The sequence below is a fragment of the Grampus griseus genome (genome assembly GCF_964374135.1).
Source record: "Grampus griseus genome assembly, chromosome: 7".
NCBI classification, from domain to species: domain Eukaryota; kingdom Metazoa; phylum Chordata; class Mammalia; order Artiodactyla; family Delphinidae; genus Grampus; species Grampus griseus.
Window position 1 is genome coordinate 111,073,927 of NC_139001.1, and position 144,179 is coordinate 111,218,105.

The 144,179-nt window shown below is 40.4% G+C and overlaps 1 protein-coding gene across 1 annotated transcript; it reads left to right on the forward strand.

Moving 5' to 3' along the window:
• Positions 1 to 20,330: 20,330 nt before the first annotated feature.
• Positions 20,331 to 79,160, forward strand: LOC309825397 (NADH dehydrogenase [ubiquinone] 1 beta subcomplex subunit 2, mitochondrial-like; the record flags this gene model as incomplete). Its single annotated transcript, XM_082658927.1, has 3 exons — positions 20,331 to 20,678; positions 78,938 to 79,003; positions 79,131 to 79,160. 3 exons carry the CDS (start codon positions 20,331 to 20,333, stop codon positions 79,158 to 79,160), a joined length of 444 nt encoding a protein of 147 aa, XP_082515053.1.
• Between the last annotated feature and the right edge of the window lie 65,019 nt (positions 79,161 to 144,179).

Sequence of the window (144,179 nt, forward strand, 5' to 3'; positions counted from 1 at the left end):
CTCAGAGACTGCACCCCAAACCCTGAACCTGGCCTGCTGCTCCAGAGACAAGGAGACCTGAGGACCAGGACTGCTTCATTCCGTGTTTTTTCTAAACATGAAGAACCCAGCTGGGACCAAGCAGTGTGATGATGGTCTAATCTGACCTGTATTGGTCTCTGTGGCTAAAGAATTGATATGGGCGTCAACCATGCATAAAGCAGCTTCTAACCCACACCATTTCCTCTGTGCTACAAGGGAGCCTTCAGAGGGAGGTTTCCAAGTGTGGATTTCAGTTACTGTCACCCATGTCATCAAGGAAATGGTCTTGAGCAGACTGAAGTGACCTCCTGTTGACCTTGGATCCCACCTTTACTTGCTATGGTTTGATGCCAAACAGAACACAACCAGGCTTTATCTGTGCAGGCTTAACAAATATGGGTCTGTGGTTGTTAGTCTTTCACTTTAGGTGTTGAGCAAAATCCATCATTCTTTTCCCTCCTGAGCATCTTCTCTATTGCAGGCACTCAGTTAGGTACAGAGGTCACAGAGATGTACTCCGTCCCAGAATATGTGGCAGGTAACAGAGATGCACACAAAAAGTAGACCAGAGAAGGAAAATGACAATGCCAGCAGCTAGTCCCTGTTTCCACGAGAAAGCAAGCTCCACCTGCAGTGGCTTCCGCCCCCTGCATGCTTCCATCACCAACACTGCCAGCCCCTCAGTCTCTGGTAGCAGCTCTTCCCCTTCCCCTCCCCCATTCCTCCCCTCCCTTCCCCTCCCCCATTCCTCCCCTCCCTTCTTCTGCCCTCCCTGCCATTTAATCTGCTCTCTTCCCTTACTTTTCCTTCCCTCCTGCCTTCTCTTACCCTTTTATATTGTTCTCCCTTTTCTGCCCTTCTTTTCTTTCTGCCTTTCACATTTTTGGTAGATACAACTCACACTCAAATTTTCCACTGTCATGGAGCATTTTAAAAGAACTTCTATTAAAGAAATGCCTTCTTGGGGGGACCTTGAAGATGGCGGAAGAGTAAGACGCGGAGATCACCTTCCTCCCCACAGATACACCAGAAATACATCTACACGTGGAACAACTCCTACAGAACACCTACTGAACGCTGGCAGAAGACCTCAGACCTCCCAAAAGGCAAGAAACTCCCCACGTACCTGGGTAGGGCAAAAGAAAAAAAAGAAAAAACAGAGACAAAAGAATAGGGACGGCACCTGCACCAGTGGGAGGGAGCTGTGAAGGAGGAAAAGTTTCCACACACTAGGAAGCCCCTTCGCGGGCGGAGACTGCGGGAGGCGGAGGGGGGAGCTTCGGAGCCGCGGAGGAGAGCACAGCAACGGGTGCGGAGGGCAAAGCGGGGAGATTCCCGCACAGAGGATCGGTGCCGACCGGCACTCACCAGCCCGAGAGGCTTGTCTGCTCACCCGCCGGGGCGGGCGGGGCTGCGAGCTGAGGCTCTGAGGCCTGGGTTTCGGTTTCCGACGGAACGCAGGGAGAGGACTGGGGTTGGCGGCTTGAACATAGCCTGAAGGGGTTAGTGCACCACGGCTAGCTGGGAGGGAGTCCGGGGAAAAGTCTGCACCTGCCGAAGAGGCGAGAGACTTTTTCTTCCCTCTTTGTTTCCTGGTGCGTGAGGAGAGGGGTTTAAGAACGCTGCTTAAAGGAGCTCCAGAGACGGGCGCGAGCCGCGGCTAAAAGCGCGAACCCCAGAGACGGACGCGAGCCACGGCTGAAAACGCGGACCCCAGAGACGGGCGGGAGACGATAAGGCTGCTGCTGCCGCCACCGAGGGGCCTGTGTGCGAGCACAGGTCACTCTCCACACCCCTCTTCCGCGGAGCCTGTGCAGCCCGCCACTGCCAGGTTCCCGGGATCCAGGGACAACTTCCCCGAGAGAACGCACAGCGGGCCTCAGGCTGGTGCAAAGTCACGCCGGCCTTTGCCGCCGCAGGCCCGCCCCGCACTCCGTGCCCCTCCCTCCCCGCCGGCCTGAGTGCGCCAGAGCCCCCCAGTCAGCGGCTCTTTTAACCCCGCCCTGTCTGAGCAAAAAACAGACGCCCTCCAGCGACCTACACGCAGTGGCAGGGCCAAATCCAAAGCTGAGCCCCTGGGAGCTGTGAGAACAAAGAAGAGAAAGGGAAATCTCTCCCAGCAGCCTCAGAAGCAGCGGATTAAAGCTCCACAATCAACTTGATATACCTGCATCTGTGGAATACATGAATAGACAACGAGTCATCCCAAATTAAGGAAGTGGACTTTAGGAGCAAGATCTATGATTTTTTTCCCTTTTCCTCTTTTTGTGAATGTGTATGTGTATGCTTCTGTGTGAGATCTTGTCTGTATAGTCTTGCTTCCACCATTTGTCCTAGGGTTCTATCCGTCCATGGTTTTTTAAAAAATTTTTTTTTTCTTAATAATCAATTTTAATTTTAATAACGTTATTATACTTTACCTTCTTTCTTTCTTTCTTTCTTTCTTTCTTTCTTTCTTTCTTTCTTTCTTTCTTTCTTTCTTTCTTTCTTTCTTTCTTTCTTTCTTTCTTTCTTTCTTTCTTTCTTTCCTTCCTTCCTTCCCTCCTTTAGACAACGAATCATCCCAAATTGAGAAGGTGGTCTCTGACAGCAAGATTTATGATTTTTCCCCCTTTACCTCTTTTAGTGAGGGTGTATGTGTATGCTTCTGTGTAAGATTTTGTCTGTATAGCTTTGCTTCCAACATTTGTCCTAAGGTTCTATCCGTCCTTTTTTTTTTTTTTTTCTAAATAAGAATTTTTTAATTCAATAATTTTATTATACTTTATTTTATTTTTACTGTATCTTCTTTCTTTCTGTCTTTTTTCCTTCTTTCCCTCCTTCCTTCCTTCCTCCCTCCCTCCCTCCCTCCTTTCTTTCCTTCTTTCCTTCTTTGCTTCTTTCTTTCTTCCTTCCTTCCTTCCCTCCTTTCCTTCTTTCTTTCCTCATACTTCTACTAATTCCCTCTACTTTTTCTCCCTTTTATTCTGAGCCGTGTGGATGAAAAGCTCTTGGTGCTCCAGCCAGGAGTCAGGGCTCTGCCTCTGAGGTAGGAGAGCCAACTTCAGGACACTGGTCAACAAGAGACGTCCCAGCTCCACATAATATCAAACGGCGAAAATCTCCCAGAGACCTCCATCTTAACACCAGCACCCAGCTTCACTCAACGACCAGCAAGCCACAGTGCTGGACAACCTATGCCAAACAACTAGCAAGACAGGAACACAACCCCACCCATTAGCAGAGAGGCTGCCTAAAATAATAATAAGGCCACAGACACCCCAAACACACCACCAGACGTGAAACTGCCCACTAGAGAGACAAGATCCAGCCTCATCCACCACAACACAGGCACTAGTCCCCTCCACCAGGAAACCTACACAACCCACTGAACCAACTTTAGCCACTGGGGACAGACATCAAAAACAGCAGGAACTACGAACCTGCAGCCTGCAAAAAGGAGACCCCAAACACAGTAAGATAAGCAAAATGAGAAGACAGAAAAACACACAGCAGATAAAGGAGCAAGATAAAAATGGACCAGACCTAACAAATGAAGAGGAAATAGGCAGCTTACCTGAAAAAGAATTCAGAATAATGATAGTAAGGATGATCCGAAATCTTGGAGATAGAATGGACAATAGAATGGACAAAATGCAAGAATCAGTTAACAAGGACCTAGAAGAACTAAAGATGAAACAAGCAATGATGAACAACACAATAAATGAAATTAAAAGTACTCTAGATGGGATCAATAGCAGAATAACTGAGGAAGAAGAACGGATAAGTGACCTGGAAGATAAAATAGTGGAAATAACTACTGCAGAGCAGAATAAAGAAAAAAGAATGAAAAGAACTGAGGACAGTCTCAGAGACCTCTGGGACAACATTAAACGCACCAACATTCGAATTATAGGGGTTCCAGAAGAAGAAGAGAAAAAGAAAGGGACTGAGAAGATATTTGAAGAGATTATAGTTGAAAACTTCCCTAATATGGGAAAGGAAATAGTTAATCAAGTCCAGGAAGCACAGAGAGTCCCATACAGGATAAATACAAGGAGAAATACGCCAAGACACATATTAATCAAACTGTCAAAAATTAAATACAAAGAAAGCATATTAAAAGCAGCAAGGGAAAAACAACAAATAACACACAAGGGAATCCCCATAAGGTTAACAGCTGATCTCTCAGCAGAAACCCTACAAGCCAGAAGGGAGTGGCAGGACATACTGAAAGTGATGAAGGAGAAAAACCTGCAGCCAAGACTACTCTACCCAGCAAGGATCTCATTCAGATTTGATGGAGAAATTAAAACCTTTACAGACAAGCAAAAGCTGAGAGAGTTCAGCACCACCAAACCAGCTTTACAACAAATGCTAAAGGATCTTCTCTAGGCAAGAAACACAAGAGAAGGAAAAGACCTATAATAACGAACCCAAAACAATTTAGAAAATGGGAATAGGAACATACATATCGATAATTACCTTAAATGTAAATGGACTAAATGCTCCCACCAAAAGACACAGATTAGCTGAATGGATACAAAAACAAGACCCATATATATTCTGTCTACAAGAGACCCACTTCAGACCTAGAGACACATACAGACTGAAAGTAAGGGGATGGAAAAAGATATTCCATGCAAATGGAAACCAAAAGAAAGCTGGAGTAGCAATTCTCATATCAGACAAAATAGACTTTAAAATAAGGACTATTAAAAAGGACAAAGAAGGACACTACATAATGATCAAGGGATCGATCCAAGAAGAAGATATAACAATTGTAAATATTTATGCACCCAACATAGGAGCACCTCAATACATAAGGCAAATACTAACAGCCATAAAAGGGGAAATCGACAGTAACACATTCATAATAGGGGACTTAAACACTCCACTTTCACCCATGGACGGATCATCCAAAATGAAAATAAATAAGGAAACACAAGCTTTAAATGATACATTAAACAAGATGGACTTAATTGATATTTATAGGACACTCCATCCAAAAACAACAGAATACACATTTTTCTCAAGTGCTCATGGAACATTCTCCAGGATAGATCATATCTTGGGTCACAAATCAAGCCTTGGTAAATTTAAGAAAATTGAAATTGTATCAAGTATCTTTTCTGACCACAATGCCATGAGACTAGATATCAATTACAGGAAAAGATCTGTAAAAAATACAAACACATGGAGGCTAAACAATACACTACTTAATAATGAAGTGATCACTGAAGAAATCAAAGAGGAAATCAAAAAATACCTAGAAACAAATGACAATGGAGACACAACGACCCAAAACTTGTGGGATGCAGCAAAAGCAGTTCTAAGGGGGAAGTTTATAGCAATACAAGCCCACCTTAAGAAGCAGGAAACATCTAGAATAAACAACCTAACCTTGCACCTCAAGCAATTAGAGAAAAAAGAACAAAAAAACCCCAAAGCTAGCAGAAGGAAAGAAATCATAAAAATCAGATCAGAAATAAATGGAAAAGAAATGAAGGAAACAATAGCAAAGATCAATAAAACTAAAAGCTGGTTCTTTGAGAAGATAAACAAAATAGATAAACCACTAGCCAGACTCATCAAGAAAAAAAGGGAGAAGACTCAAATCAATAGAATTAGAAATGAAAAAGGAGAGGTAACAACTGACACTGCAGAAATAAAAGAGATCATGAGAGATTACTACAAGCAACTCTATGCCAATAAAATGGACAATCTGGAAGAAATGGACAAATTCTTAGAAATGCACAACCTGCCAAGACTGAATCAGGAAGAAATAGAAAATATGAACAGACCAATCACAAGCACTGAAATTGAAACTGTGATTAAAAATCTTCCAACAAAGAAAAGCCCAGGACCAGATGGCTTCACAGGTGAATTCTATCAAACATTTAGAGAAGAGCTAACACCTATCCTTCTCAAACTCTTCCAAAATATAGCAGAGGGAGGAACACTCCCAAACTCCTTCTACGAGGCCACCATCACCTTGATACCAAAACCAGACAAGGATGTCACAAAGAAAGAAAACTACAGGCCAATATCACTGATGAACATAGATGCAAAAATCCTCAACAAAATACTAGCAAACAGAATCCAACAGCACATTAAAAGGATCATACACCATGATCAAGTGAGGTTTATTCCAGGAATGCAAGGATTCTTCAATATACGCAAATCTATCAATGTGATAAACCATATTAACAAATTGAAGAAGAAAAACCATATGATCATCTCAATAGATGCAGAGAAAGCTTTTGACAAAATTCAACACCCATTTATGATAAAAACCCTGCAGAAAGTAGGCATAGAGGGAACTTTCTTCAACATAATAAAGGCCATATATGACAAGCCCACAGCAAACATCATCCTCAATGGTGAAAAACTGAAAGCATTTCCACTAAGATCAGGAAGAAGACAAGGTTGCCCACTCTCACCACTCTTATTCAACATAGTTTTGGAAGTTTTAGCCACAGCAATCAGAGAAGAAAAGGAAATAAAAGGAATCCAAATCGGAAAAGAAGAAGTAAAGCTGTCACTGTTTGCAGATGACATGATCCTATACATGGAGAATCCTAAAGATGCTACCAGAAAACTACTAGAGCTAATCAATGAATTTGGTAAAGTGGCAGGATACAAAATTAATGCACAGAAATCTCTGGCATTCCTATATACTAATGATGAAAAATCTGAAAGTGAAATCAAGAAAACACTCCCATTTACCATTGCAACAAAAAGAATAAAATATCTAGGAATAAACCTACCTAAGGAGACAAAAGACCTGTATGCAGAAAATTATAAGACACTGATGAAAGAAATTAAAGATGATACAAATAGATGGAGAGATATACCATGTTCTTGGATTGGAAGAATCAACATTGTGAAAATGACTCTACTACCCAAAGCAATCGATAGATTCAATGCAATCCCTATTAAACTACCACTGGCATTTTTCACAGAACTAGAACAAAAAATGTCACAATTTGTATGGAAACACAAAAGACCCCGAATAGCCAAAGCAATCTTGAGAACGAAAAAAGGAACTGGAGGAATCAGGCTCCCTGACTTCAGACTATACTACAAAGCTACAGTTATCAAGATGGTATGGTACTGGCACAAAAACAGAAAGATAGATCAATGGAACAGGATAGAAAGCCCAGAGATAAACCCATGCACATATGGACACCTTATCTTTGATAAAGGTGGCAGGAATGTACAGTGGAGAAAGGACAGCCTCTTCAATAAGTGGTGCTGGTTAAACTGGACAGGTACATGTAAAAGTATGAGATTAGATCACTCCCTAACACCATACACAAAAATAAGCTCAAAATGGATTAAAGACCTAAATATAAGGCCAGGAACTATCAAACTCTTAGAGGAAAACATAGGCAGAACACTCTATGACATAAATCACAGCAAGATCCTTTCTGACCCACCTCCTAGAGTAATGGAAATAAAAACAAAAATAAACAAATGGGACCTAATGAAACTTCAAAGCTTTTGCACAGCAAAGGAAACCATAAACAAGACCAAAAGACAACCCTCAGAATGGGAGAAAATATTTGCAAATGAAGTAACCGACAAAGGATTAATCTCCACAATTTACAAGCAGCTCATGCAGCTCAATAACAAAAAAACAAACAACCCAATCCAAAAATGGGCAGAAGACCTAAATAGACATTTCTCCAAAGAAGATATACAGACTGCCAACAAACACATGAAAGAATGCTCAACATCATTAATCATTAGAGAAATGCAAATCAAAACTACAATGAGATATCATCTCACACCAGTCAGAATGGCCATCATCAAAAAATCTAGAAACAATAAATGCTGGAGAGGGTGTGGAGAAAAGGGAACCCTCTTGCACTGCTGGTGGGAATGTGAATTGGTTCAGCCACTATGGAGAACAGTATGGAGGTTCCTTAAAAAGCTACAAATAGAACTACCATATGACCCAGCAATCCCACTACTGGGCATATACCCTGAGAAAACCAAAATTCAAAAAGAGTCATGTACCAAAATGTTCATTGCAGCTCTATTCACAATAGCCCGGAGATGGAAACAACCTAAGTGCCCATCATCGGATGAATGGATAAAGAAGATGTGGCACATATATACAATGGAATATTACTCAGCCATAAAAAGAAACGAAATTGAGCTATTTGTAATGAGGTGGATAGACCTAGAGTCTGTCATACAGAGTGAAGTAAGTCAGAAAGAAAAAGACAAATACCGTATGCTAACACATATATATGGAATTTAAGAAAAAAATGTCATGAAGAACCAAGGGGTAAGGCAGGAATAAAGACGCAGACCTCCTAGAGAACGGACTTGAGGTTATGGAGAGGGGGAAGGGTGAGCTGTGACAGGGCGAGAGAGAGTCATGGACATATACACACTAACAAACGTAGTAAGGTAGATAGCTAGTTGGAAGCAGCCGCATGGCACTTGGTGCTTTGTGACAGCCTGGAGGGGTGGGATAGGGAGGGTGGGAGGGAGGGAGACGCAAGAGGGAAGAGATATGGGAACATATGTATATGTATAACTGATTCACTTTGTTATAAAGCAGAAACTAACACACCATTGTAAAGCAATTATACCCCAATAAAGATGTTAAAAAAAAAAAAAAGAAATGCCTTCTTGAACTTAGAAAACAAATGGGGAGGTCAAGTCCTCTTTTCCCTATTCCTTCCTTTCTTCTCATTCTCTCTCTCTTCTCCCCCTTCCCCTCTGCCCCTCTCCCTCCCTCGTTTTTTCTGTCTCTCTCCTTGGAACAAGGCTGGCCATCTTGCCTTCAGTTCACTTCTCTCTGTGGCACTGTGGAACCATCGGTCACCTCTTTGCGATTAGGGTCCACTAGAGGGCAGGCTTGAGCAGTGAGAGCAAGAAACCCCATAAGAGTCTTAGGTCACGTGATCCAGCCAGTCCTGGATGAGACCCCACACAGGGCATTAGGAACCAGGTCGTGATTAGCCCACCACTGCTCTTCCTTGGGTCTTTGTGCTTTGAGGACACCTGTCTATTGAGAGTTTCAGGAAAAGTGTCAATAAAACCTGGATCCTGCTGGAACAACATCCTATTGCTTCAAATATTCACCCCAATTCCCTAACAGAATTGAGGGTGACAAGGGGCATCACAGACACATAGGAAGGGAGAGCACATGGTACTCAAAGAGCTGCTTCTCTTCACATCTACCGTGAACAAAGCAAGTAAGAAGGGGTGTGGCTTACAGGGAGGCTTTGGACTTAGTTTCTAGTGCATCTAGTTTATGATGAGACATGGGTGCATGCTGCTGGGGAGAGGTAGTCAGAGGCAACTGACCCAGGAGAGAGAATATCTTAGTGATTGCAAGAGAGTGGGAGAAACCCATTGTTTCTCTGATTATTGATTCCCTCATCTACAAAACTGGAGACAAGCAGACAGTGTATAACTTTTTTTCGTACATTTTGTGTACTCAATATCAAAGTCTTTCTTCCACTGAAAAATAGAAATAGATGGACCACAGTATGAGAACATTAGAAAGAATACTCAGAGAGCTGCAGGAGGTCAGTGAACAGAAAATGTGACATTTGGAATGACTTATTTAACAAGTTGCTGGCAGAATTAACTGGGATGGGAGCAACTGCCCTCGGGAAGTGAGAAGTAAGCAATGGAAAGAGTACATCCACATCCAAGGTGGGCTCACTGTCTGCAAGTCTGTAAAATCTATGGGTAAAGAAAATTTGGAGAAAATATTGTATAAACAGAAAACTCCCAAATATTGATTAATTATCTTTTATAAATGTAGGAAACATATAGGCTTGGCCTGGTAAACTCCAAGAGTGGAGAAGACTGAGACAGTCTAGACATCGAAATAGAATCCCATCATAGAGTGGGGTTGGTGGTAGGGTCAGAGCCTGCTGCAGATGCCAGGAGGGTGTCTGACCCTCTACAGGGGACCTGTGAGGACACCAGAGCAGGGGCAGCACAGAGGGGTCCGTAGCAGGGCCACTGAGATCTTCCTCACTCTCTCCTTCAACAGAACCCACATCAATGTCCTCATAATTCTCCTCAAGGGCAGTCGTGTCCTCACGGGGCTCAGAAAACTCTCCTTCCTCATATTCTCACTCATGGACCAGTGAATAAAGGCACTTATGGGAGCAGTGGAAAGACTCAGAGTTCCAAGAAAGCAGCTCCCCAGGAAGGTTTCCATCAACCCAGTGGATGCTCTGACCTGTGGGTGGGGAGCACTGTACTCCAAATCAGGACATTGGTGAGAGGGGGAAGTCTTTCAACACAGTCAGTGAAGCAAGGTTAGGGTATCAGGATGGGGACCCAAGGCCAGTCCAGATACAGAGGAAAGCGGAAGGAACAAGCATGTGTTGATGGGTATTACATATTGCACTCCAAATAGCACACAGGCTGCCCTGCCAACCTTTTCTTATGAAATCCTCACACAAACCAGAGTACTGATGTACAACTTAGTTTTCACTTGAAGTAACTGGGCTCAGAGTTAACAAGCACCTGAGATCATCATGAGGGCTTGAAGTCAGGTGCAAACTCTGTTTGGGCTCCCAAGTGTGTGCCCCTGATCCAGCACGCCTGGAGTCCCCTGTGCCTACTGACCAGATTGCTTCTGGAGCCTGATGAGAGAAGAGCCTCCTAGGAAGGCTTGAACAGTGGGAGCCAGGAGGCTTGTTACCTGCCATCATGGGAGAGAGAATACCAACACACCGGAAAACAGCTGCAGACAACAGAGGCCCGTCTAGAATTAAACCTCCAAACCACACTCTGTGTTGCAGCTCCAGCATGCTGTTGCAGGTCTGCTGGCTCACTCATTGGCACGGGGATGCAGCCAGCTCCCCAGCCCCTGCCAGCTCTCCTCCTGGGGCTGCTCCCATTCCTGTGGCCACAACTGGGCCGGCAGCAGCACTAGCTCCTATGAAGTCTCCTCACGCAGCTTCTTGGACACCTGGGCCAGATCCACATGCAGCTCCATAAATAAGGGCACCAGCTATTCTGTAGGACACCCCCATCATTGCAGGTGGCTTCCAGGTCATCCTCATGGGTTCCAGCTGGTCCTTGCAGGTTCCTGTTCATCCTTGCTCTCTTCCACTTCATGCCCATCTTCCCTTCCCTACTGCCTGCTGAAACCCTGCTGACCACAGATACACCATCAGATGCAGAATAAATAGCCACACCTAAGCTGCTAAACTGCTTCCACAATGGCGTAGGATCAAGTTCCTGTAATCAATCCCTGGTTCCCCATCACTTCTAGTGGTTCTACTACTCGTATTGAACTCTGACTGATATCGTTTGTCACTGTGCCCCCCTGCAGAGAACCAGAGGGACATCAAGAGAGTCATGCATAGTTACTATAAAGATTTTTAAATCTATCATGCAAATGAAGACTTAACCTAATGTCTAGCACATAGTAGGTCCTCAATAATGGTAGCTATCCCCGTGTCATTAGGAAACTGGATTCGTTTTAGGAGCGGTTTTCCACATGGATAGAAATACTTCATAGATTTTAGAATCTGAATGTAAGATCAAAGACTCTGCACTGCAGTTCCCATGATGAGGAGTTTAATTATGAACAATGGGAAGGACAATGCATCTGGATTGTTTACAGATAGCTAGTGACCTGACATGCTAAATATAGCTACAGCTTCCTAACTGAAAGTCAATCTGCTCTGTGGAAACAGACCGAAAGCACCACTGCTGGGCGACGTTGGTAAGAACAGTTGGAGCAAACATTTTCCTCCTAGCCACTGAGTGACAAATCACAGCTGTCAATGAATAAAACATTCAGTCTCGGCAATCAAGCAATAGATTTTTAAGGAGCCTTCCCATTTATCAGGTTAGCTATTGATTACCTGTGAAAAGTCATTGCATCAGGGGACTGATGAATGGGAGACCTGAGCGCCAACGTGCAAGGTGAACAGGTTTGTAAGTTTGTCTCCAAGAACTTGATAATATTTAGAGCTGCCCCCAAGTATTAAGGAACTTATCACAAATGTAAGCACATGCCGTTGGATTTCTGATTACCAATAACAGGTGTATAAAGCAAGGAACAAATACTGACTAAAGGAACCTAAGCCAGTCGCTCACAAAGCATTTCCCAGAGCCCTAGGACACAGATGGAAACGTGATATTGCTTTTGTGTTAATAATAGGGGGCGAGTCCGCAGTTATGAGTGCACATCTGAGGTGTTCCCCAAATCCTAGACAAGCTAGATATTGTTTTATTCAATTTCCCTTCCTCTTCTTTGTGTGTTTTTTTTTTTTTTTTTTTTTTTTTGGAAACAAGATTTTACTTATTTGAGGTGTTCAGTGAATGGTGTGCTGGTCAATTTTTAACGACTGGCTCTCAGAGGAAAAACAGCCTTTGTTTTGTAGTGCTTGCAACGTGTGTGATATAAGTACTTACCCTATACATGATTTCAAGCTGTCAGTGTGACATCACTGACCACAGAATTGGGAAGAAATGCTAGTGGAGGGCTCTGGTGAGTCAGCCTGAGCTGACCCTAGCACACCACAGTGCACCCAGGACCAGCACCCTCCCAACACCGTCTTGGCTGTATTGTCTCTGCTTTTGTCCTGGGAGTCGCTCTTATCTCCAAATTAGAAGGTGGGTGACTAGGACTCCTACCTTTTATGAATTTCACATTCATACCACACCTTCTGCCCAGAAACCTTATTCTGTGTCATTTGTAACAGAGATTCAGAAAATATCAAAATTAAATAAATTGTCTCAGCCAGGAAGTGTTGAACTATAAAAATGGGGATGTACAAAACTTAACTGGGCATTCTGAGATCAAAACATAGTTATAGTCTTTCTTAGGTCAAAATAATGTAGATTATTGGGTGACTGTTCTTCTGTATTAAGCATGGAGGATGCAACGTGTGTGTGTGCTTAATGGAGATCATCATCCTCTTTGTGCTCACATCATGAGGACTTCTCCTATATTAACCTAAGTCCAGCTTTCTCACAGCTAGTCTTCTCTGGAAAAACATATCAACCCAGGGTTTATATGTTTTCATTGTTAATGATGAATGTTAAATGATGAATGCTCTAAATGCTCTAAACTATCCCTATCCTGGAGTTATCATTTTGGAGATAGAAATGAGGCACTGAGATGCAGTACCTAAAGAAATAATATAGCATAGTAGTCAGAAGTGCAGGCTATGCAGTCAGAATTGAATGTGAATACTGGACCCACTGCTTACCAGTCCTTGGACAATTACTTCATTGCATCAGTTCTCTCATCTGTGAAATGGAGATGAATTTAGTACTTGCAAGCAGCAGATAATGTCTGTGGGCTGACCTGACAGACATTCCAAATTCCTGTTCTCTCTTATTGCAGTTCACCCCACTGTGATGAGAAAGCATCAGAGAAAACAAAATACATAATTTGCCAACATTCCTTGCTGAAAAGGATAACCTTATTACACAGTTTTGGCCGTAACATGGAAGTAGAAGTTTCCTGGGACCTTCTTTTTTTTTCTTTAATTAATTAATTAATTAATTTTTGGCTGCTTTGGGTCTTCATTGCTGTGTGCGGGCTTTCTCTAGTTGTAGCGAGAAGGGGCTACCCTTTGCTGTGGTGCGCGGGCTTCTCATTGCACTGGCTTCTCGTTTCAGACTAAGGGCTCTAGGCGCATGGGCTTCAGTAGTTGTGGCACATGGGTTCAGTAGTTGTGGTCTGTGGGCTTTGTTGCTCTGCAGCATGTGGGATCTTCCTGGACCAGGGCTCAAACCGGTGTCCCCTGAATTGGCAGGTGGATTCTATTTTTTTTTTTTTTTTTGCGGTACGCGGGCCTCTCGCTGTTGTGGCCTCTCCCGTTGCGGAGCACAGGCTCCGGACGCGCAGGCTCAGCGGCCATGGCTCACGGGCCCAGCCGCTCCACGGCATGCGGGATCTTCCCAGACCGGGGCACGAACCTGTGTCCCCTGCATCGACAGGCGGACTCTCAACCACTGCGTCACCAGGGAAGACCGGCAGGCGGATTCTTAACCACTACCACCAGGGAAGTCCTCCTGGCATCTTCTGAAAACGGTTTTAGTTTGTCTGATAAAAGACAGATGCAGTGAGCAACAGCTTTTCCTTCCTGTCTTGAATTAAATGGGATGCCTGGGGGAGGAGCATCAGCCACTGTGTGGCCATAGGGTAACAGGCAGATGGAAAAGTCCAAGAGAGTCACAGAGAGCCATGAAGCCAAGGCCAGGAATACTATATCTCTAGATTTCCCGGATACAGGATGAAGACATCCCTAATTTGTTTAAGCCACTCTGTATCCAGGTTTTCTCTTATCTTAGCATTCCTAATAATAGACTCCTTGACAAAAATTTGTGGAGATTATATGAAACGATACTTGTTGAGTGCTTAACACATTGCCTGACAAATAGAAAGCACTACAAAATGTACACTATTATTATTTATTACTGTACAATCTATCATTATTCATTACTATACAGGATCAATGCCTTCTATTACATCCTTGACAACATCTAGCATAGCCAAGTGCATCAAGATAAAGATTTCCGGGCTTCCCTGGTGGCGCAGTGGTTGACAGTCCGCCTGCCGATGCAGGGGACGCAGGTTCGTGCCCCAGTCTGGGAAGATCCCACATGCCGCAGAGCGGCTGGGCCTGTGAGCCATGGCCACTGAGCCTGTGCGTCCGGAGCCTGTGCTCCACAACGGGAGAGGCCACAACAGTGAGAGGCCCGCGTACCGCAAAAAAAAAAAAAAAAAAAAAAAAAAAAAGCTAAAGATTGCCATTTGATGCCACAATCCATGCCTTGGAAGAATTTTGAGGTTTAATAAGGACATAATTATATGCATGTATAACAATCTAAAGGCATTTAAAGGCAATGATTAACTATATAAACATTTTGCTCAGGGAAGCACTGTAGGATTTCTGAAAAGGGAAGATCCCTGGGTGAAGTGGTCCAGGGAGACTCCTTGAGGGAGGTTGGTCTTAGGATGGGCCTTGAAGGGCAATGATAGTGGAGTGCAGGCATTGAAAATGCATGCCCATGGGGATTGCCTGGGGAAATGTCCATGGGATTTTAATAAGGTCTGCCTGAAAATATGCTGTTGGCCCCTGCTGATCCCCTTAACCTCACTCACTCACCCATCCCCAACTCCTGGTGCCCTCTTCTCCAGAGAAAAGGCTGGTAGAACCCTTGGCTGATAGAAGCTGCCTGGTTGGGCGGCTAAGGCCCCTTCCCTATGGGCAGCTCACGGCTAATGGCTGACTGATAAAAGTCTGCTTCTTGCCTAATTGCACTCTGCGGTACAGTCTCCGCTCCAGAGCTCCCTGTGGGATCAGGCTGAAGTCGCCTCCAGCTGAGACCACATCTTTGTTGAGCTCCTTGTCCTATTCTATCCTTCTTCCTTCATCCTCTTTCTCCTGGGATGACTCTCGCAGTAAATCAAATGCATGTGATTCTCTGTCTCAGGAGTCTACTTCCAGAGACACTGGCCTTGTTCATGGTAGATATTCATTTGAGAAATGTTGAGTAAGTGATGGAAGCAATAGTTGCTTCATATACTCATTTGCTTATTCCTTTGTTTATTCTTTCAATAAACCCATGTTGAGCAGCTGCTGCAGGTTCACTGCCCAGGCATTGATGAAGCAGAGCAAAGATGTAATCTTTGCCTTTTACAGACTCCAATGGATACAGGTAACCAAGCTAGGGTGAAACAGAATGGGGGTAAAGGCACAGGCCCAGAAGCACACAGACTTGAGATGAAAGCTGGTTTATTGCTAGCAGTGCTTAACTGTGCTTAGTCACTTAACTTCTCTGAGCCTCTTTATTTCCTCTGAAATATAGGACTAAACCTATTTACTCGATGATTGATGGAATTAAACGAGATAATGGGTGTAATTTCTCCAACTCATAGCAGAATTCAATGTACGTTAGATGTCAGTATTATGTTATAAGTGCTACGGCTATAAGTCTTTACCTTGGGCACGAGAGGAAGAATGCTCTACACATGGGACAATAGTTGGAAAAGGGGTGCTTCTCTCTATTTCTGCTTCTTCTTTCTAAAATTATTTTGAAGCTCACCCTCTAACAATGCCCTGGGTGTTATGGAAATTCAACTTGAATGTCTCTCTTCCTATTCAGTTGTTACCTAACTGGTAGTTTACCAACACGTGATAGCTTTATATTAAGAAGAAGGAAAGGGGGTAAGGAGGAAGAGGAGGCTGAGTAGGAGAAGAAAAGAAAAAGAAAGAGGAGGAAAAGAAAAAAAATGTTGCAATCTAATCCAGGGTTTATGTTAGCTAATTTGTCAAAAATTTCCTGGCAGAAATGACCTTTCTGAACAGCCCCTGGAATTATTCCTCTCCTGTGGGAGATGAGGGTTAAGTGAGCCCAGTAGCAGCTGCCGTGCATAATAAGATGAGAAATTATCCTAACCTGCTTCTTTTCTGGAAAAGTACCGATTTGGAGTCACCCCACATTATGTGAAATATTTTCCATCTACGTCTTGGGTTCCAAATATCCTGGAAGGATCCTACGAAGCAGACAACATGGCTTGTATACCTAGCACAGACACTGGTGTCTAATAATTCTTGAACCTGAAATTTATCGAAAGAAGAATTGGTAATTTAGCCTTACAAAATGCTATTCGTCTTTTTCTCATAACTGCCAAAAACAATAGTTTATAATGCAAATGAAAAGGCCAGTTTCCTGGAATCACCTGAGAGTGTGATTTATTTTTTGCAAGGTATTGTATCAACTTGCAGTAATTACCAAGCACGTCTGTGATCATCAGAGAATCTGACAAAACATGGGCATTCAGCATGAGAGTCCCAGAATGCTAATTTGTAAATCTGTCAGATTCCTCACCATGGTGAGAAACGGTGTTAAAATTGCTTTCAACATCTTAATTAGTGGTAGCCTTCCAGAGAAATGCAATATCTCCAGCTCATTTTTTTTCATTTCTTGATTTGTTTTTCAACAAGAAGATTATTAAAATTTGAATCACGATGATCATGAGAAAACAGCAGGCAATTTAGGAATGCTGATGCAAAAGTGATTGGGTGGAGGGGAGTTTTGATTGCTCCAGGATGCTAAACAAGGAGATCAGATTCTGTGTCCTGTGTCCTTTTCTTACACTGACCTTCGAGCTTTAAACTGAGAGTCCCCCTTGGAGGAACCATGGGGTCTCTGGTGTGGAAGAGCAGCGAGCTCCTTCCATCCAGTGTGAAAAACTTCATTCTGTGATGTCCATGGGTAGTAATGCTATCATGGTTCCTCTTTACTGGGTAACACACCAGGCTCTCTGCTGTAATAGACTGACTCTCTTCTTGTCTAACTTCCCCACAACCCCAGAGCATAGGTACCATCAGCATCCAGATGTTCCAGATCAGGGAAGAGGGGCTAAGAGGGGTGATGGGACTCGCCATGCTCACACAGCCAGCAAGTCATTCCATTGCTGGAATCTGTACTTGGACCTGCTGCTTTATCTTGCCCTTGGAGGAAAAGTTCTGCACATCTGCACCAGGAAAGTAGATGCTGACAGCAGGGTTCCCCATCTCCCACAGACCTTGCTCTTTTGCATGGCCTCTGAGCCACAGATGGCTGGCACCCACTCACCTCTGCTGCTAGACCTTTTGCCAGATCTGATTTATAGCTACATGTTTATGACCTCCATAATTCACCTCCAAGTTCTATCCTGAACATATAAATATATATTTTACATGCTGCTTTGCTTGTCTCTCTAACCCCACCGAATTTTCTGCAGAGTTTATTGATAAATAAGTTTAATTCCAGTATTCTTTGCAGGGCTTCTCCCTGAGTTTGGAACACTGCACTGTACTTACTGTGTGTTTGATGAAGGAGGGAAGCCTGATACTCAGCTTCTTCTAAGTGTCTGTCTAGCAGCTACTTTTTTCCCTGCAGAGTGTTCTCCCTCTATGGGAGGAAAACACTCAGGGAAAGCAAAACATTAAAGTCGCTAGAAAGAAGTTTCCTGTAGCACCTCTGTGGGACCACAATTAGTTCTGTCCTATGTTGAAATATTTCACTCCAAGAAATGATACCAGATCAGGGATATCAGCTCGGTGCTTTGTGACCCCCTGGAGGGGTGGGATAGGGAGGGAGGGAGGGAGGAAGATGCAAGAGGGAAGAGATATGGGAACATATGTATATATATAACTGATTCACTTTGTTATAAAGCAGAAACTAACACACTATTGTAAAGCAATTATACCCCAATAAAGATGTTAAAAAAAAAAAAAAAAGAAATGATACCAGAGGCACGGAAGTTTCTGTTTACCATGAGACACCCCCCCAGGTGGTTCCCACCCCTGTTTGCACAATGGATATAAGCAGCTTTTTACATGAAAGAGCTCTCTGCAGGAGGTCCCTTTCGTCTTATCTCTTTAGCAGAGCTATATTGTAACCAACCTTAAATCAGGCATCCCCATGCTCTACTCATCTCCTGCTCTAGCACATTTTCAAAACTTTTGATCACACAACACCTTGCCTAAACTGTTGGTTCTTTCCTTGATCAAAGAAGTAGACATGAAGAATAAGTCATTAACAGATGCTCAGATCTCTTCCCTAGCTTCTTCTTCAGTAATCCCCTAAACAAACTGTGTGAACAGCATAGCATCTAGAGCAAGATCACAAGGATTAGAGAAGCCTGCACTTGTAGTGGGGGATGGCTACGAGTTTGATCCCTCTCTCAGTGATTAACTTAGATTACGTCCCCTTTTCGCTTTAAAAACTTTCATGGCTGAGCAGAGTCTTCGGATTTGGTTTTTAGGGGACATGAGTCTACCTTCTCCCCAGATTACTGGCTTTCTGATTAAAAGCAATGTTTCTTTCTACCAACACTTGCCCCTTAGGGATTGATTTTCAAGCAGCCAGCAGCCGGACCTGAGTTCGGTAACACGGACACCTCCGATCCTGCACCCAGAGAGCCCATCTAAGTGGTATGAGGCAGGTTCCACCTAGGGGTTTTTTAAAAGCCCCGCCCTCTGCCTCTAATATGCAGCATTACCTGTACACGTGCACATTTGTTGGGTTTTTTTCTTTTTACTAATTAATTCTATAAGAGATGGTCAGTTCGTTGTATGTTATCTGAGTTCTGAAAAGGTGTCATGTAAATCCAGGAATTAAAAATTTTGAACACATGATGCCAAACAGTTGGCTGCTGTGGTGTATTGAGCAACAAAAAGGAACCAATGCAGGGAGAAAAAATTAATTCACCACAGTCAGCTAGGTTTAGTGTCAGAATAAATAAATTTATAATATAAAAACAAAAGAAATGATAGACACAGCCATGGCCTAAATAGAGGCAGGGTGGATAGAACAGGGTGTGTGCTTGAGTCCCAGACTAGAGTACATATTTTAGCTCTAGCCACATCCTGCTAAGACATCCCAGGCAAGTAATTGAGCCTCTCTGTTCGCCGCTTCCCTCATCCATGACCAGTATCATCAACATAGTAAGAGTTGGCATAAGGGTTATTTTTTAAATCAAGTATAGTGTCAGGTGTCCATTAAGCCCTAAATATAACTATTCTTTTTGATGTTGTGATTATGTTGTTGAAACGGGTTTATCTCAAATCACAGCTGTAATCTGGAACTTGGTAAGACAGGAAACCCACAGATAAAAATAAGTAGAAACCAAAGAGGTAAATGCATTAAGGTTCAAATGGCAAAGACAGTCAGAGGAGGGAGAGAGCATTCCACATTGGCCAAGGCAGAGTTCAAGGAGTTGGTGGGGCTTCTCCAGAACCTTCAGGGTCAGGGGGGAACAGGTAGAGGTGACCAGAGGCAGAGCCAGCCCTACACATAGAAATGGTGAGGAGACCACTGGGTGTGGGTGGGAGGAGGCCACCCAGGAGGTTACCAGGCCACACGTAGAGCCCTACACCATCCTACAATCGTCCAGGCTCTGCTGGGAAGAGGGTCTTCCCAGCCCAGGGAATGGGCTGCACCAACAGCACCTGGTCTACGGACCACCATAGGATTCCTTCAGGCCAAGGCTCCTAATGGCCCTGAACACCGAAAGAAAGTGTTGTGTGTGAGTGGAAGAGGGGGAACCCAGTCTTCTCTGGGAAGATGCAACTTCCTCAAGAGATTTGTAGGGAAACTTGAATTCTGAGAAGTTAAGAACCAGAGGGAGAGCTGAACGACGAGGCACACCCCAAAACATCTGGGTTAGAAAGTGGAGCAACTAGCCAGGAAATTTATTAGACAGAGAAAACTTTTATAGAAAAACTATTTAGAAATCAACTAAGACTGGGCGGGGCGCCAAGGGAAGTGACGCGAGGAGGCGGTGCGGCCTGGGGATTGCTGTCCGGTTGCGGGTTGGCATGTCGGCTCGGACGCGGCAAACGCCTTTCCCGGGCGTTGGAGGCCACTTCTTTAGGGGCTGCCGCGCGCGGGTAGCAGAAGGCGCTGGAGTCCGTCATGCTGAGGGAGGTGTGCATATCGAGCCCCGGTACAGACTGTTTCCCCAGCTGACCAGATCCCAGGTGATCAAGGTGGAGTTCTTCAGTGCAATCATGTGGTTCTGGATTCTCTGGCGATTCTGGCATGACTCAGATGCCGTGCTGGGTCACTTTCCATATCCAGATCCTTCCCAATGGACAGATGAAGAATTAGGTATCCTTCCTGATGATGAGACTGAAAATGTAGACTCAACTCTTTCCAAGAGCCAGGTGAGAATTTCAAGAAATTACAGACGTCATATTGTATATTAAAGTTGTAAATTAAAGTGTTTTGGTCAAGAAAAAAAAAAAAAAAAAAAAACTAAGAGCAAACTTTGAGCAACCATCAGCAAATAGAAATAAAACCCCAGATGTTAGTATATGAAAAAGCAGGTGGAGCATGATAGGTGTGTGATCATGTAATTTTTGGTTCAAAATAAGAAAACTTTGAGAGTGAGAGAAAACATTAAAAAGAAGTAAAGTTTGATAACTGTTTATTGAGTACAAATTAGTTGTATTATATTGTTGGAGCCACCATACTGTCCTATTCAAAAACAACTTTAAAAAAATGTATAATCTATATAAATTAACATGGAAGCAAAACTTACCCCCCAAAATTTATATTGATTATGTGAACATCGTAAAATATATCTTAAATTCTTATCCTTGGTTTCTATTCATGTTGTTTAACCAATTTTTTAGTTATATCTGTCTCTAATACCAAGACACTAGTATTTTTCTGAAGAATATATTCTCTTTCATTATGCTTTTTTTGTTTTTGTAAATTTATTGAAGTATATGTATACACAAAAGTGCACAGATCATAAGTGTACAGTTTGATGAATTCTCACAAAGTAAATAGCTCCATGTAACCAGCATTCACATCAAGAAATAGAGTGTTACCAACACCCCGAAAGCCTCCTTGTGTTGCTTCCCCTCACTCCTCCATCAAATTTAACTACTGTCCTCACTACCAACACCATGGACTATTTTTGCTCACTTTTGAACTTTATATAAATGCAGTTATGCATCTTTCTCTTAGAATTATGTTTGTGATGCTTATGCATATAGTTGTGTGTAGTTGTGTTTTTTTTTGTTCTTGTGGCTGTACAATGTAAGAATATATCACAATTTACTTTTTTATCCATTCTACTTTAGAAGAATATTTGGGTAATCCCCAATATTCTTTTATGAATAGTGCTGTAATAAACATTTTTCCACGTGTTTTGGATACATTTATCTTGAGCCTGTAACTAAGGAGTGGAATTGCTTAGAGTATGGTGTATGTTTAGAGTTAGTATGTGTATGTTTAACTTTGGTAGATACTGCCAAGTGGTGTTCCAAAATGACTGTACCAGTTTGCATTTCCACCACTAGGGTGTAAGGGTTACAGATGCGCTGCTTTGGGGCTAGCATTTGGTATTGTCTCTGATTTTCATTTTAGCAACTCTGGTGGGTGTGTAGTGCTGTATCATTGTTTCGGTTAGTGATTGCTGTGTAACAAAATACACCAAAACTTACAGGCTTAAAATAACCACTATTTTACTACATGGGCCAATTACATGGGTCAGAAGTTTTGGCCTGTGGTCATCTGGGCAGTGTTTTTGCTAGTCTTTCCAGGGGACACTCATGTTGCTGTAGTCATCCAGAGGCTAAGCTGGTACTAGACAGTCCACCACGGCCACACTCACATGTCTGACATTTGGTAGTTGTTGTCGCCTCTGCCTCCCTCTCCAGATATTCTGTCATCTTCAAGGGGGCTGGCCTGGGCTTCTTTGCATGGTGGCAGCAGCATTCCTAGGAGGTCCACAGCATCATTTCTTCCACATTCTCCTGGCCAAAGCAAGTTACAAGGCCATCTCAGATTCAAGGTCTTCTGGAGTCTTGTATGAAAACATGTTGTACTTGTGGAAAGTAACATTATCTTTTCATGGGAGGAAAAGCAAATTCTCATTTCAAAAAAAGCCATGCCTGCAGAGACTAAGAAATTAATGAGGCTGTGTTTGCAAACAATCTAACTATAATTATTGTGTGTTAATTTACATCCCCCAGATGATTAACGGGTTTTTCACTTTTTTCACAAGTTTATGGCCCTTTCAAAGCTTGCTCATGTCTTTTGCCCTGTGAAGCTGTGTATTATATATTTTGGACAAATGACCATTGTTAGATGTATATATTATATATAATCTTTGTTCTATGCACTGGCCTTTTAACACTTAACAGTATCCTCTGATAAACACAAATTCTCAATTTTAATGTAGTCAGCCCTTTTTTTTTTTTTTTTTTTTTTTTTTTGCAGTATGCAGGGCTCTCACTGTTGTGGCCTCTCCCGTTGCGGAGCACAGGCTCCGGACACGCAGGCTCAGCGGCCATGGCTCACGGGCCCAGCTGCTCTGCGGCATGTGGGATCTTCCCGGACCGGGGCACGAACCTGTGTTCCCTGCATCGGCAGGTGGACTCTCAACCACTACGCCACCAGGGAAGCCCTCAGCCCTTTTTAAAATAACACTTTTGTTCCTAATTTAAGAATACTTGCTTACCAGCAAGTCATGAAGATATATCGGTGGCCAAAAAGTGCCTTTGATTTTTCAGTACAAATAAAGGACACATTTTTCATTTTCACCAAGAACTTTATTGAACAACGTATTCACCCTTTTGTTCCACTACCTTCTGTCATTTTGCAGGTGACTTCATAATTCCATCTGCCCAAAACTTTCTTTTTGAGCAAAGAACTGTTCCAGGTGCCTTTTACAGTCTTCCAGGGAATTGAAATTTTTTCCATTAAGAGAATTTTGTAAAGACTGAAATAAATGGAAATCCGAAGGTGTTATGTCTGGTGAATATAGCGGATAAATCAGAACTTCCCAGCCAAGCTATAACAGTTTTTTTGCCTGGTCGTCAAAGAAACATTCGGCCTTGCATTATCCTGATAGAAGAATATGCATTTTCTGTTGACTACTTCTGCACGCTTTTTATCGAGTGTTGCTTTCAGTTGGCTAATTGGGAGCAGTACTTGTTGGAATTAATTGTTTGGTTTTCCGGAAGGAGTTCATAACGGAGGACTCCCTTCCAATCCCACCATATACACAACATCACCTTCTTTGGTTGAAGCCTGGCCTTTGGTGTGGTTGGTGGTAGTTCACCTCACTTGCCCCATGATCTCTTCCGTTCCACATTATTTTTTTGTACAGTATCCACTTTTCATCCCCCATCACAATTTGTTTTAAAAATAGAATGTTTTCTTTATGTTTAAGTAGAGAATCGCATGGAGAAATATGGTCAAGAAGGTGTTTTTTGCTTAGCTTATGTGGAACCCAAACATCAAAGTTATGACCATAACCAAGCTGGTGCAAATGATTTTCAGTGCTTGATTTGGATATTTTGAGTATGTTGGCTCTCTCCTGTGTGGTATAACATTGATTGTTCTCAATTAATGTCCCGATTTGCTTGCTGTCAACTTCAACTGGTCTACCCAACTCTGGAGCATCCTCCAGCGAGAAATCTGCAACACAGAACTTTGCAAACCATTATCGACACCTTTGCTCAGTCACGGCACTTTCTCCATACACTGCACAAATCTTTTTTTGCATTTCAGTTGTGCTTTTACCCTTCTTGAAATAATAAAGCATAATACAACGAAAATGTTGCTTTTTTCTTCCATCTTCAATATTAAAAGGGCTCTACAAAAATTCACCAATTTTGATGTCTTTTTTTAAATGCACGCTGATATGACAGCTGTCACATACAGTCTAACAAAATTGTTTCCCATGACGTTAAAGACAGCTAAGTGCTATTAGAGCCCTCTTACGGAAAAAACAGAACAAACATTTTGGCCATCCCAATATTTATGTTATGTTCTTAAAGTTTTATAGTTTTACTTTTTATATTTACATGAACAATCCAACTGAAATTGATTTTTGTGTAAGCTGGGAAGTAGGGGGTCAAGATACACTATTTCTTCCACATGGTAGCCAATTAATACAATATGTTAAAAATAACTTTTATACACTACACTGGAGTGTCACTTTTGTCATAAAGTACATGATGGTATATGTGTGTATCCATTTCTGGACCCTATGTTTTTTCCAATATATCTGTCTGTTCTTTCACCACTAGGACAAAGTCTTAATTATTGCAATTTTAAAATGCCTTAATAGCTGATGTTCCAAGTCCTCCAGAATATTCCTTCTGCTCTTCAAGATTGCCTAAGTTGTTCTTGGCATTTTGCATTTTCCTGGACATTTTAGAATTAGTGTGTCAATTTTCTGAAAACAAATTGGGATTTTGATTAAGATTGCTTTGGATAGAGTAACTTGGGGGGAAATGACATCTTTGCAATATCAAGTCCTCCTTTCCATAAACATGATATGCCCCCTCCATTTATATTGTTCTTCTTTCATTTATAGTAATAGTATTATATAGCCCCTAGTGTAGAGAAGTAGAACATCTTTCATGACATTTACTACTATTTCCTCTTTTTAACTGAAAAATTTTATTGCAATCGTTGAAGATTCCTATGCAGTTACGAGAAATAATACAGAGAGATCCTGTGTACAATTTACAAAGTCCCCCTCAAAGGTAACATTTTGCAAAATTACAGTATACTATCACAGCCAAGATGCAATCTACCAAACTTATTGACATTTCCCAGTTTTACTTGTACTCTTTTGAGTGGTGTGTGTATTGAGGTCTATATAATTTTGTCACATGATAAGTTTGGGTATTCACCACCACAGCTGTTTATTTGTTGTTTTGCTAAGAAATAAACAGCTCCATCACCAGAAGGATCCCTGGTGGTGCCTGTTTATAACCAAACTCACATTCTTCACACCCACCCTCCTCCTGTCCCTAAACCCTGTCAAGAGCAAATCTGTTCTTCATTTCTAAAATGATGTCTTTTTTTAAAGTTACATAAATAGAATCTTACAGTATGTAACATTTTTGAATTAGCTTTTTTATTCACCCAGCAAAATTCCATGACGATTCACCCAGCGTTGCACCTATCACAAGTTCATTCTTTTTAATCGCTGAACAGTATTTAATGGTAAGCCTTTAACATAGTTTAACCATTCACTTGTTTAAGGAAAGCTTGGCTGTTTGCAGCTATTGGTTATTATGAATAAAGCTGCCATGAACATTCATGCATGATTTTTTTGTGTGAACCTAAGTTTTCATTTTATTTTATTTCATTCCCAAGATGGCAGCTGCTGGTCGTATGGTAATTGTATGTTCAATTTCACAAGAAACTGAGTGACTGTTTTCTAGAATGATGGATCATAGTATATTTCCAACAGTAATATAGGAGTCCCCAGTCTCACCAGTATTTGGTGTTGCCACAGTTTTTTAAATTTTATTTTAGCCATCTGATATATCTATACTGATAACTCATTGTGGTTTTAATTTGCATTTCCTTGGTGGCTAATTATGCTGAACATCATATTATGGGCTTATTTGCCATTTGTATACTTCTTTGGTGAAATCTCTGTTCATGTATTTGTCATTTTCTAATTTATTTTTTAACCTGTTAAATGTTTAGAGTTCTTTATATATTATATGTATTAGTACTCTGCTGGATATGTGGTTTTCAAATATTTTCACCCAGTTTGTAGTTTGTCTTTCATCCTCTCTACATGGGTTTTTGCAGAACAAAAAAAAATTTTAATATCAATAATCTCCAAGTTATCAAATTTCCCTTCTTTAGTCATTTCTGAAAAGCATGCTATTTTATATAGACTCTTTAAACAATTTTATATAAATATTGACACATTTGGTCTATTATCTATCATCTTACTATTTGTTTTCTATATACCTCTTTAATGTTCCCTTTTGTCTGTTTACCTTCTAAATAAATTAGATATTTTTATTATTTTTTCTATTAACTTATGACTTATACATGCTTTCATTTTTCATTCAGAATTTATCCTAGATATTCTAATAGGCATTCTTTATCTTTACTTTTTTTTTTTTTTTTTTTTTTTGCGGTACGCGGGCCTCCCATTGCTGTGGCCTCTCCCGTTGCGGAGCACAGGCTCCGGACGCGCAGGCTCAGCGGCCACGGCTCACGGGCCCAGCCGCTCCGCGGCATGTGGGATCTTCCCAGACCAGGGCACGAACCCGTGTCCCCTGCATCGGCAGGCGGACTCTCAACCACTGCGCCACCAGGGAAGCCCCTAATAGGCATTCTTGACTTATTTTAACAAAAATTAGTAATTTTACCTTTTTTCCAATAGTTCTAAAACCTCAAAACATGTTTCTTTTTTATATCCTTTTCTATTGTTCTTTATCTTCTCCTGCAGTTCTGTGTTTCCCTGTGGGATCATTATCCTTGTGCTTAAAATTTTTTTCACTTAGATTTCTCCTTTTGGTATAGACTTATTTGTTAGAAATTCTCTCTGTTTTTCATATTATTCAACTGATAGAAAAGTTTTTCTCATAACAGAGCCAATTCATTTTCATCAATCACTTTTCCTTTAGCATGTATGCAAGAAATATTAGAATTAAAAATATATTATTTTGGAAAATGAGTCAACTGATCTAAATGAAAAGTTGTGCTTTATTGAGTAATAAGTGTTCCTTCTGAAGATACATTTGTTAAAACATCATCTTTGAAGGCAGTCTTCTTAAAATAAGAACTTACTTTTGAAATAGATATTGATGCATTATCTGCTGATTTCTGTCCCCTACTTTTTATGTGGTTGTTAATATAGCCCTCATAATTGTTATGTCTGCATTTTGTGCATGTTTGTTAACATTATTGAGAGACTAATTTTAGTACTTAATTTGTCATCAAACATTTATTTTAATATTTGAGCTCATTGCTGCTGAAAGGATTCATTAAACTCTTTTAACAGTATTACCAAATGATGTAATTAACAACTAAATTTACAAGGTGCAAAACATAGTAAGAGCATTCAGACTACTGTCTACATTCTCAATGACAAGGTTCTTCAGTGTCTATTTTTTAAAATTGTATTTCAGAAGCCTTCAACCTGTTGTTACATTTGTTTCCCACAGATCCTACTGACTAGTAACCTGGAGGTTTGCATACCTCCCGGGATGCACACAGTGAGAAAACTACCTCAGACATCTAGAGACTGGCTGGAGCAGCAGCTTTGAAAACTTCTCCAACCACCCAACTGTTACCAAAAGCAAGTTCATGTGCTCCACGCAAAGTGAGGCCAAACAAACAGAAACATCAGAGTTTGGAGCAGAGAAAGGTTTATTGCAGGACCATGCAAGGAGATCAGTGGCTTAAGCCCCAAACTCCTCGAAGGGTTTTGGCAAAGCAAAGTGAGGGAAGGGTGTGGTTAGTTGTTACGACCTTCTTGGTGTAGGAATCTTTTGTTTTTCCAGCTGTCCACATAGGTCAGGTCAAGATGTTCCTGTAAACCTCGAACAAGACAAATGTTATTCTCTGTTCTGAAACGTTTTATCTGTTTATGAATGGACTCTTTAAGGTCCGAGCCTTGAGAATAGGCTATCCTGTATACTTCAGGCTATAGGCAACATTCTTTTAGGAAAGGTGCAGAGCCAGCATGACAGCACAGACAACAGAGCACAGAGGTTAAAGTAAAAGGAACAGATCTAATACGGAGTCAGATTTGTTCTTCCCTATTACACAGCCACCACAGAGACTGCAAGAAATTAACTGTCCCTAGCCATTAGGTCCAAGCACAACTCATTTTTTAAGCAAGCTTTCTGCATGCTGTCACCCCAAATGGAGTTGTTAATTATAACCTGGAAAAGATGAGCAAAAAGGGTACATAAGTTGTTCCTGGTGGTTTTAGTTTTAATCGTGGGTTAAATTGGAAAACTCTGTTTACTACGTACATGCTTCATATACATATACTACTTGATGAAACCTTGGCAGAAACAGGAACTACAAAATTCAAACTCAATGTGAATTGCTTTAATGTAACTATTAATAACAAGAATTGTTAAAATGTAAAATCTGTTAACATGTAAATTCTAACTAGAAAGAATGCCAAGACAATAGTCATGAAGATTCGTAATCACAAAGGACTCATAGAAGAGACTTATCAGAATGAGGTAAATACATGGAGAAAAGGGTCCAGGTAGGAATAAAGTGATTATTGTCACCCTGATACAGTGATCAAGAATTACCACTAAATACCAAGTAGAAGGAATTCAGTTTCCATTAATTACCCACACGTCTGGTATTTAGCTTGCTGTGTAATAACTGTTTGAGTTAACAGTACAATTGTGACCTTTTTTAAGGTTCAGTCATTCCCTGCAAACATTTTTGATCCAAGAACCCATTTATCCAGCTACTGTTATAAGTAAGCACCTAGCTACCTCTGACACCCGCCAAGGTTAAAGTCAGGTGACGAACACTACCTATGGAGTGTGAAAATTTCAGGGTCTGCCACACATTACATTAGCAAAGACAATGAAACAGGAACATTAAATGTGTGGTCACGGGTCAGAGTCTTCACTCCTGCAAAACCAGAATATTTTAATAAAACATGATGGGGTATAAAGGCAGAAAGTTGAGTTGACCAAATGAAGAGTCCTCACATGGCAAGTGAACAGGTTGGAACATCTATCCTTAGGCACAGGGAACCATTGAAAGATTGTGAACAAGAAGAGGGACTATGAGAAGAAAACTAGAGGAATATTAATCTGGTAGAGATGTGAGCGCAGCATAGAGGAAAAGCCTGAGAGTAAGGCCATGGTCTGGAAGACATTACAATCGTTCAAGAATGAAGCAACAAGACTGAGGGATTGCTTTTTCTCTGACATTGGATTTACTTTGTATGTTTAAATTTCCCCATTGACTAGAAGTTTTGTAGCAGAATAAAAATATATGTAGGCTGAAGCTCACCTGGTATTAACAGATTGGGTTCCAGAATTTCCCTGTTAAGTGTCTAAATCTATTAGTGGATCATCATTCCTTTCAGTGGTGAAGGCTTTCACCCATCAACTGGGAATGATAATAAGACCCCAAAGCAGAAAGGAGGAGGATGAATTACTATTTTGAACACTAATTTTATGCTGGCTGCTTTAACATCTCATGTAATTCCTCCACATTAGAACACAGGTATTATAATATACATCAACAGATAAAGAAATTCAGATACAGTTTAAATTATACAAGATGATAAAGCTAGTAGTTGGCAGAGCAAAGATTCTAAGCCAGGTGTGAATAACTATGGAGTTTATATTCTTTCTGTCACTGAGCTGTCTCTTGTGGACAAAAAAGTGAGAGAGAGATAGAAAATAATTAAAAGAGAAGCTTGGTTTTCATGTGGTCATCATTGTAATTATAAATCAGAAAATATAAATCTTTTCATTTAGGTATACCTTAGATTAACTAATGTATTAATTGCTACCTGAGTATCTACAGGATGCTAATTTAGAGCGAGAATAAAGAAATACAGCATTTAGGTGTAAGGCAGTGCTAGTGTCACTACATATGTCAACTACAATCAACCACTGCCTACACTATTCTGATACTAGTGATTACATTCTGAGGAAACAATGTTTTCCTCTTTCAAGGAAAATCATAGAACTCAGTAACAGACTCACCAAGCATCAGAGAAGAAATAAGACACTCTCATCATGATGACGTGGGCACAAAGATGAGATACAGTGAGTGGGACCATGAGTGGGAGCCCCTGAGCTTCACAAGCATAAGACTCTGCTGAGGACAGTGGCACAAAAGGGTCTTCTCCCTTCTCCAGCCTGCCCACCTTCCACCCAGCACATCAAATATTTTCTGGCTCCCTTTGTGCTCATAGCTCTGGAATGCCTGGCTTTGATACTCTCCAGGACCCTGCCCTTTGAGACTGATAGTCACACTGAGTTCCTCAGTTATGACACTTGGTGTGCCCCCGAAACACTGGCTTCATTAAGCTGATCCCTGGCACTCTTCACTCTTGGCTGCTTCCAGTGGTCCAGTTGGCCTCAACTAGTGTGCTCACTTGGAACGCACGTGCCAGCACTGCACAGAGAGAGGGCTAGTTCCTATGCCTTATTTCATCATATGTCAACTACACAAGTAGGTGCGGACAAAAGGACAGAGCTGAAGAACTCACAATGTCTGAGAAGTCTGGGGCCCGGTGTCCTCAAGCCCATGTAAGGAGGAGGACTGGTTGCAATGGCTCTGAAGGATGAATGGCAGGTTCAGACAAAGCTAAGCCCCATTGGTGATCTACTTTCACATAAATGGGACCATGGGACTCAATGATTAGAGCAATTCTCCTGCCACAAAACAGGGTATGTATAATTTTAATTGAAGCCATGCCTTTCCTTGTACTTCATTCATTGTGCTCTTTAATAGTTTATTTAATAAACATTCTTTAAATACTTCATACCTGTTGGACAATTTTACAACCTTTTAGTTATCAGGAAAGTTTAACAAATCACAATAAGATATCACTGCATACCCATCAGAATGGCTGAAATTATTTTTTAATTGGCATATTTGCAAAGAAAGTAGAAAATTCATTCACTCCTGATGGGAATGTAAACTGATATAGTCACTTTGGAAAACTGTTTGACACTTCACTAAAACGAAGCACCTGCATAGCATATGACAGAAATTTCACCCCTGGTAGGTACTCAACAGAAGCAGAATTGTGTTCACCAAAAGACTTGTTCAAACATGTTCTTAAAAGCATTATTTGAAACAGCCCCAAAGTGGAAAGATAGATAAATGAATGGTGGTATTTTTATACAATGGAATACTATTTACCAATGAAAATGAACGAAATAAAACTACTCTGAAGTATAGGTAAATTTCACAAACATTCCCCAAAAGCAGCCTGACACAAAAGAGTAAATCCTGACTTATTACATTTATATAAAGTTCAAAATTAGGAAAACTAATCTATGGTGTTTGTTCAGGACAGTGTTTACCTTTGGGAGGATGGAGAGGTTAGTGATGGGGGCAAGAAGTTAGTGATAGGTTCTGGAACAATGGTAGTATTCTTTCCTATATTGGCTGTATGGACATATTCACTTTATGATAACACTTTGAACACTTATGATGTGTGCAATTTTCTTATGTATTGCATTCTAATTTAAACATCATTATAGGAAGAAAGGAAATAAAATAGAAAATGCAAAGGATAAGGTGTTTTGTTATTCAAGGGAGATAGACAGTGTTGGATGTGTGGTCTCAGGCATCTCAGAAATGTCTTCTAGGTTGGACTCAGAGATCCTAACACAGGGGATTCAAAGTCACAGACAAATTTTCTCCCTTGAGTTCTGGAAGCTCTCTTTCAAAAAAGCCTTTATCAGGTGTGGAGAAAAGGGAACCCTCTTGCACTGTTGGTGGGAATGTAAATTGATACAGCCACTATGGAGAACAGTATGGACGTTCCTTAAAAAACTAAAAATAGAATTACCATACGACCCAGCAATCCCACTACTGGGCATATACCCTGAGAAAAACATAATTCAAAAAGAATCATGTACCAAAATGTTCATTGCAGCTCTATTTACAATAGCCAGGACATGGAAGAAACCTAAGTGTCCATCAACAGATGAATGGATGAAGAAGATGTGGCACATATATACAATGGAATATTACTCAGCCATAAAAAGAAATGAAACTGATTTATTTGTAGTGAGGTGGATGGACCTAGAGTCTGTCATACAGAGTGAAGTAAGTCAGAAAGAGAAAAACAAATATCATATGCTAACACGTATATATGGAATCTAAGAAAAAAAAAAAGGTCATGAAGCACCTAGGGGCAAGATGGGAATAAAGACACAGACCTACTAGGGAATGGACTTGAGGATATGGGGAGGGGGAAGGGTAAGCTGGGACAAAGTGAGAGAGTGGCATGGACATATATACACTACCAAATGTAAAATAGATAGCTAGTGGGAAGCAGCTGCATAGCATAGGGAGATCAGCTCGGTGCTTTGTGTCCACCACCTAGAGGGGTGGCATAGGGAGGGTGGGAGGGAGATGCAAGAGGGAGGAGATATGGGGATATATGTATATGTATAGCTGATTCACTTTGTTATACAGCAGAAACTAACACACCATTGTAAAGCAATTATACTTCAATAAAGATGTTTAAAAAAATTAAAATCAATAAAAAAGCCTTTATCTAGATTCCTTATTCTCCAAAATGTCTTCTAGAGGGTTTTGAACTATCAGAACTTAAAGTCCTATGTATGTGTTGTCATGAGTATTGGTGAGAATTGGGAACGTGGCTTCTGACAGCATCTACCCATTGAATCATTGGCTGCATTCAAATTTTCACTTCATCTTTGATTTTCAGAGGTTTGAAATATGTTGTGCCTGTGGCCAGGTGCTGTTTTCTGTATCATTCTTGATTTCTGAACTTCAAGGATCTCTGGTTTAGTGTATGTTACTAATTTTGGAACATTCTGTGTTATTTCTTCAAATATGTATGTCTTCAGACCCATTCTCTTTCTTCTCTCTCTGGGATTCTAATTTGTGTAAGGCCATTTAATATTATCCTACAGCTCTTGGATGCTCTGTCCCATTTTTTTCTACTTTGTTACTCTTTGTATTTCAGTTGGGGTAATTTCTATTGACCTGTCTTCAAGTTCCCTGATTGTTTTTTTCAACTGTGTCAGGTCTACTGATAAGCCCATTGCAGGCATTCTTCAGGGAAATGGTGTGTGCTTCTGATTTCTCACATTTCCAAGTGATTTTCATAGTTGCCATCTCTTGATGAAATTACCCATCTTGATGAAATTACCCATCTGATTTTGCGTGTTTTCTACCTTTTCTATTTAAATATTAATCATAGTTATCTTAAATGACCTGTCTTATAGCTCTAACACCTGTGCCATATCCAAGTCTGGTTCTGATCTTTGTTACTTGTCCTTGCTCCTTTGTATGCCTCTTCATTTTTTCCTGAAATCTAGACCTGTTACAGAGAAGAGTACATACTGAAGTAAATATTTTTTTTATACTTAGAGTGAGTGTAACTTCTCTTCTGCTAAGCTTTTGATAAAGGGGTATGTGTTAATCAAGTTCAAACACAGTTGGGCTGGGTTTAAAGTTCGTGGTTGCTGTGGTTACTCTAAGTACACTAAAGGTTCAAATCCCTCTGCTTCCTTGTAGTTCTCTCTCCTGGTTTGGGGTCCTTCTGTTATACTGTCCCTTACAGTCAGTCTGATTCTCTTAGCTTTCCTAGTTGTTATTTTAACCCAATGTCTGTTAACATAGTGTGGTTATGTTTTCTGATGTTTCTCTTAAGCCTCAGTCTCAGGCAGGCACTGTGAACGTTCATCTTGGGGTTTGGTCTTTACAAGTGATCCTTCCCCTACTAGATGAATTCTGGACCTAGTATGTATACCTGCCCCTCTCCCATTGGTAGAGATTTGTTCCCTCCCTTACCCTCCTCCCCCTCCCCTAGCTGTAGTGGGTTGCCACAGTACCCTTAGGCTACAGTTTTTAGTACCTTTCCCCTGAAGTTTAGGCTTTTCATTCATAGTATTGATGGGTTTGGGCAGATTTCACTATGGTTGCTGTTTCCCTCCCCCGGCCAGACCACAGGTGGGTGGTTTTCTCTGGGGTTTCCTCAATCTTCCCTGTGGGAGCCTGATGGGGTTCCTGGAGAAACAGCCTGCAAGAAAGTGTTAAGATCCCTAAGTTTTCAGTCCTTAGAGTCTGTCACACTCTCATGTTAGCCCACAATTGGCCTTCAGAAATTCATTTAAAATGTCTACTTTGATTTTCTTACTGGCATATTTAGCATTCCATGATTTCTTGTCCAGGTAAATCATCTGGCTTTGTCTCCTTGCAATGTACTGTCTCTCACTGTAGATTTCAGGTTAACTATTCACCTTATGACCTGTGTTCTCTGATTAGCTCAAGAAAAGTCATTAATTTGCAATTTGTCCAGGTTTTCTTGTGGTGAGGGTAAGAGTGATATGGTTTTCAGCACTCTACATCTGAGAACTGAAACCTATTAAGCCTTAATACATTTAATATTTCCTTAATAGTAGAGTTTGACCAACTCCAAATAATCCAGGTACTTTAAACCAAAGAGAGTCACTACTTTGTATAATGGTATGTGGGAACACATTCTGTTCTCTAGTGACTCATCCTTCCAGAGGTGACCAAATAAATTTAAAGAGTGCAAATTGATTCTCTAACAAGCATTCTTCTATAGAAACAAATAATTTTACTTACCCATAAAGTATACAAATAATTTTCAATAATATATTATTAATAAAATTGATCATATAATTAAAAGGTATATAAACCACAATAAATAAATATTAAACTATAAGTTAGCAACCTAATTATTTTAGTGATTATTTTTTAAAGACTCTTAAATGAAGAATAAATAAAAACATGCTATAGACTACTTAGATTACAGAAAAAATAAAAAGTCAAAACTATACTTAGAAGACAAGTCCAAAGATACTCTTACTATTAAAAAAGTAGAATGAATATAACTAAATTAACTTTTCATCCAAAAAATTTAAATATATAAGAACATCAAATAATAATGCTGTCTTTCAGCACATGAAAAATATTATGCCACTTCCTTCTGTCTTCCATACTATCAGATGAGAAATCTGCTGTTATTTGAATTGGTGTTCCTCCATAGGAAATATGTTGTTTCTCTCTGGTAGCTTTTAGGGTAATTTCCTTAGTTTTCAGAAGTTTAAATATGATTTGTCCTAATCCACAGCTAACATCATTCTCAACAGTGAAAAGCTAAAATTGTTCCCTCTAAGATCAGGAACAAGGCAAGGATGTCCATTGTCACCACTTGTATTCAGCATAGTTTTGGCAGTCCTAGCCACAGCAATCAGAGAAGAAAGAAATAAAGAAATTCAAATTGGAAAAGAAAAGCTAAATCTGTCACTGTTTACACATGACATGACACTATACATAGAAAATCCTAAAGATGCTACCAGAAAACCACTAGAGCTCATTATTGAATTTGGTAAAATGTCAGGATACAAAATTAATAAAGAGAAATCTCTTGCATTCCTATACACTAACAATGAAAAAGCAGAAAGACAAATCAAAGAAACAATCCCATTTACCATCACATCAGAAAGAATAAAATACCTAGGAATAAACCTACCTAAGGCAATGAAAGACCTCTACTCTGAAAGTATAAGACACTGATGAAAGAAATCAGAGATGATACAAACAGGTGGAAGGATATACCATGTTCTTGGATTGGAAGAACTAATATTGTCAAAATGACTATACTACCCAAGGCAATCTACAGATTCAGTTCAATCCCTATCAAATTACCAATAGCATTTTTCACAGAACTAGAACAAATAATTCTAAAATTTATATGGAAAAAGGAAAAACCCTGAATACCCAAAGAAATCCTGAGAAAGAAAAATGGAGCTGGAGGAATCAGCTACATGTTAAAAAATAAAATTAGAACACTCTCTGACACCATACATAAAAATAAACTAGAAATGGATCGAAGCCCTAATGTAAGGCTGAACACTATAAAACTCTTAGAGGAAAACATAGGCAGAACACTCTTTGACATTAACTGCAGCAGTATCTTGTTGATCCTCCTCCTAGAGTAATGAAAATAAAAATAAACAATGGGACTGAATTAAACTTAAAAGCTTCTGCACAACAAAAGAAACCATAAACAAAATGAAAAGACAACCCTCAGAATGGGAGAAAATATTTGCAAATAAAGCAATCAACAAGTGATTAATCTCCAAAATATACAAATAGCTCATGCAGCTCTATGTCAAAAAACAAAGAACCCAATAAAAAAATGGGCAGATCTAAGTAAACATTTCTCCAAAGAAGACATACAAATGGCCAAAAAGCACATGAAAAGATGCTCAACATCACTAATTATCAAATTTGAAATTAATTTATTAATTAATTATTTGAAATGCAAATCGAAACTACAATGAGGCATCACCTCACACCAGTCAGAATGGCCATCGCCAAAATGTCTGCAAAAAATAAATGCTGGAGAGGATGTGGAAAAAAGGGAACCCTCCTACACTGTTGGTGGGAATGTAAATTGGTATAATCATTGTGGAGAACAGTTTGGAAATTCCTTTAAAAACTAAAACTATAACTACCATATGATCCAGCAACCTCACTTTTGGGCATATACCCTGAGAAACAATATTCTGAAAGGATACATGCAGCCCAATGTTTATTGCAGCACAATAGCCAAGACATGGAGGCAATCTAGTATGTTATTTGTTGCTTTTCCCTTGCTGCTTTAATATTTTTTCTTTCTATTTAATTTTTTTAAGTTTGATTAATATGTGTCTTGGCCTGTTTCTCCTTGGGTTTATCCTGTATGGGCCTCTCTGCACTTCCTGGACTTGGGTGACTATTTCCTTTCCCATGTTATGGAAGTTTTCGACTATAATCTGTTCAAACATTTTTTCAGACCCTTTCTCTTTCTCTTCCTCTTCCGGGACCCATGTAATTTGAATGTTGGTGTGTTTCATGTTGTCTGAGATGTCTCTGAGACTGTCCTCATTTCTTTTCATTTTTTCCCCTTTATTCTGCACTGTGACAGTTATTTCCACCATTCTATCTTCCAGCTCACTTATCCATTCTTCTGCCTCCGTTATCCTGCTACTGACTCCGTCTAGTGTATGTTTCATTTTGGTTATTGTGTTGTTCATCACTGATTGTTTGGTGTTTTGTTCTTCTAGGTCCTTGTTAAACATTTCTTGTATCTTCTCAATCCGTGCCTCCATTCTATTTTTGAGATCTTGGATCATCTTTACTATCATTACTCTGAATTCTTTTTCAGGGAGATTGCCTATTTCCTCTTCATTTGTTTGGTCTTGTGGGTTTTTACCTTGCTCCTTCATTTGCAACATATTTCTCTATCATCTCATTTTGTCTAACTTTCTGTGTTTGTGGTCTCCTTTCCATGGGCTGCAGGGTCATTGTCTGCCCCCCAGTGGGTGAGGTTGGTCCAGGGGCTTGTGTAGGCTTCCTGGTAGGAGGGACTAGTTCCTGAACTCTGGTGGGTGGAGCTGAGTCTTTTCCCTCTGATGGGCAGGGTCACATCAGGTGGTGTGTTTTGGGGTGTCTGTGAGTTTCATATGACTTTAGGCATCCTGGCTGCTGTTGGGTGGGGCTGTGTTCCTGTTTTGCTCGTTGTTTGGCATGAGGTGTACAGCACTGGAGTCTGCAGGCAGCTGGGTGGCGCCAGGTCTTGGTGTCAAAATGGATACCTCCAGGAGAGCACACACCAATTAATATTCCCTGGGTCTGAGAATTTTCTGGCAGCCCAGTGTCCTGGACTCAGAACTCTCACCAATGGAAGCAACTTAAATGTCCATCAACAGAGGAATGGATAAAGAAGATGTGGTACATATACACAATGGAATATTATTCAGCCATAAAAAGAACAAAATAATGCCATTTGCAGCAACATGGATGGACCTAGAGATTGTCATACTGAGTGAAGTAAGTCAGAAAGCGAAAGACAAATAGCTTATGATATCGCTTATATGTGGAAGCTAAAAAAATGGTACAAATGAACTTATTTACAAAACAAAAATAGAGTCACAGATGTAGAAAACAAACTTATGGTTACCAGGGGGAAAGGGGTGGGGGGATAAATTGGGAGATTAGGATTGACATATACACACTACTATATACAAAATGAATAGCTAACAAGGACCTGATATATAGCACAGGGAACTCTACTCAATACTCTGTAATGACCCATATGGGATAAGAATCTAAAAAAGAGTGGATATATGGATATATATAAGTGATGCAATTTGCTGTACAGCAGAAACTAACACAACATTGTAAATCAACTATACTCCAGTAAAAATTTTAAAAAATAAATATGATTTGTGTTGGTATGAATTTCTTTGGTTTTATCCTAGTTGGGGTATGGTCAAGTTTCTGATTCTGTGGGTTTGTCTTATACCAAATTTGGGATATTTTAATCCTTTATTTGTCCAAATACACTTTCAATGTCTCATTTTTTCCCCAATCTTTCTGGGACTCAATGATACAGATCTTAGATTTTTTATGATGGTTTCAGATCACTGAGGCTCTCTTTTTGTTGTCATTGTTCTTTTCAGTCCGTTTGCTGTCTTGTTCAAACTGAGTACATTCTGTTACCTATTTCCATGCAGTCTGTATTCTATCATGTTCATGCTCCTACTGAGCACGTCCAGCAAGTCCTTTACTTTGGTTTTATATTTTTCAGTTCTATAATTTCTATTTGGCTCTTTTCCTTTAAGTTCTGTTTCTTTGCTGTGCTCTTATTTTTTTTTTTTTTTCTCATTTGTTCCAAGGGAATTCTTATCTACTTGTTTAAGCAATTCTGTGATGGCTGCTCTAATATTTTTGTCAGACAAAACCAACTTCTCAAGTTCATCTCAGTGTGGTGTCTCTTGACTGCCTTTTCATTTAAGTCATGATTTTCCTGATTTTTGGTATGACTTTTTACTATATTCTGGATATTTCAGATATTATGTTACAATATAATATGTTATATCATATTATGTTAAACCTGCTATTTTAGCACCAGTCACCTTGTTTATGTTTAATGTGCAGGCGTGGAAGCCCTCCAGTGTTCTGCTGACTTCCGAATTCTGAGCAGATCAAACCAGCTGCAGCAAGTGGGTGGGGGCAGGGCTGTTGGGTTCCACCCGGAAATGCTCTTGTGAACAGATCAGCTGCCACTGCCCCTGATAGATGATTTTGTAATAGGAAAGAACAAATCTGACTCAATACTGGATCCGTTGCCTCTACTTTTACCTTCATATTCTATTGCTTTCGCTATAAGTTAATCACTAAATGGATGTTGTCTATAGCTTAAAGTATACATAATGGCCCATCCCTGGGAACCCTGCCTCCCATGCCTGAGTGTTAAGCTAAAATATGTTGTTTAGCTCACAGGAAGCATCCTGACCAGGCCCACCCATGAACGGGCTGCAGGAAAGAAGAAATTAACACAACACTTCCAGAGTCTGGTCAGAACCAGGACATATTTGCAACAATTTATCACCTTTTTTACTTTACTTCTTCCTCTCTGTTTTATAAAAGAAACTAGCATCCAAACCCAGGCAAGATGGTTCTTTGGAACACTAGCTCACCAGCTTCTCAGTCTGCTGGCTTTCTGAATAAAGTCATTATTCCTTACCCCAACAACTGTCTTTTGATTCATTGACCTGTTGTGTGGCAAGCAGCATGAGCTCGGACTCAGTAACAGTTTTACCATCACATGCCCTCTGGGTATTCCATGTACTGGTCTTTTGGCCATTCAATGAAGATTTCCTTGCTTCCCTTCTCCCCTTTTTTTTCTCGTCTATGGTTAAGTTATAAGATTCTCTTGCACCCAGTCTGACTTGTATAGCAGATAAAATTAAAACCCAGCCACTCAATGTAATGTCATTCTTCAAATCCTTAGATTGTATCCAGTATTCCCTCCTCTCTTCACCTTTGAGACACCTTTTGTAATTACTTGTTGCATTATTTCCAGTGTATTTATCTTGAGAGGAGAGGAGCAGGGTCTGTGCCATCTTGATATGAGCTGGAGCATTGCCATCCTTTCTTCCCACCTGCTGTTCAGGCTGATCAACTTCAATGCCACATACAGACAACCATTTTGCAAAGACTTCTCCACCAACACCCACAATGGGGTAAGATCTAATTCCTAAATGAATATCTCATTCTATATAACTCATAATAGCTCTGCTTTGATTTAAAACCTGACTGGAACAAAAATTGATTTTGGAAGACAGTAAAATGTTAAGAGCCTGATATTCACAGTAATATACTAATTTTTAAAAACTCGATAGTATATGTATAAAATAATTAAGGAATATCTTAAATGCCCTTATATTCCAATATCAAACAATGACCTCTTTTAAAACATCTCAAGGGCCAAAAGATTCTTTTATTTTCTCATTCAAAAATAAAATGGATATATCCTATGTTATGCAAACCATTCCATGGAATACAAATCATGGGAAACTCCCACCACATTTTAACAATACAGACTAATAACCTGGATACCTTGAAAAAATTATATGCAAAAAATTCTATAGACCAATACGTCATATAAAGATTAAGAGATACACCCTGCAAACATCATGGTTGCAAACATTGTTACTGTACTAAATGTCAATAAATTGTTCACTTTAAAATGGCAAATTTGGGCTTCCCTGGTGGCACAGTGGTTGAGAGTCTACCTGCTGATGCAGGGGACGGGAGTTCGTGCTCCAGTCCGGGAAGATCCCACATGCTGTGGAGCAGCTGGGCCCGTGAGCCATGGCCCTTGAGCCTGCAAGTCCAGAGCCTGTGCTCCGCAACAAGAGAGGCCACAACAGTGAGAGGCCTGCTGCAAAAAATAATAATAATAACTTAAAATGGCAAATTTTATTTTACATGAATTTCACCTTAAAAATACTTTAAAAACTTAAAGGATAACTGGAAGATTAAAATTAATAGGAATACTTTTAAATAGAAGAGAGAGAGAGCGCTTTAAGGATTGACTCACACAATTATGGCAACTGGCAAGTCCAGAATCTACAGGGTGGACCAGCTGGCTGGAAACCCAGGAGAGCTGATGCTGCAGTTCCAGTCTGAAGTTTGCTGTAGAATCAGAATGAACCAATGTTTTAGATAAAAATCTGAAGGCAGGCTGCCAGCAATTCTTTCTTGCTCAGAACAGGACTGTTTTTGTTCTGTTTGGGTCTTCAACTTATTGGATGAAGCCCACACACATTAAAGAGGGAAATCTGATTTACTCAAAGTCTAACAATTTAAATGTTAATCTCATCTAAAAACAACCTCATAGAAACACCCAGAATAATGTGTGAACAAATATCAAGACACTCGGTAGCCAAGACAAGTTAACACATAAAATTAACCCCACAACTATTAATCCAACAAATATTAGTGAAGAGACAAAATAAAGAGGATATAAGAAGAGAAGCTGTAATTTCATAGTAAGTTTTAAAACATATATACAAAATAACTGCAATAGTAACTTCAAAATTGTCAGTAATCAAAGTCGTCAAGATTCTGTTCCCACAGTATATATACAGAGTGCAGGGGGATGGGTCAAAGAAGTTGACCTGTATTTTCTAATTTTTAACAGTACAAATGTGTTACCTGGAAAATGAAAGAAAGAAAGAAAGAAAGAAAGAAAGAAAGAAAGAAAGAAAGAAAGAAAGAAAGAAAGAAAGAAAGAAAGAAAGAAAGAAAGAAAGAAAGAAAGAAAGAAAGAGGGAGGGAGGGAGAAAGAAGGAAAGAAACAAGAAAAGAAGGAAGGAAAGAAAGGAGGGAGGGAAGGAAGGAAGGGAGAAAGAAAGAAAAGGAAGGAAAGAAAGAAAGAAAGAAAGGAAGGAAGGAAGGAAGGAAGGAAGGAAGAAAAGAAAGAAAGAAGGAGAAAGAGAGAGAGAAAGAAAGAAAGAAAGAAAGAAAGAAAGAAAGAAAGAAAGAAAGAGGGAGGGAGGGAGAAAGAAGGAAAGAAACAAGAAAAGAAGGAAGGAAAGAAAGGAGGGAGGGAAGGAAGGAAGGGAGAAAGAAAGAAAAGGAAGGAAAGAAAGAAAGGAAGGAAGGAAGGAAGGAAGAAAAGAAAAAAGAAAGAAAGAAAGAAAGGAAAAAAGAAGGAAAGAAAGGAAGAAAGAAAGGAAAGAGGGAAGGGAGGATATTTTAATCATACACAAAAGAAAACTTCCAAAGGATAATTGAGGTTTATTTAATAAAGGATTTTTCATCAATTATTTTTAGGAAAATATTAAATTCTCACCTCTTGCTGTGTATCAACATAAACTTTTAGTTTATTTAAAAATTAAGTATGAAAAATGAAACTGTTAGAAACTAGAAGTTATTGAGCCAAATTGCTATTTAATCTTGGGGTGAGAAAAGACATTATAAGCATGAAAATAATAAGAAAGTATTTACAAGTTAAATATTTGTGGGGTTCAATCTCCTTACTTATTGTCCCCAGGAAACTTGGGTTGAGTGAAGGTCCCTGGACCTTTCCTGGGAGATGCTTATTTTAGGTTAGTAGGGCAGGGAGAGGAGAAGTGCTCTGGAAGCCACCTCAGCTACTTAGCCAGGGCATTAGTGTCCTCAGCTCTGCAAACGGTGGCAGTGGAATGCTGGCTATTACCAGGCCACTCACAGATCTTGTTTTTCCCAAGACTCTGGCCCACCTAGGGAAACATGATCTTTGATTATAACATTTTGAAGAACACCACAAACATCACTAAAGAAGGAGTATAAATGGGTTATAAGGTGAAAACCTGTAATGAACCCAAAATGTAATTACTTTAGACTTCTTCTAGGAAGGATAGATACAGGAAATATGGATAGGGAAGAACAAGATTCATGATAGGCTGCATCAGTGTGAGATTTGCAAAATGCTTCCTCTTTCGATGGACTTCAGTTTCTCCAAGAGGAATTAGTAACTTCATCAATATTTAGTTCAGTTACAGTCAATAGATATGTCTGCATGCCTACTATATGCTGGCTGCAATACCAGGTGCTAAGAATACAGATGAGGGATGCAGTATCCACTGTGTTCACCACCTTAGCCAGAGGGACACATATAATATATGCAAATATGTTTTACAGGGCAAGTGATTTCACAAGAAAGCCAACATTTTTTGCTAAATCAATACTAAATTATGTCTGGTCTACTATAGACTCCCAACTCCAGTGTTTTTGTTGTCTTTATTATTGTTGTTTGTTTCATTAAATTGTAGATTTCTTCCTTCATATAAAGAAGTCCAGAGTTGGCTGTCCAGGGCTGTGATACAAGCTGTAGGAAGACACAAGAGACCCAGGCCACTTCCTCCTGCTTCACTATCTTGGTGTGTGTCTTCCTTCCTCAAGGTTGCAACATAGCTGCTGCAGTTCCGACCTTATATCTGAGTTCCAAAAAGGAAAAGGGGGAAGGTCAAGCAACAAAAAGAACACTCTCCCTCAATTTCCCAGAAGCCTCATCCAATGATATCTACTCACATATCATTGACTAGTCTTACTGCAATGGAGTGTGGGAAATTTAGTCTTGTAGCTGAGCACATTGACACTGAATAAACCAAAGATTTGTACTAAGTATATCAGTCAGGATTCAGTCACAGAAACAGAATCACTATAAGTTACATAGAATAAGAGGTTTATTAACAGGATTATACCATTCCCAATTTCAGACAGTAAAGTATGTAGGCTTTTGTATTTTTGTCCAGTTTTTGTTCTGAGTCTAAACCCAGCTTGGCCATCAGACAAGAAAGAAAGGTGGATGGGACATGGGGCACTGCAAGGACAAAGCAGAACCTGTGAAGTGAGCATGAGGGCAAACTGCAATCTATGAGGATAAAGTGGAGCCTGCATATGCCTCTCACTCCCTCCAACCTTAATGACATGGGTGACCTGAGGGAAGAGTCAGTGCCCTTTGCCAAGGAGTGATGTATGCACTCTGCCCAGAACTCAGAGAAGCTGAAGGAGGCGGTCTGGTAGAACTGCAGGAGCCATGATCTAACAATGTAAGCCAAATAGGCAGTGACTACACACATGAGAGTATAGAGCCAGTGTCCTATGCATAAAAAATGTCCACTGCTTCACCTCTGCCTTGCAAATCTTACACAGGTTATTTTCTGGTGAACCCTTATCCAAAACCATACACAAAGAAATCTGGGAAAGGCAGTTCCAATTTAGCTAAGTCGACATAGTTCAAAACTATCCCATCAACATAGAAGGGATAATAGCTATTGTGGAGGCAAGGAGCCATGTCCTCCACAGAAAGTTGGAAGAAGCATAGGATATCCAGGAAGGATGCTAATGAGCCAGCTCTGGGTTGTGAAGAATGACATGTTTTCCAAATGCAGGGGAATATTCTCTGATGGAAATTATAGCATGTGCCAAAGAGGAAGAAAACACAATCTGAGTTCTACAGGTACTTCCACATTGCCAAAGCATAAAATAGGAGTGGGTTTGGGGGAAGAAGAGGACAGAAAGCTGAGGACCATAGAATCATTTTCACCTTTGTTTAATTTACATAACCTCATAACATAAGGGAAAACATCATAACTCTTAACACTTCCATGTTTGACAGGACCTCGACCCCCTTGCCAAGCATGTGAGGCTGCAGTTATCAGTTAGGATTGGATCCTGCTATAAGGAATAGAAGTTAAAATGACAGAAGCTTAAATATGTATAGTTTTATTTGTCACATATTGCAAAAAATCTAGGAGTAGTTCAGGACACGTGTGATACCTGACCAGTGACATTGGACTATTTCAATATTTGTGCTCTGCATGCTTTCTGAGTGTCTTAGATTGGGTACCCTGGAAAAAGATCAGACTGCAGAGGGTTCACTGGGAAGAGCTTTTGGGAGATACAGCAGTAAGGTCATGAGGAAGGCAGGTCTGGGTAAAGGGAGGAGCTGAACAGAAAATGGTTGCAGCTGATGACTCAGCCAATCCTACTAGAGCTCTGGAACTGGGTCGTTCTTATCCCAAATGAAGATACATCAGTGACATCTCCGTATCTCTGCTTCAGCCATTGCCTTCATTGGGCTGGTCACTGGAAAGTTCATTGCCATCACCTTCCCCTGGGGAGCAGGAGAGGTAATTCTAAGTGGGCAGTTCCCTTAGGCCAAGGGAAATTCCTAACCAGTGAGGCACTTGTATCCTCAGCTACTACTTTCAGTACCTGGAAGAGAGGTGTGGATCCTCAAGAGCCTGTCTTGGAAGAAAACCCCAGAGTCCACTACAGTTGACAAGGTTTCATCCTCATGCATGTCACGTAAAGGTCACAAGGGGGCTGCTGTGCCTCCTCACCTCTCATCCCCTTCCAGGCAGGTTCTAAAGGTGCAAATCAGCAGAGAGACTTTTTCCCAGCAAGGCTGTACCTTTTCATGTATGAATACATGCCCTCCTAAGAGATTTCTACCAACATTTCATTTGCTGGTAGAACTTTGATCTATCATCAACCCTACTATCTGGAAGCTGAGAGTTTAAAGTTAAGGATGTTGCTGAAGACCATACACAACATCTAAGTTCCTTAGTAAAGGAAGGGGGTGGACATTTGGAAGGCAGCTAGCAGGTCTGACACCAGCCTGTGATGATAGTAAAATAAATGAAATAGACCTGAGCCCCATCCATCTTAAATTCAGGACTCAATTGGCAAGGGTTCTAGGAAAAAATAATCATCCTACACTGCCAGCATAAAGGAACATTGGAACACAACTTCGAGGAATAATTTGTCTATACGCATTAATGATAAAAATGTTCATGACCTTCAGCCTAGAACTCCTCATCTGGGAATAGATTCTAGAGAAACTCTAGCACATGGATGGGTAAAGGAGACATGCATATGGATATTCATTTCAACATGGTTTATAACTGCAAAGCATATCTAAAAAATCTTAACGTCAAAGGTAGAAATGGATGATTAGTGTGCAATAAGATTATACAAATCACAATTCACAGATATTTCTTGAGGTACCATTAAATGTTGGACTTGGTTGCCTCTTTTTCAGGGGTCTGAGGAGTTGGTCAAGAAGACCTGGTCCATCTATAGTGTTCTGTGGTTGGTCCTGTCAATTCTTTACGGGTCTGATTTTTTTTTAATTTTATTGAAGTATAGTTGATGTAAAATATAAGTTACACATTATAAAGGTGTACAATATAGTGATTCACAATTTTTAAACATTATATTCCATTTAATTATCATGAAATATTGGCTATATTCCCTGTGTTGCACAAAATATACTTGTAACTTATTTATTTTATATGTAATAGTTTGTACCTCTTAATTCCTTACCAATGTATTGCCCCCCTTCCCTCTCCCCACCGGTAAGCACTAGTTTGTTCTCTATAACTGTGAATCTGCTTATTTTTTGTTATATTCACTGGTTTGTTGTACTTTTTCCACGTATAAGTGATATCATATAGTATTTGTCTTCCTTTGTCTGATTTATTTCACTTAATACCCTCCAAGTCCATCTATGTTGCTACAAATGGCAAATTTCCCTTCTTTTTATGGCTGAGTAGTATTCCATTGCATATATACCACATCTTCTGTATCTATTCAGCTGTTAATGGATGCTTAGGTTGCTTCCATATCTTGGCAGTTGTAAATAACTTCCTTATGAACATTGGGGTGCATATATCCTTTCTAAATAGTGTTTTGTTTTTGAAGATATATATTTCTGGGTCTGCTTTTACTCAAAAAACTCCTACTTTTTACTTTCTTAGAGTTGAGGCAAAACTTTGATTTGACTGAATGCATTGTGTCCTGGAAGTCATTGTTAGTGTCGTATATCAGAAAATACAGTGTAGAGAGTAAACACAGCAGGTGTGGTCCTCAGAGTTGTGGTTCCACATCACAGCTGGAAGCTGCTATAATCCCTGGGTCAGGCAGTGCACATGTTCAACCAGTCACCATTAATTATTATTAATTGCTTTACTTGAAGCCAATTACTATATCAGTGAGAATGACTGAGATGTCTTGTACCTTGGAACAAAAAATGGAAAAAAACCGACAGCATAATTGCCTCAAATTCCAAAAGAAGTAACTTAATTCATCAATTTTATTATTTACATGCTTCTTAAGTCAAAATCATTTGTTTTTAAATGCTTTTTCTTGTGGATTCAAAATTATATGTTCAATTTAATTATATCTGACTCTAAATTACATAATGACATATTAATTCTTTTTTCTTTATAAATAAACTGTTCAACAATAAATAGCCTGTTCTGTATAAATAGAATTGTTCTCACTTGTGATTTGTGATATTTGAAAATTCAGTTTTCTAATATCCATGCTGAATGCTGAATTTAATAAGAATGAAATGTAAGATACTAAACATGAAATGCTATCGAGATATGATCTGACTGACCTCCTACCAGAGACAGTAGAGGATAAATGGGAATTGTCACAAACTCCAAAATAAAAAACAAACAAAAATCACTCACAATGCAATGAGACCTCATTCATTTCTTCAGAAAGAAACTGAGAAAATGGAAGAGTCAAGACCAGGCCTCTGAGTCATCAAAAACACCTGCTATTTGCTGTGCTGAGATGCTCAAGCCTATTTCAGATTCTCTTTACTCTTGCTTTAGAAACAAATCTAACAACTGGTTACGGAGGCACTTATCCCACACTATTCATCTTTACTGGTGGGCTCTCCTGACTCATCCACGTACCCTGGAGGAAACAGCTTTCCCATGCCTTCAGGAGAAGTGTTTTCTCCTTAAGAGTTTAAGCCAGTGCCCAAGGGTTCACCCTCTGATTGCCTGGCCAGCTGGGTCCAAGGCACATCAGCAGGTGGGGAGAGCACACAGGGGATGCATGTCGCCACCCATATAGACTCCATCCTTTATTCCTACTATTTCCAACTCATCCTTCAAGAACTGGTCCCGAGTTCCCCTCTGCAGAATGTTTTCCTGAAGGGCCAGGTGGCTGGGGTCTCCCTGCCCTCTGTGGGAATTCCAGACCAGAGAACATCTTTGGCCATCTCTTTCCCTCAGTGGCAACAGAAAAGACCACCTGTGTGTACCCTGCCAAACAAGAAGGCCAACACCTTATGACTGGGATTTTACTGAAGGAAAACAATTTTCAAAAATATTGGAAACATTGGCTTTCGGATGTTGTAACTGAGGTGGGATCCTGTGGAGATACGGAGCAGGACCACCTTCTTCAGTCTTGCTCAAACCCCAGAATCCACTACAGTTGACAATTTTATCAGGCAGAGGGAGCAGGGCTGAAAGAGAAGACAGGAGAGGCTCAGTGAGGAAAACACTAATCAGCTCACTGGGCGGTTTGCTTGGTGTTCAACCTCCTGCCAAAGAGATTTGGGCCATCAGGGTGGCTACCAGTCTGTGTACCTTTATGGGATTGAGACCAACCAGGAGCAATGTCATTACAGCTGTGTGAGTGGGTGTGTGTGTGTGAGCATCTGTTTATGCATACATACACCTGAACAGTCAGGAAGCAAAGACATGACCTTGTTGGACAAGCATAAAATTGCAAACTAATTTTTCAGATATAATATTGCTTCATGAATAATCAGGACATTTCTTAACCTCAGGGTATGATTTGAAATTGGAGTATGGCCATATGGCATTCTTATGCAGCAGTAACTCTATCAATAGTGGCTCCAGGAATATAATTATTTTCTAAAGAAGTGGACCATGTTAAAGGTTTTTTTGTTTGTTTGTTTGTTTGTTTTTTGATTTTTTCCTGAACACTACTAGGTATAAGAGTGAGCTATGGCCCAATGGGACAAGAATTCCTTGGCATAGACAGTTTAGACTAGAAATCCCACTCAGTTAATGACAAATCTGGACAGCTTCTCATAGTTGTATCCTTTCTCCACCTTTTAGACTCAATTTTCAGATGATAGCTGCTCTTCTACTCTTACCACCTACCTCAAGTTAGTGGACAATCACACACATGCTTTAGTGAATAGAGCATTTAATACCCTGCTGCTTGATTTGTGGTTTTCAGATCATCTAATCTGAACATAAGAGTGTTGATTTTCCAACTGCAGAGACTCAGGTACACAAACACAGTGGTAATGAGAGCACTCCTTGAGCACTTTGTCCATCCCCAGTTTAGTTTCTGCCCTGTAAATGTACATGGGTCTGGCACTCTTGGTATCAACAGACTTTCCCAAATTCCCCTCAGCAAGAGAGTCAGGGCTGTGAAGCAGGCATGTCAGTGGAGAGTCTCTACTATTAAACAACATACAACTTGGGACAGGTCACTTACCTACTTAGAAATTGTCATGACACTGTGTCAGCTCACCTTTCAATGCTGTGAAGAAGTGAGAGGTGGCCTTTGTCACTCTAGGTTATTTTGCATCTGACTCATTTGCGTCCTGTGAATCTGTCATTGTGAGGCAAGCACAAGACACTCGACTGTTAGGAGAGGATGTATAGACACTCTTTATCCTTACCTCTCTTCTTGGCATTGTCTGTTCCAACCCTGCAGAATCACTCATGGGGACAGTGGAGTACTCTAGTGCACAAAGATTCTCCTCCAGCACTCATTGCTCACTGGGCACTGATGGGTGGTCTGTGTGGTCTCTAGCAGATACTGAACTCTACATTCCATCTACTCTCTCTTCTAGATGCTTCCTCATGGATTGAAATCCACTTCCATTCCACTCCACTCCCTTATGTTACATTTAAGTATTATTACCATTCCTCGGGGATCACAGAAGCCAATTATACAGTGTGGTCAACATTTACAAAAATCTTTTGGCCCTACAGCAACTTTATTGAGATATAATTTACATGCAATAAAATTAGCAGGTTTTATATCTGATGAATTTGATAAATGTATACTCCTGTCTAATCAACATCCTGATCAAGATACAGGAATTTATACAACCCCAGAAAATTCTTTCATGCTCCTTTATAGGCAATTCCCCCACCTTAGTCAAACACTTTTCTGATTTCTTTCATCACGGTTTAGTTTTGCCAATTCTAGAGCCTTGTGCAAATTGTATTTTATAGTATATACTCTTTTTCTGAACATAATACTTTTGAGATCCATGTTGCTATATGTCTTAAGAGTTAATTAATTTTCATCGTGGAGCAGTATTTTATTGTATGGAAGCCAAAATTTGTTTATGCATTCACTTGTCGATGACCAAAAAAAAGTTGTAAGAATGTGTGACGGGGCTTCCCTGGTGGTGCAGTGGTTAAGAATCTTCCTGCCAATGCAAGGGACACAGGTTCAAGCCCTGGTCCGGGAAGATCCCACATGCCACAGAGCACCTAAGCCCGCATGCCACAGCTACTGAGCCTGCGCTCTAGAGCCCAAGAGCCACCACTACTGAGCCCATGTGCCACAACTATGGAAGCCCACACACCTAGAGCCCATGCTCCTCAACAAGAGAAGCCACCACAATGAGAAGCCCACGCACCCCAATGAAGAGTAGCTCCCACTCACTGCAACTAAAGAAAGGCCACTTGCAACAACAAAGACCAAACGTAGCCAAAAATAAATAAACTAAATGTATATAAAAAATAAAGCTATACCCCAAATGCTCAGATTTCAATCAAGAATTCCTCCTCATACCAAGAACCAGAAAGACCTCTAACTGAAAAAGACAATCAATAGATATCAATACCAATATATAGATATGTTAGAAATATCTGACAAAGCAACCATGAGAAAGATGCTTCAAAGAGAAATCACAAACATTTGGGAAACAAATTAAATAGTAAAAAATAAAAATTCTCAGAGAAGAAAACAAATATGTAAATAAAAATTGAATGGAAATCATGGAATTGAAAAACACAATAGCCCAAATAAAAAGCTCAGTGGATGGAATCAATAACAGAATGCAAGGGACAGAAGAAAGGGTCACTCAGAAGATAGAAATTATACAATCTGAAGAACAGAGAGAAAATAGACTGAAAAATTAAGATCCTAAGAAACTCATCTAACAAAATATCATAGAATATCGAATCATACCATAGAAGTCACAGAAGGAGAGAAGTAAGAGGTTGAGACTGTACGTAAAGAAATACTGGATGAAAACCTCTCAAGTTTGGAGAAAAAAGGCATAAACCTACAGATTCATCAATCTGGTTGACACCAAACAAAATTAAACTAAAGAAATCCACATCTAAAATATGACACAAAAGAACCTGTCTATGAAACAGAAACAGACTAATAGACACAGAGGATAGACTTATGGTCGCCAAGGGAGAGGGTGTGGGGGGAGGATGGATTGGGAGTTTGGAATTAGCAGAGGCGAACTATTATACATAGAATGGATAAACAAGAAGATCTTACTGTATACCACAGGGAAATATATTCAATATCCTGTGATACACCATAATGGAAAAGACTATGAAAAAGAATGTATATATGTATGTATAACTGAATCACTTTGCTGTATAGCAGAAATTAACACAACATTGTAAATCAACTATACTTCAATAAAATAAATTTAAAACAAAACCAAACTACAGAAATCCACACCAAGATAAGTCATAGTTAAAGTCCTGAAAACTAAAATCGAGGAAAAAAAATATTTAGATTAGTGAGAGACAAATGCAACTAATCCACAGGTGAAAAGCAATATCATTCATGAATATCGGTGAAAAATTCTTTTTTTTTCCTTTTTTATTTTTTTACATCTTTATTGGAGTATAATTGCTTTACAATGGTGTGTTAGTTTCTGCTTTACAACAAAGTGAATCAGTTATACATATACATATGTTCCCATATCTCTTCCCTCCTGCATCTCCCTCCCTCCCACCCTCCCTATCTCACCCCTCTAGGTGGTCACAAACCACCCAGCTGATCTCCCTGTGCTATGAGGCTGCTTCCCACTAGCTATCTATTTTACATTTGGTAGTGTATATACATGCATGCCACTCTCTAGCTTTGTCAAAGCTTACCCTTCCCCCTCCCCATATCCGCAAGTCCATTCTCTAGTAGGTTTGCATCTTTATTCCCATCTTGCCCCTAGGTTCTTCATGACCATTTTTTTTTTTTTTTAGATTCCATATATATGTGTTAGCATACAGTATTTGTTTTTCTCTATCTGACTTACTTCACTCTGTATGACAGACTCTAGGTCCATCCGCCTCACTACAAATAACTCAATTTCATTTCTTTTTATGGCTGAGTAATATTCCATTGTATATATGTGCCACATCTTCTTTATCCATTCATCTGTTGATGGACACTTAGGTTTCTTCCATGTCCTAGCTATTGTAAATAGAGCTGCAATGAACATTTTGGTACATGACTCTTTTTGAATTATGGTTTTCTCAGGGTATATGCCCAGTAGTGGGATTGCTGGGTCATATGGTAGTTCTATTTGTAGTTTTTAAAGGTACCTCCATACCGCTCTCCATAGTGGCTGTACCAATTCACATTCCCACAAGCAGTGCAAGAGTGTTCCCTTTTCTCCACACCCTCTCCAGCATTTATTGTTTCTAGGTTTTTTGATGATGGCCATTCTGACTGGTGTGAGATGATATCTCATTGTAGTTTTGATTTGCATTTCTCTAATGATTAATGATGTTGAGGATTCTTTCATGTGTTTGTTGGCAATCTGTATATCTTCTTTGGATAAATGTCTCTGTAGTTCTTCTGTCCATTTTTGGATTCAGTTTTTTGTTTTTTTGTTATTGAGCTACATGTGCTGCTTATAAATTTTGGAGATTAATCCTTTGTCAGTTGCTTCATTTGCAAATATTTTCTCTCATTCTTAGAGTTGTCTTTTGGTCTTGTTTATGGTTACCTTTGCAGTGCGAAAGCTTTGAAGTTTCATTAGGTCCCATTTGTTTATTTTTGTTTTTACTTCCATTTCTCTAGGAGGTGGGACAAAAAGGATCTTGCTGTGATTTATGCCATAGAGTGTTCTGCCTATGTTTTCCTCTAAGAGTTTGATCGTTTCTGACCTTACATTTAGGTCTTTAATCCATTTTGAGTTTATTTTTGTGTATGGTGTTAGGGAGTGATCTAATCTCATACTTTTACATGTACCTGTCCAGTTTAACCAGCACCACCTATTGAGGAGGCTGTCCTTTCTCCACTGTACATTCCTGCCTCCTTTATCAAAGATAAGGTGACCATATTTGCATGGGCTTATCTCTGGGCTTTCTATCCTGTTCCATTGATCTATCTTTCTGTTTCTGTGACAGTACCATACTGTCTTGATTACTGTAGCTTTGTAGTATAGTCTGAAGTCAGGGAGCCTGATTCTTCCAGCTCCGTTTTTCGTTCTCAAGATTGCTTTGGCTATTCGGGGTCTTTTGTGTTTCCATACAAATTGTGAAAATTTTTGTTCTAGTTCTGTGAAAAATGCCAGTGGTAGTTTGATAGGGATTGCATTGAATCTGTAGATTGTTTTGGGTAGTAGAGTCACTTTCACAATGTTGATTCTTCCAATCCAAGAACATGGTATATCTCTCCATCTATTTGTATCATCTTTAATTTCTTTCATCAGTGTCTTATAATTTCCTGCATACAGGTCTTCTGTCTCCTTAGGTAGGTTTATTCCTAGATATTTTATTCATTTTGTTGCAATGGTAACTGGGAGTGTTTTCTCGATTTCATTTTCAGATTTTTCATCATTAGTGTATAGGAATGCCAGAGATATCTGTGCATTGGTTTTGTATCCTGATACTTTACCAAATTCATTGATTGGCTCTAGTAGTTTTCTGGTAGCATCTTTAGGATTCTCCATGTATAGTATCATGTCATCTGCAAAGAGTGACAGCTTTACTTCTTCTTTTCTGATTTGGATTCCTTTTATTTCCTTTGCTTCTCTCATTGCCGTGGCTAAAACTTCCAAAACTATGTTGAATAAGAGTGGTGAGAGTGGGCAACCTTGTCCTGTTCCTGATCTCAGTGGAAATGCTTTCAGTTTTTCACTATTGAGGACAATATTGGCTGTGGGTTTGTCATATATGGCCTTTATTATGTTGAGGAAAGTTCCCTCTATGCCTACTTTCTGCAAAGTTTTTATCATAAATGGGTATTGAATTTTGTCAAAAGCTTTCTCTGCATCTATTGAGATGATCATTTGGTTTTTCTCCTTCAATTTGTTAATATGGTGTATCACGTTGATTGATTTGCGTATATTGAAGAATCCTTGCATTCCTGGAATAAGCTCCACTTGATCATGGTGTATGAGCCTTTTAATATGCTGTTGGATTCTGTTTGCTAGTATTTTGTTGAGGATCTTTGCATCTATGTTCATCAATGATATTGGCCTGTAGTTTTCTTTCTTTGTGACATCCTTGTCTGGTTTTGGTATCAGGGTGATGGTGGCCTCGTAGAATGAGTTTGGGAGTGTTCCTCCCTCTGATATATTTTGGAAGAATTTGAAAAGGATAGGTGTTAGTTCTTCTCTAAATGTTTGATAGAATTCGCCTGTGAAGCCATCTGGTCCTGGGCTTTGGTTTGTTGGAAGATTTTTAATCACAGTTTCAATATCAGTGCTTGTGATTGGTGTGTTCACATTTTCTATTTCTTCCTGATTCAGTCTTGGAAGGTCGTGTATTTCTAAGAATTTGTCCATTTCTTCCAGATTGTCCATTTTATTGGCATAGAATTGCTTGTAGTAATCTCTCATGATCTTTTGTATATCTGTAGTGTCAGTTGTTACTTCTCCTTTTTCATTTCTAATTCTATTGATTTGAGACTTCTCCCTGTTTTTCTTGATGAATCTGGCCAATGGTTTATCAATTTTGTTTATCTTCTCAAAGAGCCAACTTTTAGTTTTATTGATCTTTGCTATCATTTCCTTCATTTCTTTTTCATTTATTTCTTATCTGATTTTTATGATTTCTTTTCTTCTTCTAAGTTTGGGTTTTTTTTGTTGTTGTTGTTGTTCTTCTTTCTCTAATTGCCTTAGGTGCAAGGTTAGGTTGTTTTTACGAGATGTTTCCTGTTTCTTAAGGTAGGATTGTATTGCTATAAACGTCCCTCTTAGAACTGCTTTTGCTGCATCCCATAGGTTTTGGGTCGTTGTGTCTCCATTGTCATTTGTTTCTAGGTATTTTTTGATTTCCTTTGATTTCTTCAGTGATCACTTCGTTATTAAGTAGTGTATTGTTTAGCCTCCATGTGTTTGTATTTTTTACAGATATTTTCCTGTAATTGATATCTAGTCTCATAGCATTGTGGTCGGAAAAGATACTTGATACAACTTCAATTTTCTTAAATTTACCAAGGCTTGATTTGTGACCCAAGATATGATATCTCCTGGAGAATATTCCATGAGCACTTGAAAAAAATGTGTATTCTGTTGTTTTTGGATGGAATGTCCTATAAATATCAATTAAGTGTGTTATTTGTTGTTTTTCCCTTGTTGCTTTTAATATGTTTTCTTTGTATTTAATTTTTGAAAGTTTGTTTAATATGTGTCTTGGCATATTTCTCCTTGGACTTATCCTGTATGGGGCTCTCTGTGCTTCCTGGACTTCATTAACTATTTCCTTTCCCATATTAGGGACATTTTCATCTATAATCTCTTCAAATATTTTCTCAGTCCCTTTTTTTTCTCTTCTTCTTCTGGAACCCCTATAATTTGAATGTTGGTGTGTTTAATGTTGTCCCAGAGGTCTTGAGACTGTCCTCAGTTCTTTTCATTCTTTTTTCTTTATCCTGCTCTGCAGTAGTTATTTCCACTATTTTTTCTTCCAGGTCACTTATCTGTTCTTCTGCCTCAGATATTCTGCTATTGATCCCTCCCATCTAGATTATTTTTAATTTCATTTATTGTGTTGTTCTTCATTGCTTGTTTCATCTTTAGTTCTTCTAGGTCCTTGTTAAATGTTTCTTGCATTTTGTCCATTCTATTTCCAAGATTTTGGATCATCTTTACTATCATTATTCTGATTTCATTTTCAGGTAGACTGCCTATTTCCTCTTCATTTGTTAGATCTGATGGGTTTTTATCTTGTTCCTTCATCTGCTATGTGTTTTTCTGTCTTCTCATTTTGCTTATCTTACTGTGTTTGGGGTCTCCTTTTTGCAGGCTGCAGGTTCATAGTTCCCATTGTTTTTGGTGTCTGTCCCCAGTGGCTAATGTTGGTTCAGTGGGTTGTGTAGGCTTCCTGGTGGAGAGGACTAGTGCCTGTGTTCTGGTGGATGAGGCTGGATATTGTCTTCCTAGTGGGCAGGTCCACGTCTTGTGGTGTGTTTTGGGGTGTCTGTGGACTTATTATGATTTTAGGCAGCGTCTCTGCTAATGGGTGGGGTTGTGTTCCTGTCTTGCTAGTTGTTTGGCATAGGGTGTCCAGCACTGTAGCTTGCTGGTCGTTGAGTGAAGCTGGGCGCTGGTGTTGAGATGGAGATCTCTGGGAGATTTTCACCATTTGATGTTATGTGGAGCTGGGAGGTCTCTTGTGGACCAGTGTCCTGAAGTTGGTTCTCCCACCTCAGAGGCACAGCACTGACTCCTGGCTGCAGCATCAAGAGCCTTTCATCCACACAGTTCAGAATAAAAGGGAGAAAAAGTAGAAAGAAAGAAAGAAAGAAAGAAAGAAAGAAAGAAAGAAAGAAAGAAAGAAAGAAAGAAAGAAAGAAAGAAAGAAAGAAAGAAAGAAAGAAAGGAGGGAGGGAGGGATGGAGGAAGGAAGGAAGGAAGTAGGGAAGGAAGGAAAGAGAGAAAGAAAGAAAGAAGATAAAATAAAATAAAGTTATTAAAATAAAAAATGATTATTAAGAAAAAAGAATTTTTTTAAGAGAAAAAACACAGACAGATAGAACCCTAGGACAAATGGTGGAAGCAAAGCTATACAGACAAAATCTCACACAGAAGCATACACATGCATGCTCACAAAAAGAGGAAAAGGGGAACAAATCATAAACCTTGCTCTCAAATTCCACCTCCTCAATTTGGGATGATTCATTGTCTATTCATGTATTCCACCGATGCAGGGTACATCAAGTTGATTGTGGACCTTTAATCCGCTGCTTCTGAGGCTGCTGGGAGAGATTTCCCTTTCTCTTCTTTGTTCTCACAGCTCCTGGGGCTCAGCTTTGGATTTGGCCCTGCCTCTGTGTGTAGGTCACTGGAGGGCGTTTGTTCTGCGCTCAGACAGGACGGGGTTAAAGGAGCAGCTGCTTCGGGGATTCTGGCTCATTCATGCTTGGGGGAGGGAGGGGTACAGAGTGCCGGGCGAGCCTGCATCGGTAGAGGCCAGCGGGTCGTTGCACCAGCCTGAGGCACGCCGGGTGTTCTCCTGGGGGAAGCTGTCCCTGGATCCCGGGACCCTGGCAATGGCGGGCTGCACAGGCTCCCGGGAGGGGTGGTGTGGATAGTGACCTGTGCTCGCACACAGGCTTCTTCATGGCTGCAGCAGCAACCTTAGTGTCTCATGCCCGTCTCCGGGGTCCACACTTTAAGCCGCGGCTCACACCCGTCTCTGGAGGTCCTTTAAGCAGCGCTTTTATCCCCTCTCCTCGCGCACCAGGAAACAAAAAGGGAAGAAAAAGTCTCTTGCCTGTTTGGCAGGTCCAGACTTTTACCCAGACTCCCTCCCGGCTAGCCGTGGCGCACTAACCCCCTTCAAGCTGTGTTCACGCCGCCAACCCCAGTCCTCTCCTTGCGCTCTGACCGAAGCCCAAGCCTCAGCTCTCAGCCTCGCCCACCCCGGCAGCTGAGCAGACAAGGCTCTCGGGCTGGTGCGTGCCGGTTGGACCGATCTCTGTGCGGAATCTCTCTCCTTTGCCCTCCGCACCCCTGTTGCTGTGGTCTCCCCGATGGCTCGGAAGATTTCCCCCTCCGCCACCCGCAGTCTCTGCCCATGAAGAGGCTTCTACTGTGTGCAAACCTTTCCTCCTTCACAGCTCCCTCTCACTGGTGCAGGTCCCATCCCTATCCTTTTGTCTCTGTTTATTATTTTTTCTTTTGCCCTACCCAGGTACGTGGGGAGTTTCTTGCCTTCTGGGAGGTCTGAGGTCTTCTGCCAGCATTCAGTAAGTGTTCTGTAGGAGTTGTTCCACGTGTAGATGTATTTCTGGTGTATCTGTAGGGAGGAAGGTGCTCTCCATATGTTACTCTTCCGCCATCTTCTCCTCGTCCCCTATAGGTGAAAAATTCTTAACAAAATATGGAATTTAGCAATAGTTTTTTTTTAAAAATTACATACTGTGATTAAGTTTAATTTATTCCAAGGATGCAAGGCATATGATATTTGACAATTAATCAATGTAATCCACCATATAAACTTGCTAAAGAAGAAAAAACATTCATATTAATTGATGCAGAAAAAGCATTTGACAAAATTTAACAATCACTCATGATAAAATCTCTCAGAAAATAAGAATAAACGGAAACTTCCTCATCTTAATAAACAGCATGTACAAGCTAACTATCGCTATCATTTTACTTAATGGTAAAAGACTGAACAAAAGTAAGGGTGTCTACTCTCATCACTTTTATTCAACCTAATGCTTCAAGTTTTAGGCAGTATAAGAAAGCAATACATGAAAATAAAAGGCCACCAGGTTGCAAAGGAATAAATAAAATTACTGCTATTGCAGTTGTCATGATTGTCTACATAAAAAATCTCAAGGAATCTGCCAAAAACTTCTAGAATTATTAAGTGATTTCAGTGACATTGCAGTTTACTAGATCAACATAAAAATTAATTGTACATACACGCATACCTATTAGCAATGAATACATGGAGACAAATTAAAATAAATTAAAAATAAAATAAAATAATAAAATTGTAAAATCACAAAATCTGTAAGTATAAATTTAGGAAAGCAAGTGCAGGACTTGTATGGTGATAACTGCAAAATGTTAATGAAATGAGTCAATGAGGATCTATAAAAGGAGATCCATACCATGATCATGAATTAGAAGACTTAGCACAACAAAGATGTCAGTTCTCCTCAAACAGATACACGAGGTAATGACAATTCCTTATCAAAATCCCTGTAAGACATTTTTGTAGATAGAGCCAAGATTATTCTAAAATTTATATTGAAAGGCAAAAGAACTAAAATTTCTAAAAGAATCTTGAAAAATAAAAACGAAGTGGAAAAATCAGTCTACCTGGTGTCAAGACTTCTTATATATATACAGTAACAAGACCAAGTGATATTGGCAGAAGCATAGCCACACAGATTAATACTTGATCCAAGTGGGCTTTAAAAGGTTGATACTTAATTTCCAAAAATTTGCACAATTTTTAGCTATCTTTCAGTTATTGATTTCTAGTTTAACTCCACTGTGATCTGAGTACATATTTTGTCTGACTTTTTTCTTTTAAATGTGTTATATGTGGTTTAGGGCCTGGATGGGGTGCATCTTAATGGATGTTTCATGTAAGCTTGTGAAGTATGTGTATTCTGCTGTTGTCATATAGAATATTTTATAAATGTCAGTTATATAATACTGATTTGTACTGCTGTTCAGGTTTCCTTATTTTATTACATAGGTGAAAAAGAAATACAATGGAGGAAAAAGTGCCTTTTCAACAAATGTAAATAAAGCAATGTGGCATCATAGGCAAAGAAAAATGAACCTCAACATAAACCTTACACGTTAGGTGAAATTTAATTAAATGTATCACAGACTTAAACATAAAATTTTAAACTATAAAAAACTTTAGAAAACAATATAGGAGAAAACTTTGACACCTATTTCTAAACAAAGAGATCTTTCATTTGACAGCAAAAGCACAATCCATAAAAGAAAACATGATAAATCAGATCTCATCAAAATTAAATAGTTTGGTCTGTAGAAACCCTTTTAAGAAAATGAAAAAATAAACTATATACCAAGATAAAATATTGGTAAACCACATACAACCACATACAAATCCTACAAACAACTAGAACCTAGAATCTATAGAATATATATATATATATATATATTATATATTATATATATATAATATATATTATATATATTATATATATATATAATATATATATATATACAAACTCAGCTTTAAAGAAATAAACAATTCAATTAGGAAAATGGGCAAAAAACATGAAGAGATATTGTATCACAGAAAGGCTATACAAATGGAAAATAAGCACAGGAAAATATATTCACATTCATTAGTCATCAGGAAAATACTAATTAAAACCACAATGGGATATCACTACACAACTATCAGAATGCCTAAAATATAAAATAGTGACCACACCAAATATTAATGAGAATAAAAAGAAACTGCATCACTGATATATTGTTCGTAGGAATGTAAAGTGGTCCAATCACTTGAAAAACATTTGGGGGTTTCGTGGAAATGACTAAATATGCAACAACCAAAGACCCACCAAATTCACTGAGAAAATTCCCAGAGAAATAAAGACTTATATTTATGTAACAATCTGTACACAAATGCTTACAGAAGCTTCTTTTTATTATAATGCAAAATTGGAAACACCCCAGATGTCATTCATAAACTGTGATACATGCATACAATGATACAATACTTAGCAGTAAATATGAAAACACTATTGAAGCCCTCAACATGTATGAATCTCCAAAGAATTATTCTGAGAGAAAAAAGCCAAAGGTTGTATATTGTATGATTCCATTTAAATAGCATCTTGAAATGGGAAAATTATAGAAATGGAGATAAGGATTAATGAGGGAGCAGAGGCAGGAGGAAAGCAGGTGTGGCTGTTAAAGGGCAGGCAATGTATGGGATCCTTGTGAGGATTTAAATGTTCTGTATCATGAGTGTATCAATGTCAGTTTCCTAGGTGCTATATTTAACTATAGTTTTTCAAGGTGTTATTATGAAGGAAATTGGGTAAAGGGCATACAAGATCTCTATATTATTTCAACTGTCCAATTTCAACAGTTATCCACAAATAAAAAGTTTAATAAAAGAAGTTCTCCACACCAGCCATCCCATCCACACAGTTCTATACTCTAGACAACGTCACACAGATTAAAGTGTATTTTCTTAATTTATATTATTTTCTTAGAGTTTAGTGGCATATCAGTTTATTACCATTTGGATAACAGTTTCTTGCATAGAACCCAAGCTTTGGGCCATTCTCTTATCACCAATAAGTCAACTGAGGCATGAAATTTGCCTTTTACCTAAATTAAATACCAAAATGCAAGACACATCTTAGTAAAACTATTTTGTTAGCAGAAAACTGGCTCCAGTAGTTAAAATGTTTAATATAAACCACATATTTCTATATAAATATTAATTAGGATGATCAGTACACTTTATCAAATATTTTTTGGTTGTCTGTTATTTGCCAGGCACTCGTGATATAATGGTGGATAGCACATGCTCTGTGCCTTTGAGGTACTCACAATATTGTGGCACAGGAGTTAAGTGTACAACATGGACTCTTCTATGAGACAAAAAGAACACAGGAGAAAGATGATCAGTTCCTGAGAGGGTCAGGGGAAGCTTTGGTAAAGAAGGATGATCGGAGTTGCCACTGTAAGAATGACTTAGAAATGTACTCTATTAACAGGGAGGGGAATTGAATTTTAGGAGGGATGAATGTCATATAGAAATTGACAAAGGCATGGGGCAGCAATTGGTGGTGGTGATGGTGGTGGCAGTGATTGTAATAGTGGTGAAGGTAATGCTCACCAGTGACAGTGGTGGTGCTGGATTTGGTGGTGGCCCTGTTGTTGGTAGATAGGAGTAGTAGTGGTGGTGATAGTATTGGTGGTTGTGGTGCTTGTGGTGGTGGTTACTGGTGGTGGTGGTAGTTGATGGTTAGTATGGTGGGTTGTGGCAGTGGTGGTGGTATTGGTGATGGTGGTGATGATGGAGGTGGTGGGAGCAGTGATGATGATGGTGAAAATGATAGGTGGTGTCCGTAGTAGCAGTGGCAGTGCTTGTAGATGCAATATTGTGGTTGGTGGCAATATTAGTGGTGGTGGCAATGTTGGTCATAGTGATAGTTTTGGCGGGGGTGTTGCTAGTGGTGGTGGAGAGAACAGTGAAGAATTGTGGTTGCTTTTGATGGTGGCCATGGTGATATTGGTGGGGTGGTTGTTGTGGTGGTAGTAGGAGGAGTGAGGATGCACATGAGCTGGGAAATAACTTAGGACCAGGTTAATATTCTTGCATATTATTACAGAATGGAGACTGTGGATAATCTGGAGGCTAAAGGGTAGGTTCTTAGGAAGTATCCCAAAAAGGGTCAAAGTGAAGGGAGGAAATAGCAAAGATCAACAATTTCAGACAATTTTAACAATATTTTCCATAAAAGCTGCTGTATTCCTGAAGACATCAAACTTTCAAAGCTTGCTTATGTCTGTTTTCATGTCTGCCCTTGACTCAGGATGTGACCTTTAGCAAATGATTTAAGCTCATTGCCTACACGTTCTCATTCACCAAATTAAAGCATCAGCCTCACTAATGATTCTCCTGGAAAGAATGACTACTATTTGAGAACTTTTGTGCTCAAAAGAGCTGGAAAAGCACACACTATCATTATCAGGATGAAATACAAAAGGGCTTCTCTAGTGGAAAATCACAGCTGACAGCAGCTGTGGGCTGAAGATCCCAAGGCTGCTGCAAAGGAGATGTACTGAGGGACTGTAAGCTGCAGGAAGAAAAGGGTAGAATTTGAAAATTCCTTATTATTTAATGATTAAAAGTGAGAGAAAAAGAGAGCAAACAGGTTGAAATGGTGTGAATATAAGGATCCTAGGAAGAACAGCAATCCAGAGTTACTTATTATTTAAGAGTTGCCTATTATTCAAAAATATAAAGAAGACTGGAGAAGAAAATAATTGAAAAGAGTGATGATCTTTAAAAATGGATCAAACTTTTTTCATATTGATTTTGAAATCTCCATTATTCATGAAATTGCCTGGAAAGTAGAATAGGTATGTAGAGAAATTAGACTGCCTAATGGCACAGCACTAGTTGACGGTGGAACAGGGATTAGACTGAAGTATTAGCACATTGGAAAGACCACAAAGGTAGGTAGGCAGGGTTCTGAAGACACACTTCTGACTCCTTATTTTTCACTATCTTTCCCATTTCTTCACCAAGGAAACTCCACAGATTGCCTTTCCTCATGCACTGGGGGAAAAATATGAAGATGAACTCTCTCTAGGCAGGAGGATCCCCCACTCTTAGCCTGCTCCAGGAGACTGCTGTGATTATAGAGGGAAAGAAAGGCTAGAAACCTCAGAGACCCAAACAGAGGTGATTGGGGGAAGAAAGAGAAAATGTAGATGAGCTGATGTCTTCATCACTAATTGCAGGGCAACCATAGACTGGTCTAAATATGAACTACTTTTCAAATCACAGAGTGGCAATAAATAACTACTTATTTCTTTTCATCATTAGCTTTTTCCTCCACTTAACTTCAGAATGTTTTAGAATATCATACCTCCTTTGGTGAAGGCAATGATCAACAATATCTCCTACTTAATTTTTGATTCAACAAATTTAAATTTAAACTGTTCAGTACAGTTCATTTAAAAATATTATTCAGCTAATCTCATTGGGTGACATCTGAAATAATGTTTAATAAATGTTACTTAAAATTAATGTTAGATGGTGGCATTTGGGTTAATATTCTTGCTTTTCAGTTCCTAAGTTGCTGGAATTTTTATCCAAACAATAAAGCCATTAATCTTTAGAACAAAACAAAACAAAAAGATAACCACTAGTAAAACAAGACAAGACAGGAACATGCCATTTTACAAAAGAGAGAGCAGAATTTCTCTAAAGGTCAATTTAACAAAAATAAGAGGAAAAAGTAAGGAGGAAAACAAACTAGAAATATTACAATTGGCAGCTATGAAATAAGTAAAAGGAATATATCTAATCATATCGATTATAAAATAAAGCTCACTAATTGAATTGCCTTTATACAAACATAGAAACTTGTATTGGGATGCAATTTTTTACAAATACAGTAAGAGAAAAACAAAGGAAAAAGATACAAGAAAATTTGTAAGACAGTGACATAGATTTATTGATGAAGAGAAGCAAAAAAGCAGTAGCTGTCAAATTATTATCAGACAATATGCTCAGGGCCAAGTGCCACCAAGAAGATATCAGCCATTGACCTTATTATCTGACAATGAAATTCAAAGCATCTAAATTACAAACAATTAGAGATATGATTTCTGGAAAGATAAAGTAAGTGTACTTATCCTTATATCTTTAAGCAAATACAATTAAAAAACCTGGAGTCTATATAAAACAAGCATAAGAATACTCTGAAAGGTAGAGAGAAGGACAACTGGCTAGGGACCTCAGGATGCAAAGAATGACAGGTGGTGGCAATGGAAGCTGAGTAGTGAACCTACACTTCCATCCCATATGGCAGTAACAAGGAAGCAACTCCCTTCTTCCAAAGGAGCTGTGCCATGGGAGAACTGCTAAAACATAAGAATAAATAAGATCCGGGGCTTCCCCGGTGGTTCAGTGGTTGAGAGTCCACCTGCCGATGCAGGGGACACAGGTACGTGCCCCGGTCTGGGAAGATCCCACATGCCGCAGAGCGGCTGGGCCCGTGAGCCATGGCCACTGAGCCTGCATGGCCGGAGCCTGTGCTCTGCAATGGGAGAGGCCACAACAGTGAGAGGCCCGCATACCACACACACACAAAAAAAATCCAAAATCTTACAATATAATATCTAAAATGCCCAGATTATAAGCAAAAATCATTCATCATACCAATAAAGAGAAAGACCTCAAACTGAATCAACAGATGCCAACATTAAGAGGGCAGGGAAGTTAGAATTATCTGACAAAAATTAAAGTGGCCATCATAGAAAATGCTTTAACAAGCAATTGAGAACACAATTGAAACAAATTAAAAAATAGAAAGCCTCGTAAATAAGAAAGAAAATCTCAGCAAATAGGAGATATGAAGAAAAAACAAATTCAGAATTGAAATGTACAATAACAACTAAAACCTCAAAGGAGGAAGACACAGCAACAGAAAGGAGAAGGCAAGAGAAACTTGGAGATATAATAACAGAAATTACCCAATCTGAACAACCATGTAAAAATAGCCTGGACAAAAATAAACAAAGCCTCTGGGACCTGTGAGGTTATAACAAAAAAAATATAATATTTATATCATTGGAATCCCAGAAAAAAAGGAAAAGGAGAGTAGGGCCAAAAAGTATTTGCATAAATAATGGCCAAAAAAGTTCTAAATTTGACAAGTATAAACCTACATATTCAAGAACCTGAGTATACTTCAAACAATATAAACCCAAAGAAAATTCATACCATGGCACATCTTGGTAAAACTTCTGAAAAGTAAGGACAAATAATCTTGAAAGCAGCAAAAGATAAAGTAACTATTAACTGTAGGGAAAAAATCAACTAGAATGACAGCACATTTCTCATTAGAAACCATGGAGGCCAGAAATGGCACATTTTTCAAGAACTAAAAGAAAAACTACCAACCCAGATTTTTTTTTTTTTTTTTTTTTTTTTTGCGGTACGCGGGCCTCTCATTGTTGTGGCCTCTCCTGTTGTGGAGCACAGGGTCCGGACGCGCAGGCTCAGTGGCCATGGCTCATGGGGCCCAGCCGCTCCGCAGCATGTGGGATCTTCCCAGGCCAGGGCACAAACCCGTGTCCCCTGCATCAGCAGGCGGACTCTCAACCACTGCGCCACCAGGGAAGCCCAACCCAGATTTTTATATGCAGTAAAAATATCCTTTGGGAATGAAAGGGAAATCAAGACATCATCAGGTGAAAGGACATCAAGAGAATTTGTTATCATAAACCCTACCCTAAAAGAACGGCTAAAGAAAGATCTCTAAATAGAAAGGAAATGCTAAAAACAGGAATCTGAAAATATCAGGAAGGAAGAAAAGTAGGTAGAGTAAAAATAGTAGTAAATACAGTAGACTTTCTTTTTCTTCTTGAATTTTCCCCTTGAGTTTTATAAATTGTGTTAGACAGTTGAAGAAAAAATTGTAACATTGTCAGATGTGGTTATCAATGTATGTAGAGGAAATAGTTAACATGAGTATATTATAATGAGAGGCTTAAAGGGACACAAAGTTTCTACACTCTGGGTGGACTGGTAAAATGCCAACACCAATAGACTCTGACAAGTTATGCATATATAATATACCAATGTAGAGAAATTTATTTTTTTCAAGAAATTTGCAAGGGGATACACTCAAACCACTTAATACCACTATATTCCAACCAAAATGAAAATTTTAAACTGTTTAAGTAAACTGCAATATAAAAAAAGCAAAACAAAAACATTAAGAACAAACAGAAAACAAAAAATGAAATGGTACAGGTATGCCCTAAAATAGCAATGATAACATTAAAGGTAAATGGTCTAAATACAGAAGTTAAAAGACAGAGACTGGCAAGAAGAACAAAAATATAACCAATTCATATGCTGTCTACAGGAAACTCACTTTAAAATATAGTGGTATTCATAGGTTGAAAGCAAAAGTATGGAAAAAGATACCATGCAAACATCAATCAAATAAAAGTAGGAGGGACTATACTAATATATACATTAGACTTCAGAGCAAAAAATAAAATAAAATAAAATAAAATGTACTTAGAGGGATGTTACCTAATGACAAAGATCAATACACCAAAGAGACATAGCAAACATAAAGGTGTAGTCATCAAATGACAAATCTGAAAACTATGCAAAGCAAAAACTGAGAAACAAAAGGAGAAATAGGCAAATCCACAATTACAGTTGGAGACTTTAGCACCTCTCTCTCAACAATTGGTAGACCAGTTTGACAGAAAATCAGCAAGTAAATAAGAGAACTCAATAACTAAGAGAACTCAATCAAAACTAACTAATCAGCATTTATAGAACATGACACCCCAAAAGAGCTGTGTCTTTTCAGTAACAGATAATAAATACAGACTACAGTTACCCTTGAAGAACACAGGTTTGAACTGAGGAGGTCCACTTATATGCAGATTTTTTTCAATAAATACTATAGTACTTCACACTCTGGTTAGTTGAATCCATGGATGCAGAACCCTGGATACAGTAAGTCCCCTACATACAAACCTTCAAGTTGCGAACTTTCAAAGATGTGAACGTGTCTTCACACGTCCAATCATGTAAGTTAGTTCACGAGTCTGGGGTATATTATCACATGCGTGCATCCTCTACAGGTGGTTGTGCTTTTGTGTACTTTACTGTACAGTACTGTATAGAGTACAGTAGTACATTATCTTTATTTCAAGCCCAGGATGTCCAGAAGCAAGTGTAACAGCAGTGGTGATGTAGCTGATACTGCCAAAAAGCTCCAGCTGTTGTACTGTACTACTGTAATTTTCAAGGTACTGTACTGTAAGATTTAAAATATTTTCTTTATTTTTTGTGTTTGTTATGTATTATTGTTGCAAAAAGTATTATAAACTTGTTACAGTACAGTACTATATAGCCGATTGTGTTAGTCGGGTACCTAGGCTAACATTGTTGGACTTACGAACAAATTGGACTTGCAAACATGCTCTCAGAATGGAAGTCATTCATATGTAGGGGACTTACTGTACAGAGGGCCAACCGTAAAGTTATATGCAGAGCTTCAACTGCACAGGGAGTTGACACCCCTAACCCCATATTGTTCAAGGACCAACTGTATATCCTTGGCCATAAAACAAACCTCAACAAATCAAAAAAAATTGAAATCATGCAGAGTTTTCTGACCACAGACCTAGAAATCAATAATACAACAATAACAGAAGAATTTCCAAATAATTAGGAACTAAAAAACACACTTCTAGATAATCCATTATTCATGAGATGTCCCAAGGGAAATTAAAATTACACTGAACTGGATGAAAACAAAAAGAAAACATACAAAAATTGGGGGAGTATAGCTAAAGCAGTGTTAAGAGGGAAATTTATTGTACTTAATGTTTACTTTTTTTTATGTGCAAGTGTCTTGCACAATGTCTTGATCAAATGGCCAGGCCATTAACTGTAGCCCATGAGGTTCACAGTCCACCTCTGCCATGCCACACTAAATGACCATAACTGCAGCAATTCCTGTTAAGGCTTCAGGATGAAGTCTAAGAGAGGTGAACATAGACAATTCCCATAATAAATTCAGTAGTGGGGACTATAAAAATAGAGTTTTATAGACACCCAAAAGAACCTACTCATAATCAGGCTTGGGCAAGTGTTCTGGTGTTGGTGGCCTCAGACACCGAACCAGAGAGCTATTTTCCCCTCATCTTGGTGGCAGGGGTTGCGTGTTACCTGTGCACCAGCACCTAAAGGGCCCAAGCAATGTGATTTCTCTTCCTGGACTTCTAACCTTGGCATAGGACCTCTGATCTCTCCTAGGGACAGAGGGACATTGGTTTAACCAACTGCTAGTATTGTTTATTTCTGAACAATTGAGGGGTCTGAACAAATGAAAGTGAGTCCCTCCAATCTGTCCCCAGGCCCAGAGGAAGATGCGGGCTACCAAAGTGCAAACCTCTCTGAGGTTTGGTCACAAGATTTCTGGGGTGGAGTGAAGGAGTGGCGAGCCAGGTAGAGCACCAGGCTGCGGTAGACAGCTGTTTCCCGGCCAGGACTACCAGGGATGGCACAGGAGGGGCTAATTCCAGCAGAGCCCAGGCTTTTCCACTCAGAAGGTTATTGCAGCTGCTCTGTTTTCCTGGCAGCAGCGGCAATAGCCTTACTAACTTTAGCAGGATTACCTCTGAAAGGAGTCTAATTAAGCCTCTAAAGTCTCTTCAGGGGAACTGGGCAAAGTGATCTCGAAGGGGTCTACATTCTTTTATCCCTTCTGAAATTTCAACAACTTGCTGTATTGCAGGGCATTTATCAGTGTCCGAGAACTGCTTAGAGTTACTCAAATCGTGAGAGCTCTCCACTGTCTCTGTTCCCACAGTCAGATTGCTCCAAATAGTGCTGGGAAAGTGCTTCCCTACCTTCTCTGAACTCCTCTGTTGTGTCTCTAGGCTAACCCACCAGGGGAACTCAGAGAACTGCAGGCTAAAGAGAAGGACCAAAAGTCACCCCCTCGGAACCAAATGACTTGTATAAACAATTCCTTAGCATACTTCAAGAATGTGCTGTGGCTCTGCTAGCACTCCCTAAGACTCACTGGCATGGCTAGCAAAGTGCCCCATGGGATACTCTAGCGCTTTCCAAGATCCATTGTCAGAGCACCCTGTAGGACTCATACTCTTGCAAATGACTTATTAGCACCCCTCTAGAATACCCAATGTTCTCTGCTAGCCCCTTCCAAAGATGCCTTATGGTATCTTCAAGCTTTTTGCTCTTCCATAACAATATTGTGTTTAATTGACTACCCTGCTTGATATGCCAGTTTATCAAGGGCTCAGCTGAGCTAGAGAGAGCTGAGGGGCCAGGTGTAGGAGCAGCCAATAAGACAACCACCAAAATGAAAAGAATAGTCAAGTCTTTAATCATGCACTGCAATAGTATAAGCAGAAGGCTGAACTGGAGAAAGCACTGGCTATTTCCTGTTACATTTCCCCAATGGGATGGTATCTATGGTAGGTCTATGGATATGATAGGTCTATGGATTGTCTCACTGCCAAAGAAGCCCTAAACAAAAGGCCCCCACATTTCATAGATCCAAGGGCCTGGGGAAGACTGAGAGAGAAGACTTGGGGAAGACATTGGCTGAAGGCCCCAGATCAAGAGGCCTCTGAATGGAGGTGCCTGGGCTAGGAATGCAGCTATGAGTAAGAGGATGGCCCTAAGTCTTGACTACAACTCCTTTCAGAGGCTGCACTGCACTGGCAGTGCACCAACTCTATGTGGGGAGAGCAGGTAAAGCTTTTTTAATTGCCTGTTATTGGGCCTGGAAAATTATACATAAATGTTAGTAACAAGGAGCTGTACTCCTTAGACATTGGAAAGAAGAGCAATATAAACCAAAAACAAGGAGAAGGAAAGAAATGATAAAGATAAGAGCAGATCGATTAAAATTAAAAGAGGCAAACGACAGAGATGTCAATGAATTAAAGTGTTGGTTCTTTGAAAGGATCAATAAAATTGACAAAGTGCTAGCAAGAGTGACAACGAACAAAGAGAAAAGACACAAATCACCAATATCAGGAATGAAACACAGGATCTCTACAGATCCTGCAGACTTGAAAATGATAATAATAGAATACTATGAACAGCTCTAAACATAAATTTGAAAAATTAGGTAAAATGGACCAATTCCTTAAAATCTACCTCAAACTATCACAACTCACCAAATATGAAATGAATAATTTGAATGGCCCCATAGCTATCAAGAAAATTGAATTTATAATGAAATAATTTTTCTGGAAAAAAATCTTGATCCATGTGTTTTATAAGGCAAAGTATACCAAACATTTAAACAATGAACACTAATTTTACATGAATCTCTTCCAGAAAATAGAATAAGAGGTATCATTTCCCAACTTATTCTATGAAGCCAGTAGTACACTGGTAGAAAAACCAGGCACAGTACAAAAAAGGAAAAAGATAAAATACACACAATATTTCTCTTGAACTTACGTGCAAAAAATCCTCAACAAAATATTAGAAAACTGAATCCAACAATGTATAAACAATATAACACACCATGACCAAGTGTGCTTTATTCCACTGATACAAAGCTGGTTCAGCATTCCAAAATAACAGTGCAATTCAACCATGTCAACAGGTTAAAGAGAAACCATGTGATCTTATCAATTGATGCACAGGAGTACTTTACAAAATCTACCATCCATTTATGATTTTCAAAACTCTTAGCAAACTAGAAATAGAGAGGAATATCTTCAATGTAATGAAGACCATCTAGAAAAGAACTATAACTCACATCGTATTTAATGATGAAAGATTGAATGTTCTATCCTCCTCAAATTGAGAACAAGGCAAGGATCTCGTTTATTAACATTGTTGTTCAACATAATACTGGGAGTTCCAGTCAGCACAATAAGACAGGAAAAAAAAATACAGTTTAGAAAGGAAAAAAAAGTTCCTATTTGTGGATGACATGACATGACAATGATTCTACAAACAAAGAAAAACTCCTGGAACTAATCAATGAGTTTGGCAAGTTTGTAAACACAAGATCAAGATGTAAAAATCGACTGTATTTTTTTATGCTCACAATTAACAGATTTAATCTGAAATTAAAAATAAAATACAACTTACAACTGGTCAAAAAAAGAAAGAAATATTTAGGTGTAAATCTATCAAAACATATGCAGAACTTGTACCCTGAAAAGTATAAAATGCTGATGAAAGAAATCAAACAGGATCAAAATAAATAAAGAGATGTCTGTGTTCATACCAAATAAATGGACTTCATCAGAATTAAAACTTTTGTGGAATCTAGAAAAATGGTACAGTTGAACCGTTTTGCAAGGGAGAAATAGAGACACAAGTGTAGAGAGCAAATGTATGGACACCAAGGGAGAAAAGCAGGAGGGGGGATGGTGGAATGAACTAGGAGATTGGGAATGACATATATACATTAATTTGTATAAAATAGATAACTAATAAGAACCTGCTGTATAAAAATAAAATAAAATTCAAATCAGCTATAAAAAAAATAAAACTTTTCCTCTGCAAACACCCCTCCTAAGAAAATGAAAAGACAAGTTACAGACTATGTGAAAACATTTGCAAACCACATTTTTGGTGAAAAACTCAGATCTAAAATATATGAAAAAACTCACCATTAAAGAAACAACCAATCCAATTTAAAAATAAGAAAAAATATATAGAGACATTTCAGATGACATATTCAGATGACAAATAAGTACATGGAAATATGTTCAACATCACTAGTCATTAGAGAAATGGAAATCAAGATCACACTGACATAACAATATACATCTACTAGAGCAGTTAAAAAAATAGTGGCAATAACAAATACTGGCGAGGCTGCAAAGAAATTGTATTTCTCACGTATTACAATGTGAAATGTTACAGCAACTCTGGAAAAGAGTTTGTAGTTTGACCAAAAAAAACCAAAAACTAAACTAAACATACTATTCACTCCTGGGCATTTATCTTAGAGACACAAAAATCTACACATATTTACTAAAGATTCTGACTCTACGTTTATTGTTTGTCTGATGACAGCTTTCAAATCCTACTTCTCCCCCTCACCTTCTGTCCCTCATCTGGCTAAACTGGTAAGAAAACTTGAGTGCTTCCTCCTTTGTTCCTGGTGGGAAGTTCAGAACCTGTGAGTGTGGTAAAGGAGCACCCAAGAACACAAGACTAAAGACTGAAGACTAAAAATAAAATAACTAAGACACACCAGAAATTAATAAAAAACAAACAAGCATAATTTAAAAGTCAAAAATGACTAATAGAAAAATAATATTATTTGATTAATAAGGCCAAAATCTGGTTCTGTGAAACCAATAAAATGAAACTGGCAAATGTAATCCAATAAAAATTGAGAAGAAAGAAAAATTTTAAACTTGGAATTGAATAAAGGGTCAAAGAACATAAATAGAGGCAATAAAATATAGAAAAGCATAAAACACTATGTTTAGTTTATATATAAATTTGAAAACTGACACAGAATTGCTGCTCTCCTTAGAAAAAATAAATGATTAAAACTAACTCAAAGAAAAATAGAAAACTCGAAGAGACTGATTGAACTTTGTAAACATGGTAAAGATAGTTAAGTCTATTAGTGCAATTTAGCAAATTAAAGAGAGAAAAACACACCATCATATGATAGGTGAAAAATATCTACCAAAATTCAACCTGCATTTGTTGTTGAACAACAAACTCAAAACTACAGGTAAACCAAGAATAGAAGGAAATATCCTTAATCTGATAAGCACTTTCTCCAAGAAATCTAAGGAAACATCATAATTAGTGACAAAATACGAAGGCATCCACATGAGACAGTTTTAAGATAAGGATGGCCTCAGTCACTGCTATTAGTCACGATTGTACTGAAAGTTCTCGCTTTGTATTAAATCAAAACAACCAACCAAACAAGATTTAATATTAGAAAGGAAAAATCACAACTGTCATTTTTTGGCAGACAGTAAGGTAGTTTACCTTGAAAATTTAAGATATTTAATTGAAAAATTAATTGAATTAATATGAATTCAATTAAATAATTTAAATACAAATTAATAAAAACTAATAATGAAATTCCCTATGTAATCGGGAACCAATAATAAAATTCCCTAGGGAAAAAAAAATCACCATTCACACCAGCAAAAAGAAAAACAAGCTATGTGCAAAACAAACCTCAAAAATATATCAAAATAATCCAAAAAATGTGAAAGAGAAAAAATACCTGAACAAATAGAAAAGCATACTATGCTTTTGACTGGGAAAGCTCTGTATTGTAAAGATATTGGTTCTTTTCCACTTAATCTACACATTCAAAAAGTCCCAATCAGACTTTTAGTTCCAAATAGTAGACTGTGCCCACACATTTATAGCCTCTTCCTCTCAAGATTTCATTTAAATGATAGTAAGGCAACAAGAAGATGCAAGAAGCCAACACTGGCAGAAGAGAGAATTTAACTAAGTTCAAGAAGATAGAAGATAGAGTGTTCACAGACAAATTTTGAGTTCAGAAGCTGCAGGGTGGACGCTTGGGAAAGTTACAGAACCACTGGAAGGTGCCAAGCTGCCCTTCTCAATCCTGAAGGGTCTTGCATTTGAAGGCTGTATGTATAATAAAGGGTTGGAGGGATTGGTTGTTGGGAAAGTTGAGAATTAAGTTCTGTATAGTGGATTCCTACAACCATGCCATCACCCACAAACAATGTAGACACACAGGAATCTCAGTAGCCAGATCTGTTTTCTCCAGGTAGAGAGGTGTGAAGTTATAAAGAATCTGAACAAACTAAAAGAGAACCTGAGTGCCTGATGTGGTCGTTAGAAGGCCTGAGAGAAGCATGCATATTATGGCCTTGCCCTCTCCTCCACCCAGTAAGTCAAGCTGGGACCCAACCTGCTCATTTCAAAGCAAAAGGCTCCAGTGGACAATCCCTACCCATGTGCACAGGCTCCCAACCAGGCTTATTACTGCTTCTTTCTTAGATACGAAATTAAACATGACACCCAGGGAAACCAGACATTTAAAGAAAGTGCACTGATAAACCCCAAGGACTAGAACTGTGGCTGCACATAGAAGATGTTCAATGAATATTTGCTGAATGAATAACTGGCCAAGGGAAAAGTAACAAAAATTGACAGTGGAACAACAGACAATGGGGGAAAAGGAAGATACATTAACATATAATGTCAAAGAATTATATTCTTTCCATAAAAGAGCAACAGGCTACTTAAAAGAAGAGGAACAGAAAGGCAGGCAGGAAGGAATGAAGGAAAGAAGGACAGAAAGAGGCAGACAGAAGGAGGGAGTGAAGGAAGGAAGGAGGAAGCTCTTAGAATTAAAAAAAAATGTAATGTCTCACTCCTCCTCCCCCCAAAATTGAAAGTTGAAAGAAAATACAATAAATAAATGTTCAACAAATGACGAGGAGATAGAATACATAAGAAAAGGTCAATTTTTGAAGATACACAGTGAGTACATAGTCCATTTCTTCTGGCAGAGTTCTGGAGTTGTGGGGCAGTATACCCAGCAACATGGCCCTACCCAACTCTGAAGAGTGCACATGCACATGAACACACAGCACACATGCACTCACACACACACATGCATGCACACACATGTACCTGCACACCAATGCACATGCATGTGTGTATGCACACACAGATGAACATACTGACATACAGCTGCATTGCTAACAACCCCCCCCCCCCGCCAGATGGTTGTTTTCATCTGTCCCCATTATTGGGCACCAGATCTCCACTGCTGGTGTGATTTTATTTTATTTTTATTTTTTTTAACATCTTTATTGGAGTATAATTGCTTTACAATGGTGTGGTAGTTTCTGATTTATAACAAAGTGAATCAGTTATACATATACATATGTTCCCATATCTCTTCCCTCTTGCGTCTCACTCCCTCCCACCCTCCCTATCCCACCCCTCTAGGTGGTCACAAAGCACTGAGCTGATCTCCCTGTTCTATGCGGCTGCTTCCTACTAGCTATCTATTCTACGTTTGGTAGTGTATATATGTCCATGCCACTCTCTCACTTTGTCACAGCCTACCCTTCCCCCTCCCCACATCCTCAAGTCCATTCTCTAGTAGGTCTGCGTCTCCATTCCTAGGTTCTTCATGATCTTTTTTTTTTTTCCTTAGATTCCATATACATGTGTTAGCATATGGTATTTGTTTTTCTCTTTCTGACTTACTTCACTCTGTATGACAGACTCTAGGTCTATCCACCTCATTACAAATAGCTCAATTTCGTTTCTTTTTATGGTTGAGTAATATTCCATTGTATATAGGTGCCACATCTTCTTTATCCATTCATCCGATGATGGACACTTAGGTTGCTTCCATCTGGTTATTATAAATAGAGCTGCAATGAACATTTTGGTACATGCCTCTTTTTGAATTATGGTTTTCTCAGGGTATATGCCCAGTAGTGGGATTGCTGGGTCGCATGGTAGTTCTATTTGTAGTTTTTTAAGGAACCTCCATACTGTTCTCCATAGTGGCTGTATCAATTTACATTCCCACCAGCAGTGCAAGAGTGTTCCCTTTTCTCCACACCCTCTCCAGCATGCTGGTGTGATTTTAAATCCCGTCTGACAAGGTCACCAAGTGATCTGGAGGAATGGATGGGGCAGCAGCACGTGCACCCTGATTTGGGGATGGAGTTAGTATGAGTGTCCAGCCACATGTTCTTGCTTCACGTGGTTCCCACTGTGACACAAATGCTCTGCCACTGATTTAGAAATAGACTTGATTTCTGCAGCCACTGTTTAGCTAAATTTAAATGGATCTTCTGATCGAACCTGAGATAGAACGTTCCTAATGTACCTCCACCCCCCCTTTAAGCCCCTTTACATTTTGGCCAAGCCCAGGATCTCCCAACCTGGCCAAAGGGGCAGCTGCTCATGTTTCTGGATATCCATGTGAAACAAACTAACCTTGATATTTTGGCCATCCTTAGAAGTTAGTTTGAAATAAATTATAAAGCTACATATGAAAAGAGGTAAAACCATAAAGTTCTGGATGAAGACATAAGAAAATGTCTTCCTGGTCTTGAAGTAGGCAAAAATTTCTTAGAAAAGATACAAATAGCATTAACCAAAAAAGAAGAAAAAATAAAATTGACGTCATCAAAATTTAACATTTTGCATGTCAAATACATCATTAAAAAAATTTAAAAAAAAGGCATAGACTGAGAAAAATATTTGCAATAAATACATCTAATAAAACTTCTATTCAGAATATACAAAAATGTACAAAAATCAATAAAAACACAACTGAGTTCAAAAATTAACAAAAGCCTTGAACAGACACTTCACAAAGAAAATATTCATAAGGCCAGTAAACCTATGATTAGGTGTTCACCTCCATTAATCAACCAGAGAAATGCCAAAAAGAAGTCCACTATGATATATCACTACCTGCTCACTGGGATGACCAGAATGAAACATACAGATAATCCAAATGCTGAGAATAAGTCAAAAGGACCTGTAATACACTGCTTTTGGGATTGTAAAATGTGCAACAATTTGGGAAACTGGCAGTTTCCAATAAAGTTTAACTGACTCTTACCCTGTGTCCCAGCAATTCCACTTCTAGGTGTATACCTATATTAGTTTTCTAGAACTGTCATAACAAAGTACACAAATTGGATGGCAGAACAACATCTAACAACAATGGAAAGGTATTGTTTCACTGTGCTGGATGCTAGAAGTCAGATATCAAGATATCTGCAGGACCATACTCCCTCTGAAGGCACTGTGGAAGGATCTGCTCCAGGCCTCTGTCCTAGCTTTTGGTAGTTCCTTGGCTCATGGGAGTACTCCAGTCTTATCGTGGCATTCTTCCTGTGTGCGTACCTGTATCTAAAATCCCCCCTTATTGTAAGGACACCGGCCATATGAGATTAGGGACCACCCTACTCCAATATGACCTCATCTAAACTAATTGCATCTGCAGTGACCCTATTTCCAAATAAGATCTCGTTCTGAGATACTGAGGGTTAGGAATTCAACAATATGAATTTGTGGAAGCACAATTCAAGCTATAACAATACCCAATAGAAATGAATGCAGATGTCCACTGAAAGCCACATACAATTATGTAAACAGCAGTTTAATTCATAATGGTCAAAAATGAAAATCAATCAAATGCCCAACAAAGACAAAATGGATCAACAAAATGCCATATATTTACAAAATGGCATACCAAGTGACAATTAAAACATAACAAAATGATTGCTGCACTCAACAGTATGAATGACTCTCAGAAACATTATATAGAACAAAATAAGCCAGTGCATACACACTGATTCCTTTTGCGTAAAGTATTTATAAACTATAAACTTTTATATCAACAAACACGAGGTGATGGAAGCTGGGAAGAGACGACATGGAGGTGAGGGTGGGGGAGTGAGGGTTGACAGGGGAAGGGCATGAGGGAAACTTCAAGGGAAACAAAATGTTCTGTGTCTTCATTTGGGAACAGCTCACTCAGGAGTACAGGCAAAATTAACAAGATGTGCTTGAAATGTGTGTATTTTACTCCGCATATTATATCTAGGTATGTGCTAATGTTACAGCCTCTGAACAAACAGAGTCTAGTGGCTGGATAACTGCATCATCTCACAAGGGCCTACCTTTACTTGATACTTCTGTGTAGTATACTTCATGAGCAAAACTGGGAGAGAGGGTGGAGAAGGAGATGGAGAGGATGGAAGAAGAAATTTAAAAGAGAGATACAGAGTATTGTTTCTGAACAATAGAAACAATAGACGCATTGACACACAAAAGATAGTCCACTCCCTGGAGTGGGAGGCAAGGAAGAAGAGAGCCAGGTTACAACAATCAGTTTTCCAGGAAAGCAAGTTTTGGGGCTTTGGGCTGAGTCAAGACCATCTGCAGTATTTACAGAAGAGTGAAATAATTGACCTTAATATTGATGGTGCTTGAATTTCCAATCTTCTGTTCTTCCTGTTTGAGAAAACAAGAGTAGGGCTATATGTATTTTTAAAGAGTGTGTTTGTGCTACACATAGAGGTATTTTTCATAAGGAATTAAATGGAAAAAATAATCACATACCTAGAGAAACTTACTGCTTGAGATGTGCATGTGCTTTTCTACATGCGTAATGCACAGCTGCACTCTGAAGTGAGGGATTATGGGGTCCAGTAAGTCAGGCCAGTTCATCCATCACTCAGGAGAAGATGCAATCTCAGGCCCCTATCCCCTGGGAGACAAAGGGGTTTAGAAACCATCTGATTTTAAGTGGGATTTCTTTCTGCACTGGCTTTGAGGGATGCTGCTTAGCCCAGGTGGCCCTGATTGAGAAGGAGACTGATCTACGTCACTACCCAGACCAGGTTCAGCAGTTGTGATGTTGGAGGGTTCTCTGTCCCTCAAAGCCCAAGCCACCCACCCATAGGTCATAGTTAAGCTGCCTGGAGGTAGTGTCCTTTTGTCCTGACTGTGCTTGTTCTTCTCTTTGCCTCTCCTCACCCTCAGACCCATTCTCCACCCCTCTCTGACTGATCTGCATTTCCAGAGGCTGACACAGAGACTTCAACACCTGGGCTCCTTATCCTTGCCAGCTGGTTCCAGATGTATTCAGCCATGGGAAGTGTTAGCAGGAGACTGGACAGCAGCAGGTGAAAGAACTCAAGTACCCTTCCTTCTCCCTCCCTGCCTGCGTACTGCATCTTAGGCAATACCCTGTAATTCTTCACTATGGCTCCAGGAGGCCTGCCCTTCATTTGTTCGGCTTTCACTGGGCTCTGATAACATCTTTCATTCCTTGCTTCCCTTCTACCTGAGACTGGTGATGCTTTTTCTCTTTTGCACAGTTCTGTGAAAGCAATATCCGCTATTTATTTCCTTAACTTATATTTTCATTAAGACCTTTTTATTTGGACCTTTTGGGTTGAATTACATTGTCTGTGGAATTCTGATACAGAGCTGACCCTTTAATATATCAGTCTGGTTTTCATGCTGTGGCCAACACAATTCCTTCACAGTGTATGACTGCAGCACCCTGACTCTGCTGACAGTGTCTGTGTGAACAGACATCCTATGACAGCCCCACAGTGACACCAGCCTATGGAAGAGCTGAGACGTACCCGGAGTTCTGGGTAGCCCTGGACCCACTAAGCCATCCTCTCATGCCTTAGTAAAATTATGCTAATAGCAACCCAGTTCTTTTCCCACTTCTCTAGCTACCTGGTGCTTCTGTTCTTGATAATATTTTTCTTCTTCCAGCTTGAAGATAAGTCAATCATCTGCAGCTGAAAGCAGAAATACAATGGAAATTGAGTTGTTCTAATTTCACTTTTATTTCAACTAATATTATATGTTCAGTCTCCATAAAAACATTTTTTTGGCCTCTTCACTTGTTCAGTGTCTGTCCTCCCTCATTGGAGGGTAGACTCCACATGACAAAGATTATGTTTATTTCATTATCTACTATATGTCCAGGGCCTAGAATGGCAATGCATAGAATATAGTAAACCCTCAATAAATATCTGTTGAATAAATAGATGAATAGATATTGTATATAATGCTGCTGTGAACATTGGAGTGCATGTATCTTTTTGAATTAGTGTTTTTGTTTTCTTCCAATATATACCCAGGGGTGAACTGCTGGATAATATGGTAGTTCTGTTTTTGTTTGAGGAACCTTCATATTTTTCCATAGTGACTACACCAATTTACATTCCCACCAACTGTGCACAAGTATTCCCTTATCTCTACATCTTTGCCAGTGTTTATTTGTGATCCTTTTTGTGACAGCCATTCTTACAGGTGTGAGATGGCATCTCATTGTAGTTTTGATTTGCGTTTCTCTGATGATTAGTGATGTTGAGCATCTTTTCATGTGTCTGCTAGCCATCTATGTGTCCTTTCTGGAAAAATGTCTATTCAGGTCTCCTGCCCATTTTTTAATTGGGTTGTTTGTTTTTATGATATTGAGTTGTATGAGGTATTTACATATTTTGTATATTAACCCCTTATCAGTATATATTGTATATACACAATAAAATATTTCTCAGCCATAAAAAAAATGAAATTCTGCCATTTTCAACAATGTGGATGGACCTAGAGAGTATGATGCTTAGTGAAATAAGTCAGACAGAGACAAATACTCTATGTTATCACTTATATGTGGAACCTAAAACAAAACAAATGAATGTATGTAACAAAACAGAAAGTGACTCATAGATATAGAGAACAAACTGGTGGTTACCAGTGAGGAGAAGGAAGAGGAGTGGGGCAAGATAGGGGAAGAGGATTCAGAAATACTAACTAATATGTACAAAATATATAAGCAACAAGGATATATTGTAAGCACAGGGAAACATAGCTATTATTTTGAAATAAATTTAAATGGAATATAATCTACAAAAATACTGAATCACTACGTTGCAACCTGAAACTAATATAATATTGTAAATCAACTATATTTCAATTAAAAAATAAATGCCCCCGGGGCAACACCGTCCCCACCACCACCACCACCCCCCGGTATGGCCGCCCAAGGCGACCCCCGCCCGCCACCACGCCGCGTACCCGCGACCGTCGTGGTGATCTCCCGGAGCGTCTCTCTCCCGCCCGACCTCCCCGCCACGTCGTCCCTTGAGGTTTGGGTCCGAGGGTTCCAGGGGGGCCGAGTCCCCGCCACGCGCGCCACAGTCTCCGGCACCGGTCACGCCCCCCCCCCCGTTCGCGACCGCCCCCGCGCCGAGCCTCCGGCGCATCATGAATGGGTGGCGTGGCGGTGGTGGCTCCCCGTGGGGCCGCTCGCCCGCCCGTCGCCTTCCCGCCGCCGGCCCTGGACCGGTTCCCCCACCGGTCGTCGGTCCTCCGCTCCGGGCCCTCCTTCCCCTCGCTGGGCTCCGAGCCCGGGGCCTCTCCTCCGTCGTCCGTCCGGCTCTCTCTCGCTTTCTCTCTTTCCCACCCTCCCACGTGTGCTCCCTGCCCGCTCGCCCCCCGCCTCCCGTCGAAGCCTCCCTTACGCCCTCGGTGGCGAGAGGGGGCCCGGGACGCGGGTGCGGGGCAAGGGCCCTAGGGGCGGAGGGTTGGGGTTAAGGAGAAAAGAGGGCCGCGTTCCGGCGCGAACGGGAGGTCTCTGTCCGGTTTCGGGGACACGGTGGGGGCGTTGTCGGGCGGTGGCAGTGGTGTCTCATGTGGCGGTCGGCCCGGCGCCCGGACGGGGCCCCGCGTCACGGGCTAGTAGCGCCGAGGCCCGCGTGCTGCGGGCGGCCGCGGGCGGAGAGCGTGTTGGTTTGTGTCTGGGCGGCGGCGAGCGTGGGGCGCTCCGTGCCCCCGCCTAGCCCGCCTCCCCCACTCCGGGTACCTAGCACGTCCTGGCGCGGAGGTTTGAAGACCCATGGGAGGTCGCCCGTCCGTCTTGGGGTCGGGCGGTCGGGCCCGCGGGGAGTCGGGACGCCCCTCCCTTCTCCCCCAGACTCCGCTTCCCCCCGCCACACGGGGCCGGCGCGCCGCGCCGCGCGCCAGTGGTCCTCTCCGCCGCGGCAGTCGGGAGGGGGCTACCGGGCGGCTGTGGTGCGGGCTGTGGCCGTGTGCTGCGCGCATACGCGCCCCGTGTCCCTGGGGGTGGGGAGGTGGGAACCCCCCGAGCGCCTGTGAAAAAATAAATAAATAAATAAATAAAAATAAATGAATGGGTAAATAAATAAGGGTGTAAATGAATAAGACAGTAACATAATTTTAGGCCAATTCTACTAGTGATACAGGAAATACAGTCACTTTTTTAACTCAAGTCATGGCTACATGAAAAGCTAATTAAAAAGGAAAGCAGGAATAATAAATGTAGAAGCAATGAGGGAAATAGAAAATCACTATTACAGCACAGTAATAATTGCTCCAGGCAATTGATGAAAGCTAAAAGTTAGTGGGTGGTACTTTAAGGAGAAATAGGAATTTGCATAGCCTCAAAGTATCTCCTGCAAAATATTTAATGACTGTGCTGGCTTTAGAATATGTCCAGGAACCCTTTGACATTCCTTCTAAAAGGTGAAGTTTAATGCAGTCACTGCTGAGTGTGGGCTGAATGCAGTGAGTTGCTGCAATGGACAGAGTAGGGTTTCTCAGCCCTCCCTCTTCTTTGTTGCAGAGGCCACTCTGTGATGGAAGAAGTTCTGCAGCATCTCTCGCTTCTGCCCACCGGTGCCAATAGCTCCCCCTCCGTCTGTGACAACATGTCTTCAGATGTTACTGAGCATTTCCTGGGGAATAAAATCACCCCAGTTTGAGCACCCCTGAGGCAGAGTGTAGAAAGGGAATAGTAGTAACTTTACAGTGAAAAACCGGGCAGAAACCACCCTAACCCAGAGATCAACATGAACATCACCAGTGATAAATCATGTTAACATGTACTCCCTGATATGATGAGATGGGAAAGGTACAGGTCTCATTATGAGAAAGTATCAGACAAACTCAAACTGAGGAACATTCTACAGCTATATCCATCAAGTACTCTTCAAAAGGGACAAGGTCATGATAAACAAGGAAAAATTGGGGGGAAAAATCACAGATTGGAGAAAACTATGAAGACGTAATGATTAAATGCAGCAAGGTGCCTGGATTGAATGATGTAACAGAAAAATAAACGTTAGTGCAAAAAATTGGTGAAATATAAAGTCTGTAGTTCAGCTTATAGTGTTGTACTGATGTAAACTTTTTGGTTTTGGTAAATGTATCATGGTTCTGTAAGATGCTAATGTAGGAAAAGGAGGGCATATGGGAACCATCTGTATTATCACAACTCTTCTATAAATCTAAAATTATTTTAAAATAAAGGTAAACAATGAAAAAAAGAAAGGTAATGACAAAAGGAACTAGACACAAGTGAGGGTGGAGAGCACTGTCAATCTTCCTCTATAAGACATGCTCCTAGCCTCTGTAGCTTTTTCCTGGCCCTACATTTCCACTACCCATTGTCAGTCCAAATTCATAATTCAGCTTATACTTGGAGTAACTTCTGGATTATACATTTTACTCCAGTTCCACAACAGCCTCATCACTACATAAACAAGATATAAAATTTCCAGGCCTGAGGTTGAAAGAAATAGCTTGAACAAAGTTTCCTGTAACCCAACTACAATTGATGGAAATCTCCTGGAAGTAAATTACTTCTATTTATCCCCTTGTCTTTTTGAATGCCTAGCTGATGCTGCAGGCCCTCGGGGAATGGAGTCTCCTTTGGTGAAAAGGCTTTTGTTCCTTTGAGTTTTCTCCCCAGTGATGCTTTCATGGACAGGCTGCACAGTGAGATCTCCTCAATCATGAGGGGCACTAAGCTCTTCTAACTGGAGAACTACCTGGACCATAATGGGAAGTGTAGAAATGTTAAGACAGCCAGGTATGGGTGAAGAAGTGCAGTACAGCTCCAGCAAGGGCAAGGGGAAGACAGCACACAGCTATTTGTTTTAACAGGAAAAAACATTAGTTCTGATTCCAACGCCTCCACTTGGTTCCCAAGGAACTATACCCATGGAGTCTTCTTGGCTGGCCTCCTCTAGTGCTTGGGCTGGACCATACCTGGAGCCCGTGACACCTTAAATGCAATGCCTTTCCATTATGCTTAGCCTACAGGAAGGTTTGAATATTCACGGACTTCATGCACTCCTCGGCCCTAGCACATGGTCGCTTAATGAGGGCATTTTTCTCCACACCTTGCTAAGCCTCCTTGGAGATAACCCTCATAGTGGTGCTTACCTTGTGGGAGGGAGCCCCACCTCTCTCCTAGGAGCTGCATAGAAGAAGAGTATGGGTATAGCCAACACTCTCTAGTGTATGACACTGTGATAGTGACATCGGTCACTTGGCCTGGCAATATTCAACAAAAAACGTTCCTAAGGGCTGTGGGCAGATTCATGAAGTCACTGGTCCCATGGACGGCTGACACATCATCTCTAACCAAGAAAAGAATTAGGCCTCATGGCGTCAGGAGACCTATGGTTTTGGTCCCTCTAATGTAGGCATGTGAATGTTTAACGTATGGGTTCCCCCAACTATAAAATAATACTTATGTTTTTTAGAAAAGGAAAAGATAAATTTAAAAATAAATTGAAGATTATCTCAAATTATCTCAAAACATTAAGCATGAAACAGACCCCCGGATAGAAGCCATTAAGGAAAACGTCTGTAAGATTTGATTTCATAAATTTTAAAATCTTTGGTACTGTGAAAGGCATCATATAAATGGTTTAGAGACAACCTGGGGAAAAAATATTGGAAATACATGTGGTGGACAAAGAATTAATATTCATGCCTACACATCAATGAAAAAAGAAAAATTAATAGAAGATTTGATAGTGGCTGTGAACAAGCAGTTTACATATAAATAAACACAAATGTCCAATAAACATTTGAAAAGATACAACTTTATTAATAGTCAAGTAAAATTTTGGATAAAATAAATATTTAATTTAAAAATTTAAACCAGAATAAGATTTTTTTTCTGACCAGATAGACAAAAACTAAAAAGAATATTGACATCAATTCAATATTGGCAGGAAAATTGGAGCTATCACCTACTATGGGCTGAAGTGTAGATTTGTGTAAATTAAAAGTGATATTCTTTGCACAAAGGTAAATTTATACAAATATCTTGAAGACAATTTGCCAAATGTATCGAAGCTTAAAATATGCATGCTTCTTACATTCAGCAGTTCCACCTATACCAAGAATTCTTATGGACATATTTACACAAATATGCATCAATAATAATACCAACCCAAAGAAAGTTGTGAGACTTAGATTTTTAAAATGTATGTAAAATTTTGAAATAGTGCCTGATACTTTATAAATAGTCAATGTCAAATATTTTTATTTTTACAAAGATGTTAATTATGGTGAGGACTATAGCAATCAATAAAAATAAAATCTATCTAAATGTTCATCATAGGGGAATGCTTAAATAAATCATACTTTATCAACATTGGCACATGATTGTTCATCAATAGGTATTTGTTGCACTAGGTGATTACTGCTGACTGACTATAGAGATGCGGTTTCATAGTGTGGTTTTCCACAAACGCTGGATGATTCCTGAATATCTGCTTGTCTTTGGATTAGAGCACCGTGATTTCTCGCGGCTCCCTCTGCCACAGGCTGCCCCTCCCCAACCCCACTCACCCCCGTGATTGCTGCGGAGGCACAGGACAGGCTGCACGAGGGCACCTGCCAGAGGCCGTCTTCTGGGTGTGAGGAAGCCCCTAACCTCAGGGGTGATGCCAACTACCTCAGCCACAATTCCAGCTCTCCAAACCCACACAACCATACCCCAGCGCTCGGTGGCGTGATTGCTGTGGTCCCGGAACCTCCGCGCAGGCTGGCGGTCACCCAGTTAGACCCTATAGGGTGTTTCGGTTCCAGGCCTCCTGTTTAGGAAGGCACTGACTCTGAGCCAGAATCTCTGTCCCTTCTGCAGCAGGTGTTCCACGTTCACGTGTTGGAATGTACATTCTGATGCATGTTTTGCTGTATAGAGAATCCAATTTGTTTCGTATTTTTAGTATGCCTTGTTCACCTGGAGCATGCTTTTTGCTTCCCAGAGCTATCACTAATTCACTGATTTCACGTGCTGGGAAAGAAGAAAGGCAGAATTCTTTAGGGATGGCTGACACCCTCCATGGAATGGAGAGTGGGTCTTTGGCAGTCTCAAATCAATTATACTAGCTCTGGCAATAGCTGTTGGGTATCAAAGTTTTGTCCAGGAACCCCTAAGGGTCCCTCGAATCCTTTCAATAGGGTCATAAGTTCAAAATCATTTTCATGATGCTAAAGAGGTGTTGGGTTTCTTTTTTTTTTTAATGTTTTCACTGTCATTTTCTTACAGTAGGGTTTTCTAGAGGCAATATGGCATATATCATCATATATTGCATATAGAACAAGTAGAATTCAGCCTTCTTCTATTAAGACAGTAAAGAGATTTGTGAAAAGGTGAAGCAATGCCAGCTTTCTCACTATTTTTTTCATTTTAATAAAATGTTAATTTTTATAAAACAGAATTTATTTTACCATCAAATGGGTTTATTATTATTTTAAATGAATAATAAAGATATTAATGCATGTCAGCTTTAATTTCTAATACAGGAAATATTGATAGACAAGGTCTTAGGTGTGTTCAGTAATTTTAAGAGAGTAAAGGGAAACTGAGACTAAAAGATTTGAGAACTGCTGCTCTGTAGGATAATGTTTAATTCTTCCTTAAAAGTGAGCTAGCAAAGCATTTGGTCCTACGTGTCGAGGAGTTACCATCTCTCTAGTCCAAGTACAACCTCCTGCACTTTTTGATTTCACCCTGTCAGCTGATGCTGGCTCACTGAATCCCCACTGTCTGCATGTCCTGTAGGCTCTCTCGGCTTGATTGACAGAGCCTGCCTACTGCCTCTCTAGTGTGGCTAAACTAGGGCTTTGCTCTTCTCTTGTTTACAGTCTATCGAATATTCCTGCCTCACCTGCCTGTTAATCTTTTTCCCCAGTGAAGCAACCATGGTTTTAGTGCTCAACTATTGATCTCTATTTGGGGTCCAGAAGGTCAATAAAAGGCAGTCAACTATACTCACAATTGATTTTAGGAGTATAGGAAAGCCTCACATCCACCCCCACCTCCCACACATTATTACATCCTCTTGATGATGCTTTACAGTTCTTCTTTTTAAAAAAGAGTATTAAATTATTCACAGTCTGTAAGTAATTATGTATTTTAATTTTAAATTATATATGGAATAATAAAATAATAGTTTAAAAACAACACACATTCCTATAACTAAAGATAATTTGTATAAAATCTTGGTCTATTTCTTTAAAAATACATTTAGTGGTTTTAATTTTATAAAACAGGCAATGCATTCTCACAGTACGAAACATACTCTTAACATTTTTAATTGTTTCATAATACATAATTTTACAAGCGTATCAGAAATTATATAATAGTTTTCTTACTATGGGCATTTATGTTGCTTCTATTTGTTTTCCTATTATGAATCATGCTATACCAAAAATCCTTTCTTCTAACCCATGATTATTTCCTAAGTATAAATTCCTAGAAATTGAAAATTAGCCCATAAAGCACAGAAAAGTTAAAGTTCTTCAATTTTTTAGCCAAATTGGTTTCAGAAAACTTATGCCAACCCACACTCCCACCAGTAGCATATGAGAATACTCATCTCACTGTATTTCCTCAGAATTAAGTAGTTTGATTTTTGAAAAATAATTTAGTTGGGAAAATATGTATTTCTTTGTTGTTTAAACTTGCATTCTTTGATTACTAGTGTGACTGAACCTTTTCCTTAATGACCTTCCTATGTAGGTTTTTCGTCTGGTTTATATGTATACGTGACCATACTATGTATAAATTTTAAGCCTTTTTTTTACCTATTTTTCCCTGTTATCAATATCTCTTTGTAAACATTTACTTGAATTGCTGCATGAAATGGCATCAAATGGACATACCACATGTAATTAATCATTTCCCAATCACTGAATATTTAACTCCAGTTTCTCACTGTTTTAACTTTACTGCAATGCCCATTTGTATTAGTACAGATGGACCAATTTGTACACTTCTGTAACAATGTACCACAAACTGGGTGACTTAAACAACAGAAATGTACTGTCTCACAATTCTGGAGGCTGAAAGTCCAAAATCAAAGTGTCAGCAGGCTTGGTTCTTTCTGAGGCTATGAGGGAAGGATCTATTCCATGCCTCTCTCCTTGACGTACAGATGCCCATCTTCTCCTTGTGTCCTTCCACATCATCTTCTCTGTATGAATATTTATGTGTCCGAATTTCCCCTTTTTATAAGGACACCAGTTATATTGGATGAGAGCCCATTAATGTCCTCATTTTTATTATCTCTTTAAAGACCCCATCCCCAAAGAAGGTCACTTACTGGGGTACTGAGATTTAGGACTTCATATGAGTTTTGGAGGGACACATTCAACCCATAACACTATTTTTTGAGCTTAACCTTTATCTGCATTTGTGATTATTTTCTTAGATTAAATTCTCAGAAGTAGAGGTAATGACTATTTCTTTAGATCTTTGTTGCATGCTATCAGAGTGATAGCTTGCATTTCTATAAGGGAAATACTTTTCATTTATAATAAGAGAAGAGACTTTGTAAGAAACATCTTTAGTTCCCTGGCAAGAATAGGATCCATAATGCAAAAGGAAGGGTAAGGGACCAAAAGCAATGCCTTGTCTGGGTTACATTCCAGTAGGGGAGGGAGGAAGATGAAGGCATTAGGTTACAAAGGGGTTGGGAAAGAACCACCTGGACAAGAGGATCACCAAGAAAACAAAACTGTCAGGGCAGATTCTGCCTGGTTCTATTCACACTTCCTCAAGTGACACCTCCTGCTCAAGACTGGAAGTCTTCTGGGAATATTTGCTCCTGATAGACTATAGCTTGACCTCACTGGAGAGATGGTGTTTTCTTCAGGGTTGGAAAGAATGTGCCTGGCAAGGAAATAGAAGCTTCAGATTCAGCATCCTCTTCTAGTGACAAAGACCATCTCTGAGGGATCACGTACTGTCTGCTTCACCCCGGAGGTCTGTCCTGTGCCTTGCTCATTTCACATCCATTTTCCAGTGGACAGAATCTAATTAAGAAACAATTTAGAATAATTAGAAGCCAGTAATGAATAAAAGGCAATGAGACATCTGATCTTCCAGTAATTTAGCGAGAGCTCTGTCTTTACTAATTAGGAAGCAAAGCATTCCGCTGAACTTGGAGCTAACCCACAGTGTGCCAGTGTTGTGTCACAGACTCAGATGGCATGGGGAGCAGAGCAGAAGGCATTGGCCAAGTGAGGGTCAGACACCTGTGTCCCCATTCTCTGGAGGTAAGATGCTCAGGCTGGGGAGGCTCCAGGGGAGGGAAGGCACAGGCAGATGCTGGTGGCTTCAGGTCAACAGGTCCTGACCAGGTGGCAGGCACTGGCTGAGGGTTTTAAATAAATTATCTCATTTAATTTCTGCAGTAACCTGTAAGGTGCATATTGTTACCCTCTAGTTAAAATTGAGGAAATTATGACTATGGAGGAAACCCAGAGAGTGAAAGGAAGAACTATTGTTAATAATCTAAGCCTGACCAATTTCAAAACCCGGAACTTCTCCCTTTCCATCACTGCCCTGGAAACCTTGAGACAATTCATCAGTTGCTGAGGGCAAATTCCTGTCACTGTTCTGCTTCCTTCCTAATTAATGTTGGATTAATTGAGATGTGCAGCTCTTTCTGACTATTAATATGTTTGCTCTAAGTCGGGTATGATGGTCCTGGTGGGACTTTCCCTAGTTTAGAAGGGAAAAGCAGATTACTGTCACTCCAGCAACCCCTCTAGGAGAGGTCTCCCTCAGCCCTCCACAATGAAATACGTTTGGTTAAAATGATGGTGACTAGACTTTTCATAGCGGCTCCAACAAATAAAGAGCTTGGAAACCATGACCTCAGTCCTTACAATGGGAGAAATTTGGACCAATTAAAATCAACAACTTTTTTTTGGCCCACTAGAGACCCGAAGTCACAAGGCAAACTACACTGAAATCTGTAGGGTCAGCCATACCCAGAAAGGTAGAGCGCCCAAGACTGCTTACCTGGACAAGGAGTCACTGGGAGCCGTAACTGACAAAACACTTACCTGACTAGTAATTGTGACAAAGTGCTGGAGGCTGAGAACACATTAGCACGATAGTGAGAAAGTTCTGGGGGGTTGCTCCTACAGTCTGGAAGTGGGGTAACATTGTTGCAGGCTTTCCCTCCAGAAACCTCACCAGGTCCTCCCAGGGAGAACCCCTGAAGATCCCCTCATGCCCTTGGCCAGGGGGGCAGTGGATGAGAATGACCAGAGGGAAATACTGAAAGCTTATTCCAGTGGGGGGGTGGAGGCGGTGTGTGGAATTCTGCCCCAAACCAGTCCCCTCCAGCTTTTCTGTCTCACCTTTGAAAAAATAATTTTAAAAAACATATTCAATAGGGAACCAGAATTAAGCATATAAATTGGAAATGGAGGAACAGAGCCACTTTGAAAGGCCACCCATGAGAAACAGGTCCACAGAATGACAGAGACTTTATCCGAAGATTGTAGAATGCTACCCAACTCCACAACTGAAGGCCACACCAACAAGCTTCCAGCATAATAACAGTGCATTACAAATGAAAGGACTGTAACACACAAACTCTCACCAAGGAATAGCACAAAGGGAAGTCCCTAAACCAAGAGGAGAGATAGAAACAGAGACAGCAGTGGAATTTGTAGTCTCTGACACTATAGCTACAGCAAACATTAAACATGGCCCAGCTCCTAGGCAGAATAACTTAAGTTCTCACAGTAAAGGCCTTTTATACAAGTTCCTATAACCTGATACATCATGCCCAGCTTTTAATCAAAAATTGTAAGTCCTGTTAAAAGGCAACACAGAACAAAATACAGTGTGAAGAAATATAAGCTATCAACAGAACCAGGCTCATACATGATACAGATGTTAAAGTTATCAGACAGAGAATTTAAAATAACTATGATAAGTATGTTAAGGGATTTAATGGAAAAATAAAAAGTACACAAATGAAAGAACAGATGGGCAACATTTGCAGAGACATGGAAACTCCAGGAAAATAAATCAAAAGGGAATGCTAGATATCAAATTCATTGTAATGCAAATGGAAAATGCCTTTGATGGTCTCATGAGTAAACTTGACACAGCAGGGGGAGAATCAGTGAACTTGAAGATAGGACAATAGAATCTTCCTGAACTAAAACAACCAAGAGAAAAAAAAATATGCAAACCACAGAACAGAACATCCAAGGATTGTGTGACAGTTGCAAGAAGGTAGAAGGTATAACATATCATAATGGGAATGCAAGAAGGAGAAGAAAGAGAATAGAACAGAAAAATATTTGATATACTAATGGCTAAGAACTTTCAAAAATTAATGACAGACATCAGAAGACTGAGGCTTAATCAGATGATGAAGCTCAGAGAACACCAAGCAGGATACATTTTAAAAATAAAATATATTCAAACTGTAGGAAACCAAAGACAAAGATAAAAATCTTAAAAGAAGCCAGAGAAGAAAGTTTTACCTATAGAGAAACAAAGGTAAGGGTTACAGTGGACTTATAAGAAACCGTGCAAGCAAGCAGAGTGGAATGAAGTATTTAGTGTTGAAAGGAAAAAGATGACAACCAATAATTCTAAATGTGAAGTAAAAATAAAGGTTTTAGCAGATAATTGAACACTAAGGGAATTCACCACATGAAATGTTGAAAGAAGTTCTTCAAGCAAAAAAATAAACATAGGGGTCAGAACCTTGGACATGCATGCAGAAAGAGTGACAGAAAAGCAATAAATAAAGATAGAATTAAGTCCTTTATTGTTTTACTCTTAATTGTTCTAAAATGATGGTGTTGATGACGCCACAGATAAGCTGAGCCTCTGAAGGCCCAGGGCTGCCTCTCCCAGCATCTTACCTGACTCAAGTGGTTTCCTCAGCATAGAAACTTTTCCCCACTGTCTCCTTTGCTGCTTGATGCCACCACTCACCCTGCAAGACTTAACCCCTTATCGATCATGCTGTGACACATTTCCTAGTGTTGTTTGTCTTTCATTTTGTAGGAATAGGAACCAAACCCTGTTTTGTAGCTGGGGGATTCTCCAGTTGTTGAGTCCTGGTATGTTTCAGACACACCTCCCTTTACAGAAGAAACATGCTAGATATTTGGTCTCCGAGTTTCCCTCTCAGGCTTTGCCAGCCATATCCATGGACTCATAGGACGATGGCTCAGGAGAAACTGAGTCAAAAGGGAATGGACAGAGAGCTGGCAGTGGTAGCAGTGACAGTCAAGTAGGGCCGTTGGCATGAAGTGTTAGTGGTTGCACACCCTGCTTTATCTTCAGAGCATGCAATACTGCCTGCCCATGGTGGGTGTCCAAGTATGTCTTGCTGAATGCAGGAGTGAGTGAGGAAATGAATTAACGAAGCTACTAAGGCTTGATGACAGCACCACTGTTTCCTTTCTCAGACTGGTTATGATCTGGTTTAAGGCAATGTTCCTGAAGCTTCCTCTTGAACTCTCATCTTCTCTGGTGCATCTAGCAGTTTCAAGAGCCACCCAGATCCTTTCAGTAAACATTTATATTTAGGTTTGACTCTCGTTTCCTGAAGCAGAGAAATGTTGCCAAAGCACCTCCCACCATCCCTCGTGCTCAGGGAGGGGTGACCAATCCCAGTCGAAGCACCTCTACTGGACGAGCTTCCACACTTTCTTTGTGGCAATCTCTTAATATGTCTGCATCGCCTCCTGTGTTGAGGGCTGTCCTGGGTTGAAAAGACCTACATAAACCCAGGACAACCTCCTGGGTTGTCCTGATGGGAAGGACTGAGTATTTGCATCTTCTTTTATTGCCAACACATGGACTATTTGGGGGTCATTGTGGAATCTCAGTTGATGTTCCCCATAGTAATATGAAATGATGACATGACAATTGCTGTCACATCCACCCTGTTTATGGAGCTGACTGGGCTAGGTATTTGCAGAGGGATATTTAGTGCCACATTCTATGGAGATGAGAAAGAGGCCTGTTACCTGGTCCATTGGTGACAACTGGGTAGATGAACGCAATTGAATGGGATCAAAGTGTGCAAAGTAAATAATTGAACAAGAGTCTATGTTAGGACAGACTTAGATTGCTGTGTCAGAAACTGTGCTACATCCTATACATAGGCTAGTCTCTTTGTATTTTTAGACCCTTTCAGCTTTGCCTGCCCAATGGAGCCTTTTCAAACTTAAAAACTTTTGCCCCCATCTTCAGCTCCTGAGAGCTATTCTATAAACTAGAGATTAACCACTGAACAAAAAGGAAGTCACAGTATAACTGTTTCTTTGAATTTCAGCCATCAAGCCCCTTTAGATTCATTCCATGGCATTTCTACCAAGAAAGATTCTGAACCAAAGTGGGATGGGGATGAGGAGAATAAGTAGGAAACTTGATTGCATCCTCCACCTGGTTGGCTTCTTCATGGAGGTGGCAGCAACACGCCCTTGCAAATGCCCTTTCTACCTGGCCTACATCTGTCCAATGCCCACTGAGCTTCAGGAAGCCTCTGGCTTGACTGTTCTGACGGACCAGGTGTGGCTGCTCTGAAAAGGGACATCTCGCCTGCTGGCCAAAGTGCAATCCTCCACCTGATGGTTAATAAAATGTCAAATATTTACTTCTAGTCCTTCACAATTTAAAGTTGAGCGCAATATAGTATGCAACTGCTCTGACTGTTCAATTTTTCTTGAAATACAAATGTTCAGTCTCCCAGGTCTCATTTCTTCCTCCTGAATCTTCTCCTAAGAAAGTGTCCAGGTTTATGAGGCATAAGACCTTCCACACTGTCATGGTGATATGAGGAAGGAAGGAGAAGAGAGGAATCCCGATGGGCTTTACCTGATATCATCTGGTCTCTTAGGTGATGTGCCTTGTCCTCCTGTTCCTGGTATGACCTGATAAACTCTGATGATGCCAGCTGTAGTTGGATGGACTTGTGGACCATTTATCTGCCAAGATGGTGCTCTTAAAGCCTCACCTCAGCTGATCTGGCCTCATCTGGGAGTTCACTAGCTACAGAAACAAACCTCTCACCAGTCCCTCCAGCCAGCTCACTGGCCCAGTAAACCACTCTCTAGCCTCTGCTGCAAAGGTCAGTCCCCCAGCCTTGGTGGATCCCATGGCAGGCCATGGATTACATCTCAAAGAGAGGGTTATACCAGATCCAAGGAGATGTGGGAAGGCAATGGCACACTCTCTTTCTGTGGCTGTACCCAGGCTTTACAAAGGGAAGCCAAAAAGGAACTTTCTCCAGAGTCTCAGAGGTTGAGGATGCAGCCAAGAGAACTTCTCTATCCTCAGTGTTACTCCTACTTTCTAATGTACTTCATTCTCCCCAGCCACTAATTAGATTTGCAGGATCAGGAGAGGAGGTACGCTGCTAAATACAACCTATGTTACTGCTAGAAAATGGTTAAGTTTCTACTTCTCATACATGCAGATGAAAAGACCTACATAAAGCCTGTGTGATTGCCAATGGTAAGGCCTGATAGATCACACATAGGGTTTTGTCCAGGAGCTGACTCCTTATTCAGGAAGACTCAATAAAGGATGAAGTATTTTCTACCACTTGTTCCTCTTCAGGGCCACCCCTCGAGTTTTAGTGACTCCCCACCACATGAAACTGAAAACTTATAGAGAAGAAGGCTGGATCAGATCAACCTTCCACACTGGGTTCTCAACAGCCCAGAGGTTGGCAATGTTGTCTTGGTGAGCACTGTAGGAGGTAAGGGCAGGTCAAAGTAGCAGGGCTTTTTCCAACCCCACTTCTATCAGAGCATTGATATTTATATATTGGGGCTCCATTTAACTTTTTCTTTTAAAAAATTTTACTTTGGATGAAAAAGTTAGAAATCTAGTGTGATAACTGGTCATTGTTTCTTCTATTTTTCACACCCTGTGATTCTAACCATCTATCTTATCATCCTTATGTCTACTTCCTGCAGGATTCCAGCTTTCTTGACCCAGAGGAAGATGTTTAAACAGATTCCTGTTAAACTCACTGAGTCCCATTATTGTACAAGATTTTGCTTGGATACCCTGAGGGTATAGTCAGAAGGACTGGAATGACATTTCCAGATCTCAGAGTCGATGGACCAGGCTGGAGAGAAGGAAAATTCTTGATTCTCAGCTGACATTTGTCATCCAACTATGCTGCCATCCTGACAATGTCTGCCACACTTTCATTCTACTTTCTTTTTTTTTTTAACAGTTTCTCCAGTAACTAGGGCATTTTTATATTATCATTCCGAGAATATTAATGTGTTTTCCATCAAAAGCTTTATGATAATTATATTGAAGAGAGAGAAAAAAATGAATAAAGTTTGTCATTTATACAGTAATGATCCAGTGAGTTGATTGTTTCATGTACACCAATTACAGAATTGCCAAAGATCAAAGTCACCTGAAATTGCCATTTCTATTTACTGACAATGATTTTTTGTTAAAGTAAATGTGGTGCTAAAAAGCAGCATATTGGCATAATAGTTCATTGAGGAGACGTTCTGATCGTGAAAAATAATTTAATGCAATAGTCACAATAACACATGGGGACAAAATATTATTTTCTCGAATTTTATGAGATGGAGCAGTGCTTAGAAGTGATGGTAGGAAGGCAGAATGGTAATACAAAAACTCGGGGAAAACTCTCCCTCACAAAGATATCTACTTAGCACATAAAAATTAGCAAAGACAATCATTCAAAGTCTGTGATTGATCAAACGGCTTACAGCAAGTTGAGAAACATTTATTCAACAAAATCCATGGAAACTCAGAACAGTGGGAAGCTACGGCATTTGTGATAGAACCTGCACTCCCCTCCTTCCCCCACAGCTCTTCCTTGGTTTAAGTTGTGACCTGACCATGGGCTTGGCAGCCAAGGAGCAGTTACCACCTCCCCAGCTTTCTAGAAGCCAGAGAACATCGGGAGATTACATTTTTTCACAGCTCCATGTTGCAGAAGGCCTATTGTGGTTGTAGAATCAGTCAGGTGGCTCCACCCTCAACTCCTGCTAAGTACGGAGGATCTGGGCTGGGCAGCTGGTTTAAGAGTTCAGTCCCCTTTCCCACATGCCTCTATAATAGGAGGGATTTTCTTTAGTGAAGTTGACAGAAAGATGGCAAATCTTTTCTCCTCTAGCTTCCAGGGATGAAAACCTATTTTAAATAGATTTGAAAGCTGGAAAGCCACCACATCTGATCTTCCCTGATTCTGGACTGCAGAAGATCTGCAATGGTGGTGCCTAGGAGTGACACCAGTTTCCACATCTGCCACACACACATACCACATATCTCCTGATTCATAAGGAGGATACAGGTGGAACAGCCAGTGGAGAGCAAACCCTCTACCAGCTCCTGTTCCATACAGCAGAGTTTCCACCCAGGGAAAAGTCAGATCAAGCCTTAAAGACTGTTAATGTCCCACCCCTTTTGAGGGGCCTGACTTAACTGGATACAGCTCTGGAGCAAATCATATCCTAGAGTATTGTTAAAGTCAGCTAGCAATTAGTGGAGCCTAACAGCTGCATGTGATAACAATAGAGGCAGCCTTTTCAGAAGCTTATCAAGGAGATCAGGGAAAGAAAGAGTCAACAAGAGTCCCCAAAACTCCTTTCCTGCCACTAGGTTCTGCAGAACCTTTTTTTTTTTTTTTTAGATTCCATATATATGTGTTAGCATATGGTATTTGTTTTTCTCTTTCTGACTTACTTCACTCTATGTGACAGTCTCTAGGTTGAGCCACCTCACTACACTCAACTTTGTTTCTTTTTATGGCTAATATTCCATTGTATATATGTGCCACATCTTCTTTATCCATTCATCTGTTGATGGACACTTAGGTTGCTTCCATGTCCTGGCTATTGTAAATAGTGTTGCAATGAATATTGTGGTACACGACTCTTTTTGAATTATGGTTTTCTCAGGGTATGTGCCCAGTAGTGGGATTTCTGGGTCATATGGTAGTTGTATTTTTAGTTTTTTAAGGAACCTCCATACTGTTCTCCATAGTGGCTGTATCAATTTACATTCCCACTAACAGTGCAAGAGGGTTCCCTTTTCTCTACACCCTCCCCAGCATTTATTGTTTGTAGATTTTTTGATGATGGTCATTCTGACTGGTGTGAGGTGATACCTCATTGTAGTTTTGACTTGCATTTCTCTAATGATTAGTGATGTTGAACATCCTTTCATACGTTTGTTGGCAATCTATATATCTTCTTTGGAGAAATGTCTATTTAGGTCTTCTGTCCATTTTTGGTTGGGTTGTTTGTTTTTTTTTTGATATTGAGCTGCACGAGCTGCTTGTATATTTTGGAGATTAATCCTTTGTCAGTTGCTACATTTGCAAGTATTTTCTCCCATTCTGAGGGGGACATTAATAAGCATGCAAATAATGGACTATCAGAAGAAGAAGAAAGAAAAGAAAAATTTAAATGTTCAAAGAAATAATTGCTGTGAACATGAAAAATTTAATTAAAAACATTAATTAATGCATCCAGAAAGCTCAACACAAAGTGATCCATATTGAACACTGATCATCAAAGAGACATCATGAAAGCAACAAGAGAAAATGACTCGCCATGAACAAGAGAATTACAGTAAAATTAACAGCTAACTTCAAATCAGATACAATGAAGGCCAGAAGTAAGTTTCGCTTAGATATGACATATTCTAAGTGGGGAAAACAAACAAACAAACTCTCAACCAAGGCTCTTAGAGCCTTCAAAATTACATTTCAAAATAAAGACATTCCCAGATATTATGAACTGAATGTTTGCATCCCCTCAAAATTTGCATGTTGAAGCCCCAACCTCCAATGTAACTGTATTTGAAGATAGAACATTTATGGATGAAATTAATGTTAAATGAGGCCACAAGGGTGGGACCCTGATCCTACAGGATTAGTGTCCTTCTGAGGAAAGCTCTTTCTCTCTCTCTGCCATGTGAGGACACAGCAAGGTGACTATCTGCAAGACAGAGAGAGAGCTCTTACTAGAGACCAACCCAGTCAGACCTTGATCTAGGACTTCTAGGCTCCAGAACCATGAGAAAATAAATTTTTGTTGCTTTAGCCTCCTAGCATATGGTATTTTGTTATGGCAGCCTGAGCTGACTAATACACCAGATAAACAACACCCAAGAGAATTTATTGCCTTTAAGGAAATATACAGGAAATTCTTCAGGCTGAAAACAAGTGACACAAGAGAGTAAGTAATTTGAATCCACACAAAAACAAAAAGTGCTATTAAGATAATTATGTAAAAAATCATAAAAGACAGTATAATTTCATATTTCCTCTACTTTCTTTCTTAACAGACTTTTTAATTTCATAAAACAATATATATATATTATTGCATTGTGTGCCTATATCATATAGAAATGCAATATATTAGACAATAACAACACAAAAAGAGATGAATGGGGCCAAAGCTATATTGGAACAAGGAAAAGACACCAAAAGGTAACACAAGCCTTAGTTAAGAAATGAGGAGAATAGTACAAACTATCTATCTATCTATCTAACCATATACATATATATTCTTTCTTCATCTTCCTTTAAGAAACACAAATTTAAATACAATAATAATTATAACTACTATTACATAATCTGTAACATACATTAGACAAAGTTGTTAAGCAAGAATGGCACAAAAAAAGGGAAAAGTATAGAGCTAAAGAGGAGTAAGGTATTGTTTTCTTTTTTAAAAAATAACTGGAATTAAATTAATGGAAATATGAGATAGATTCTGAGAGGTTAATATATATCTTGTAAGCCTTAGTGTAACCACTAAAAAAATTACTAAAAATTATAAAGTAAAAACTTATTAAAAATTCAAATGTTACCCAAGAAAATTTCACTTAAAGAAAAAGAAGGCCATAAAGGAAGAAGAGAAATGGAAAAGAGGCATGAGTCATGTAGGAAACAAACGGCAAACTGGCAGATGCAAATCCAACCATAATAATAATAGTAAATGGAATACATAGATAAAAATTAACTCTATTTGAAAATGGCATCATTGTCTACATAGAAATTTCAATAAATCAACGAAAATACCCTAGAACTAACAAATTAGTCCAGCAAGATTACAGGATATAAAGTCAACATACACATACACACACACACACACACACACACACACACACACACACTCCACTAACATTTCTATATACTAACAGTGAACATTTGCAAACAGAAATTAAAAACATAATACAATTTAAAATTGATCCAAGATGAAATACTTAGGTATATACTTAACAAAACATACATCTACATGCTAAAATAGAAAAATGTTGGTGAATAAAATAAAAAATCTAAATAAATGCAAATACTGTGTTCATGGATGGGTAGGCTCAAAATAGTAAATATGTTAATTCTTCCCAAACTGATCTGAGTTCAATTCATACCAATATCCCAACAATTTTTGGTAGATATAGACAAGTTTATTCTAAATTTTAAATGAAAAGACAAATGATCTTGACAAAGAATAAAGTGATAAGAATTATCTTACCCAAAGTTAAGACTTGCTATATTGGTATAGTAATTAAGAGAGTGTTGTACGGGCAGAAATATAGACACAGATCAATAGAAGAGAATAGAAAACATATAAAATAAATTCACAGAAATATGAGTTCAGCTTATCTTTGACAAATTTGTAAAACCAATTCAATGAAGGAGATATAGTCTATCCAACAGATAGCGAAGGAACAACTGGACATCCACGGGGAGTGGGGGGAAGAACAAAAAAACAACAACAACAGCAACAAAAAAAGACCTCAAAATAAACTTTATGTCATACAAAAAATACTTCAAAAAGAACCAAAATATAAACATAAAACTTTTAGGAAAGGAAAAGGGCAAAATCTTTTAAATCTGGTCTAGGCAAAGAGTTCTCAGACATGACATCAAAAGTACATTTCATAGGGCTTCCCTGGTGGCGCAGTGGTTGAGAGTCCGCCTGCCGATGCAGGGGACACGGGTTCGTGCCCCAGTCTTGGAGGATCCCACATGCTGCAGAGCAGCTGGGCCCGTGAGCCATGGTTGCTGGGCCTATGCATCCGGAGCCTGTGCCCCGCAACAGGAGAGGCCACAGCAGTGAGAGGCCCATGTACCCCCCCCAAAAAAAGTACATTTCATAAAACAAATTTTTTTTAAAAAAGATAAATTAGGCCTCATAAAAATTACACTGTTGGGCATTTGTCCCAGGGAAATTAAATCCTATGTTTCCACAAAAATAAACTGTACATAAATGTCATAGCAGCTTCATTTTTATTAGCCAAAAACCAGAGTTAACTCAGATGTCTAAATATTCAAACAAACTGTGATACACACATTAAATGTACTACTACTCATCAATTAAAAGATACTATCTATTAATAACATGGATGAATAGCCAATGAATTATGTTGAGTGAAAAAAAAAACCCAAAGGCTAAATAACAGAGGATTAAAATTACATACTTTTGAAATGACAAAATCTTAGAAAGGAGGATATGTTAGTAATTGGTTTGGCTTAGAGATGGGGATAGAAGTAGGTGTGGTTATAGAAGGCAAGAAGAGGGATCATTATGGTATTGGAATTCTTTAGTATCTTGACTGTCATAATGGATACACATACATAGATGATAAAAGTATAGCATTTAATACACACACACACACACACGTACAGTAAAACTGGGAAATCTGAATGAGATCAGTGAATTATATGAAGGTAAATATCCTCGTTGTCATATTATACTTTGGTTTTGCAAAATTTTGCCTTTGGGGCAAACTGGACACAGTTTATGAGGAATCTCTCTGTATTATTTCTTAAAACTGCATGTGAATCTACAATCATCTTAGTTTTTAAAAGGCAGAGACATGGTTTCTCTCCCTGTTTATCAGTTACTTTTTGTCATAGTGTTATGGGTAATGTTTGAAATGTTCTGCCTCATCTTTTTATATGACAATTCAGTTTACATCAAATTTTAAACTTTTAACAAAAGAGCCCCTACAGACCCATATTTCTAATGAATACCAACAGAGTACTCTCTTAAAACGTTTAGCAAACCAGCAATATATAAACGTTTTTATATGACATGTCCAAGTGGAATTTTCCCCAGGAATGCAAAGTTGATTTATCATCCAAAAGTCAGTTAATGTAATACACTGCATAAATAGAACACAATAGAAAACAATAGAAACAATAGAAAACAACATGACTATCTCAATAGATACAGAAAAATCATGACAACATCCAACATCTTTTCATGATAAAAACTGTGTAATAGATTTAATAAGAGAAAACTTCCTCAACCTGACAAAGTGCATCTACAAAATACTAACAGCCAACACCATGCTTAATAGTGAAAAGCTAAATGTGTTCTACCTAGTGTCAAGGAAAACACAAAGATTTCAGTTCTTGACTCTTCTATTTAATATTGTACTGGGGGCTTTAGCCAAAGCAATTAGGCAAGAAAAAAGGCATTTAGATTGGAAAGGGAAATGTAAAAATATTCTATTTATATATTTTTAGTTAATAGACTATTTTAGAGCAATTTAGGTTTATAAAAAAATCAACTGGAAAGTACAAAATGCCTATATATCTCATTACCCAAGACACAATTTCCCTTATTAACATCTTGCATTAGCATGGTATTTGTTTGTTACAACTGATAAGCCACCACTGACACATTATCATCATAGTTTACATTAGGGTTCACTCTTTGTGTTGTACATTCTATAGGATTTGACAAGTGAATGATGACATATACCATTACAGTATTATACAGAATAGTTTCCCTGTGCTAAAAATCACATAGGTTCCACCTATTCATCCCTCCCTCCCTCCCTCCCCTAAACCCCTGGTTGTGCCTTTTTCAGAATGTCATATATTTGGAATCATGCAGTATGTAACCTTTTCTTATTGGCTTCATTCACTTCATACATTTAAGTTTCCTCCATGGTTTTTCTGTTCGTTTGATTTTTGTGGCTTGATAGCTTATTTCTTTTTAATCACTGGATATTACTCCATTGTCTGGATGTACTGCAGTTTGTTTATCACTTTACCTATTGAAGGATATCTTGGTTGTTTCCAAGTTTTGGGCAATTATGAACAGAGCCTATATAAACCTCTGTGTGCAGGTTTTTCTGTAGACACAGTTTTTTGTTTGTTTGTTTTATTGAAGTGTAGTTGATTTACAATGTTGTGTTATTTTCTGGTATATAGCAAAGTGATTCAGTTATATATTGATATATATTCATTTTCAGGTTCTTTTCCATTATGGATTATTACAAGATATTGAATATAGTTGTAAATAGTGCTGCTATGAACATTGCACTTCAAGTTAGAGTTTTTGTCTTTTCCAGATATATGCCCAGGAGTGGGATTGATGAATCATATGGTGACCCTATTTTTAGTTTTTTAAGGAACCTCCATACTGTTCTCCACAGTGGCTGCACCAATTTAAATTCCCACCAAAAGTGTAGGAGGGTTCCCTTTTCTCCACACCCTCACAGCATTTATTATTTATAGACATTTTGATGATGACCATTCTGACTGATGTGAGGTGGTAGCTCATTGTAGTTTTGATTTTCATGTCTCTAATAATTAGTGATGTTGAGCATCTTTTCATGTGCTTTTTGGCCCTCTGTATGCCTTCTTTGAAGAAATGTCTATGTCTTCTGCCCATTTTTTGAATGGGTTGGGTTTGTTTTTGTTTTTGTTTTTGTTTTGTTTTTATATATTGAGCTGTGTGAGATGCTTGTATATTGTAGAAATTAAGCCCTTGTCGGTCACATTGTTTGCAAATATCTTCTCCCAGTCCACAGGCTGTCTTTTTGTTTTGTTTATGGTTTCCTTTGCTGTGCAAACGCTTATAAGTTTGATCAGGTCCCATTTGTTTATTTTTGTTTTTATTTATTTTGCCTTGGGAGACTGACCTAAGAAAACATTGCTGCAATTTATTCCAGAGAATGTTTTGTCTATGTTCTCTTCCAGGAGTTTTATGGTGCCATGTCTTATATTTAAGTCTTTGAACTATTTTGAGTTTATTTTTGTGTGTGGAGTGAGATAATCTAACTTCATTGATTAATGTGCAGCACTCCAGCTTTCCCAACAACACTTGCTGAAGAGACTGTCTTTTCTTCATTGTATATTCTTGCCTCCTTTGTTGAAGATTAATTGACCATAGGTGTGTGGGTTTATTTCTGGGCTCTCTATTCTTTTCCATTGATCCATATGTATGTTTTTGTGCCAATACCACACTGTTTTGATTACTGTAGCTTTGTAGTATTGACACACTTTTTTTTAAACTTATTTGGGTAAATACCATGAAGGACAATTTCTGGATCTTATGGTAAGAGTATGTTTACTTTTGTTAGAACCTGACAAAATGTCTTCCATTGTGGCTGTATTATTTTGCAGTCCTATAAGTAATGAATAAGAGTTTATGTTGCTTCAATCCTCACCAGCATTTAGGGTTGTCAGTGTTTTGGATGTTAGCCATTCTAAAATTAGATGTATAGTGATATGACATTACTATTTAATTTGCAATTCTCTGATGACATATGATATTAAGCATCTTTCCATGTGCTATTTGCCATATGGATATCTTCTTTGGTGAAGTGTTTGTCCAGATCATTTGCCCATTTTGTAATTGGGCTGTTTGTTTTCCTATTGAATTTTAAGAGTTCTTTGTGTATGCTAGGTACAAGTGCTTTTTTATGCTTTGCAAACATATTGTCCCAGTCAGTGGTTTGTCTTTTCATTTGCATAACAATCTATTTCACAGTTCAGGAGTTTTTAAATTTAATTGAGTCCGAGCTATCAGGATTTTCATTCATGGTTTATGCCTTTGGTGTTTGAGCTAAAAAGTCGTCACCAACCCTACAGTCACCTAGATTTTATCTCGTGTGCTAGGAGTTTCACAGATGTATGTTTTATATTTAGGTCTATGATCCATTTTGAGTTTATTTTGGTAAAATGTAAAATGTGTCTAGACTTTTTTTTTTTTTTGGCATGAGGATGTCCAGTTGCTCTAACATCATTTTTTGAAGACATGCCTTTCTCCACTGAATTACCTTTATTCCTTTGTCACAGATAAGTTGACTATCTTCATGTGGATCTATTTCAGGGCTCCCTATTCTGTTTTATCTTTTATCTACTCTTTGGCCAATATCACACTATCTTGATTGTTACTGGGTAGTGTCAGTCCTCTAACTTTATTCTTCTTCTTCAATATTGTGTTGGCAATTTGGGGTCTTTTGCCTCTCCGTATAAATTTTAGAATGTTTGTCAATATCTACAAAATAACTTCTGGAATTTTTATTAGGATCACATTGATCTTTAGATCATGGTGGAAAAAAAAGACATCCTGACAATACCGACTCTTTCTATCCATGAACATGGAATATATCTCCATTTATTCAAATCTTTGCTTCCTTTCATCAGACTTTGTAGTTTTCCTCACATAGATTTTGTACATAAGTTGTTAAAGTTGTACCTAAGTATTTCGTTTTTTGGTGTCAATATAAATGAGATTGTATAGTAATTTCAAATTCCTAGTATTCATTGCTGGTATATAAGAAAGCAACTGACTTAGGTATGTTATGCTTATATCTTGTAACATAGTATAATCACTTATTAATTCCAGAAGGTTTTTGTTGATTCTTTGGGATTTTCTATATGGACAGTAATGTCATCTGGGAATAAGTACGGTTTTATTTCTCTCTTCTCAGTCTGTATACCTTTTTTTTTTTTTTTTTTTTTTTTTGCAATCACTAGGACTTCCAGTACAATGCTGAATAGGCATGGTGACAAGAAACATTCTTGCTTTTTTCTCAATTTTAGGTGAAAATCATACAGTTTCTCATCATTACATATGATGTTAGCTATAGGTATTTGTACATTTTTTTTAATCAAGTCAAGTAAGTCTTCTATTTCTAGTTTGCTAGGTAAATTAATCCTGTTTTCTTTGTTAGCAGGAAAGCTATTCTAAGAACTCTCATTCTCGTCTGATTATGTATATATTGAAATGCCTCCAAAATTCAATTATTACACAAAATTTAGGACTTAATAAGTTCTAGTAAATTATTTAAATTATCAGCTTACTTTAAATTTTTAATTTTACTTTATTGCCCTGAATTAAAGTACTGAAGAAAGCTGTTTTATTAAATATAGTAAATGTGTTCTTTCTGTTTACTCACTGCCACATCTCAGTGAATTTCAGTGAGTTTTTCTTTGTGTTTTTCTTCAACTGAAATCTCTATGTTAGAATTTCCTAAAATGTGTTATGAAGAACACTAATTCTTTGTGATGTGTAACCAAAGAGTACTGAATAAGGTACTATCCCCTATCCTTCTTGGAAAGACGTATTGTGCATTATCATACTCAGAGTTTGCTGAGAAACTCTGCAGAAGAGAATCCTGAATAACTCTCCCAAATATACTTGATTTTGAAACTTATTTTTTACTTTTCATCCCCCAATATACCACAGATTTAGTGGTACACAAAATACACCTTAAGGAATATTTCTCCTAGTGATTTTGTCCAGGTCAGGAAATAAATAAGGCACAGATTTCATTTTTCTTTCTCTACTAGATACAATGTTTCAGGCACATATGAAAGAGCAATATATCCTACACAGCCAACTTTTTTCCTGCCATTTATAGACTGGTTTATTTCCAAGAGAAGGTAAAGCGTATTTCAGCTATGATGTAAGTGAATAGCAAATACTGAATTTGGTAGAATCACTCTACGGTCAACTTTAAAAACTACTGGGTCCACTCCTCAGTCCTCATGGGAGGGGCCATTCAGCTGTGAAAAAGTAGTTGTGTCACTGAAACCTGATCCCTTCCCACCTCTGGGCCTCAGTGGTTCTGTCTGAAAGAGGAACAGTTTTCAACATCTTCAGGCTCTACAAACTGATGGACCTTTCTGTGGGTTCGTTCATACTCGTTACACAAGCCCACATCCCCACTCTGGTCTGCCTAAGCAAGTGTGCATGTTTTGGGGAGGGAACGACTAGCTTCCTGTCCTCCAGAGTAGAACTGTAAGAACTGTCATGAGGGGAAAAAAAGCTCTGATTTGAAATGTCACATCGGCTTCCACAGAAAGAATTTTTTAAAAAGTATTACAGTCAGGGTAACATCTGTTTTTCCTTTTTAACTCTATAAAAATACAAGGTACCTTATAACCTAGTGATTCCCAGTGGAATTTGTATTTAGATTAAAGAAAACTTTAAGAGTTCTTTAATGCACTAAGGTTATCAAAGAACTATTTATGACAAATTATAATATAAGATAACAGCCTCTCTCTGTGTCTGGTTAACTTAGTTATAGGGTCATAAAACAATAAAGTATAAAATTGGAGGGGAAATGGAGGTCATTGGCCTGATTTTCAAAGCAGAGCAGGAATGCTCCAAGCTTTCCTGAGGGAGATTATCCACTCTCTGCCTTAACTAGTCCAGTGAGGGCAGCTTCCCAGGCTCTAGGAAGCTGGTTCCATTCTGGGACAGCCCCTTCCACTGCTTAGCATCACAATGCATCCTTCTTCACAGCCCTACCATTAACCTGCAATGATGTAGCTTACTTTCAGCTTGTCCGAAGACTGGACTTTTTACCACCAGGGTTAATTGGCCATAAGATACCCCCAAAACTAACTAAAGACTCACCTCAAATTCTAGACAAAGCGTCAGCCACTCACATTAGGCACAGGCTTACACCTACCTGAGGCTCAGGATTTCAGCAGCAATCTCCAATTTCCAACATCCCTTCACAGGCTCTACCTCAATGGTCCTTCCAAAGACTCCTACAGAAGAAGTTAGGGCAGTATTGATAACCATCAAGAGAAAAGAAGTTTCAGTGGAGTTAGGTGATGAATCCCAAACCACACACACCTGGGAATGGCCAAGCTGAGGCCCAAATCTCAGATCCCTGGTCTTCTCACTAAAGGATCTTAAAGGTGCTCAGATGTTAGTGTGCACAGAGGTTGTGAGGTGTGCTTCTTATAGATGCAGATTCCCTAACATGACAACGCAGTGGCTCTGGAACATGTGTTTTCCATACCTCCCTCAGGCATGTCCCTGCAGGTAGCTCTCAGGCCACACTCCTGTGCTGAGAGGTCAGGTCAGGAGATGAAACTCTGACCACAGACCCTTAATTCTCATCAGCTCAGCTGGCAACAGTGTGAGCCTCTATGCCTGCTATGAGGAATATGCCCCATTGAGCTCCTAACTGAGGTGGTTCATCTGTGCTACTTAAATCTACCTCTCTGGGCTTCCTAAGTAACCTATGCAAAACCCAAATATCTTCCCTTTCTGATTCCCGTCTTCTTCTGCCCTGATTTCCTAGAATCATGATATCTTAGGATTGTATAGGACCTTAAATTCTTCCTGATTCAGTCAACTGTTTACCCATTTAGTTTTGCTTTATTACTACAAACTGTGGAAGTTACTATTTTGTGTTTCTAATTGTACTTTTGAACACTGTTAAAGTCCTTTGAATAAGTCATAGTTATGAGCTATGATGATTATTCAATGAATATTTACTGAGTACCTACCTACCATATACTCAGCAGAATGCAGGTTCACAGCCTGGAATATAACAAAATAGGCATGCCACATTGTTTTAACTGAAATCTTAATTCTATGGAGAAACCAACTGACTAAAAAGTATGGACTTGAGGACACGGACATGGGGAAGGGTAAGCTGGGACAAAGTGAGAGAGTGGCATGGACATATATACACTACCAAATGTAAAATAGGTGGCTAGTAGGAAGCAGCCACATAGCACAGGGAGATCAGCTCGGTGCTTTGTGACCACCTAGAGGGGTGGGGTAGGGAGGGTAGGAGGGAGAAGCAAGAGGGAGGAGATATGGGGATATATGTATAGCTGATTCACTTTGTTATAAAGCAGAAACTAACACACCCTTGTAAAGCAATTATATTCCAATAAAGTTGTTAAAAAAAAAGAGAAGGAAACAACAACAACAAAAGTATGTTATCTCTGCTTTGGTATAAAATGTCTGCTAATAGTTGTTTGGAGCCACTTAGCATTATAAAGTCAAGTTTTGTAATAAAGTGGCAGAAAACATTACATGTCCTCATGTGGAGAGACAGGCAAGGTGAAGCCATGTCACTGTGGGAAGATGCTGTAGACTGACGAGGCATTTGGAGAGTAAGTGTGATGCTACACAGGACAGCCCAAGAGCACAGGCCAGTTGTCACATCAGCAATGACTTCAAGGGCAGAGAATGTGGCCCATAGTCTCCATTTCTAGTCTCTTCGTGCAGTGTTTAGAGCAGATTGGGAATTCTGTCATACTGGAGGATGGATAGATGAGTGGATGGGCAGATGATGGATCAGAGTCTAATTTCCATTAGAGCAGAGATTCTCAAGGATTTTCTAAAATTTACAAGAACAAATGTATCTCTTAAATGGTAAAGAAAAAAAATATTTTTCTCCTAATTCTTATTATAAAGGATAAAAAACAACATAACAGCTGATATAAAAGTGAGATCTTGGGAGAAAGAGATGGTGCTGCCTTAGCACTGGAATATTCAATCCAGTTTTGTCTTGGACAGACATTCCCACCTGCATTCAAAGTGCCAGAGTTCCATCCCTACTGATGGACTAAGACCACATACCATTGGTATGACCACATACCACAGGCCATTTCTATCTATCTGTAAAACAGGAAAATCATGCATTTATTCCCTTATCTGTCTTTCCTGGACTCCGAAGTCATCACTGGAAAAAGTAATTTTTTTCCTGAAACTTCATCTCCTTTACCATTTTCTCCATTATTCACACCCACTCTACAAAACCCCAATCCTGGATCACTTCCATGTCTGCTTTTATGACTTTTACAAATATATTACTAAGCATCATTTGAGAAAAACAGAAAACTACATGGATTGCTGCCACTCAAACTTACAGTCTCCAACGTAAACTGTGAGAACAGGCCTTCTATATTTCCCTAAAATGCCATCTTTCCCAATTTCCCACAAAGGCTTCACCAAACTTCTAAAACCCCCTCTTCTGCATCTTACCCCCTCACCTAACAGACGCCCTTTTTAACTATGAAAAAGGACTCCACTTACTGGGAATTTTCCAAACTTCCTGCACCCACCACAGAAATATCCAGAGCAGAACCTCTAAATCCCCACTGCCTCTGGCTTATCTTAGCAGAAAAATCTTGCCTCCCCCGGACGCCTTCCTCCCTGCCTACTCTCAGGGACAGACCTGTGTTATCCTTCCTTCCCCCTCCTTCTGACTCCTTCCCCTCGGCATGTTAACTTACCCTATCTTAAAAAAAAAAAAAAGAAAGAAAAGTTCTGCCTCAGTCGTACGTACTTTTACTGTCTTGTCCATGTCATTTTTGTAGCCAAACTCTTAGACTTCTCCATGCTTACTGTATGCACACCATCTCCTCCCATGCACCCCTCAACACAGGACAGCCCCATCCGTCTACTCAGACTGCTGCCAGGGGTCACAATGGCCTCTTCACTGCCAGGTCTGACAGGCATCTCTTGGTTCTTATCCCAGGAGATCTCCACTGTCCCTGCCCGCCTTATTTTCTTGGCTCCCTTGTCACTACACTAGCTTGTTTCTCCACACACACATTTCTGCCCCCTTCACAACCTCTGCATAGAACCTGCTGGCTTAGTATGAGTATTTCTGTGGGATCTGATCTTAGGATGTTGTCTTTCTTATTTTCCACCTTCTCTCTGGAAAAGCTCATTTACTCATGGCTTCAATTTATACACTGATGATTCAAAAATCTATAATTCCAGTCGATTTCTCTTCTAAGTCTCAGGCATGTGTATCCAATTTTCCACCGGATTCTCAACTTGGATGTCCCCAAGTACCTTAAAATCAGCAAGTCCACTGTGGAATTGACCATCTCTTCTCACTTCCCACAAAATCAAAACAAAACAAATCAGAATACAGCTCACTGTTCCACTGGATTTTTCTCTCTCCCAGGGAAGACACTGCCATCTAGCAGGGCTCTCATTATCTCTGCCCCTCCCCACCCCCACCTACAAGAAATATCCAAGTACTGTGACTGTACTTCCTAAATGTCCTATAGGGGTTTAAGACGTTTTCTTCACACTCATGCCCTTTACCAGATGGGGCAAAGAGAGCAGGTGCAGCCTGAATATGGGCAATATGGGCAATTTAAAGTTGTCAATGAACATTTTGCCTTGGAAAACGTGTAGGAGTCCTGCTGAATATATTTAGCTACAGGCTGGATGTGCTCTGCTCTGCTACATTAATAAATAAACCCCCAAATTCCATTGGTTTAACAAAGACTTATTTCTCACGTGAGCAAAGTCCAAGGGGGTTAGGTGGGACTCTTGTACCTTGTAGTGCTGGCTGCCACCTTGAACAAGTAAGCCCTGGTGGTCTCCATCACAGAAGAGGAAGAGAGGGCTGCAGTACAGGTGGGAGAGGCTTAAGGTCCAGGCCTGTATGTGGCTATAACTCACCACCTGCATAAAAGTTATGGTGAAGATCACTTTTACTTGATTAATTGCAGTAGAGGCTGGAAAATGGACTTTTCCAACAGTCTCTCTAAGGCATATGTTTAGGTCTAAATGCCATATTAATTGGAAAGAACTCTAAGCTGATCAAGTCTTGAGCATAAAGAGTTTAGATGTTAGTTTAAACTTGATCATCTTTGGTAAGATAAAAATGCAGTCCCCTGCTGCTTCGACAAGGATTTAAAAGAAATGAGACAGATTGGTGAGCCTTGCTGTGTGGTAGCAGCCTCTGGGAGACAGTGTCCTGGGATGCTTCCCTCATTCTGACCCTCAGGAGCTGGAAGGAAAAGTGCACAGAAGCCTGATTTTGACCAGGGTTGGGACTGATATGTTGGTCGTTTTGGCTGCTCACGATATTTGACAATGATTTAACCTCTTATGAGTTATTCTGTGGAACTAACCACTGAAAACCTGGTGCCGAGGGCCGTCATGGTCTCAGACCATCTACTGATTGTTGTGTCCATGCTGATGGGGACATGGTGGGCCTCAGGAAGGTCTTGCAATGGGAGCAAAGTTAGAAGGAGAGGTGGTGGGTGGGCAGTTGGTGCCACCACTACCTACTTTGTGTAGGAAGCCTGATAACCTGGCCACTCTTCCTTCCAAGAGCCTGAGAGCAGGCAATCGATTAGTCAGGGATTTACCCCACCAATCAGAAAGAACTGTTAATATGCACCTTTAGGCTACACAACTTGCTCTAACCTACCAAGAAAAGCCATCTACCATCTCATCTTTATAACCATCTGTAATCTCAGTTTCCACTGATGCTCAGAGCAGCATTCTCTGAGTTACTAAACTGAACTCTTAAGTAGCTTCTCAGCATTCTTGGTCCCACCAGACCTGTTCTAGAGAATAGAGTTACTTCCTGCCTCACTTTCAATCCATTCTCCATATCATAACCAAAAGCACTGTTTTTCTCAGTCAGAAATCTAAATGTCATCGCTGCCCTTGAAATGTTACAAACTGTCCATCCTGTCTAACCCGAGTCCCACGTGACCAGGAAGAAGGGCATGACCAGGTTCTTCTCATCTGTCTATTTTCACCTCTCCTTCCACACTCCAGGCTCTATACCGACTGAAATTCTTTCACTTCCATAAAAGTGCCAACATTTTTCTGATTTCTGATCCTTCTCATACGCTTCCTCCTCTGCCTGAAATGCTGTTCTGTCCACACCACAGAACAGACTTACTCTTGCCAAGCATTCAAATCTCACTTTAAGACATACCTGATCCACATCCAACGTGCCCCTGCCCACCAGTTTGGAGACATTAAGGTCATCCTTTAGCAACTTCCATGTCCCCTTTAAAATCACCTGGGACTCCATGCCTTCACAGCCTCCTTGGACAAAGGTTCTGTCTTATTCATCATTCTATAACCAGAGCACAGGACAGTATAGGAGGCACTAAACCAATAATGATTGAATGAAGAGCTTTCTGTCTGCCCCTTTTCAATCTGCCTAATTCCTATTTGTCTTTCTTACCTCAGTTCAGGTGTCACCTCACTTCATGGAGTCCCCTGTGGTCTTAGTTTGGATTTAGCACAAAGTAATTCCCTCCAGCAGACCATTCATCTCACTCAGATGTAATTGTCTGTCCCCATCACTGGAAGAAAGGGCAAGAATCGTGCCCATTATCATTACAAAGCCCAGTAAGGATTAACACCAGTAAGTAACCATGGGATGCAAGAATGAACCCAGCATAGTCTTGGGGTCTAAGCTGGTATTTTTACATAAACTGAAATGCAGATAATACATGGCTGACACACCGTTATATAAATGAGCTTAATAACCTATCTTTACTGACCTATCTGAAAAGTATCTGCCATCCACCTGTGCATGGAGGTGCATTGGAGAGCCTTTCTAGGCAGAACCGGGGTCATTCTGTAAAACCTCTCTAGATCTGCTTCAGTGCTCAGACAGGCTCTCAGTCAAAGCCCAGAAGCTTACCACTCATGGTGATCACTTTTACTTGACCCAGACACTTTGCAGGGGCCCTTTACAACGAATTTCAGGTCATTGTAATTTCACTTCCTGATACCCAGAGACCAAGTCAGGCCCATGTGTCTTATGATAGGAAATGTTAGTGCAGAATGAGCCATATCAATCCTAGTAAAACAAATAGGGCTTCTCAGAGAATACGGATTTTGTCAGTGTGTGGCCATGCTGCATTCATTTATTCCATGAACGTTCACTGAACACGGTGAGCACCAAGGGGTGGGTTAAACTCTGCACATGCATGAACATTTCATTCCCTATGACTCCTTTAAGAAGCAGATGTTATCCCTGTTTTAAAGAAGAAGAAACTGACGCTGAGAAAAGTTAACTAAATGGCATGGGCACCTAGCCCCATGTTTGTATAATCTCCAATCTTATGCTCTATGCACCAAAATCCTCTCAAGGACGGGATTTGTTTAACTATTTAAAGAACACTCTACCCAGGAACTATCTCCCTACGTTGGTCAGGCTCACACCGTTCCTAACTCTTCCCTTCACTTGCTCTTCCTAAACCCCAAAGTCTTGCAAAGCCTTATCCTATACCATCTAAGGGTCCCCAAGGAGAGCCTCATTCCTGCACATGTGTCCTCTGCTTCCAAAGCACTGTTGTCTTCTGCCCAGAGTAGCCCTCAATGTGCTGGGGTAAAGTTTTCTCTTTTGTCATCAGGGTCTCAGAGTTTCACTGCTCAAGGCCTCATGTCCTTTTGAGTTTTTAGTAAATCTTAAGTCCAGCTACCCAGCACTCCATGAGACCCAAACACAAGTCCACAGGGAGCACTGGCAGGTGACTTCTAAGCTACCCCATGCCCGTGCTGTGATCTGCCTCTGCCTGGGTTACAAGCGCAGCCTCCTTGTGCCCTGAGGCTTTCTTCCTTCTTCCAGCCATCTCCCAGGCACTGTGAGCTTGGCCCATCCATGTAGTTCCTTTTAGGGTCTAGCTTGGGATCTTGCTACGTAAGTACCGTCTTAATATAGTTGAAAATCCCACCCAGATTCTGTATATACAACCAAGAACAGACAGAAACCAAAAAGGCTATTTGAACCACACGCTGTAAAGGACAAGAGTTAAACAGGACTCCTGGTCTGTTTTGTGCTTTTAGTTCAGCTCCTGTGCTCTTCACTCTCCTCCTTCATGGGAGGTTGTCCTGTGGTTTTGGAAAGTGACAAGCTCCAGAATTCTGTTATGAAAGTGCAGTGATGGTGACATCCTGTCCTCCCACCTCAGAGCTCATGGACATTCGCATGTGATCCTCCTGTTTGTACAGAGTGCTCTGCTCCAGCACTGCTCAAGCGGCAATTATGTGGTTGCCCCCACCCATGGCAAATGAAAGTGACGCTCTAGGATTTATGAGTGTCCCAACGTGCCCACTCTGCAGGGGACCCACTTGCGAGCATTGCTGTGACACTCCTGGTTCTCTGAGTAGGTGGGAAGTTCTCAGCCCTTCTTCTGAAGCCCACTTGGAGGGCTTTGGCTGCCAGCTGACTTGAAGGGGGAGTGGATGAGAATAATCTCTGGGAATCAGTGGAGAGGAAGGGAGAGGACCCATCGGCAGAAGCATAACCTTGCAGGTCCAAATGAAGAGAGGCCTGTGGGAAAAGACATCCCAGTTGCAAGGTTGAGAGTAAAGTGCCAGGAAAGGACAGCATGGCCTGGGCTCAGAGGAAGCTGGACTGGGGCTAGGAGTACCTCTGCGGGGGAAGGAGGGTGGACATCACGGCAGCTTTTCTGCTTCTGTGTCTTGAACTGGTCCTAACTGTTTCGGCTTTGTCCCCACCAGCATGTAGACTGATGTGGGATAATGTGCCCTTATAAGCTTGCCTCTGGAACTCTGGGCCCCTTGCTTGCTGTTGTGGGGAATTGCTACTGGTGTAAGCCAGTGACATAAATGTCTGTACAGGTCTTAAGGCATTTGGAAACACACACACACACACACACACCACATACACACAGAGTTGTTTTATATACTGATGAATCCCTGAAATAAATCATCTAAGTTATGTGGCTTGATATTTGGTTGGAGATCTTTAATGATTTTACAATACTCACCCAAGAAACCCATAAAGTGGCCCTGAAGTATTTGTAGTGTTTATCTGAATATTTAATAACGGCTGGAAAACTATTTTACCATGCGTTACTCAGACTAGTAGGTGGCTTGCTGCTTTCTTTGGAGGACTATGTACTTGGTAATATTGCTATGCATAAAATGTTTTCACAGAGAAGTTATGTTTCAGCCAGGATGCCCCGGGTGGGGATCATTATAGAAAGAGTATAGGTCGGAAATTCAACTGATAGAAACAGCAGTGATTACTGAGACATCCTGTTGACTCTCAGGGGCCAGAGGTATGTATCCTCACAGGGAAAATGGTGATAGATCAGGCCCCGCCCCTGTGAGGTGTTCTCCCTGGGGTGTGGCAGGGGGGCAGGACCAGCCTGGAAACAGGGCAAAATGAGACAAGGTATGGGGGGGTGGGCCTGGGAAAGAAGGGTTTTGTGGTTTCTCTGTTACTCTCTTTCTCTGCTACAGAAAAGATAAAAATCCATCAGGCCAATACCAGGATAAAGATACAGAGAGAAGGCAGCGAACAGACTCATGGGCCAGGTTTTTCAGGGACCAAAGTATCTCTAGGCTGGAGTCCGACCCACTTGAGGTGAAGACTGACTCTCACTCTAATGGGAGGCCATTCCAAGACAGGTGCACATTTTCTAAAGCATGCATGGTGACCCATCTGCCGTTACACCTAGGGGTCTATGTCTTTATGACAAGTAAAGCCGTCCTTTATTGAGAAAGGGACTCTGAGAACACCAGGGTTTGTGAACATGTGGATGGGTTTCTGGTCATTGTGTGTCCATGGCACTCACATTTTGGACAGACTGTGTAGACAAATAGATGCCCGAGGTGTGGTCCCTATGGGCTTGCAGGGAAGAGTGGTGATACCATATGGATGGGCACAGAGGTCAGGGAGGGCAGCGATGTCACAGGGCAGAAACGGTCCCCAGGAGAAGAAAGATTGGGATCTAGGAGAGTCCACTGTAGGCTCCACTGAGGGCTGGAGGGACAGTGTGGGCATCTGAGAGGAGCAGTGTGCTCCTGCTGATAAGAGTAATGAAGCAGATGGCTGTTTGGAGAAATAATTACCCCGACACTTGCTGGGATTGCAGCCTAGAGATTCCTGCAGTCAGGAGGCTCCTCCCCACACCCACTTCTCCTAGATGTTCACTTAGGACCCTCATTGTCCATTAAATTCTCTTTCACTCAACAGGTGCTGCTTGCCTACACCCTGCTGAGCATGTTCTAGCCCAGGGACATGGCAGTGACCACGTGAGACCAGAACCTGCCAGTCTAGGAAGAGTCACATTAAAAAGAGAAATGAATCTACAATAATGAAATTTTAGAACAGGATCACTCTTGGAAACAACAAAATAAGGTGTTTTATCTGCACATATCTGAAGGTTCTTGGTATCACGGTAGACTTTTAAGCCTTGAAGATTAAACAGCTGCCAACGAAATCAATTTATTTCACATCATTCTAGAAGAATACGGAAGGTGTAGGGCTGGGCTTGACTGCTTCGTACCCAGTCTTCCTCAGCGTTACTGAGAAAGGAGGGATGGTTATTCCTATCCTGTGTGCCCCAGCAATGCTGAGGAGGAGATAGACAGCCGTTCTGTAAATGTTTGAATTTTAAAGTAGAATGTGTGTATATGTACATACTTTAAATAAATAGAATTATTTATATCTATATTTAATCCTGATATACAGTATGATCCTTTAGAATCCAACCATGTCTAATTGATTTTTTAAACCACAATAAATATGCTGGCAAAAGTCCTTTTTTTTACATCTTTATTGGAGTATAATTGCTTTACAATGGTGTGTTAGTTTCTGCTTTATAACAAAGTGAATCAGTTATACATATACATATGTTCCCAGATCTCTTCCCTCTTGTGTCTCCCTCCCTCCCACCCTCCCTATCCCACTCCTCTAGGTGGTCACGAAGCACCGAGCTGATCTCCCTGTGCTATGCGGCTGCTTCCCACTAGCTATCTATTTTACGTTTGGTAGTGTATGTATGTCCATGCCACTCTCTCACTTTGTCCCAGCTTACCCTTCCCCCCACCCATCCTCAAGTCCATTCTCTAGTAGGTCTGCGTCTTTATCCCCATCTTGACCCTAGGTTCTTCATGACCATTTTTTTTTCTTAGATTCCATATATATGTGTTAGCATACGGTATTTGTTTTTCTCTTTCTGACTTACTTCACTCTGTATGACAGACTCTAGGTCCATCCACCTCACTACAAATAACTCAGTTTCATTTATTTTTAAGGCTGAGTGATATTGCATTGTGTATATGTGCCACATCTTCTTTATCCATTCATCTGTTGATGGACACTTAAGTTGCTTATATAGCTTTTTCAGTAGCAGATATCTGTTCAATATGAATGCGTGAGTAATATAACTCATATGTAACTGGGTGCTCGCCGCCCAGCTCTGGGGTGTAATGGATGTTCTCGCTGAACTATATTAAAGTAAAACTCACTGACCCTCCGTAACTTTCTCCCTGTTACACACTTCCTGCCCCCAACCCCTCCCACCCAGTCAGTCCAGAAATCCCCCGGGCACTTGCATGCTTCCCAATGTACCAAGGACCAGGGCTCTGTCTGTCCTCCCGGGTCAGGGAGCCTGGCCACCCTGCAGCAGCAGGTGCTCTGCACACCCGGGAGGAGTCCCTCACCATGCACCATGCTGCACAAACAGGGGCCGGGCTGGCGGACTGAGGCCATTGCTGCTAGGTGCACTCCCTTCTGGATGTCCCGCCGTGGGAACACCCAGCCTCCATGATACTGGGGACTGTGCAGGCTGGGCTCCAGCTCAGACCATCTGAGGAGGCCTTCAACACAGCTGGACCTGACCTTCACCTCTTGGGGCCATACCACAGCCTTAGGGCCCTGGGAAGGACTAACACCGCCACATAGGTTTGCCGTTCAAGCCAGATTGCTAACACTGCCACGGTTCTTTAAGTCTTTCAGGAGAAGGTTATCCCCTGAAGGCAGACCATGAGCCCCCAGACCTCAGCCCCAGACTCACTGTTGGCCCTTCTTCCCCAGACCAGCCCTACAGCTTGCCTGCCTTCCCATCTCTTTCAAACCTCATGGGGATGTTATTTCAGGGTCCTCGTTCACCGCCAGGCACCCAGAATTCGTGCAGGGTAACCCCAGGCCATCAGGCTCTCCCCAGCATATCAGCCCCTTAGAATCTCAGGGGAAAAGCATAGATTTTTTTTTCCCTTTCCTTCTCTAAAGACCCTGGGATCTGCACATTTGCCCACCAATCCCAGGCAGGCTGCCAGCTCTGCACAGAAATAGTTTCTTGACAGACAGCAAAGCATGAAGGCCCTGACTCAACAGATTTCCCCACAATATTTAAAATTAGAATTGTTCCATTTTATTTTATTTTATTTTATTTGGCTATTTATTTCCTCAAGAATCTTTCTCATGTTCTTTAAACAACAATGGGAATACAAAGAGTTACCTTTTCCAATTCTACATCCTAGGGAAGCATCAGGAGCTGAACAGTCATGAATTAAATCTGATCCCCACTCCCAACTGGGGCATGTCACTGGCTGCATAATGGGACCTCGCCACCTGGACAGGTCTAGGGCAGTGCAGAGAGAGGCCACCTAGCCACTCCTGCTATTTATCTGGACACATTAGGTGATCTTAGTGTTGGTGAATGTGACCAGACTTACTGCCTGGAGCCCGGAGGTGAGGACAGCAGCCTTGGGTGCTACATTGAATATCATTTTGGCATCTCTTCAGAAGTTGCCAGCAACTCTCAATGCAGAGCATGACAACAGTGCATGGGAAAGGGGTAGAGGGGAGGGGGTGGGTGCTGTGTAAACTGTAAAGTGCTGACCAATGTAAACTGCAGTTAGCAGTCATTGTTGCTCATAACACCCGAGAGAGGTCAGGGCTGTCCCATAAACAGCCTGGCTCTCTGGAATGCAGGCGGGTTTAAGACACAGCCCATCTGCTTGGCTCCTTTGGAGACACACACCCTGGCTCACCAGTACCATTTCCTGTGTTTCTTGGGTAAGTTATGTAATCACTCCCATCTCTGTTTCCTATTGGTAAATCAAGGATGTTCACCAGCCTCCCCCCCCACCTCATCCCCACAGGTGTTCACATCTGTCCTGTGCTCGCTCTGGCTACCACTCCTCCTGGGACTCTTTGTGTATAAACTCATTCACACCTCACAGAACCTCCCAGGTGGCACTATTATTATCTTATCCCTGTTTTTCAGGTGAAGAAACTGAGAGGTAAAGCACTTTGCTCAGGTTTAAAAGGGAGAACACATGTATAAGGCTAAGAGGAATGCTTGGCACACAGAAAGAACTCAAACCTGCTCGCCATGTCTACCATCACAGGAGGAGCTGCACTCATGGCCAGAAGAGGAGCCATCACCTGCGTGTGTGTTCTGAGGAACGGGGAGACAGTGCAGACGAACACCATGCCCCCGGCCAGGAGTAACCACCACCACAGGCTGCTGCCTTTTGACTTGTGCTGTGTTCTTTCCCATGCCTGACACACACACACACACACACACACACTATCCAAGCATCCCCTGCCCAGGGTTGCCTTAAAAACCCCTCCGCTGTGCATTTCTGTAAATCCATACCTAGCACAAGGATCTTCCCATAGGACATGGAAATAATAATTTTTAACTTAAATTAACGGATGCTTGGGAGAATAACAAGGCTACGGTTTGGGCTATAGCTTGAATTCTGCATATTTACTCATTGATTAACCAGGTGCATGTTGAGTCATTGAGCAGTGGATGTGTCCCATATAGCTTTTTTTTTTTTTTTTTTGCAAATGGTGGTATTCTTTCTAGAAGATATGATCAGAAAAACAATGACAAAATATTTGCAAATTCCTTGGCAAATATAACATTAGGAGAATTGCTATTAGCAATCTGAGGGGAGGTCTCAAGTACATTGCTATGGAAACTAAAGGAAAGATAAATTTAATTTAGGTCAATCATACAAAGTTAGAATCCTCCTTTGGAAGAAAGATAAAAAAGGCTGTAAGTCATTCCAATAAAACACATTTCTCATTCTAAAGAAAATATGTCTCTTTTTTCTCTTGTCTCCCCCCCCCCCACATCTCCCCCCTTGTTGGAGTCAGAACTTTCCATTTGAGCAAACACAGCTAGAGGGACAAAAGTTGCTGAATGAATCCCATGCCTCAGCACTAGGCCAGGCTCTGGGGCACACAGGCACAAGACAGGAAGTCACAACCCCTCGTTTCGACACACACTAAAACTACTAATCTGTTCTCCATCTCTATAATTTTGTTATTTTAAGATTATATCAATTCAATGATACAGTATAGAACCTTTTAAAATTAGTTTGTTACACTTAGCATGATTCCCTTGAGGTTCATTCGAGTTGTGTAGCAATAGTTTCTTGCCTTTATGGCTGAGTATTGTTCCATGTTATGGATTACTGCTCTTTCTTTAACCATTCACCCATTGAAGGACAATTAGGTAGTTTCCAGTTTGGACTTTTATGAACAGAGCTGCCATGTATTTTTTAAATTTCTTTTGAGGCTTTCTCCTTGACCCAAGATTACTTAGACGTGTGCTGTTTAAATTCCATGTGCTGAAGATGCCCCTGTTGTCTTTCTTTGACAGATTTCTAGTTTGTTTCTATTCTGATTAGAAAACGTACTCTGAATGATTTCAACTCTTTTAAGTCTGTTAGAGTTTGTCATGACTCAGGATATGTTACATTAAGAAACCTTCTAGGAACATTTGTGTACAAGTTTTTATGTGACAATAAGTTTTTCTTTCTCTGGGAAAAATTCCATGATCTAGGGGCATTTGAATAGAATGTAGACTCTGCTGTTGTTACTTGGAATTATATTTTAGCTTAGTTTTAGACTATTCATTTTTTATTACTTAGTTTCTAATATTAATGAAAACAAATTTGCATTTATTTTTTACTGGTGAGGATGTTTTCTTGACATTGTAGGTCAAGCATGAGATTGCAGGGAGGGTCAAGAAACTGGAGTTAGTTATTTTCTTTTTATTTTTTTAAATAAATTTATTTATTTATTTTTGGCTGCATTGGGTTTTCATTGTTGCGGCGAGCGGGGGCTACTCTTTGTTGTGGTACGTGTGCTTCTCATTGCGGTGGCTTCTCTTGTTGCAGAGCACAGGCTCTAGGTGTGTGGGCTTCAGTAGTTGCAGCACGTGGACTCAGTAGAAGTGTACAGGCTCTAGAGTGCAGGCTCAGTAGTTGTGGTGCATGGGCTTAGTTGCTCTGCAGCATGTGGGATCTTCCCGGACCAGGGCTTGAACCTGTGTCCCCTGCATTGGCAGGCAGATTCTTAACCACTGCACCACCAGGGAAGTCCCTGGAGTTAGTTATTTTCAAGTCAGTTTAGGACATTACCTCTAGAGCCTATGCTCTGACCTGTTTGGGTTGGTGCCACTGCACTCTCTCATCACCCTGTACAGTGAGATATGAAGTTCATCTATGTCTTTAGACCGCCTGCTCCCTGAGGAACACATATTCATGTGTGTATCTCCAGACCCAAGCACTGTGCGTAGCATGTTGTAGGATCCACCTATATGTGTTGCAGCCTGCTGAGTTAGGAGTATCTCATGAAACACTGTGACAGAACAGATGTAGACATTCCAAAGGAGCTGTCAGAACACAGGCAGGATTTATTTAAAAAGCTGGTTCCATGACCCTTGAAACCATTCACCCACAGTTAGAGTATAAAAGGTTAGATCGTCAGGGATTAGAGGGAATTTTAGTAAAGGATTTATTTGGAGAGAGCTCTTAGAGGATGTGAGTCCCATTCTCCACACAGATGAAAAAACTAGCAAGACAGAATCAGGTCTTGTGTGACCCTGTCCAAGAAGGTCACCTGTTGGGGGCAGGGGGTGGTGAGGGGAAGCAAACAGTTATCATCAGAGAAGCTAGAGGTCCACCCTTGGATTAGTAAGATCCAAGGATGAAGTAAACAGAGACAAATAAACAAAAAAACACTTGAATTTGGATTACGTGGGTCATGTAGATTGAGGGACCCTCAGCAGTGGGGATAAGAGTTCAGAGTATCAGGTGAGGGGTTCAAGGGACAAAATCAGTTTAAGACTTTTCCAAGTCCAGAGCATAAGACTCATCTACACCACGACAACCATGAAAAGACATTCTTGCCTCCTTTACACCCCCTTCTCCCAGCACCCCTTTCTTAGAAAGATGGTGATGGAGCAGTGAATGGAAGGGGGTGGGGTAGACATGAATCAGACCACACCTCAACTTAGGATGCCCACCTACAACAGACCTTATTTGTAAATGGAGTCAGTTGTTTTTGATTAATACCTGAGATTATAAAATTTTAATTACTGAAATACACAGTTTTAAGTAACTTATCATGACTGTAAGGAATCTCATTAACAATGAATGACAGAAAAATCTTCTACTCTCTCAATGGCAGTGGAGGAAATAGCTGCATTGCATAGATATAAAGTGGAAGAAGGAGACGAAAATCATGTTGCATCCTGATTACAACTAAAACGTTTTGCTAAGCCCAGCATGTTCGGCCATTGACTGAGGACCTGCCATGTGCTAGGCACCATATTGGGAGCTTTAGGTATGAAATGTCAATCCTCCTAGGAACATTTGTCAGCATAATTGTTCCCACTTCACAGAGGAGTCACAAGCTCCAAGATATTATGTAACTTGCCAAGGTCTTACAGATAGGAAGTAACAAAGTGGTACTTTAGACACAGGTCTGCTTGGCTTCAAAGCTTGTGCTCTTTCTGGTAGGTGCATGGGCAGTCCTTTATTCAGTGAGTAACTACTGGGTATCTCCTATTTGCTATTTTACCTACTGGTGAAACTGTGATAAGCAGAATCCCACTGTATCCATCTTCTTATGGAGCCTGTTCACAAATATGACAAATAAGTGCCTGTTTACCAAATGAGATAAGTGTGTCAAAGGAAACAGGGGTGGGGGTCTAGGCAAAGAAGAGGTCTGGGTTTGGATCAGGGAGGCCTCGTGTTGTGGAGGATGAGAGGATAACTGGGTGACAGAAGGAAGGAGAGAAGGAAGCATTTCAGGCAGGGGAAGAGCACACACAAAACTCCTAGGAGGGGAGGAAAGTCAGGGCCTTGCAGTTTAGGGACTGGAATGGCAAGAAGGCCCAGGAGGCAGGAACGTAGCAAAGGAGGGAAAAAGTGGCAGGAGGAGGTTGGAGAGTTCCGGCAGGGGCCACGCAGCTGGCCCTGTTGTCCACGGCAAGGACTTTAGTCTTCACCTGAAGAGCCAGTTGCTTACCTCCCTTCCTGTAATTGGGACCTTGGATCCACTCACTGCTCATTAGACTCTTCCATAGAGGTATGAGGTCCATACTGGGGAGTCAGTATATCATATAGATGAAGGGCAGGGACTCCCAAAGATGCCAGACAGACCTGGCTCTGCCACTGGTTAGCCGTGACACTTTTGGGCATGTTAAGTTACCTCTCAACCTTCAGTTCCCTCACTTTAATATGGGAGCAATAATAGTGCCTACTTCATAGGGTTGTGGTGAGGAATGAATAATACTGCATAGAGCAAGTGGCACCCAATCAACCCCATCGGCAGCAAATGTCCAACAGGTGTTGTCTATGGTCATTACCCCCATACACTGTCCTAGGGAGACCATGTTTCCTTGAGATGTTCCTCCCACAAGGGACCAACCTTTCCTTTGGCCTCTGGAGAACTAGTGTATGACTCTTCCACCACTGGGGGTACAACAGTTAAATTGGGGGGTGGAAACACTCCTCCTTGCTTTAGTAATCAGAGAATGAACTTCTGAGCAGTTTCATCTGCCTTTGTCCTCATTAAGTGAAACACAAACTTCCTTTCCAGCCACACTGTCCTGCCACATAATGAACACGCTAACCACAGTGGTTTGGAGAACAAGAAAATAAAACCAAACAAAAATAAAAAGGTCTATTAAGAATATACAGGGATGGCAAATCAGAGTAAGGATGCCCAGAGAAAGGATAACAGCCCAGGTAACATTTGTTTCAGAAGTGGTTGGGAGTAGATTAAGGGAGAAGATGACACTTTCTATTAACAAAAGGTGGAGAGCAGTAATATTTTGTCACTGATACAGGTAGACATGAGGGGATGTGCGAGGCTGTTTCAAAAAATTCTGAATTTTAGAATTAAGACCAGAATAATAAACAAGAATTTAGGAGAAAGAAGTTAGGGAGACCATAGCATGGGATTTATGAGCACAATTACATTTTTTCCATTCACCTGGGTTCACTAGTAGCATTACTAATACTTGCATCGATCATGCACCTGCTATGTTTTAGGGTCTGTGTTGTGTACTTTGGATCTATAGTAAGTGATAGAAAAACACAGATTTTATAGAGGATGGAAATATCTTAGTTTTCACCTAAATTTTTACCAGTGCTTAGAAGAATGATACTGAAGGAGTCTTTAAATTTTCTAAGCATCAATTTCTTCTTATGTAAATTGTGACAAATAATACCTACTTATAGAGTTGTTGTTGAGATAAGTGAGATGGCTGTCTGGTCTGATTTTGGTATTGTAGGATTGCAAACCCAATGGTCTGGGATGCTATGAACAGATGGCTTAAAATAGGGCTAGGCACAGATTGGGAGACTGATACCCCCAAAGCTTGACAAATGCCTTTCCTCAATATCCTGGTCACCCTTTTATCACTACGGCCTCCAGCTTGACCTAGAATGTCTGGATGACATGGCTCTTTTCCACACTGAGGACTGTGATGAAGTCCTCTCTCTGTTACCAGTCCAGTCCATAGAGCTTGGTATAAATCATGAGCTCAAGACATTTTAATCAAACTTAAGTGCAGTCACCAATACGAAATTCCAGGGTTATGACTAGATCTCTTGACGAAACTGGAGATGACCTTGAGACAAGGACCTGCAACACTTTGCTGCAGTGCTGCAATGCTTGCACCTGGACACACCTCTCTTCAAGCAACAGAACACAAAGAAGCTGTATGGGACTAAAAATAACGGCGTGCATGTGCAGTTGGGGCAAATTCTGAACAAAAAGATACAAACGACCAAAAAACTAAACTGCCACTTCTGAAGAGCTGGGAGCAAAATCAGGGTACTGTGCATGCCCCCAGCACACAACACCACCTAAGGGGTGGGCAACCCACCTAGGCTACCCTTACGGCCGAGCCCTGGACATATCCCTACCCTCACTCCATATAAGGAAAAGCTCACCCCCCTCAGAAAGCAGGAGAGCAAGGGAACCTGTTACTTGTGCTCTCTTCCCTCTGCTGCAGCAGGGACCCAAATAAAGCCTCACCTGAATTTCCTGTCCGGCCTCTAGTCAATTTCTATTGATCGGAGAAGGCCAAGAACCCTGTTCGGTACCATCCTCAGACATTGAAGACAACAGAAAAGTGTATAGGGCTAGCCAGGAGAGGAAATGCACATGTGGATTTTGTGGCCAATGGGAAGCCCTTGGTGGCAGTTTTGTTTGCAGTGTGTGCGTGCCTGCAGGTAAAGCTCTGTCTCTAAAATCTGCTCACAGACTTACACTTCTAGCCTGGAATAAAGAAACAGAAAGCCTCCTGTGTGAAAACAAGCTAAGAACAACAACAAAAAATGACAAAATATATGAAATAGTGGTTTTCAAGATACCAGACATCTGAAGATGAAACCTGGATCAAATAGCAGGTATAGATTTAACTTTTTAAGAAACTGCCCAACTGTTTCCCAAGATGGTTGTACCATTTCCTTCCTTCCTTCCCTCCTTCCTTCCTTCTTTCCTTTTTTCTATCCTTCTTTCCTTCCTTCTATCCTTCTTTCCTCCCTTCCTCCCTGCCTTCCCTGCTTCCTTCCTTTTTTTCTTACCTTTCCACCAGCAGTGTACTAGAGTTCCAGTTCCTCTACATCCTCATCCCTACTTGGTATGGTTAGACTATTTAATTTAGTCATACTTACAGTGACTTGTGGATTTAATTTGCATTTCTCTGATAGATTGTGCTTTTGGAATCATTACTAACAAATCTTTGCCTAGGGCTTCCCTGGTGGCGCAGTGGTTGACAGCCCGCCTACCAATGCAGGGGACATGGGTTCAAGCCCTGGTCCGGGAAGATCCCACATGCCGCAGAGCAACTAAGCCTGTGCGCCACAACTACTGAGCATGCGTACTACAGTTACTGAAGCCTGCAGGTCTAGAGCCTGTGTTCCGCAACAAGAGAAGCCACCGCAGTGAGAGACCCGTGTACTGCAAAGAAGAGTAGCCCCCACTCGCCGTAACTAGAGAATGCTCGCAAGCAGCAACGAAGACCCAGTGCAGCCAAAAATAAATAAATAAAATAAATAAATTTATTAAAATAAAAAGGAGGGCTTCCCTGGTGGCGCAGTGGTTGAGAGTCTGCCTGCCGATTCAGGGGACACGGGTTCGTGCCCCAGTCTGGGAAGATCCCACATGCCGCGGAGCAGCTGGGCCCATGAGCCATGGCCACTGAGCCTGCGCATCCAGAGCCTGTGCTCCGCAACGGGAGAGGCCACAAGAGTGAGAGGCCCACGTACCACAAAAAATAAATAAATAAATAAATTAAATAAATAAATAAAATAAAAAGGAAACCTTATTGCCATATAGGCCCCCTTATTAAAAAAAAAAATCTTTGCCTATCCAAGTTCATGAACCTTTTTCTTTTATTGTCTTCTAGAAGTTTCATAATGTAGGTTTTACATTAGGTCTATGATCCACTTTGTGTTAAGTGTTGTATATAGTATGAGGTAAGGATCTTTTTACTATATATTGTTGGATTCCATTTGATAAGTTTTTTTTTTAGAATTTTTGACTATATGTTCATGAAGGATATCAGTTTGTAGGGGTTTTTTGTTTGTTTTCAGGGCAGAAATTTTTGTTATGATAAAAGAAAGTGGTCTCCCTGTTTTCTGCATCTAATTTTTTAAAGATAATAATTCAACTCTAAAATAAAATCTTTTGTCAATTGAGGTAAAATGAAGTTTTTCATCTTGTTGAAATTTCTATTTTAATTTGTTTTTATTTCCCAGAGTGAGCTCTGTTAGCGAGGGAAAGAAAGACAACTCTGGTTTACCATGGCTTAATATATACAGCATGTTTATATTTATAAATTAAAATCAATGCAAATGAGGGCTCTGAAATATGTTAGCACAATCGAGATAGACGTGCTGGTTTAAGGGGATCAGTCTTTCTGGTGGAAAGCACGGCAGATAATCTGAATTACCTACCTCCAGCACTCCCATTTATAAAAGTAGTGCCTAGTAATGAGTGCCTGGTGTTGATGTAGCTAGGATCTGAGCTTTTTCCATTTAAATAAAATGCTTTTTCTACTAAAAAAAAAAAAAAAAGATAGTATGGTTGTTGCATTCTAGGTGGGGCAACAGGATAAACAGAAAGACGGAACGGAATGAGCAGCCTGACTAGAAGTCAGGCTTCCACCTATAGTATTAGAAAAAAAAGAGCAAATGATCTGGGGAACATGAGCAGAGTAAATCCAAGAAGGGAGCAATAATGCAAATACATCAAACTTAGAATTAGGAAATGGTGACTGCCATCTTCTGATGGCTAACATAATAAAAGAGAGACATTTGAGTTATATTTTTCTTTCTGTGGATGCTCTCTAGGGAGACGAGTTACAGACAGCCTCTGCCCTGCAGAAGGCAACCGTCTAGGAGAACAGCACTCTCAGATCACATTCGAGAGGGTGCCTTATGCAGTGGAAGGAGCATGGGATGTGGAGTACTTACCAGGGACATCGGCAAGCAACTTCACCACTCTGATCATGTCCTTTCCACTGAAGATTGGAAGCAGTTCTCCTCTCACTGGAGCAGGGAATACAGCCAGGCTTCAAAACAGGTACCACTGGCTTTGCCTGTGGAGCTGAGTGACCACGACATGTACCTGCTGCATCTTATCAGTCTGCATGAAGGCCCCTTAGGCTCCTGCTGGCCCCTTCATGACCCTGTGCAGGAGCAGCTCCAGGTGGGCTCACCCACCCAGTTGGCCCCATCATGGTGGAAACTCTGGACCGGTGGAGGCTCTCGCCTGCACACCTACCATCGCTGGTCCACAAGCCCAGGCCTGGCTCCAGACAGGACACCTAAGGAGACATTGAGATGGAGCCTCACCAACTCTCAACTGAATGCTGCCAATTATTTTTATGAACACTTCAGAAGCCAAAATCTGGAAGAAAGAGAAAAAACTATATAGGTCTTTACCCTAGAAATAAATAAATCAAACTTCTTTCCTTAACAGTAGCATAAAAATGTCTTTGCCTTAGTGGAAACCTTGTAATAGCAGTCTTGGCTTTTCACCATCAGCAGATGTTTATAAGCTAAGGTCTCAGACAGAGATGAATAGATTATTTTTTTCTTACTTCAAAGCCTCTCAAAAGGCAGTGTGCCTGAGAGTTCACTAGAAAAATAGGATTTGTTATCTAGGAATAAACCTACCTAAGGAGACAAAAGACCTGTATGCAGGAAATTATAAGACACTGATGAAAGAAATTAAAGATGATACAAATAAATGGAGAGATATACCATGTTCTTGGATTGGAAGAATCAACATTGTGAAAATGACTCTACTACCCAAAGCAATCTATAGATTCAATGCAATCCCTATCAAACTACCACTGGCATTTTTCACAGAACTAGAACAAAAAATTTTGCAATTTGTATGGAAACACAAAAGACCCCGAATAGCCAAAGCAATCTTGAGAACGAAAAAAGGAACTGGAGGAATCAGGCTCCCTGACTTCAGACTATACTACAAAGCTACAGTAATCAAGACAGTATGGTACTGGCACAAAAACAGAAATATAGATCAATGGAACAGGATAGAAAGCCCAGAGATAAACCCATGCACATATGGACACCTTATCTTTGATAAAGGTGGCAGGAATGTACAGTGGAGAAAGGACAGCCTCTTCAATAAGTGGTGCTGGGAAAACTGGACAGGTACATATAAAAGTATGAGATTAGATCACTTCCTAACACCATACACAAAAGTAAGCTCAAAATGGATTAAAGACCTAAATGTAAGGCCATAAACTATCAAACTCTTAGAGGAAAACATAGGCAGAACAATCTATGACATAAATCACAGCAAGATCCTTTCTGACCCACCTCCTAGAGTAATGGAAATAAAAACAAAAATAAACAAATGGGACCTAATGAAACTTCAAAGCTTTTGCACAGCAAAAGAAACCATAAACAAGACCAAAAGACAACCCTCAGAATGGGAGAAAATATTTACATATGAAGCAACTGACAAAGGATTAATCTCCAAAATTTACAAGCCGCTCATGCAGCTCAATAACAAAAAAACAAACAACCCAATCCAAAAATGGGCAGAAGATCTAAATAGACATTTCTCCAAAGAAGATATACAGACTGCCAACAAACACATGAAAGAATGCTCAACATCATTAATCATTAGAGAAATGCAAATCAAAACTACAATGAGATATCATCTCACACCAGTCAGAATGGCCATCATCAAAAAATCTAGAAACAATAATTGCTGGAGAGGGTGTGGAGAAAAGGGAACACTCTTGCACTGCTTGTGGGAATGTGAATTGGTTCAGCCACTATGGAGAACAGTATGGAGGTTCCTTAAAAAACTACAAATAGAACTACCATATGACCCAGCAATCCCACTACTGGGCATATACCCTGAGAAAACCGAAATTCAAAAAGAGTCATGTACCAAAATGTTCATTGCAGCTCTATTTACAATAGCCCGGAGATGGAAACAACCTAAGTGCCCATCATTGGATGAATGGATAAAGAAGATGTGGCACATATATACAATGGAATATTACTCAGCCATAAAAAGAAATGAAATTAAGCTATTTGTAATGAGGTGGATAGACCTAGAGTCTGTCATACAGAGTGAAGTAAGTCAGAAATAAAAAGACAAATACCGTATGCTAACACATATATAGAATTTAAGAAAAAAAAATGTCATGAAGAACCTAGGGGTAAGACAGGAATAAAGACACAGACCTACTGGAGAATGGACTTGAGGATATGGGGAGGGGGAAGGGTGAGCTGTGACAGGGCGAGAGAGAGTCATGGACATATACACACTAACAAACGTAGAAAGGTAGATAGCTAGTGGGAAGCAGCCGCAAGGCACAGAGATATTGGCTCGGTGCTTTGTGACAGCCTGGAGGGGTGGGATAGGGAGGGTGGGAGGGAGGGAGACGCAAGAGGGAAGACATATGGGAACATATGTATATGTATAACTGATTCACTTTGTTATAAAGCAGAAACTAACACACCATTGTAAAGCAATTATACCCCAATAAAGATATTAAGAAAAAAAAAAGAAAAGAAAAATAGAATTTGTCATTGTTTCTAAAATTTTATTGTTTAATGACAAACAGTTTAAAACCACAAGTAATTGGCATTTTATGTTTCATTGACTACCTTTGATTACCTTGCTAATTGTATTATAAACAGACTCCAAGATTCTCAAACAGTAATGACTTTAATGTTTCCAGGTGAAGAGTCTGTTCAGAAATCATCAGAGCAGGACTCACTCCATCCTTCTGTGCATGGAAAAGAAAAGACTTTCAGGAAAGGCCTTGCAAACTAATTTCACTTTCACATAGATTATGGTGCACGCTTCAACACTGGGGGCCAGGGTGTTTTGTCTATATAGGTCCAAAGCAGACTGCAGTGTGTGTGCGTGCGTGCGTGTGTGTGTGTGTGTGTGTGTGTGTGTGTGTGTGTGTGTGTGTGTGCATGCGCATGCGCACATGTGCCTGTGCATGAGTGTGTGTGTGTTTGGGGCAGTTGCCAGGTCTTGGAGACGCCTCTGAAGTCTGTATGAGTTCATTTCATCCCACCTTGGAAAGCTCATGGCATACCCCACACTGCTACCACTCCCAAAAGGACTCTCTGGGCTCCTATAGCACTACTTCTAAGGTCCCATAAATGGGGCACAGCAGGCCTCTAACTGGAAAATAGCCATGCCTCTTTATTGTAACATCAAAGGGGCCAATAAGCCAGAAGATAAAAGAACAACGCCTAGCCTGTTATTCTCACTCCCAGGTTTAGAGGGCAGGGTTTATATTCCATCACTGACTTCCTGCTCTATAATTTCATGTGATTGACTTCTTCTCATATTTACTTGTTGCTTCTTACCCTGACTCTCATCCACAGGGGAAAAAGCATGGAGACAGGCAGTACTTGAAGATGTGCACTGACCCCCACATTCCCACCACCTAGTCCCATGGAGACCAAGGTCATGTGCCTGGAAAAAAGCATCTCTGCCTGTGACCAGATGCTTATGATGCAATGGGGCTCACATCTCCCTCTCTACACAATGATTCAGTGTCACCGGACTTGCACCTCAGGTCAATCTCAGGACTCTGGAGAACTCAGCCCCCTTTCCTTTTCACTGAACTCTGGTGGAGTGGATGGGATCTGTGGCAGAGACAGGAAGAACACCAGTGATCGGTGCTCCCCTTCCATGGTGAATAACTATGGCAAGAACTGGGCTGCGCAGCCAAGCACTGACCTCCTGGCTCCCTTTGCACTGAGGTGTGCTCACATCACTGGTTCTTGCTGACACAGTGGCAGTGGAAATGATGTGAACAATTTTGATGCTGAGGTTGTTAAGTGTTAGGTGAGGGGTCCTTCATCCCATCCCACTTTCCTTATTCGGCAGCTAAATGATGCCAAGAGAACCGAAAAGTCACGCAATGGCCGAGCCTCAGGGGAAGGCAGCCTGGTCTGCAAAGTGACTGCCTGCAGGTTTGCCTGTCTAGGGGCATCCGCAGTGGATTTGGTGTGGGTGAGAAAGAAACTTCATGAGAGTAAGTCATTGAGATCTGCAGGCTGCTAGTTACAGCAGCTATGAATACAAACCTGTATAAACGGTCAGCTTGATCTGAATTGGAATCTAGTCTGTGCTATGTGCCCTTTGGTCCTAGGCAAGCTACTTACCACCTAGGAGTCTATACAACCAGGATTGTATGTATTTGTGAACATAATATACAAATGGACCAAAACCCAAAAAACCTCCACAAACCTTAAATGGACTTAGCTGAAAAGGGGAGGCATTGGCTCACAAAATCCAAAGAAGCCATGGAAAGCGCAGTAAGGGCTCTCCACCGGGAGACGACCAGTCCCAAGCTTCAGTGTCAGGGCCAATACTGCTGCATCATGGTCTACTTCGCATCTTTGCAGTCTGTGGATCCCATCTTAATCTTCATTCACTTGAGATCACCTTTCTCTACACGACCAAAAATGTAAAATCAGAGCTGCCAACACTTATGTTTTACTTCCTACAACTTCCACTTCAGGAGAGGAATGATTTGGCTTTCAAGTTCCCAAGTCCAAGATGCAAGGAACTGTGGTCAATGCTTGTGTTTGGAGTAATTGGCTGCAGCAGGTGGGAGTGGCGTGGCAGGTGGCAGTCGGGGACAAGGGACAGGGTGTGTCATAAAATATTGCCTTCATGGAAAGGAAGTGCCGAGAGTGGGGTCCAAACCACCAGTGTCCACTCTGCAATTCCGATGCCGGGGTTGTCAGCAGCACAATGAGACAGGAAGGCAGCCTGAGCACCAGCTCTCTTTCAGCTCAGAAATAATTTCTATAGCTCCAGGTCTCAAAGGCCTAACCCACCTCATCACAATCTCTCTGAAGTCGACCTTTGGTGTCTCCAGCCAGCTGGCCTTCCTGGCCCCTGCTCTTGTGAAAAGCCCAACCTCTCAGCCACAAAGCTGAAAACCAGAGGCAAGGTGTACCTGTCCCATTTCTGGTAAGTCCCCAAGTCATCTTATTCTCTAGACAATAAATACTTCACAAAAATGCATGGGTTTCCCCACACCTTCAACCACAAGCTGCCTCTGGCCTCAGGTCAGCTATGCCCCTCCTTGGAATGCTCATCCTGTACCATCCTCATCCCTCACCCATTCTCCCCTCTGATTGTGATCAGCTCAGCACAAAGTCTCCTTGAAGCACACAGTCATGGTCACTTGCAAGCTGCCCCGGAGACCTGTCCATTTCATGCCCACCTCATATGTTAATGGCACCCCTGTCTGCTTCTCCCACTGGACTGTGCCTCCATAAAGGCTATGTGGACAGCTGTGCTCCAATGGTGGTATTTTACCATTGACATCCAGCAGTGGACCTGGCATGTGACAGGTGTCCATGAAGCTGAATTAAGTACGAAGGAAAGAACATGTCGTGCATCTAAAGCATCTGCTCCAGAGTTCCTCCCCTAACTGCCTCCCTCCAGCTCTCCTGGACATTCCCTCCCTGAGCCCGATGCACTTTGTCATGCTGAGGTTTCACTGGTCTCTCTGGAATGCACCTGGCCTGAGTGCGTTTGTTCGCAGTACAGCATAGGGACGGGGAGAAGTTGCAAACCAGACACAAATTTTACTGGGGAAACTGAGAACTTACTTGTAGAAAACAAATCTTACCTGATGTTGTATTACAACACAATTAAGAGTAAAAGCCGTGGGATTAGAGGAATTTTACCCAGAATCTTCCCTTTTCAGCTGAGTGACTTTGAGAGAGTCACTGGCCCTCTCTGGTGGCAGCTGTCTCTTCTGTTAGACAAAGTCAAGAATAGGGTCTCGGGAGCTGTGCAGATTAAGAGGGAGCAGGGCCATAACGGCAGCACTGGAGCCTGCGTTACAGGGAAACCTCAGGCACAGCAGGCTGTTGTTATTACTGCACCCAAAGGATGTCTCTTACTTGATAAGTTGTACTAATTAATGTTCCATCGTAGATAAGTAAATACAATGGTAATGATTTTATAACATTTTATAACATGCAGTTTTAAAGAGTAATCGTAATAGCTCACACATATACCAGGTCCATTCCAAACACTCCCATAAATTAAATAGCTTAATCCTCATAACAATCCTAGAAGTAGGACTACTAGTATCCCTGTTTTAAAGATAAAAATACTAAGGCTTATAGAAGTTAAGTGACTTGCCCAAGGTCCCCAGTTTTGAGAGGCAGAGGTGGAGTTTAAGCAAACCATGGAACTCCTGACTCTGTGCTCCTAAGAGGGTGTTATGGATTGAATGTACGCCCCCATGAAATTCATTTGATGAAGCCATAACCCAAAGTGTGGCTGTATTTGGAGATGGGGTCTCTAAGGAGGTAATTAAGGTTAAATGAGATCATAAGGGTGGGGCCCTGATCTGATAGGATTAGTGTCCTTGTAAGAAGAGATACCAGAGAGCACACCTTCCCTCCCTCTCCCTTCCACTCTTCTCCCCTCCCCTCCTCTTCTCTCTGTCTCTGTCTCTGTCTCTTTCCCTGCTGTGTGAGGATACAGTGAGAAGGCAGCCATCTGCAAGCCAAGAAAAGACCCCTCATCAGAAACCAAACCTGCCAGGATCTTGATCTTGGATTTCCTACCTCTTGGAACTGTGAGAAATAAAGTTCCCTTGTTTGAGCCTCCTGATCTGTGGTATTTTGTTAAGGCAGCTCAAGCTGACTAATACAGAGTGAAACACAATGGGCACTGCCTCTCATAAGTGAAAATAACAATTATGTCATTGATAATTAGCAGTAATTAATCTCATTAAAAAATCATTGTGTTTGAGGAAATAGTGCAAAGCTTGGGTGATGGGTCAATAGAAATGATGTCAGGTGGCTAGAGAGAGGTTGAAGTCCAGCCGAGGGAACCCTGACCACCAGCTTATTTCCCATCACACCCACTGTGTGCCCATCGCTCTCTAAGAGCTAGGTCAGACACATGGTCTCCTCCTCCCGACACCCACCATGGAGTTAGAAGGAAGGTGAAAGGTGTGTCTTCTTGGCAAGGTTAACATGGGCTGGCTTGGATGATACTGATGTGGTGGCATCACACTGCATTTCCATGTGCTCTTCTCATGCAAGACACAAGGATTTGTGTCATCGGGACCTCTCTGCGTTTACTCCGTTACCCTGTTATCTGCACTTGCTCTTAAAAAGCATGGTGCCATGTTTTATTCTTTGATCCACAAATTCAGCAAAATTGACTTTCCTGAAGTATTTTCTAAGCTGCTATGCAGACCGAAGAAACCCTTTTTTGTCTTTGCTTAAGAGAAAGCATGTGTCCAATGGTAAGAGTGTAATGAAAGCATGTCACCCCCTCACATCCCCTAGGCCACGTGTCCAGCCTCACCTTACAGAAGGCAGGCAGAGGCCCATCAGGGCTCACTGGGGTGTTACAGGAAAGAACGCAGCTTCAGAGGACGGAGGCTCTGCCCCAGCTTTGCTTCAGCCTTTTATTAGCTGAATAACCTTAAGCAAATCATTGAACATTTCTAAATCTCAGCTTCTTCAGTTCTAAAATAGAACTAGAATCACCTGTCCTGCGGGGTTGCTATGATAACTAAATCATTGAAAGTGTGTCACGGGCTTAGCCCCATATGGAGAACTCCATACCCCATACATGCTGCCAAGAAGCATTAGTTTAGGCACCAGCCTTGCATATTTCTTGAATGCGTGTCCGGAGCAACCCCCTCGAGGGTCTGCACTGGAGGGAGTGGGGTTCTGTATACTGTGTGCACCACTGAGCCACACGCCCAGGCTAAGAAGGGGTTCACCCCTGGAGGGTGGCCCTGCTTCTTCAGCGTGAATAGGGGCTCAGGGGCATGTTTCATGGTGGTTCTGTGCCAGGAGAATTCGCAGGGACCCAAGGTGGGTGTAATCCCTTAGGTGCAGAAGGAAGCTCTGTGCTGCTGCCCCCAGCCAGGAAAGGTGGGAAGGTTCACATTCAAGCACTCTCGACTGATTCTGGAGTTAACTTATTATGCTTTCCCCTGATACAGTCATTTTTGATTCTCTCCTCTGTGTTCCCCTCACTCTCCCAGTGTAGGGGACCCAGACCCCTCGAGGTAGAGTGCGAGGTGGGCGGGGTGAGATATGTAAGGACAGGGGACTGGTGGCCACTCTCTTGGAACACCTTCCCCGGGCTGTGGGTTTAGGGACAAACTGGATTTAAAAGTATCGCCCTGGTCCCCAGTTAGCTATCAGACTTCCACATGCACAGACATTGGTCTGCTCACATCACACCCCAAACCACTTTTTTTTTTTTTTTTTTTTTTTTTTTTTTGCGGTACGCGGGCCACTATTGTGGCCTCTCCCGTTGCGGAGCACAGGCTCCGGACGCACAGGCTCAGCGGCCATGGCTCACGGGCCTAGCCACTCCGCAACACGTGGGATCTTCCCGGACCGGGGCACGAACTCGTGTCCCCTGCATTGGCAGGCGGACTCTCAACCACTGCACCACCAGGGAAGCCCAACACCCAAACCACTTTAAAACCCTGTGAGTAGCATTAGCGTGGGCAGGCTAAACCACCCACATTCTCCAGAGGTAGAAATGCTGGTAAAGACTGCCATGTCAGGCTCTGTTTCTGTACCTTGTTCTAAATTTGAGTTTGATAAAAGGTGTGAGGTGGAAGAGGCTATAGAAGGGAGGTTTGCTTCTCAGTGCTGTTTCCATCTCAGAGAAATGAACCTTTTGAGTACCAGACTTTCTTAGTTAGACCTCCCAGCACTGGGTCTGTCCACACAGGAGGAAAGAAGAGAATTAACATTCCCCACTAATGCTCAGGGCCTCCCAGCTTGTACCGCCAGCCTGCCAGCCACAGATCTGAGCCTGCCCTGCCTGGTCCAGAGCTGGCTAAGGTGCACAGTACAGATGGAGCCCAAGTGGGTGTCGGTTACCAAGACGTATTGGGAACTGCCTGTTGCTGAGAGCTGGCTGTCAGCGGAAGATACAGTCCAAACACAAAAAGGGACAACCCCACGTTCTGATTTTAGAAAGAGAGAAGAGTTCTGGGTGGAGCCCAGAACTTGAACCCCCTGGGGGAGCTCAGAAAAGCTTCATGTGTAGCTGGAGATATTCCTCTCATCTTTGTAATCTGCAGAGAGTTCAAAGGCATCTTATCAACTGTGAAAGCTTTCATTAGAGGAAAGGAATCTTGGACCTAAAAGGGAGCTATCTTAAGAATATAATTATGGGGAATATATTTTCATTATTAATTAACTCATTAATGTCTTTATTTGCATTTAACAGACCCCTAGTCTGAGCCAGGTCCTGTATTAGAAATGAGGATGAAATCAGAGATCCAATGTGGTCCCTGTATAGGGTCTAGGAAAGGAGAAGAAAGTGAAAACTAGGAATTGCTCATGATAGAATTTTGCAGACACTTTTCTTCACCAGTGACAAGTTTTATTCCAGGCTCTTGGCTACAAACATGAGAAGGGCCTCCCGGCTGCTTCCTCTGTACAGCCTTGCCTGTGAGGCTGTGATGAAAGTGGATTTGAAAGCTCTCAGAACTTGGGGAGGGAGTTGCCCACCCACACGGGAGGACCATGGGTCAGCCTGCCAAGGAAGCTGACACCTGGGCCAGATCTCCAAGGAGGAGTGGGAAGTTACAAAGTGGATAGGTGGTAGAGGAGGGCATTTCTACAAAGCACAGAGGCACAAATAAGACATGCTGGGGACCTCGTCTGGCTCCCAGGAGCTCTGTCAAGAGCTAGGGGGGTCCACCCTGTCACATCCCAGGAGCCATTGGCTCACAACTCACCTGGCATGTCCCTGTGAGTGAGGCCTCAGTGGTGGTAGGGTTTCTTCTAAGAGGGGTGGCAGTGAGGAGGCCAGAGGTGGCCCTCACCACACCTGCCCACCGTCTGTTGTAGTCTATGGTATGTACCGGTGAGGATATCCATACCCTGCAACAGGTGCTGAGCCCAGGTAGGGACACATCTTATTCATCTCCAAATCCTTCAAGCTGTCAAAATGTGTGCTTCAGATTCTGAGCTTCATTAAATTTTGTTGACTGTGAATTTACAAACTGGACAACTTTCCATCCTCACTGAGGAATGGACCTTCTATTAAGTCTTAAGTCACTTTAAAGGAACAAAGTAAATTTCAGGGACAAAAGTTCCACGTGCAAATCAAACTGCTCTGGGGAAAGGCTGCCTGGAAATTAGGTTCCAAAGATTCAGAAAAGAACTGCTTCTATATCAGATCTGGCTTATATTATCAGGGGTCCTTGTTCTATTGCCACTTATTGGTTGAAAAGTTAAACGCTGGAGAAAAGGAAGCAAGATCCTCCAAGTTTTCAGTCAGTTGAAGCCAATATTTAAAGACAACAAGCGGCTGACATTTCATAGCTGTGGAATAAACAAACGTAATTTGCAGATCCTCTACAAGGTTTAGTAATAAAATGTAACTTTAAATATTACAATCCCCAGAAAAATCCCACCGTTGCTACATAGACTAAATTAGATAAACGCATCCTGGATGTCTCATTAATTTTTATCTACCTGAGAGACAAGATTTCTTTTGGCACATCTAAAGGAATTCAGTTAATGTCATTTGCTTCTAGCTGCCGTCTTGTGAATTCCAAGGGTAGGCTTCTTTCTGAGTTGTGTTTCAGATTGCTCATGTGGTCTGAAACATGAGCAAGGTGGATGTGTTCTAGACACATGAGACTATCGTAATGTGTCTCAGGGAAGTAAGAAGATAAATCATAACTAGGACTCTACACTTGTAGTGCCGTATTAAGACTCAAGGGGAAGGTGAGAGAGTGTCCTTCTTGACTTGTCAGTCTGTCAGAGCCATGTTTCCGATCCTTCCAAACAGCCCAGGTTCTGGGTGGAATTTCAATGGCCGTCAATCACTTTGTTTTGTAAGTACATAGCCATCCATTCCAGGATGTATTTAAAGCATTGTGTGCAGAGAATCTGTGTGGTATGGGGGTACTAACCCTAAATTTGGGGTCTGGCAGGTTTGAGTTTCGCCTCTTAATAATTGTGGTTGACTGACTTCATTAATGGCCTTCTGGTATCTTCATGTTTGTTCATGTAACCTTATAACCTCTGATTATGAGCTTAGCCACGTGACTTGCTTTGACAAAAGGACCAGTAGCAAGGTTGACACACTTTGTCAAGAAAAGTCTTGACAAAGTGCTTATGTATTTCATTTCTCTCTTGCTTCTCTGTCGTTGCTATTAAACAAACCAACAAACAACAATAACAAAATCCTGCCCAGTCCAGACTAAAAACATGGGAGATGAGAGACATACTTGTGAAAGATTTGCAGAGAAGACACAGTTGTCTCAGTTGAGTCGTTCTGGACCAGCCTGCAGATATGTGAGCAAGTTCAGCGAAGAACAGCAGAAGTGTCTACTCAACCTGCCACTGAACACAGACACAAGACCAAAAGAACCACCCAGCCAACTTGTAGACTTGGGAGGCATAGTAAATGATTATTATTTTTAGCCTCTGAGTTTTGGGGTGGTTTGTTGCACAGTAATAGACAACGAAACACTAACTCTGAGAATGAGAATGTAAGCAAATAACATGACTTCTCTCTGTCTCTCTCTCTCTCTCTCTCTCTCACACACACACACACACACACAGACTCATCTCTTTGCATTGTTGTGAGTATTAAGATAATATACCCAAAATTGAGTAGGTCTCCAGCAAATAGAAATCACTCCACCTGTTGTCCTGCAGTTACATATTCATATTGGCTTCTGTTAACCCTCTCCTATTCAAAATTCTGTTTGCTATTTGATAAAGTTCAAATTTACTGATGTGCAGTTCAAAAGATTCTGTCCCATATCTATTTCCCTATTTTATTTCCTCTATTTCTGCAGCTGTTAACTCTACTCAGAGAATATAGATTATTGAAGGAGAGACACTATATATGCATTTGAGCATGCATGGCACGACTTTCCAAGCATGGTACTGAATGCTCTACATACATGATCTCATTTAATCCATTCCTCTGGATAGGTGTGACCATTTCCTCTCCATGCTGAGGCTTGGAGAAATTAAGGAGCCTGTCACCAAATTTACACAGTAATTGGTGGCTAAACGGGAGTTTGAGCACATAATTGTCTGACATTAAAACGGATGCTTTACCAAATATTCCCCAAATTCCTCAAAATTAGGTGAACTGGACCAAGTTGAAACACTGAGGAGGATGGTAATTGTAATCTCAGTCAGGAGTCTGTGGACAATGAAAGTGAACTGAACATAAGTTAACAGTCCTCAAGATGTCAGAACTTACTGCTTGGGGATATCATGCCAAGAGGATGGATGGAGAATGTATACAATGGATATTAAGGCAAGTACTAGAATATCAGCATACTTTCTAGGATAATCTGTTCATTGAGAAGACATGGGAAATAAACGGATAAGGACCTCTGTCTTCTGATTTGGTGTTCAGGATCCAGAAGGGAGTGTTTTAGTAGACAAATTTACAACGTGACAGTAGATCAGTGTTGGAGCCTTACCCTTTCCCTCATGTTCCTCTCTGTTCTTATCCATCCTAACAAAAAAAACAAAATGCCTAGAGCTTTCTCTTTTAAATAAAGTCACAATTTTTCTAATATAAAACCATTTGAATCATAAGTGATATGATAACGAAAGTTCTTAACTATTCACGACTATTACCTTTATTACATTTTAAAACACTATTTACAAATACAGCTGCTATGAATATTTGTTTACAAGTTTCTGCCTGGAAATAACTTTTTTTTTAAAACATCTTTATTGGAGTATAATTGCTTTACAATGGTGTGTTAGTTTCTGCTTTATAACAAAGTGAATCAGTTATATGTATACATATGTCCCCATATCTCTTCTCTCTTGTGTCTCCCTCCCTCTCACCCTCCCTACCCCACCCCTCTAGGTGGTCACAAAGCACCGAGCTGATCTCCCTGTGCTATGTGGCTGCTTCCCACTAGCTATCTATTTTACGTTTGGTAGTGTATATATGTCCATGCCACTCTTTCACTTTGTCCCAGCCTGGAAATAACTTTTATTAGGATATATGCCCAAGAGGGCAATTGCTGGGTTGTATGGAAAGTCCATTTTTACTCTGAAAATGAACTGTCAAACTATTTTCCAGAATGGTTGTACTATTTTACATCCTCAACATCAATGTATGAGAGATCCAGTTTCTGTGGGTATCCTCACAGGCATTTAGTGTAATCATTTTTATTTTATTTTATTTTAGCCATTTGGATAGGTATGTAGTATCTCTCATTATGGCTTTAATTTGCATTTATCCAACTAATAATGATGTTGAACAGCTTTTCATGTGCTTATATGACATTTATATAACGTAATTTTTAGTGAATTGTCTTTGCATTTCTTTGCCTATTTTCTTTTTAATTACTTGTGTTTTACTGCTGAGTTCTGACAGAATTTTATGTATTCTAGATACCAGTCCTTTGTCACATGCATAATTGGCAAATATTTTCTTTTAATCTATAGTTTGCATTCTCATCCTTTTAACAGAGTCTTTTACAGAGCAAAAGGTTTTCATTTTCATAAAGTCAAATTTATCAATTGTTCCTTTTAAGTATAATACAGTTGGTTTCAAATCTAATATTGTTCCTATTTTTATTCTAGAAGTTTTATATTTTACATTTAAGAATGATGATCCATTTTGAGTTAATTTTCATGTAAGGTGTGAATTGTAAGTCAAGATTCAGTTTTCTGCCTATGAATAGCTAATTGCTGCAACATCAGTTATTGAAAGGTTGTTCCTCCTCGATGGAGTTCCTTTTGCTCCTTTATTGAAAATTAATGGTGCATATTTGTACTGATCTATTTCTGGGTTTTCTATTGATCCATAGATCTAATCTTCTGCTAATACCACAATGTCTCGATTACTGTAATTATATAGCAAGTCTTAACATTGGGAAGAGTGATTTCTCCCTCTTTATACTTTTGAAACTTGTCCTAGCTATTGTAGAGTGTTCCCTTTTCCTATACACTTTAGAACATGCTTCTCTACAAAAAAAAAAAAAAACCTTGCTGAAATTTTGATGAGATTTTGTTAAACCTACATATCAATTTAGGGATAATTGACTCCTTCACTAAGTTAAGTCTTCCACTCCTGGAACACCACGTCTCATGAAGCATTTAGGTCTTCCCTGTTGTTTTTCATTAGCATTTTATAATTTTCATCATACAGATCCTGTATGTGTTTTATCATATTTACACCTCAGTATTTCATTTTTTCAGCAAATATTGCATTTCTATATGGGTTTCCACCCATTCATTGTCAGTGTATAGAAATACAATTGATTTTTGTGTGTTTATCTTATATCTTATGACCTAACTGAACTCAGTTATTAGTACTACAAGTTTTTCATCCCTAATCTTTCACCTTCTTCTTTCTAAGCTTCAGCACTATCTCATTACTTGTTGGGTAATTTCGAAGGTATTTAGTTGTATTTAGAGAGTTGCAGGCAAGACCACCTGTCAGAAAAAGTAAGTCTACACCACCTTGTTTTGGAACTGAGCAGGAATATTCTTTGCCTCTTGTAAAGATTTTTAATTGTGGCCTACTATTTTGGTTGATACTCCCATTTAGATACTGTACTCAGTAGAAACCATTTCTCAAGAAAGAGCAAGAGGAAGGTTACCTATCCATAGTAACTGCTAAAATCATTCCCCAGGCCTGTTTTGCAATGTCTGGAATTAAATAATGATTTTTCCCTTGAAGTGATGTGTCAGTCTTTTAAGTTATCCTTCCTTATGGTGAAAGATACCTGCAATTTTTAGTCATTAACATTGTGGTAAAATAGTTTATTTGGCCACTATAGTCACTGCCAGCTGAGACTGTAAGGTTTAAAGATTTTCTCAAACAATAACTGAGAGAATTCATAGAGAGCAGATGTTCTCTGAAAAAAAAATGTTAAAATAAGCTTTTCATGAAGAAGAAAAAATGATATAGAAAAGAAACGTGCATCTACATAAAGAAAAGAAGAGCATCAGAGAAGGAATAAATGATCTAATTGATCTAAAGATAACTGATTGATTAAAGCAATAATAGTGATAATGAAACCATGTGTCTCAGACTGGGACTTGAACTCACATGGCTCAGACTCAAACCCAGCCAAAACCCAGATTGAGACTTGAACCCATGTGGGCAGGACTCAAACCCGGCGAAAACCCATCGTCTTTTAAGATCACACACCTGATTTCAGGACTTAATGAAGCTCAGGTTCTTGATGTCTCGCAGAAAGAATTCAGTGAGAGACAAAGTGATAAGTAAGAAGTAGATTTATTTAGAGTGAAACACTCCACAGACAGAGCGTGGGCCATCTCAGAAGGCAAGAGTGGCCTTGAAATATGGTATGGTTAGTTTTTATGGGCTGGGTAATTTCATAGGCTAATGAGTGGGAGGATTATTCCAACTATTTTGGGAAGGGGTGGAGATATCCAGGAATTAGGTCACTGCCCACTTTTTAGTCTTTGATGGTTGGCCTCAGTACTGTCATGGCACCTGTGGGTGTGTCACTTAGCTTATGTTAATGAATTATAATGAGTGTATGTTGAGGCTCAAGGTCCATTGGAAGTTGACTATTCTACTATCTTGGACCTAGTTGGTTCTAACCAATTTTTGTCATGTCCTATGGCTATGTCATTCTTTTAAAGGTTGTACCCTGCCCCTTTCCCTCCTGTTTCAATAATGTACTAGAAGGTTATAGCATGTGAATAAGTGAAATGAATGACAATAATGTTCCAGAGGGTGGGGGGGGGGATTGTAAATATAAGGTTCCTACATGTTTAGTGCTACAGTACTACTTGAAAGTGGACTGGGGTTAATTAAAACTGTACAGAATAAACTCCAGGAAAATTGTTATTTTTAAAGTATAAATGTTATCTGTCAGGTAAAGTGGAGTCATATAAAATGCCCAAAACAAAAGAAGACAGAAAAGGAGGGGAAAAAGAAACAAAGAGCAAATGCAGTAAGTAGAAAATAGTTACAAGATGGGAAATATTAATCTAGCAACATCAATAATCACTTAAAATGTAAATGACATAAATAAACCAATTAAAACAGAGATTGTCAGAGTGAATTAAAAAATAATACCCAATTATATGTTAAGTATAAGAATCCAATTTTAAATATAAGCATTCAGGTTAAAAACAAAGAGAGAAAATAACCTTTGCCCTGCTGACACTTAATCAAGAGAAAGCTGCAGTAGCTATATTAAGACAGAGCAGACTTCAGAACAAAGAAGATTATCTGGTTTAAAGAGGGGCATTGCTTAATTATAAAGAATCAGTTCTCTAAGAAAACATAGCAATCCTAAGTGTATGTGTATTTAACAAAGGAGCATAAAAATATGTGAACATTCACTAACAGGGGTGAAAGGAAAAACAGAAAAACCCACTATAATAGTTGGTGATTTCAACATGTCTCTGTCAATAATTTACAGATTAAGCAGGCAAAAAAAAAAAAAAAAAAGAAAACTAATGATATAGATGAACAACACTGAGTCAATTCAATCTAATTGACACATAAAACAGTCCATAAATCAACAGCAAAATACACATTCTTGTCATGCTACTATGGAAACTTCACCAAAATAGACCATGTTCTGGGCCATTAAAAAAAATTTTAATAATAGAAATCATACAAAATATGTTCTTAGATGACAATGAAAATAAATGAGAAGTCAATAGCAGAAAGATAGCTGAAAACTCCCCTAATACTTGGAGATTAAACAACACAAATTTAAGAGAAATTTTAAAATATTTTAAATAAATGAAAATTCAACTTATCAAAATGGGAGGAGGGGCAGCTAAAACAATATTTACAGAAATATTTATACCATTAAATTCATTATATTAGTGTAGGGGAGAAAAACCTGCCCCCCCAAAATGTCTCTTCGGCATGTGGATTATTTTGAGCTGAAAATGATCAAGGCCCAAGAGACTCAGAAAGAAACTTTGACCTTCCCCTAACTACCTAAATGAATGTAGATAGAGGACCTGTTACAGTAAGGGAGCTATCACCATAGGTAACTACAGTATGAACTAGGTGTGTAGACAGGGAGGAACCTACCAGAATCTGTTTGTTAAAGTTCCTCTCTGTGTCCCATTGTCTCTGATGGCCAGAAGAAGTTGTTTACCAAACATTTGCTTTTCCTTCTCCATGTGAATTGCCTTCCTCCTTATTTGAAATGGCAAACCCTGCCGCCAACATCCTGTTTTGTCTTTAGCTGAAGATGGTATTTAAGGTGAAGGTTTCAGTCATTCTGGTGAGTTACTCAGTTCTTCTGGATCTCTCCCATGAATGCATTAAACTTTGTT